Source organism: Bombina bombina, chromosome 4, assembly GCF_027579735.1.
Source record: "Bombina bombina isolate aBomBom1 chromosome 4, aBomBom1.pri, whole genome shotgun sequence".
Taxonomy (NCBI): Eukaryota; Metazoa; Chordata; class Amphibia; order Anura; family Bombinatoridae; genus Bombina; species Bombina bombina.
Window position 1 is genome coordinate 815,843,628 of NC_069502.1, and position 127,500 is coordinate 815,971,127.

Sequence of the window (127,500 nt, forward strand, 5' to 3'; positions counted from 1 at the left end):
TCATAGGTATACCTCAACTATGAGAGACAAAATGTGGAAACAAATCCAGACAATCACATTGTCTGATTTGGAAAGAATTTATTTGCAAATTATGGTGGAAAATAAGTATTTGGTCAATATCAAAAGTTAATCTCAATACTTTGTTATATATCCTTTGTTGGCAATGACAGAGGTCAAACGTTTTCTGTAAGTCTTCAAAAGGTTGTCGCACACTGTTGCTGGTATGTTGGCCCATTCCTGCATGCAGATCTCCTCTAGAGCAGTGATGTTTTGGGGCTGTCGCTGGGCAACACGGACTTTCAACTCCCTCCAAAGGTTTTCTATGAGGTTGAGATCTGGAGACTGGCTAGGCCACTCCAGAACTTTGAAATGCTTCTTACGAAGCCACTCCTTCATTGCCCGGGCAGTGTGTTTGGGATCATTGTCATGCTGAAAGATCCAGCCACGTTTCATCTTCAATGCCCTTGCTGATGGAAGGAGGTTTGCACTCAAAATCTCACGATACATGGCCCCATTCATTCTTTAATGTACACGGATCAGTCGTCCTGTTCCCTTTGCAGAGAAACAGCCCAAAAGCATGATGTTGCCACCCCCATGCTTCACAGTAGGTATGGTGTTCTTTGGTTGCAACTCAGCATTCTCTCTCCTCCAAACACGACGAGTTGTGTTTCTACCAAACAGTTCTACTTTGGTTTCATCTGACCATATGACATTCTCCCAATCCGCTTCTGGATCATCCAAATGCTCTCTAGCATACTTCAGACAGACATACTTAAGCAGGGGGACACGTCTGGCACTGCAGGATCTGAGTCCCTGGCGGCGTAGTGTGTTACTGATGGTAGCCTTTGTTACGTTGGTCCCAGCTCTCTGCAGGTCATTCACTAGGTCCCCCCGTGTGGTTCTAGGATGTTTGCTCACCGTTCTTGTGATTATTTTGACCCCACAGGGTGAGATCTTGCGTGGAGCCCCAGATCGAGGGAGATTATCAGTGGTCTTGTATGTCTTCCATTTTCTAATTATTGCTCCCACAGTTGATTTCTTCACACCAAGCTGCTTGCCTATTGCAGATTCAGTCTTCCCAGCCTGGTGCAGGTCTACAATTTTGTTTCTGATGTCCTTCAACAGCTCTTTGGTCTTCACCATAGTGGAGTTTGGAGTGTGACTGTTTGAGGTTGTGGACAGGTGTCTTTTATACTGATAACAAGTTCAAACAGGTGCCATTAATACAGGTAATGAGTGGAGGACAGAGGAGCCTCTTAAAGAAGAAGATACAGATCTGTGAGAGCCAGAAATCTTGCTTGTTTGTAGGTGACCAAATACTTATTTTCCACCATAATATGAAAATATATTCTTTCCAAATCAGACAATGTGATCGTCTGGATTTGTTTCCACATTATGTCTCTCATAGTTGAGGTATACCTATGATGAAAATTACAGGCCTCTCTCATTTTCTTAAGTGGGAGAACTTGCACAATTGGTGGCTGACTAAATACTTTTTTGCTCACTGTATATGATTATTTTATATACAGTATATATATATATATATATATATTTAACCATTATTCCCCATTATATTTTGTGTGTGCTGTGTTTTTTGGCGTGCAGGGTTTTAATGTAATTTTTCTACCACGTGTTGTGCTTTGGGTTTATGTTTTTGTTGGTGATGGTTATTTATTTTTGGGAACATCTTTATTCCCTGCTCCTATTTTTTTAGGTTATTATATCCTTTTTCTACCTGTTTTGCTTAGTTATACATCAGACTAGTTACTGGTAAGGTGGGAGAGGTTTTATAGAGCTCTTTGGGTTTTAGGAATCTTTGCCTTCCCTAATGGTCAGGAAATTCCCAGGAGTAATGGATCATGGACTCTTACCACCATGAAAGAAATTAAAATTATCCGGTTAGGATAAATCATGTTTTTCCATATTCTACATTGAAATTATCAGTACACAACGGCTACTTTAGGTCATGGAGGCTCTATATCACTGGGAAGCAGAGATTTTTCATCTCCTCCCCGAATATTTCCAGAGCCTTCAGAGGAAACTGAAATCTTTGAGACTAGTGCATCTAACTCTGTAACACATGATGGAAGCAACAATGCCAGAACAGAGAGCCCCCAAGCACCTTGGGCGACAGAGACCCCAATCAATGTTACATCAGAGCACCAGACTATAACTGTAGAGGAAATAGCAGATGTCAAGGATCAAGCACTAGAGAAAGTTCCAACTTTAGAACAGAGTCCACCGGCAGATGCTACAGATACAGTACGAGTCTCATGGAGATACATCCATAGCAGCAATATTATGGGACTTCTCTATGCTCCTACCGCTGTTCTCAAGGAGCACTTAATCCTACTACCTGAGCCATATACCCACCTGAAAATAAACCTACACTCCATAGGAGACTGGAAAAACCTTCTAACTAGCATGAAAAACATATACTGCTGGGACATGGAACCTAGAAGGTACGATCTGCAAGCCAGGAGAATAGGAGTGGGTTAGAGAGATACAGTACCCCCCCCTTTACCCAAGCTGTAGACATATGAATTTGGGACGATCTCACCCCTTTTGAGTATCATATTTACTTGTCTGAAAAACTGTCCTACATATGACAGTAGTACAAATAGGGATATCTCGTCAAACTTAATGTGACAGGTACCACGCCCCTTTATATGCAAACCACGCCCCTTTATAGGCAAATCCCCGCCCCTTTATAGGCAAATTCACGCCCCTTTATAGACAGATTCACGCCCCTTTATAGGCAGATCCCCGCCCCTTTATATGCAGATCCCCGCCCACTCTCCTCCCAATATTTCCACCCTACCCGCCCACTATTTTCCATATTTTACGCCCCTTTTATGGCTTCTTCTAAGAGCATTTTAACATTTATTTTAATGTTAAAATAATTCCCTTTAATGGCTTCTTTTAAGAGCATTTTAACATTTATTTTAATGTTAAAATAATAAACAATATAATTTTATTTTAAATAGTGTTGTGTTAATGTTTTATGTATCATTTAACTGATATTTTGTAACATTTCAATGCATTTAAATTTAAAACAAAACAAAAAACAAAACAGAACACATTTTAATTCAATGTATTCCTAATAAGGCTATTAAGAAAAAAAAGATACAAAATATCTTCTCTGCGTAATGTCCGAGGGCATTACGCAGAGAAGATATAAAAATAGATATCTTCTCTGCGTAATGGGACTCGGACATTAGACAGAGAAGATATTTTGTATCTTTCTTAATTAACCAAAAGTTGTTAAGCTATACAGTCTTTTTGAATCTAAAAAGTGTTCAACATGCAGTTTGTCTGATACATGCTGGAGAAAAACAGAATTTATGTTTACCTGATAAATTACTTTCTCCAACGGTGTGTCCGGTCCACGGCGTCATCCTTACTTGTGGGATATTCTCTTCCCCAACAGGAAATGGCAAAGAGCCCAGCAAAGCTGGTCACATGATCCCTCCTAGGCTCCGCCTACCCCAGTCATTCGACCGACGTTAAGGAGGAATATTTGCATAGGAGAAACCATATGGTACCGTGGTGACTGTAGTTAAAGAAAATAAATTATCAGACCTGATTAAAAAACCAGGGCGGGCCGTGGACCGGACACACCGTTGGAGAAAGTAATTTATCAGGTAAACATAAATTCTGTTTTCTCCAACATAGGTGTGTCCGGTCCACGGCGTCATCCTTACTTGTGGGAACCAATACCAAAGCTTTAGGACACGGATGAAGGGAGGGAGCAAATCAGGTCACCTAAATGGAAGGCACCACGGCTTGCAAAACCTTTCTCCCAAAAATAGCCTCAGAAGAAGCAAAAGTATCAAACTTGTAAAATTTGGTAAAAGTGTGCAGTGAAGACCAAGTCGCTGCCCTACATATCTGATCAACAGAAGCCTCGTTCTTGAAGGCCCATGTGGAAGCCACAGCCCTAGTGGAATGAGCTGTGATTCTTTCGGGAGGCTGCCGTCCGGCAGTCTCGTAAGCCAATCTGATGATGCTTTTAATCCAAAAAGAGAGAGAGGTAGAAGTTGCTTTTTGACCTCTCCTTTTACCGGAATAAACAACAAACAAGGAAGATGTTTGTCTAAAATCCTTTGTAGCATCTAAATAGAATTTTAGAGCGCGAACAACATCCAAATTGTGCAACAAACGTTCCTTCTTCGAAACTGGTTTCGGACACAGAGAAGGTACGATAATCTCCTGGTTAATGTTTTTGTTAGAAACAACTTTTGGAAGAAAACCAGGTTTAGTACGTAAAACCACCTTATCTGCATGGAACACCAGATAAGGAGGAGAACACTGCAGAGCAGATAATTCTGAAACTCTTCTAGCAGAAGAAATTGCAACTAAAAACAAAACTTTCCAAGATAATAACTTAATATCAACGGAATGCAAGGGTTCAAACGGAACCCCCTGAAGAACTGAAAGAACTAAATTGAGACTCCAAGGAGGAGTCAAAGGTTTGTAAACAGGCTTAATTCTAACCAGAGCCTGAACAAAAGCTTGAACATCTGGCACAGCGGCCAGCTTTTTGTGAAGTAACACAGACAAGGCAGAAATCTGTCCCTTCAGGGAACTTGCAGATAAACCTTTTTCCAATCCTTCTTGAAGGAAGGATAGAATCCTAGGAATCTTAACCTTGTCCCAAGGGAATCCTTTAGATTCACACCAACAGATATATTTTTTCCAAATTTTGTGGTAAATCTTTCTAGTTACAGGCTTTCTGGCCTGAACAAGAGTATCGATAACAGGATCTGAGAACCCTCGCTTCGATAAGATCAAGCGTTCAATCTCCAAGCAGTCAGCTGGAGTGAAACCAGATTCGGATGTTCGAATGGACCCTGAACAAGAAGGTCTCGTCTCAAAGGTAGCTTCCAAGGTGGAGCCGATGACATATTCACCAGATCTGCATACCAAGTCCTGCGTGGCCACGCAGGAGCTATCAAGATCACCGACGCCCACTCCTGATTGATCCTGGCTACCAGCCTGGGGATGAGAGGAAACGGCGGGAACACATAAGCTAGTTTGAAGGTCCAAGGTGCTACTAGTGCATCCACTAGAGCCGCCTTGGGATCCCTGGATCTGGACCCGTAGCAAGGAACTTTGAAGTTCTGACGAGAGGCCATCAGATCCATGTCTGGAATGCCCCACAGCTGAGTGACTTGGGCAAAGATTTCCGGATGGAGTTCCCACTCCCCCGGATGCAATGTCTGACGACTCAGAAAATCCGCTTCCCAATTTTCCACTCCTGGGATGTGGATAGCAGACAGGTGGCAGGAGTGAAACTCCGCCCATAGAATGATTTTGGTCACTTCTTCCATCGCCAGGGAACTCCTTGTTCCCCCCTGATGGTTGATGTACGCAACAGTTGTCATGTTGTCTGATTGAAACCGTATGAACTTGGCCCTCGCTAGCTGAGGCCAAGCCTTGAGAGCATTGAATATCGCTCTCAGTTCCAGAATATTTATCGGTAGAAGAGATTCTTCCCGAGACAAAAGACCCTGAGCTTTCAGGGATCCCCAGACCGCGCCCCAGCCCATCAGACTGGCGTCGGTCGTGACAATGACCCACTCTGGTCTGCGGAATGTCATCCCTCGTGACAGGTTGTCCAGGGACAGCCACCAACGGAGTGAGTCTCTGGTCCTCTGATTTACTTGTATCTTCGGAGACAAGTCTGTATAGTCCCCATTCCACTGACTGAGCATGCACAGTTGTAATGGTCTTAGATGAATGCGTGCAAAAGGAACTATGTCCATTGCCGCTACCATCAACCCGATCACTTCCATGCACTGAGCTATGGAAGGAAGAGGAACGGAATGAAGTATCCGACAAGAGTCTAGAAGTTTTGTTTTTCTGGCCTCTGTCAGAAAAATCCTCATTTCTAAGGAGTCTATTATGGTTCCCAAGAAGGGAACCCTTGTTGACGGAGATAGAGAACTCTTTTCCACGTTCACTTTCCATCCGTGAGATCTGAGAAAGGCCAGGACAATGTCCGTGTGAGCCTTTGCTTGAGGAAGGGACGACGCTTGAATCAGAATGTCGTCCAAGTAAGGTACTACAGCAATGCCCCTTGGTCTTAGCACAGCTAGAAGGGACCCTAGTACCTTTGTGAAAATCCTTGGAGCAGTGGCTAATCCGAAAGGAAGCGCCACGAACTGGTAATGTTTGTCCAGGAATGCGAACCTCAGGAACCGATGATGTTCCTTGTGGATAGGAATATGTAGATACGCATCCTTTAAATCCACCGTGGTCATGAATTGACCTTCCTGGATGGAAGGAAGAATTGTTCGAATGGTTTCCATCTTGAACGATGGAACCTTGAGAAACTTGTTTAAGATCTTGAGATCTAAGATTGGTCTGAACGTTCCCTCTTTCTTGGGAACTATAAACAGATTGGAGTAGAACCCCATCCCTTGTTCTCTTAATGGAACAGGATGAATCACTCCCATTTTTAACAGGTCTTCTACACAATGTAAGAATGCCTGTCTTTGTGGTCTGAAGACAACTGAGACCTGTGGAACCTCCCCCTTGGGGGAAGTCCCTTGAATTCCAGAAGATAACCTTGGGAGACTATTTCTAGCGCCCAAGGATCCAGAACATCTCTTGCCCAAGCCTGAGCGAAGAGAGAGAGTCTGCCCCCCACCAGATCCGGTCCCGGATCGGGGGCCAACATTTCATGCTGTCTTGGTAGCAGTGGCAGGTTTCTTGGCCTGCTTTCCCTTGTTCCAGCCTTGCATTGGTCTCCAAGCTGGCTTGGCTTGAGAAGAATTACCCTCTTGCTTAGAGGGCGTAGCACTTTGGGCTGGTCCGTTTCTACGAAAGGGACGAAAATTAGGTTTATTTTTTGCCTTGAAAGGCCGATCCTGAGGAAGGGCGTGGCCCTTACCCCCAGTGATATCAGAGATAATCTCTTTCAAGTCAGGGCCAAACAGCGTTTTCCCCTTGAAAGGAATGTTAAGTAGCTTGTTCTTGGAAGACGCATCAGCCGACCAAGATTTCAACCAAAGCGCTCTGCGCGCCACAATAGCAAACCCAGAATTCTTAGCCGCTAACCTAGCCAATTGCAAAGTGGCGTCTAGGGTGAAAGAATTAGCCAATTTGAGAGCATTGATTCTGTCCATAATCTCCTCAAAAGGAGGAGAATCACTATCGACCGCCTTTATCAGCTCATCGAACCAGAAACATGCGGCTGTAGCGACAGGGACAATGCATGAAATTGGTTGTAGAAGGTAACCCTGCTGAACAAACATCTTTTTAAGCAAACCTTCTAATTTTTTATCCATAGGATCTTTGAAAGCACAACTATCCTCTATGGGTATAGTGGTGCGTTTGTTTAAAGTGGAAACCGCTCCCTCGACCTTGGGGACTGTCTGCCATAAGTCCTTTCTGGGGTCGACCATAGGAAACAATTTTTTAAATATGGGGGGAGGGACGAAAGGAATACCGGGCCTTTCCCATTCTTTATTAACAATGTCCGCCACCCGCTTGGGTATAGGAAAAGCTTCTGGGAGCCCCGGCACCTCTAGGAACTTGTCCATTTTACATAGTTTCTCTGGGATGACCAACTTGTCACAATCATCCAGAGTGGATAATACCTCCTTAAGCAGAATGCGGAGATGTTCCAACTTAAATTTAAATGCAATCACATCAGGTTCAGCTTGTTGAGAAATGTTCCCTGAATCAGTAATTTCTCCCTCAGACAAAACCTCCCTGGCCCCATCAGACTGGGTTAGGGGCCCTTCAGAAATATTATTATCAGCGTCGTCATGCTCTTCAGTATCTAAAACAGAGCAGTCGCGCTTACGCTGATAAGTGTTCATTTTGGCTAAAATGTTTTTGACAGAATTATCCATTACAGCCGTTAATTGTTGCATAGTAAGGAGTATTGGCGCGCTAGATGTACTAGGGGCCTCCTGAGTGGGCAAGACTCGTGTAGACGAAGGAGGGAATGATGCAGTACCATGCTTACTCCCCTCACTTGAGGAATCATCTTGGGCATCATTGTCATTGTAACATAAATCACATTTATTTAAATGAATAGGAATTCTGGCTTCCCCACATTCAGAACACAGTCTATCTGGTAGTTCAGACATGTTAAACAGGCATAAACTTGATAACAAAGTACAAAAAACGTTTTAAAATAAAACCGTTACTGTCACTTTAAATTTTAAACTGAACACACTTTATTACTGCAATTGCGAAAAAACATGAAGGAATTGTTCACCAAATTTTCACCACAGTGTCTTAAAGCCTTAAAAGTATTGCACACCAAATTTGGAAGCTTTAACCCTTAAAATAACGGAACCGGAGCCGTTTAGAACTTTAACCCCTTTACAGTCCCTGGTATCTGCTTTGCTGAGACCCAACCAAGCCCCAAGGGGAATACGATACCAAATGACGCCTTCAGAAAGTCTTTTCTAAGTATCAGAGCTCCTCTCACATGCGACTGCATGCCATGCCTCTCAAAAACAAGTGCGCAACACCGGCGCGAAAATGAGGCTCTGCCTATGCTTTGGGAAAGCCCCTAAAGAATAAGGTGTCTAAAACAGTGCCTGCCGATATTATTATATCAAAATACCCAGATAAAATGATTCCTCAAGGCTAAATATGTGTTAATAATCAATCGATTTAGCCCAGAAAAAGTCTACAGTCTTAATAAGCCCTTTTTGAAGCCCTTATTTACGATCGTAATAAACATGGCTTACCGGATCCCATAGGGAAAATGACAGCTTCCAGCATTACATCGTCTTGTTAGAATGTGTCATACCTCAAGCAGCAAGAGACTGCTCACTGTTCCCCCAACTGAAGTTAATTGCTCTCAACAGTCCTGTGTGGAACAGCCATGGATTTTAGTGACGGTTGCTAAAATCATTTTCCTCATACAAACAGAAATCTTCATCTCTTTTCTGTTTCTGAGTAAATAGTACATACCAGCACTATTTCAAAATAACAAACTCTTGATTGAATAATAAAAACTACAGTTAAACACTAAAAAACTCTAAGCCATCTCCGTGGAGATGTTGCCTGTACAACGGCAAAGAGAATGACTGGGGTAGGCGGAGCCTAGGAGGGATCATGTGACCAGCTTTGCTGGGCTCTTTGCCATTTCCTGTTGGGGAAGAGAATATCCCACAAGTAAGGATGACGCCGTGGACCGGACACACCTATGTTGGAGAAATATGAGCTAATTCACATATCTCTTACACAGACAGAAGTATTCTCCCTGCAAAAACTGCTGTCTGTAGATAATGTGTGCTAATCACACAGCTCTTGCACAGAAGCATTCTCCCCCTGCACAACCCCTCCCAACTGAAAAAAAACCTCCCACATAGACACACCTCTTTTTAGTATAATTTCTTGTATCAAATTTATACTGATTCTACATGTACTTAATATTAAAAGCAAATAAATTTTATTTCTTCTTTTCACATTCTTTGTGAAATGCTATGATCAACACATGTCTAAAATTAGATAGGGTTGTTAAACACTGTCAAATGTTTATTTCAACATTCCTCCATGCTTTAAAATGACCACAGGTCACACAGGTCAGTGCAGGTGACAAAAAGATAATGTTTACATCTTTTTTTAAGACTAAATAGCCTCTGTTTCAGATTAGACATGCTTTCTTTCCTGGTGAATCGCTATTGATAACACATGTCTAAAATTAGATAGGGTTTGTTAAACACTGTCAAATGTTTATTTCAACATTCATCCTTGTGTCAAAATCATGCTTTCCTGGTGAATGGCTATTGATAACACATGTATAAAATTAGATAGGGTTTGTTAAACACTGTCAAATGTTTATTTCAACATTCATCCTTGTGTCAAAATGACCACAGGGCACAGTTCAGTGCAGATGACAAAAAGATAATGTTTACATCTTTTTTTTTAAAGACTAAATAGCCTCTGTTTCAGATTAGACATGCTTTCTTTCCTGGTGAATGGCTATTGATAACACATGTCAATATTTACAGCTTTAACAGTTTGCTAAACTATATGAAAAAAAAAAAATGTCTGATTTTGGGAGATCACCGGATAAAAACCATGAAGTTGTATTAAGAGATATATATTATAATCCATTAAAAACCGGGTCTTTTGGAGGGGTACATAATCTGTATCGTGTGGCTAATCAATATGATATTAGCAAAGCAACCACTCAAGCATTTTTAAATTCTCAAGATACTTATTCACTCCATAAGCCTGTTAGACGTGTTTTTGAAAGAAACAAAATATATACAGCGTCTATAGATATTCAATGGCAGGCTGACTTGGTATCAATGATTGAATTTGCTAAATATAATGATGGTATCAAGTATATTCTCACCGTTATAGACTGTTTTTCTAAATATACGTGGGTTGTCTGTTTGTCTAATAAAACAGGCTCATCCGTTGCAAAGGGATTTCAAGAAATTTTTCAAGGTCGTCGTATACCTTTAAAGATTCAAACTGATAAGGGTACGGAGTTCTTAAACGTGATTGTCCAAAAAGTATTTAAAAAATATAAAATTCAACATTTTGTAGCAAACAATGTTGTTAAAGCAGCCATTTGTGAACGCTTTAATCGTACATTAAAAACTAAAATGTGGCGGTATTTTACATACCACAATACCTACAGATATATAGATGTGTTAAATGCTCTTATATTTAGCTACAACAATACATATCACAGGACTATACGTTGTTCACCTGTAAACGTGACACAGGAAAATTCACTGCTCATTTGGAAAAATATTTATGGTGTTTCTTCAAAATCTAAGAACATTAAGCCTGCTTTAAAAGTTGGTGACCATGTCAGGATTTCAAAGTTTAAAAATTGTTTCGCCAAAGGTTACGAAGAAAATTTTACTGACGAGATATTTGTAATAGATGGTGTGAATACACGTGGTTCTAAACCTCTTTATAAACTGAAAGATTTAGCAGGTGAAATTATTGAAGGTAGTTTCTACACTGAAGAAATTCAAAAAATATCACATGATGACAATCGTGTGTACAGAATTGAAAAGGTTCTAAAACAGAAACATATTAGAAGAAAACTATACTGCTATGTGAAGTGGAGAGGTTACCCAAATAAATTCAACAGTTGGATACCCAAAAGTCAGTTAACTACATTATAGTATAATGGAGCAGTCCTCTTTTTATTTAACTCTACTAAGTAACGCCTCCTATCATATGTTCCCTAACAATGAAATTTCTAGTTTTACAACAAAGCTAGCTAAACCTGTTACATTAAAAGGCGAATGGGAGGTTGGCGTAAGAGAGGTTATGTACCCCCACACTTTTGATCTTCTTGAAGCGGCTGATTCCAAAATAACTATAACAACGCAGAACAAACCAATCACTTATGTGCATTTGAAGCCTGGTTATTATAAAGATATGAATGATATAGTTAGAGCTATTAATGATAAATTATCCACGCTTCAAAATTTAAGTATTGACGTGAAGCTAAAGTACGATGAATTATCACGGACAGTTCGAGTAGTAGGTAGTAGTGGCAGTATCATTACGGTTTCAGAAAAGTTAACTCATTTCTTAATCCGTAATTATTAAGTCCTAAGATATGAGTTAACTTTTCTGAAACCGTAATGATACTGCCACTACTACCTACTACTCGAACTGTCCGTGATAATTCATCGTACTTTAGCTTCACGTCAATACTTAAATTTTGAAGCGTGGATAATTTATCATTAATAGCTCTAACTATATCATTCATATCTTTATAATAACCAGGCTTCAAATGCACATAAGTGATTGGTTTGTTCTGCGTTGTTATAGTTATTTTGGAATCAGCCGCTTCAAGAAGATCAAAAGTGTGGGGGTACATAACCTCTCTTACGCCAACCTCCCATTCGCCTTTTAATGTAACAGGTTTAGCTAGCTTTGTTGTAAAACTAGAAATTTCATTGTTAGGGAACATATGATAGGAGGCGTTACTTAGTAGAGTTAAATAAAAAGAGGACTGCTCCATTATACTATAATGTAGTTAACTGACTTTTGGGTATCCAACTGTTGAATTTATTTGGGTAACCTCTCCACTTCACATAGCAGTATAGTTTTCTTCTAATATGTTTCTGTTTTAGAACCTTTTCAATTCTGTACACACGATTGTCATCATGTGATATTTTTTGAATTTCTTCAGTGTAGAAACTACCTTCAATAATTTCACCTGCTAAATCTTTCAGTTTATAAAGAGGTTTAGAACCACGTGTATTCACACCATCTATTACAAATATCTCGTCAGTAAAATTTTCTTCGTAACCTTTGGCGAAACAATTTTTAAACTTTGAAATCCTGACATGGTCACCAACTTTTAAAGCAGGCTTAATGTTCTTAGATTTTGAAGAAACACCATAAATATTTTTCCAAATGAGCAGTGAATTTTCCTGTGTCACGTTTACAGGTGAACAACGTATAGTCCTGTGATATGTATTGTTGTAGCTAAATATAAGAGCATTTAACACATCTATATATCTGTAGGTATTGTGGTATGTAAAATACCGCCACATTTTAGTTTTTAATGTACGATTAAAGCGTTCACAAATGGCTGCTTTAACAACATTGTTTGCTACAAAATGTTGAATTTTATATTTTTTAAATACTTTTTGGACAATCACGTTTAAGAACTCCGTACCCTTATCAGTTTGAATCTTTAAAGGTATACGACGACCTTGAAAAATTTCTTGAAATCCCTTTGCAACGGATGAGCCTGTTTTATTAGACAAACAGACAACCCACGTATATTTAGAAAAACAGTCTATAACGGTGAGAATATACTTGATACCATCATTATATTTAGCAAATTCAATCATTGATACCAAGTCAGCCTGCCATTGAATATCTATAGACGCTGTATATATTTTGTTTCTTTCAAAAACACGTCTAACAGGCTTATGGAGTGAATAAGTATCTTGAGAATTTAAAAATGCTTGAGTGGTTGCTTTGCTAATATCATATTGATTAGCCACACGATACAGATTATGTACCCCTCCAAAAGACCCGGTTTTTAATGGATTATAATATATATCTCTTAATACAACTTCATGGTTTTTATCCGGTGATCTCCCAAAATCAGACATTTTTTTTTTTTCATATAGTTTAGCAAACTGTTAAAGCTGTAAATATTGACATGTGTTATCAATAGCCATTCACCAGGAAAGAAAGCATGTCTAATCTGAAACAGAGGCTATTTAGTCTTTAAAAAAAAAGATGTAAACATTATCTTTTTGTCATCTGCACTGAACTGTGCCCTGTGGTCATTTTGACACAAGGATGAATGTTGAAATAAACATTTGACAGTGTTTAACAAACCCTATCTAATTTTATACATGTGTTATCAATAGCCATTCACCAGGAAAGCATGATTTTGACACAAGGATGAATGTTGAAATAAACATTTGACAGTGTTTAACAAACCCTATCTAATTTTAGACATGTGTTATCAATAGCGATTCACCAGGAAAGAAAGCATGTCTAATCTGAAACAGAGGCTATTTAGTCTTAAAAAAAGATGTAAACATTATCTTTTTGTCACCTGCACTGACCTGTGTGACCTGTGGTCATTTTAAAGCATGGAGGAATGTTGAAATAAACATTTGACAGTGTTTAACAACCCTATCTAATTTTAGACATGTGTTGATCATAGCATTTCACAAAGAATGTGAAAAGAAGAAATAAAATTTATTTGCTTTTAATATTAAGTACATGTAGAATCAGTATAAATTTGATACAAGAAATTATACTAAAAAGAGGTGTGTCTATGTGGGAGGTTTTTTTCAGTTGGGAGGGGTTGTGCAGGGGGAGAATGCTTCTGTGCAAGAGCTGTGTGATTAGCACACATTATCTACAGACAGCAGTTTTTGCAGGGAGAATACTTCTGTCTGTGTAAGAGATATGTGAATTAGCTCATATTTTCTCCAGCATGTATCAGACAAACTGCATGTTGAACACTTTTTAGATTCAAAAAGACTGTATAGCTTAACAACTTTTGGTTAATTAAGAAAGATACAAAATATTTTCTCTGTCTAATGTCCGAGTCCCATTACGCAGAGAAGATATCTATTTTTATATCTTCTCTGCGTAATGCCCTCGGACATTACGCAGAGAAGATATTTTGTATCTTTTTTTTCTTAATAGCCTTATTAGGAATACATTGAATTAAAATGTGTTCTGTTTTGTTTTTTGTTTTGTTTTAAATTTAAATGCATTGAAATGTTACAAAATATCAGTTAAATGATACATAAAACATTAACACAACACTATTTAAAATAAAATTATATTGTTTATTATTTTAACATTAAAATAAATGTTAAAATGCTCTTAAAAGAAGCCATTAAAGGGAATTATTTTAACATTAAAATAAATGTTAAAATGCTCTTAGAAGAAGCCATAAAAGGGGCGTAAAATATGGAAAATAGTGGGCGGGTAGGGTGGAAATATTGGGAGGAGAGTGGGCGGGGATCTGCATATAAAGGGGCGGGGATCTGCCTATAAAGGGGCGTGAATCTGTCTATAAAGGGGCGTGAATTTGCCTATAAAGGGGCGGGGATTTGCCTATAAAGGGGCGTGGTTTGCATATAAAGGGGCGTGGTACCTGTCACATTAAGTTTGACGAGATATCCCTATTTGTACTACTTATGACTTAACAGCTCCTCTGAATGTTTTGATTTTGAGCTCTATTCTGCATTTAATTTTCTATAGTTGTTCTGCACTTGTTTGTGTGTATATTTCTGTATTTGTAATAAGCAATAATATGAAGCATACTCAGTTATCTTCATGTTACCAACTAGCCTGAAGCATACTTTTATTGTGTACATCATAAGCATACTGTTGCTTTCTATTTACACATGCATATTCATGGACTGTCTGACTCGCTATATTCTACACTGATGTTGTTCAGTCTGCGGCCGAGGACATAATTTTCTGTTAGCCAGTCTAACACTATAAACGGAAAGCCTTGGATTTACTCTCTTTCAGTATTACAGTATAAGAATACTTTACGATATATTATCTCTGAGATTTTCCTATATTTAGCTTTATATACTCTGCTATAAATTACTTGGAATCTGGGTGGTTACTGGCCCTAAACCATTGCTATAATAGCACCATCTTATTTTACAGAGCCCCATATTGCTTAGTAGCTAATGAAACAGCTATCCTCTACAAAGGTCCTAGATTAATAAAGGAGTCAAGATGTCTACTTATCTAAGCTACCATACTCAGACCTTGGGGTTCCTATATCTACTTATTGGTGGGCCCAGGTCTTATCACAAATGGCTATTATACACACTTTACACCTGACTACTATTAATAATATCTGTTTATTTAGTTCAGTGGCCTATTTAACTTCACAATATCTCCCCCAAGAGTTACACCTATAATAGATGAGGTCAAAAAGTGACTTCAAATTGTTTTGGGAATTATTTTTCCTCTTCATATTGCTATTAGATTATTAGGTCCAAGAGTGACCTACTAAGCAGTGAGAGGAATTCATAATAATAAAATGAGGTTCCCTTTAAATCTGTCCACCTACATTGCTGTATTGTTTTAGTTATTACATGCATTTAATTGTGTATTATTATTATGTTAGCCCGAAATAACTTGTAAATCTGCTATTATTGTAGATGGACATGTATTCTATGTTGTATTCTCTACCAACCTCAATAAAAAAAAGGTTACATCTTTTGTGTATAATATGGACACATTTATGCCTTAATAAGTTAGCAACACTGGCAAAGCTGTCCTAAAACAAGTTTCTTTCTTTTTATTTTGTTAGCACTAATATACCAGATATATACAGATTTTTAGTAAAAAGTTAAAAAAAAACATTTAAAAGACATAAAACTTAAGGTTTTAAAAGAATTGTATAAATATAATAAAATAAACATATTTTAAAATAAACGCATTTTGATACTTAAATTTTTTAAAAAATGTTTTAAATACCAGTTTTTACTTAGATATTGTCATTATATTTTTTATTCTATGCTAATATTCTATCATATATTTTTTTAAAATACAAATTCACTTAAATATAATGATACTAACTTTGTTTTAAAATGTAACACTGGGTATTGCAATTCTTAAAAGATGTAAAGAATATTAAAAATAACACATTTTAAAGGACTAACCTGCATTTTAAATTTTAATGATATACAAAATAAATATTCTATTTCGTATTTTAGCTCCTTTCTTAAATAATTTCTTACATCTGTAAAACAGAACTATTGGGTCTAAAAATATGTTTCAGTTGAAATTGAAATAAAAAAGTTTCATTATGAAGAGTAGTGATTTAGAAAGACATAGGATATTATTTAATTTCTAGGCTTTACGTATGAGTAGCCCAAGAAATATTTAAATGCATTCCATTTAAATTCCATGAATTTGATAAGATTAAGTGGAAAAATAAAGAGACTTTTTTTTCTATTGAGTAAATTAAGAAAGGTTAGCATAGTGCAATCTTTGTATTTCTGCTTCTCAGTTTTAATGACAATAAATCTAAGGTTTTTATGAAGACTTTTACACTATGACTATATTAAAGGCATTTTTCTACTTTCAAAAGTCGGGAACTCAACCACACAACCTTTGAATGTCTACAAATAACTAGAAGTCCAATTCGCTATCCATTGAGCCACAGAGCCTGTTTTTTTAGTACAGATTAGAGATTGGAGTACAGATACATACTCCTTTAATGTTTTATTTATTAAATATAATTTAATAAAAAAAGTCCTTGTTATAGTAAATAGTGTTTTGAAAAAAAGAACAACTGTGGTTGAGTTAGCCTTTGTTGGAGCTCAAACATATATGTACAGTAGTAAAAATATATATATATGGTTGAATATATGTGAAACAAGGTCAATAATAACATTTTCCATATTCTACATTAAAATTACCTTTATTACAAGTTATACTTTTTGATTAAATAATGATGCATTTATGCCATAATCAGCAGGTAATAGAGTCCAACAGCAAATCTGTCTTTTACAACTTTTTTTTTACTTGAACTAATATAGCAGACATTTACAGACTTTTATTAAAAAGGTTAAAAAACATTTAAAAGACATACAAAGTAAAGGGACAATATACAGAAAAACAAGTATTAATGCTTTTAAGAATACTCCCATGATAACTTATAAACGTGCACCCTCATTAAGGGATAACTTATTAGAGCAATGTCCAATGTCTGGTAAAATAAACCCTATTAAGGGATACTTTACATGCAATACTGGTTTTGTGGTCTACCTTACTAAGTGTCCATGTGGAAAAATGTATATAGGAGAGAACAACCGTAGAGTGTGTGACTGTATTGTGGAACATAGAGCTTATATTCATACCAAATATGAGGAGGCTCCAGTGTCTCAACTGTGCTTCCAAATACTAGAACAGGTTAAATTACCCATATGGGGTGGAGATAGGAAATTATTATTGAAAAGTAGGGAACCATATTGGATTTTTCATCTTAATACCCTGGTACCCAAAGGTATTTTTTGTGTAAATGTTTTGGAGATGATCCATTAATATAGCCCATCTGGGAGTGTTTTTGTAACAATGTATAGTTTTGCTTATTTTTTTAATAACATTGTGATTTTCATACTCCTAACCAAGCCCCTAATTATCAGATGCACACGTGTAATTTACAGACTCCTGCTGGCTCCTGTTTGTGTAATCTTTCTGTTCATATACAGGGAAGGGGCGAGTGTCTGCTTTCTTAGCCCCTTTCACGGGGTGTACCAGCCTAACTTAATCAACATTGCTAAACTGGGAGCTTCTAAGTAAGTTTGTAAAAGGTTTATACTGGATTTTTAGATCAGTATATGTGCATATTCTTATTTATAGTACGGTCTATTATGTGCACTTTTATCAAATTGGTGTATACTGTCCCTTTAATTATAAATATTTTTTAAATTTAGAGTTTGCCTATAAATCTTATGAGCAGGGTTTGTTAAAATAGGTTATATATTTGTATTATTAAAATATAGGTAGAAATATTAAATATTTTAGGATCTTATTTATAGATGATGGTGAAAGGTTAATTGTGTTAGCCTTGTTTTGTATCCGTTGTGGATTTAAATTTGATATGGATGTAAAGCACTTTTATTCAACATGACTAAGGGGTAATTCACAAAATGTTGTTGTACAACTGCATTGCCATGGATTAAAGAATTGAAAGGATATACCTGGTGTTCCTGTATGCTTTTATTTATTATGGATAATTTTAAGCGTTAGCAGGCACTATCAGTGGGCATAGGATTGATATCAGGGAGTGAGCTAGACATTTTGCATTTGATGAATTTTCTGATGTGTAATAAGATTTGATTTCTCAGTAAAACATTTCCCACATTCAGAACACGAAAATGCTTTCTCTCCTGTATGAATTTTCTGATGAGTAATAAGATGTGATTTCTCAGTAAAACATTTCCCACATTCAGTACATGAAAATGCTTTCTCTCCTGTATGAATTTTCTGATGCTTAATAAGAGTTGATTTCTTAGTAAAACATTCAGAACATGAAAATGCTTTCCTATATGAATTTTCTGATGCTTAATAAGAGTTGATTTCTCAGTAAAACATTTCCAACATTCAGAACATGAAAATGCTTTCTCTCCTGTATGAATTTTCTGATGCTTAATAAGAGTTGATTTCTTAGTAAAACATTTCCCACATTCAGAACATTAAAATGCTTTCTCTCCTGTATGAATTTTCTGATGCTTAATAAGAGATACTTTCTGAGCAAAACATTTCCCACATTCAGAACATGAAAAGGCTTTCTCTCCTGTATGAATTTTCTGATGAGTAATAAGCTGTGATTTCTGAGTAAAACATTTTTCACATTCAGAACATGAAAATGCTTTCTCTCCTGTATGAATTTTCTGATGTTTAATAAGAGTTGAATTCTCAGTAAAACATTGCCGACATTCAGAACATGAAAATGCTTTCTCTCCTGTATGGATTTTTTGATGTCTAATAAGATTTGATTTATCAGTAAAACATTTCCGACATTCAGAACATGAAAATGCTTTCTCTCCTGTATGAATTTTCTGATGCTGAATAAGAGTTGATTTCTCAGTAAAACATTTCCGACATTCAGAACATGAAAATGCTTTCTCTCCTGTATGAATTTTCTGATGAGTAATAAGAGTTGATTTCTGAGTAAAACATTTTTCACATTCAGTACATGGAAATGCTTTCTCTCCTGTATGAATTTTCTGATGAGTAATAAGATGTGATTTCTGAGTAAAACATTTTTCACATTCAGAACATGAAAATGCTTTCTCTCCTGTATGAATTTTCTGATGCTTAATAAGATTTGATTTATCAGTAAAACATTTTCGACATTCAGAACATGAAAATGCTTTCTCTCCTGTATGAATTTTCTGATGCTTAATAAGAGATACTTTCTGAGCAAAACATTTCCCACATTCAGAACATGAAAAGGCTTTCTCTCCTGTATGAATTTTCTGATGAATAATAAGCTGTGATTTCTGAGTAAAACATTTTTCACATTCAGAACATGAAAATGCTTTCTCTCCTGTATGAATTTTCTGATGTTTAATAAGAGTTGATTTCTTACTAAAACATTTCCCACATTCAGAACATGAAAATGCTTTCTCTCCTGTATAAACTTTCTGATGCTTAATAAGAGTTGATTTCTGAGCAAAACATTTCCCACAATCAAAACATGAAAATGCTTTTGTATGAATTTTCTGATGCTTAAGAGTTGATTTCTCAGTAAAACATTTCCGACATTCAGAACATGAAAATGTTTTTTCTCCTGTATGAATTTTCTGATGCTTAATAAGAGTTGATTTCTTAGTAAAACATTTCCGACATTCAGAACATGAAAATGTTTTCTCTCCTGTATGAATTTTCTGATACTTAATAAGAGTTGATTTCTGAGTAAAACATTTCCCACATACAAAATATGAAAAATCTTTCTGTCCTGTACGAATTTTCTGATGTCTTAAAAGATTTGATTTCCTGGTAAAACATTTCTCATTTTCAGAGCATACATTTCCCATGTTGCTTCTTTGATTTTGAAGAAGATTAAAATAAGTATCTGTACTTTCAACATGACTAGGACTTGGATTAGTGAAGTTTGCAAATTCACCTGTTGATAATACAATGGGATTAATGTTAGTTAATAATGATATAATTATAATATTGGGGATATTTTAACTTTTCTGAACAAGTGTCTAGTACAAGACTAAGGAGCAGGCTTTGACCACTACACCTCTCCTTAGCTTCATGCAGTTTACTAGACATTAAGGAATATTTTATATTTATTTTATAGCAAACATTTTTAAAAAATCATGTAACAAATAAATTTTTTGGACAAATACAGTACAAATACTGTACAGATGTAGCAAAATACATAAGAATCACAAATACAAAATCTCTAACAAACCACTATCCTAATATTAGCAAAAAAAATCAACTAAAAACATAATTTATGCTTACCGTACAAATTAATTTCTTTCATGGCGGTGAGAGTCCACAATTCATTACTCTTGGGAATGACTCTTCTCTGCCACTAGGAGCTGCTTATCCCCTCCTTATGGAGGTCCAGCCGGAATCTCATGGAACTATTCGCCGGATGGACTCGATAGAGATCCCTGCTGAATTTAACCTAGGTTGCTCCAGTAGCCCTTTGCCAAAAACTCTTTTGGGGATTTGTCAGACAATGGATGGGCATGGGTTGGGATGATTGCTAAGAGGAAGAAAACTCAGGAACCTGGGGTTTTTGATACCTCTCCACCTCATGCTGGTCCGGAGTACCCTTTTTAAGGCTGCCGCTCTGGTCCCCAACGACAGATAATTACGCTTTTTGGAAAGGGACATCTAGGGGCCCGGAGATCTCCAATGGTACCCTGGAATAGCCGCCGCTCCCTCAGGATCACCCCAAAGCCGCCACCTGTAACATATCTCAGCCTAATGTCACTATCCCTTTAAGAAATCCTTCTCTGACTGCTGCATTTGGGCAGTATTCACATTCAGCTTGCTTGCCTGCCTGATTAATCATTCATGCACCTGATTACCTCAGCCTCTTTTTAAGCCTTCTCAGGTCTAATGTGCCTTGCATTAACATTGAAGTGTGATCCTGAACAACAAAGGTCTGTGACTGTTTCCTGTATGAATTTACCAACTATTTCAACCTACAGCATTTTCTATTCCAATGCCTAAAATCATCAAATCGCAAGTATCCAAATAATTCCATTTTCTGTTTCCTGGACACTGCTACTTAACAAACTCAGAACTTTATTATAAATCAAGCATACTTTTGGTTATCATCACTCTCAATTACAACAGCATCTTACTCAGAACTTTATAACTATTTCTCTGCTACAAGTTGTCATTGCTGAAATATCCTGCTGCAAATATGTTAACATATTCTGAACTCTGCATCTATGTGTTCAATTAAAAGCTTTCATGTGATTCTCCAATATATGTTCAAACAGTAATTGATGCCTTAAACTTAACTTTCACCTGTGCTGCTCTGCTAATTACTGACATACAGCTCTTTATAATATTATATACTGTGAACCTGCAACAAACCAAGTTTGCATCTAAATGCACAAACAGTAATTAATGCCTAAACTTGCAGCTTGTCTAAGTACCTGTGCAGCTGTGCTTAAACTCTGACATACAGCTTTATATAATATTATGTACTGTGAACCTGCAACAAACCTAGTTTGCATCTAAGTGTCAATCTTTTACTAGATTACTCTGAAGCCTGAACATTCCACATTGCTATATTTTTTCTCTCATGGAATCCTGCAGTTACTTCTATTAACTAACTATAAGTCACAGTGAAGTCAGAATATATTGTATACAAATGTTGCACTCTCCATTTATTCTACAATAACTTCTAGCAACTATGAATCACAGAATATCATCTATCCACGTCCAGGATACTCTTCCCCGGGTCAGGGGTCGGTGTCTTCAAATCCCTACCACTGCCCCGAGGGTCTGTGTCCTGAGCGCATGTACACCGGATCATGACACCACCTGGGATCTGTGTGGGACTATGGCTCCTATGGAGTCCCAAGCATGTCTGGAGGGGTGGGAATCTTTAGATCAGATAAGGCTCTTGTCAGGTGGCAAATGTGTATATAAGCTGTGTGTTTTTCCCAATAAAGCCTGTTCTTGTTTCACCTTAATACTGGTCTTGTATGGTTATTAGCGTGGGCTACTTGCTATAATCACTTTGCTCTGCTCTACAGCTACAGGTTCCAGGATAAAGAAGGATAATTTGGCGGAGATACCCAGTCGGGGTATCCGGAGTCCGTCACAGTAGAATCTTGTGATTTCTCACCACCATGAAAGAAATATATTTATCAGGTAAGCATAAATTATGTTTTCTCTTATGCACGTGGTGAGAGGCCATGATCCAGGTAGGAAAAAAGTAATAAAAACATAAATTATGCTTACCAGATAATTTCCTTTCCTTCTGTATGAGGAGAGTCCACAGCTTCATTCCTTACTTGTGGGAAATACTGAACCTGGCCACCAGGAGGAGGCAGACACCCCAGCCAAAGGCTTGAATAGCTCCACCACTTCCCTCATCCCCCAGTCATTCTGCAGAGGGAACAAGGAACAGTAGGTGAAATATCAGGGTATAAATGGTGCCAGAACAAAACAAAAATTTAGGTCCACCCAACGGACAATACGGACGGGGGCCATGGACTCTCCTCATACAGAAGGAAAGGAAATTATCTGATAAGCATAATTTATGTTTTCCTTCTTAATATGAGGAGAGTCCACGGCTTCATTCCTTACTTGTGGGAAACATATACCCAAGCTCTAGAGGTTTCTGAATGAAAAGGGAGGGTAAAAAGAGAGGCGGACCCTATTCTGAGGGCACCACAGCCTGCAAAACCTTTCTCCAAAAAGCTGCTTCAGCTGAAGCAAAAACGTCAAACTTGTAAAATTTTGAAAAGGTATGTAAAGAAGATCAGGTAGCCGCTCTACAAATTTGATCCATAGAGGCCTCATTCTTGAAGGCCCAAGATGAAGCCACAGCTCGAGTTGAATAAGTCTTAATCCTCTGAGAAAGCTTATGTCCCGCTGTCTCATAAGCTAAGTGAATAATGCTCCTCAACCAAAAAGATAAGTAAGTGGATGAGGCCTTCTGCCCCCTACGCTTTCCAGAATAGACAACAAACAAAGTCTGTCTAAACTGCTTCGAAGCCTGGAGATAGAACCACATCCAAATTATGAAGTAACCGCTCTTTTGAGGAAGAAGGATTAGGACACAAGGAAGGAACCACAATTTCCTGATTGATGTTTTAATCAGAAACAACCTTAGGAAGAAAACCTAACCCAGTACGAAGAACAGCCTTATCAGCATGGAATACTAGATAAGGTGGTCACATTGCAAGGCAGCCATCTCAGATACTCTGCGTGCCGAAGCAATAGCCAGTAGAAAAAGAACCTTCCAAGACAGTAGTTTAATGTCAACTACATGCATAGGCTCAAACAGAGCCTTCTGCAAAACTTTAAGGACAAGATTTAAACTCCAAGGAGGAGCGCTAGATCTAAACACAGGCCTGATTCTAGTCAGAGCCTGAACAAAAGACTGGACATCTGGAAGCTCATCGAGCCTCTTGAGCAATAAAACAGATAGGGCCAAAATCTGTCCCTTAAAAGAGCTAGCAGAAAGGCTTTTTTTCCAGACCATCCTGGAGAAAGGAAAAAATCCTGGAAACCCTGACCTTATGCCAGGGAAATCCACACTCTTCACACCAGAATAAGTAGGTCTTCCACACCTTATGATATATGCGACAAATGACCGGCTTACGCGGCTGAATGAGATTATCAATAACTCTCTCCGAAAAACCTCTCTTGGCTAGGACTAAGCGCTCAATCTCTACACTGTCAGCCTCAGTGAATCTAGATTTTGATGAACATAAGGGCCTTGCTCCAGCAGATCCCTGCGACAAGGTAACCTGCATGGAGGAGATAATGACATCCCCACCAGGTCCGCGAACCACATCCTCCGTGGCCATGATGGAGCAATTAGAATCACTGATGCTTGTTCCTGCTTGATGCAGGCCACTACACGAGGGAGAAGTGGTAACGGCGGAAAAATTTAGATCAGACTGAACCTCAAAGGCACTGCTAATGCATCTATTAGCTCCGCCTAAGGATCTCTGGACCGCGATCTATATCTGGGTAGCTTGGAATTGAGTTGGGAAGCCATGAAATCTATTTCTGGCATCCCCATCTGTTGCAAATCTCTGCAAACACCTCGGGATGGAGAGACCATTCCCCTGGTTAAAAAGATTGTCTGCTGAGGAAATCCTCTTCTCAGCTGTCCACACCCGGAATGTGGATTGCTGACAGCGAGCAGTTGTGGGCTTCTGCCCATTCCAGAATCTGAGATACTTCCCTCATTGCTAGAGAGCTCCTCGTTCCCCCCTGATGGAAGCCACCGAGGTAATGTCTGATTGGAATCTGATAAACTGGGCAAAACCCAGAAGAGGCCAAGACTTCAAAGCATTGAAGATCGCTCAAAGTTTCAAAATGTTGATCAGGAGAAGGGGTTCCTCTCGAGTCCAGAGTCCCTGTGCCTTCCTGGCACCCCAAACAGCTCCCCATCATGTGAGACTCGCGCCCATAGTCACAATCTCCCAGGATGGTCTCAAGAAGGATGTCCCTTGGGACAGGTGATCTGGACAGAGCCACCAGGAGAGCAATTCTCTTGACCGGTTGTCCAGAGAAATCTGTTGAGACAGATCTGAATGGCTGCCATTCCACTGTCTCAGCATGCACAGCTGAAGAAGTCTGAGATGGAATCTGGCAAAAGGAATGATGTCTATGCAGGACACCATGAGACCAATTACCTCCATATATCGAGCCACAGAGGGCCTTAAGGAGGTCTGGAGGGCAAGACAATTGGAAGTTAGCTTGTAATGTCTCTGGTCTGTAAGGAATATCCTCATGGATATGGGGTCTATTATCGTACCCAGGAACTCCACCCTGGTACTGGGAATAAGATAACTATTTTCTAAGTTTATCTTCCATCCATGAAATTGAAGAAGAGAAAGAAGGGCTTTCGAATGGTCTTCTGCCAGATGGTAGGATGGTGCCTGAACCAGAATATCGTCTAAGTAAGGCGTCACTGCTATACCTCTTGTTATGGCCACTGCAAGCAGAGCCCACAGAACCTTCATAAAGACTCTTGGGGCAGTAGCTAGACTAAACGGAAGTGCAATAAACTGGTGTTGGTCCAGGAGTGAAAATCTTAGGAAATTGACATGTTCCCTTTTAATAGGGACGTGAAGGTAGGCATCCTTCAGGTCTATCGTGGTCATGAACTGTTCTTCCTGAACTAAGGGAAGAATGGACCTTATTGTCTCAATCTTGAACGAGGGGACAGATAGGAATTTGTTCAAACACTTTAGGTTCAGAATCAGTTGAAAAATACCCTCCTTCTCTGGGACCACAAAGAGGTTTAAGTAGTAACACAGACCTCTCTCCGCTGGCGGTACCGGTACAATGACCCCCATGGAGTAGAGATTCCTCAAGCACCCTAGAAAAGCCTCCCTCTTTTCTGGTCTTGAAGACAGGTTTGATAAGAGGAATCTGCCTCTGGAAGGATGAGACTTGAAACCTATCCTTATCCCTGGTTGATGACTACCAGGACCCACGGGTCTTGCACGTTCCCCAAACCAAGCTTCTGAAAAGAGTGACAGTCTGCTCCCTACCAGATCCAGAGCCGGATCGGGGGCCGCCTCTTCATGCCGACTTTGACTCGGCGGGCTTGTATTTATTTTAGGACTGAGTCGGCTTCCAAGTTCCCTTGGACTGCTCAGGCTTTGCAGAGGGTTGCTGACGTTGGGATTTATCTGAACGAAAGGAACGAAAATTAGGACCTTGTCCCTTAGGATTATTCTTCTTATCCTGCAGTAAAAGGCACCTTTGCCTCCAGTAACCGTTGAGATGATTGAATCTTTCCCTTAAATGGGTGGGAAAGAAGTCTAAATTTTGAAGTGATAATGCCCGCAGACCAAGACTGCAGCCAAAGTGCCCTATGGGCTAGGACAGAAAAACCTGAAGCCTTGGCATTCAGGTGAATAATCTGCATATTTGCATCACAAATAAAAGAATTAGCTTCCCTTAAGGCCTTAATTCTTTCCTGGAACTCGTTGAGGGGACCCTCCACCTCGACCAACTCAGATAAGGAGTCGCACCAGTAGGTAGCCACTCCAGCAACAGCCGCTGCCGGTTGAAACAAATATCCCTGAAACATTTTTCTTAGAGTTTCCAACTTCTTATCCATGGGCTCCTTAAACAAACTATCCTCAAGTGGAATAGTAGTGCATTTAGCCAGAGTGGAGATAGCACCATAAATCTTAGGGACGGAACCGCACAACTCTAATTGAGAATCCAGAACTGGGAACAATTTCCGGAAGGGGAAAAAGAAGAGCCAAGTCTTTCCCATTCGTTCTTGATAATTTTCGCCATCTTAACGGGAACCGGGAAAGTCTGTGGTACAACCCTGTCCTCATAGACCTTATTTAATTTAGAAATACAAGGTTCTTCAGGTAATTTAGTTTCTGGAACCTCCAAAGTAGCCAAAACTTCCTTTAGCAGAAAGCATAATTGTTCAATCCTAAATCTAAAGTCTGGTTCCTGGCTTAGAGGCAGCAGATTCCAACCTAGAAAGAGTATCCTCTGAAGTATCAGAGGTGTCTTCATCAGCGGATAATCTAGTATCAGATCAATCCAATAAGCTAGTAGATGACACCTGAGAAGGATAGCAATATTGGACCTTTCGCTTGCGCTTAGCAGGGCGAGGTAAAGCACTGAAGGCCACAGACACTGACGTTTGTAACTTTTCAGTAAAGTCTGGCGGTAAAAGGGCTCCTCCAGATGGAGGATTAGGAGTGCTACGGGAAGCTGCATGTGTATTTGGAGATAACTGTAAGGTGCGCACCACATGGGACGGCTCAGTAGTACTAAACATATTAGCTTTCTTTGATATAATTACTTTATCAAGGCATGTGGAACATAATTGAGCAGGCGGGTATACCGTAGCCTCCTCACAATATAGACAGGCATTGGATTTTGGTAAAGAGGGAGTACCCTCTAACGTATAAGAGTCCTCCATAGCTTGCGCTTATAAAATGGACAATAGAAAAAGAAAAATGGCACCTTTATACCCCCAATGGCTGGGGCACTCACCACCTCCTACGACCCAGGCCCAACGGAGAATCTGATTCGTCTCTGGTAAACCGCACGGTCAGGAAGACGAGAAAATCAGTGTGACCACACCCGGTCACGTGTTGCGCCATGCAGGACCACCCCTGCTGCAGCTAAAAGCGCGCCAAGCCTACCAGGCTGCGCAGCTAATCAAAATGAAAGTAAAACCTGTACGTTACAACATCTGCCTGAGCCTCATCTCACACATGTGGCAGCATAAACACAATATTTACATTATGTGATTAATCCCCCGTTCAATAATCCCCTTCCGGAGATATTAACCCTTGATTCCATACAGAAAAAAAAACAAGAATTATGCTTACCTGATAAATTAATTTCTTTCCTTGGCATGGAAAGTCCACAAATCCATTCTAATTACTAGTGGGGATTCAACTCCTGGCCACCAGGAGGTGGTAAAGAATACCCCAGCAAATCTGTTAAATAACATTTCCACTTCCCATAAACCCCAGTCAATCAGACGAAGGAAGACACAATGGTGTAGAGGTGCTTGAGGTTTAGAAAAGACAAAAAGCTATCTTAAACTTAAAATAAAGGCGGGTCGTGGACTCTCCATGCCAAGGAAAGAAAATAATTTATCAGGTAAGCATAAATTTTGTTTTCTTTCCAATGGCATGGAGAGTCCACAAACCTATTCTAATTACTAGTGGGAACCAATACCCAAGCTAGAGGACACAGAATGGAAGGGAGGGAGAACAAGACAGGTGGACCTAAACAGAAGACACCACCGCTTGAAAAACTTTCCTCCCTAAGGATGCCTTTAGCTGAGGCAAAAACATCACATTTTTAAAATCTAGAAAAAAAATGCAACAAGGACCAATATCTCCTTGCAGATATGTCCCACAGCCTCATTTTTAAAGGCCCAGGAAAAAGAAACAACCCTAGTGGAATGAACCAATCAGGAGGCTGTTGTCCAGCTGACTCATAAGCCAACCGAAAAACACTTCCCAACCAAAAGGAAAGAGTAAAAGAATTTGTCTTCTGGCCCTTACGTCTACCTGAGAATACAACAAAAAGTCCAGAAAAATTTATAAAATCTCTAGATGCTTGCAGATAGAACTCCAATGACAAAAGGCATATATGTGCAGCCACCAAACATCAGCTAGCTGGTAGTGCAATTGCTGCCCCTTAGCCTACCTAGGTATACTTTTCAACAAAGGATACCAAGAGGAACACAGAAAATTAGATAATTGTTTAAAATGTTATCCTCTATCTGAAGCACCAAAGTTTAATTTTAACTTTAATGACCCATTGGGGCCTAGTTATCAACGCGTCTACTTACCTGCCTTCGCCAGCCCAATACGCCCGCCTAAGCTCGCCTACCATCGCCGTCGCGGATCTGAAAAATCTCGCCAAAGTTATCAATAAAGTTGTCAAAAAGCCGCGCACCAAGTACGGGCCGATGAGCAGCGGACTGTGATAGTTATCACTCATCCGATCTCGCTGCTCTTCGGCTTTTTTACAGCTTTATTGACAAGCTGTCACTAAGCACCCACACTAAACTACACTGTTCTACCCCCTATACCGGCGCCCCCGGAGCCCCCGCAACTAAATAAAGTTATTAACCCCTAAACTGCCACTCCTAGACCCTGCCGCAACTCTTATAAATGTATTAACCCCTAAACCACCGCTCCCGGACCCCGCCGCCACCTACATTATACCTAGTAACCCATATCCTGCCCCCCCTATACTCCTGCCATCTATAATAAATTTATTAACCCCTATCCTGCGGATCCCGGACCTCGCCGCAACTAAATAGTTTAACCCCTAAAACCGCCACTCCCGAACCACGCCGCAACCTATATTAAACTTATTAACCCCTAATCTGCCCCCCCCTACACCATCGCCACCTATACTAAATTTATCAAACCCTATCCTGCCCCCCCTACACCGTCGCCACCTATAATAAATGTATTAACCCCTATCCTGCCCCCCCCTACACCGCCGCAACTGTAATAAAATTATTAACCCCTAAACCTAAGTCTAACACTAACCCTAACACCCCCCTAACTTAAATATTAATAAGAGAAATATTATTTAGATTTATTTAATTAACTAAATTAATCCTATTTAAAACTAAATACCTTTAAAATAAACCCTAATATAGCTACAATATAAATAATAATTATATTGTAGCTATCTTAGGATTTATTTTTATTTTACAGGCAACTTTCAATTTATTTTAACTAGGTACAATAGCTATTAAATAGTTATTAACTATTTAATAGCTACCTAGTTAAAATAAAGAGAAATTTACCTGTAAAATAAAAAACTAACCTAAGTTACAATTACACGTAACACTACACTATCATTAAATAAATGATTCCTATTTAAAACTAAATACTTACCTGTAAAATAAACCCTTAGGCCTAGATTTGGAGTTCGGCGGTAGCCGTCAAAACCAGCGTTAGAGGCTCCTAACGCTGGTTTTGGCCGCCCGCTGGTATTTGGAGTCAGTGATTAAAGGGTCTAACGCTCACTTTTCAGCCGCGACTTTTCCATACCGCAGATCCCCCTACGCCATTTGCGTAGCCTATCTTTTCAATGGGATATTTCTAACTCTGGTATTTAGAGTCGTTTCTGCAGTGAGCGTTAGAGCTCTAACGACAAAACTCCAGCCGCCTGAAAATAGCAGGAGTTAAGAGCTTTCTGGCTAACGCCGGTTTATAAAGCTCTTAACTACTGTACCCTAAAGTACACTAACACCCATAAACTACCTATGTACCCCTAAACCGAGCTCCCCCCACATCGCCGACACTCGATTAAAATTTTTAACCCCTAATCTGCCGACCGCCACCTACGTTATACTTATGTACCCCTAATCTGCTGCCCCTAACCCCGCCGACCCCTGTATTATATTTATTAACCCCTAATCTGCCCCCCACAACATCGCCGCCAGCTACTTAAAATAATTAACCCCTAATCTTCCGACCGCAAAGCGCCGCCACCTACGTTATCCCTATGTACCCCTAATCTGCTGCCCCTAACACCGCCGACCCCTATATTACATTTATTAACCCCTAATCTGTCCCCCACAACGTCGCCGACACCTGCCTACACTTATTAACTCCTAATCTGCCGAGCGGACCTGAGCGCTACTATAATAAATTTATTAACCCCTAACCCGCCTCACTAACCCTATCATAAATAGTATTAACCCCTAATCTGCCCTCCCTAACATCGCCGACACCTACCTTCAATTATTAACCCCTAATCTTCCGATCGGAGCTCACCGCTATTCTAATAAATGGATTAACCCCTAAAGCTAAGTCTAACCCTAACACTAACACCCCCCTAAGTTAAATATAATTTTTATCTAACGAAATAAATTAACTCTTATTAAATAACTTATTCCTATTTAAAGCTAAATACTTACCTGTAAAATAAATCCTAATATAGCTACAATATAAATTATAATTATATTATAGCTATTTTAGGATTTATATTTATTTTACAGGTAACTTTGTATTTATTTTAACCAGGTACAATAGCTATTAAATAGTTAAGAACTATTTAATAGCTAAAATAGTTAAAATAATAACAAATTTACCTGTAAAATAAATCCTAACCTAAGTTACAAATAAACCTAACACTAGACTATCAATAAAATAATTAAATAAACTACCTACAATTACCTACAATTAACCTAACACTACACTATCAATAAATTAATTAAACACAATTGCTACAAATAAATACTATTAAATAAACTATCTAAAGTACAAAAAATAAAAAAGAACTAAGTTACAGAAAATAAAAAAATATTTACAAACATAAGAAAAATATTACAACAATTTTAAACTAATTACACCTACTCTAAGCCCCCTAATAAAATAACAAAGCCCCCCAAAATAAAAAATTCCCTACCCTATTCTAAATTAAAAAAGTTACAAGCTCTTTTACCTTACCAGCCCTGAACATGGCCCTTTGCGGGGCATGCCCCAAGAAGTTCAGCTCTTTTGCCTGAAAAAAAAAACATACAATACCCCCCCCCCAACATTACAACCCACCACCCACATACCCCTAATCTAACCCAAACCCCCCTTAAATAAACCTAACACTAAGCCCCTGAAGATCTTCCTACCTTGTCTTCACCTCACCGGGTATCACCGATCGGTCCTGGCTCCGATATCTTCATCCAACCCAAGCGGGGGCTAGACATCCACTGAAGAAGTCCAGAAGAGGGTCCAAAGTCTTCCTCCTATCCGGCAAGAAGAGGACATCCGGACCGGCAAACATCTTCTCCAAGCGGCATCTTCGATCTTCTTCCATCCGGAGCGAAGCGGCAGGATCCTGAAGACCTCCAGCGCGGAACATCCATCCGGCCCGACGACTGATCGACGAATGACTGTTCCTTTAAGGGACGTCATCCAAGATGGCGTCCCTCGAATTCCGATTGGCTGATAGGATTCTATCAGCCAATCGGAATTAAGGTATGAATTTTCTGATTGGCTGATGGAATCAGCCAATCAGAATCTAGTTCAATCCGATTGGCTGATCCAATCAGCCAATCAGATTGAGCTCGCATTCTATTGGCTGATCGGAACAGCCAATAGAATGCGAGCTCAATCTGATTGGCTGATTGGATCAGCCAATCGGATTGAACTTGATTCTGATTGGCTGATTCCATCAGCCAATCAGAAAATTCATACCTTAATTCCGATTGGCTGATAGAATCCTATCAGCCAATCGGAATTCGAGGGACGCCATCTTGGATGACGTCCCTTAAAGGAACCGTCATTAGTCGGGAGACATCGGAAGAAGAGGATGGATCCGCGTCGCCTGCTTCAAGATGGACCCGCTCCGCACCGGATGGAAGAAGATCGAAGATGCCGCTTGGAGAAGATGTTTGCCGGTCCGGATGTCCTCTTCTTGCCGGATAGGAGGAAGACTTTGGAGCCTCTTCTGGACCTCTTCAGCACCGGATTATGGATCGCCAACCCCCCCTTGGGTTGGATGAAGATCTTGGAGCCAGGACGGATCGGTGATACCTGGATGGTGAAGACAAGGTAGGAAGATCTTCAGGGGCTTAGTGTTAGGTTTATTTAAGGGGGGTTTGGGTTAGATTAGGGGTATGTGGGTGGTGGGTTGTAATGTTGGGGGGGGGGGGTATTGTATGTTTTTTTTTTCAGGCAAAAGAGCTGAACTTCTTGGGGCATGCCCCGCAAAGGGCCCTGTTCAGGGCTGGTAAGGTAAAAGAGCTTGTAACTTTTTTAATTTAGAATAGGGTAGGGAATTTTTTATTTTGGGGGGCTTTGTTATTTTATTAGGGGGCTTAGAGTAGGTGTAATTAGTTTAAAATTGTTGTAATATTTTTCTTATGTTTGTAAATATTTTTTTATTTTCTGTAACTTAGTTCTTTTTTATTTTTTGTACTTTAGATAGTTTATTTAATAGTATTTATTTGTAGCAATTGTGTTTAATTAATTTATTGATAGTGTAGTGTTAGGTTAATTGTAGGTAGTTTATTTAATTATTTTATTGATAGTCTAGTGTTAGGTTTAATTGTAACTTAGGTTAGGATTTATTTTACAGGTAAATTTGTTATTATTTTAACTAGGTAACTATTAAATAGTTCTTAACTATTTAATAGCTATTGTACCTGGTTAAAATAATTACAAAGTTGCCTGTAAAATAAATATTAATCCTAAAATAGCTATAATATAATTATAATTTATATTGTAGCTATATTAGGGTTTATTTTACATGTAAGTATTTAGCTTTAAATAGGAATAAGTTATTTAATAAGAGTTAATTTATTTCGTTAGATTTAAATTATATTTAACTTAGGGGGGTGTTAGTGTTAGGGTTAGACTTAGCTTTAGGGGTTAATACATTTATTAGAATAGCGGTGAGCTCCGGTCGTCAGATTAGGGGTTAATAATTGAAGGTAGGTGTCGGCGATGTTAGGGAGGGCAGATTAGGGGTTAATACTATTTATGATAGGGTTAGTGAGGCGGATTAGGGGTTAATAACTTTATTATAGTAGCGCTCAGGTCCGCTCGGCAGATTAGGGGTTAATAAGTGTAGGTAGGTGTCGGCGACGTTGTGGGGGGCAGATTAGGGGTTAATAAATATAACATAGGGGTCGGCGATGTTAGGGCAGCAGATTAGGGGTACATAGGGATAACGTAGGTTGCGGCGGTTTACGGAGCGGCAGATTAGGGGTTAAAAGTGTAATGCAGGGGTCAGCGATAGCGGGGGCGGCAGATTAGGGGTTAATAAGTGTAAGGTTAGGGGTGTTTAGACTCGGGGTACATGTTAGAGTGTTAGGTGCAGACTTAGGAAGTGTTTTCCCATAGGAAACAATGGGGCTGCGTTAGGAGCTGAACGCTGCTTTTTTGCAGGTGTTAGGTTTTTTTTCAGCTCAAACAGCCCCATTGTTTCCTATGGGAGAATCGTGCACGAGCACGTTTTTGATGCCGGCCGCGTCCGTAAGCAACTCTGGTATCGAGAGTTGCATTTGCGGTAAAAATGCTCTACGCTCCTTTTTTGGAGCCTAACGCAGCATTTGTTTGAACTCTCGATACCAGAGTTAAATTTATGGTGCGGCCAGAAAAAAGCCCGCGGAGCGTTAACAGCCCTTTTACCGCCGAACTCCAAATCTAGGCCTAAGATAGCTACAATGTAATTTTACAGGTAACTTTGTATTTATTTTAGCTAGTTAGAATAGTTATTAAATAGTTATTAACTATTTAATAACTACCTAGCTAAAAGAAATACAAAATTACCTGTAAAATAAATCCTAACCTAAGTTACAATTAAACCTAACACTACATTATCATTAAATTAATTAAATAAATTACCTACAAATAACTATAATTAAATACAATTAAATAAACTAACTAAAGGACAAAAAATAAAAAAAGCTAAATTACAAAAAATACAAAAAATAAGTTACAAACATTTCAAAAATATTACAACAATTTTAAGCTACTTACACCTAATCTAAGCCCCCTAATAAAATAACAAAGCCCCCCAAAATAAAAAAATGCCCTACCCTATTCTACATTAAAAAGTTACCAGCTCTATTACCTTACCAGCCCTTAAAAGGGCTTTTTGCGGGGCATGCCCCAAAGAAAACAGCTCTTTTGCCTGTAAAATAGAAATACAACCCCCCCCAACATTAAAACCCACCACCCCCATACCCCTACTCTAACCCAAACCCCCGTTAAATAAACCTAACACTACCCCCCTGAAGATCATCCTACCTTTAGCCGTCTTCAGCCGACCACCGATGGAACCGAAGAGGAGATCCGGAGCAGCAGAAGTCATCCAGGCGGCGCTGAAGAGGTCTTCCATCCAATTGAAGTCTTCATCCACGCGGCGTCTTCAATCTTCATCCATCCGAAGCGGAGCGGAGCCATCTTCAGACGAGCCGACGCGGAGCCATCCTCTTCTTCCCGACAACTAACGACGAATGACGGTACCTTTATGTGACATCATCCAAGATGGCGTCCCTTCAATTCCGATTGGCTGATAGGATTCTATCAGCCAATCGGAATTAAGGTAGGAAAAATCTGATTGGCTGATTTAATCAGCCAATCAGATTGAAGTTCAATCCGATTGGCTGATCCAATCAGCCAATCAGAATGAGCTTGCATTCTATTGGCTGATCGGAACAGCAAATAGAATGCGAGCTCAATCTGATTGGCTGATTGGATCAGTCAATCGGATTGAACTTCAATCTGATTGGCTGATTAAATCAGCCAATCAGATTTTTCCTACCTTAATTCCGATTGGCTGATAGAATCCTATCAGCCAATCAGAATTGAAGGGACGCCATCTTGGATGACGTCACTTAAAGGTACCGTCATTCGTCGTTAGTCGTCGGGAAGAAGAGGATGGCTCCGCGTCGGCTCGTCTGAAGATGGCTCCGCTCCGGATGGATGAAGATTGAAGACGCCGCTTGGATGAAGACTTCAATCGGATGGAAGACCTCTTCAGCGCTGCCTGGATGATGACTTCAATCGGATGGAAGACTTCTTCAGCGCCCCTTGGATGATGACTTCTGCCGCTCCAGATCTCCTCTTCAGTTCCATCGGTGGGCGGCTGGCTGAAGACGGCTAAAGGTAGGATGATCTTCAGGGGGGTAGTGTTAGGTTTATTTAAGGGGGGTTTGGGTTAGAGTAGGGGTATGTGGGTTTTAATGTTGGGGGGGTTGTATTTTTATTTTACAGGCAAAAGAGCCGTTTTCTTTGGGGCATGCCACGCAAAAGGCCCTTTTAAGGGCTGGTAAGGTAATAGAGCTGGTAACTTTTTCATGTAGAATAGGGTAGGGAATTTTTTTTTATTTTGGGGGGCTTTGTTATTTTATTAGGGGGCTTAGATAGATTAGGTGTAAGTAGCTTAAAATTGTTGTAATATTTTTTAAATGTTTGTAACTTATTTTTTTTATTTTTTGTAACTTAGCTTTTTTATTTTTTGTACTTTAGTTAGTTTATTTAATTGTAGTTATTTGTAGGTAATTTATTTAATTAATTTAATGATAGTGTAGTGTTAGGTTTAATTGTAACTTAGGTTAGGATTTATTTTACAGGTAATTTTGTATTTCTTTTAGCTAGGTAGTTATTAAATAGTTAATAACTATTTAATAACTATTCTAACTAGCTAAAATAAATACAAAGTTACCTGTAAAATAAATATAAATCCTAAAATAGCTACAATGTAATTATTAATTACATTGTAGCTATCTTAGGGTTTATTTTACAGGTAAGTATTTAGTTTTAAATAGGAATCATTTATTTAATGATAGTGTAGTGCTAGGTGTAATTGTAACTTAGGCTAGTTTTTATTTTACAGGTCAATTTCTCTTTATATAACTAGGTAGCTATTAAATAGTTAATAACTATTTAATAGCTATTGTACCTAGTTAAAATAAATTGAAAGTTGCCTGTAAAATAAAAATAAATCCTAAGATAACTACAATATAATTATTATTTATATTGTAGCTATATTAGGGTTTATTTTAAAGGTAAGTATTTAGTTTTAAATAGGATTAATTTAGTTAATAAGAGAAATATTATTTAGATTTATTTAATTAATATTTAAGTTAGGGGGGTGTTAGGGTTAGTGTTAGACTTAGGTTTAGGGGTTAATAATTTTATTACAGTTGCGGCGGTGTAGGGGGGCAGATTAATTTTATTATAGGTGGTGACGGTGTAGGGGGGCAGATTAGGGGTTAATAAGTTTAATATAGGTTGCGGCGGGGTCTGGGAGCAGCGGTTTAGGGGTTAAAATATTTATTTAGTTGCGGCGAGGTCCGGGATCCGCAGGATAGGGGTTAATAAATTTATTATAGGTGGCGGCGGTATAGGGGGGGCAGGATAGGGGTTACTAGGTATAATGTAGGTGGCGGCGGGGTCCAGGAGTGGCGGTTTAGGGGTTAATACATATATTATAGTTGCGTCGGGGACCCGGAAGAGGCGGTTTAGGGGTTAACATATTTATCATAGTGGCAGCGGGGTCCGGGAGCGGCGGTTTAGGGGGTAATACATTTATTTAGTTGCGGCGGTGTAGGGGGGGACAGATTAGGGGTGTTTAGACTCGGGGTACATGTTAGGGTGTTAGATGTAGACATCTCCCATAGGAATCAATGGGATATCTGGCAGCAGCAAACATGAACTTTTGCTATGGTCAGACTCCCATTGATTCCTATGGGATCCGCCGCCTCCAGGGCGGCGGTTTGAAAACCAGGTACGCTGGGCCAGAAAAGTGCCGAGCGTACCTGCTAGTTTTTTGATAACTAGCAAAAGTTGTCAGATTGTGCCGAACTTGTGTGCGGAACATCTGTAGTGACGTAAGAATCAATCTGTGTCGGACTGAGTCCGGCGGATCGAAGCTTACGTCACTATATTCTACTTTTGCCGGTGTCTAGGGCTTGATAACTAAGGCGAATAAGCCTGGCCACAAATACGCTGCGGAATTCCAGCGTATTTGAGATTGACGGCTTGATAACTAGGGGCCAGTATCTCTTGAATATATGCACAACAAAACACATAATACACATATAATATATTAAAATAAAGTATTTCACTCATAGTTATACATATTTAATACAAAAACAAGGTTTATTATTGAAATAAATGTTCTAACGATTTAAAGGGATATGGTCTATGATCAGGTGCTGGTCTGGAATGGACACAAAGGTGTATATCTATGTGTTTTTATTTATATAAATATACAGAAGTCTATGCGGAAATGGACTCAGCGAGGTCACTCTATCCGACCTCCAGATGTTACCGCTCCTGAGTCTTTGGCTCTTGCGAGAACATTTTACTTTCAACTTGTAATATGAGTACAAGAATAGAAGCCCTATATATTTAACTTGAGCTGAGTTAGTTATATATATACTGCAGGCATAACTAATCAAGGGGCAAAAAACAAGTTTTGGGACAAAGTTAAATTACCATAATGATCACAAGAGATAATGGAAATTATTAATGCCCCAATTTTGTTAAAAGAAATCGAACAGGGAATAAAAAACCTTAAAGTTAAAAAGGCCCTAGGGCCAGATAGACTACCTGCAGAATTCTATCAAATATTAATAGAAGAAATTTCTCCAGTGCTATATAGCTTATATAACAGTTACTTTTTACAATATAATCAATGCTCGACTGGTTTTGCCACTTCCAACATTTCACTTATTCTTAAAAAAGATAAAAATCCAGAAAATCCTGCATCATATCGTCCAATATCTCTACTTAATATAGATTATAAGTTACTGACTTCTATAATAGCTAATCGACTCAAACCGTATATATCTGGAATTATTCATGAAAACCAAACTGGCTTTATGCCAGGGAGGAACCCTGTCAAAAATATTCAGAAAACAATGTTGATAATGAAATATATTCAAGATAAAATTAAGAATGGGAGGGGGGGGTGAGATGATGGATGTGGCAATTCTATCAGTCGAAACTGAAAAAGCTTTTGACTATATCAGCTGGGATCATCTATTTACAACACTAGATAAATTTGGATTTAAAGATAACATCATAAATTTAATAAGAGTTCTGTATAATAACCCAGTGTCAGCTGTTGTAGTTAACAGGATCACATCAGAGAACTTTATGTTACAAAGAGGGACCCGTCAGGGTTGCCCCTTATCGCCATTATTATTTAATGTATCAATAGAGCCTTTTGCAATTCTTTTAAGAGAATGTTTGCCTGGTATCCATATTGGAGATCAAAAAATGGTCCTTTCATTATATGCAGATGATTTGTTGATATACTTAAGTGACACAGAAAAAACGTTACCATTATTGTTAAAAGAAATTCAGCTATTTGGTGAGATATCAGGTTATACGATCAACTATGGAAAGTTGGAACTGTTATGGTTAAATAAGTCACCTGATTTTAAAAGGCCATTACCCTTTCAGGAAACACTACAAATTAAATATTTAGGTATTATATTGTCTAAAAATATGAAGGATTGCTATGAATTAAACTATACTAAAGTATTTGAAGATTGCAAAAGGAAACTCTTATGGCTAGATTTAGAGTTTTGTCGGTAACGACCCGCGTAGCTAACGCTGGCTTTTTTCCCCCCGCACCTTTTAAATACTGCTGGTATTGAGAGTTCACAGAAGGGCTGCGTTAGGCTCCAAAAATGGAGCGTATAGCATAATTTACCGCCACTGCAACTCTCAATACCAGCGGTGCTTACGGACACGGCCAGCTTCAATAACGTGCTCGTGCACGATTCCCCCATAGGAAACAATGGGGCCGTTTGAGCTGAAAAAAAACTAACACCTGCAAAAAAGTAGCGTTCAGCTCCTAACGCAGCCCCATTGTTTCCTATGGGGAAACACTTCCTATGTCTGCACCTAACACCCTAACATGTACCCCGAGTCTAAACACCCCTAACCTTACACTTATTAACCCCTAATCTGCAGCCCCCGCTATCGCTGACCCCTGCATATTTTTTTTAACCCCTAATCTGCCGCTCCGTACACCGCCGCCACCTACGTTATCCCTATGTACCCCTAATCTGCTGCCCCTAACACCGCCGACCCCTATATAATATTTATTGACCCCTAATCTGCCGCCCCCAACGTCGCCTCCACCTACCTACAATTATTAACCCCTAATCTGCCGACCGGACCTCACCGCTACTATAATAAAGTTATTAACCCCTAATCCGCCTCACTAACCTCACCGACACCTAACTTCAAGTATTAACCCCTAATCTGCCGACCGGACCTCACCGCTACTCTATTAAATTTATTAACCCCTAAAGCTAAGTCTAACCCTAACACCCCCCTAAATTAAATATAATTTTTATCTAACGAAATAAATTAACTCTTATTAAATAAATGAATCCTAATTAAAGCTAAATACTTACCTGTAAAATAAACCCTAATATAGCTACAATATAAATTATAATTATATTATAGCTATTTTAGGATTTATATTTATTTTACAGGTAATTTTGTATTTATTTTAACCAGGTACAATAGCTATTAAATAGTTAATAACTATTTAATAGCTACCTAGTTAAAATAATTACAAAATTACCTGTAAAATAAATCCTAACCTAAGTTACAATTAAACCTAACACTACACTATCATTAAATTAATTAAATAAATTAACTACAAATAACTTCAATTAAATACAATTACATAAACTAACTAAAGTACAATAATTAGAAAAGCTAAGTTACAAAAAATAAAAAAAATAAGTTACAAACATTTAAAAAATATTACAACAATTTTAAGCTACTTACACCTAATCGAAGCCCCCTAATAAAATAACAAAGCCCCCCAAAATAAAAAAATGCCCTACCTTATTCTAAAATAAACGATCGGTCCAGAAGAGCCTCCAAAGTCTTCATCCAAGCCCAAGCGGGGGCTGAAGAAGTCCATCATCGAGCTGAAGTCTTGATCCAAGCGGGCGCTAAAGAAGTCCATCATCGGGCTGAAGTCTTCTGTCAATCGGCATCTTCAATCTTCTTTCTTCCGGAGCCATCTTCTTCCAGCCGACGCAGATCCATCCTTTTCTACGACGCCTACTCCCCGAATGATGGTTCCTTTAAATGACGTCATCCAAGATGGCGTCCCTCGAATTCCGATTGGCTGATAGGATTCTATCAGCCAATCGGAATTAAGGTAGGAAAATTCTGATTGGCTGATGGAATCAGCCAATCAGATTCAAGTTCAATCCGAATGGCTGATCCAATCAGATTGAGCTCGCATTCTATTGGCTGTTCCGATCAGCCAATAGAATGCGAGCTCCATCTGATTGGCTGATTGGATCAGCCAATCGGATTGAACTTGAATCTGATTGGCTGATTCCATCAGCCAATCAGAATTTTCCTACCTTAATTCCAATTGGCTGATAGAATCCTATCAGCCAATCGGAATTCAAGGGACGCCATCTTGGATGACATCATTTAAAGGAACCGTCATTTGGCGAGTAGGCGTCGGTAGAAGAGGATGGATCCGCGTCGGCTGGAAGAAGATGGCTCTGGAAGAAAGAAGATTGAAGATGCCGATTGATAGAAGACTTCAGCCCGATGATGGACCTCTTCAGCGCCCGCTTGGATCAAGACTTCAGCTCGATGATGGACTTCTTCAGCCCCCGCTTGGGCTTGGATGAAGACTTCGGAGGCTCTTCTGGACCGATCGGTGATACCCGGCGTGGTGAAGATAAGGTAGGAAGATATTCAGGGGCTTAGTGTTAGGTATATTTAAGGGAGGTTTGGGTTAGATTAGGGGTATGTGGGTGGTGGGTTGTAATGTTGGGGGGGTATTGTATGTTTTTTTTTCAGGCAAAAGAGCAGAATTCTTTGGGGCATGCCCCGCAAAAGGCCCTTTTAAGGGCTGGTAAGGTAAAAGAGCTTTTCTATTTTTATTTTAGAATAGGGTAGGGAATTTTTTTATTTTGGGGGGCTTTGTTATTTTATTAGGGGGCTTAGAGTAGGTGTAATTAGCTTAAAATTGTTGTAATCTTTTTCTAATGTTTGTAAATTATTTTTTTATTTTTGTAACAGTTCTTTTTTATTTTTTGTACTTTAGTTAGTTTATTTAATTGTATTTATTTGAAGGTATTTTATGTAATTAATTTATTGATAGTGTAGTGTTAGGTTTAATTGTAGATAATTGTAGGTATTTTATTTAATTAATTTATTGATAGTGTAGTGTTAGGTTTAATTGTAACTTAGGTTAGGATTTATTTTACAGGTAATTTTGTAATTATTTTAACTAGGTAGCTATTAAATAGTAAATAACTATTTAATAGCTATTGTACCTGGTTAAAATAAATACAACGTTGCCTGTAAAATAAATATAAATACTAAAATAGCTACAATATAATTATAATTTATATTGTAGCTATATTAGGGTTTATTTTACAGGTAAGTATTTAGCTTTAAATAGGAATAATTTATGTAATAAGATTTAATTTATTTCGTTAGATAAAAATTATATTTAACTTAGGGGGGTGTTAGTGTTAGGGTTAGACTTAGCTTTAGGGGTTAATACATTTATTAGAGTAGCGGTGGGGTCCGGTCGGAAGATTAGGGGTTAATACTTGAAGTTAGGTGTCGGCGATGTTAGGGAGGGCAGATTAGGGGTTAATAATATTTATTATAGGGTTATTGAGGCGGGAGTGAGGCGGATTAGGGGTTAATAACTTTATTATAGTAGCGGTGAGGCCCGGTCAGCAGATTAGGGGTAAATAAGTGTAGGTAGGTGGCGGCGATGTTGGGGGCAGCAGATTAGGGGTTAATAAATATAATATAGGGGTCGGCGGTGTTAGGGGCAGCAGATTAGGGGTACATAGGGATAATGTAGGTTGCGGCGGTGTGCGGTCGGCAGATTAGGGGTTAAAAAACTTTAATAGAGTGGCGGCAATGTGGGGGGCCTCGGTTTAGGGGTGCATAGGTAGTTTATGGGTGTTAGTGTACTTTAGAGCACAGTAGTTAAGAGCTTTATGAACCGGCGTTAGCCCAGAAAGCTCTTAACTCCTGGCTTTTCTCTGCGGCAGGAGTTTTGTCGTTAGATTTCTAACGCTCACTTCAGCCAAGACTCTAAATACCGGCGTTAGAAAGATCCCATTGAAAAGATAGGATACGCAAATGGCGTAGGGGGATCTGCGGTATGGAAAAGTCGCGGCTGCAAAGTGAGCGTTAGACCCTTTCCTGACTGACTCTAAATACCAGCGGTAGTCCAAAACCAGCGTTAGGAGCCCCTAACGCTGGTTTTGACGGCTAACGCCAAACTCTAAATCTAGGCGTTAGTTTGGTCTAATTTACCTACAGTATATCTTTAACGGCTCGAGTAATGTTACTTAAGTCTATTCTTTTTCCTAAAATTATATATTTACTTCAAAATATACCTTTATTACTGTATAAAAAAAGATATTAGATGTTTCAAAAAACAATGTTCCAAATTTATATGGGCGGGGAAAAGGCCACGGATTTCTTTAGATAAATTACAACATAATAAAATAGCTGCAGGTCTGGATTTTCCAGACATAGAAGCCTATAACCTAGCAACCACAGTTAAATATGCAATGGATTGGATAACAGCCCAAGAATATTTAACATTTGACCACATAGAAAATAATCTGACTGCACCATTTAATCTAGGAACACTGTCCTATAAATAATATTTCCAAGAGGATCTCGAGTATGTTAATATTTAACAATACAATAAAGGCATGGCAACAGGTCTGTTCCCGAGTGAAGGTTAAATCCTTTTTGTACGGATTTACTTAGAATTAGCAGTAATCCAGAATTTTACCCTGGTTTTACGCAAGCGGTATTTCACCGCTGGAAAATTAAAGGCTTAATATACGTCAGACAATTGCTGACTGAAGATTTGACAGTTAAAGGATTCCAAAACTTTGTATTTTTTACTCCACTTAACACCCTAAAATCTATTGCCAACAACTTATCTAGTAAAAATTACCTGATTGCAATATCAAACAAGTATTTCTTGCCTTAGAAAATGAGATATAAAATTCTTGTAATCGCGTCACCGCAGCCAAACCCCCTTTTTCAGTGCTGAAATTAGAATAGACTTTGTCCAATCGCTGTGCTCTAGCGTGCATATAATTATCCAAATCATTCGTCATCGCGCGCATGCGCAAATCATTCAGCCGCTTATCGCATGCGCATATTGAACATCTGATTACAAACGCCATTACGTGCATCTACTGGCATAACGCATGCACATTCTAAAAACTATATCCATGACATCTGTATTCGATTCAATTGCGGCTAAGTCTGTTTTACGAACAAAGATCGTTAAATGACTTCTAAATTCTTATCTCTGTCCCTAATTTATGGGTGTTTTTTGCATGTCTCTTCTCAACCCACGAACTTGATAAGCAAGCTATTGTTTGTAATTTTAGTATTCATTCCATTCCAAGCTTGCTGCATTGAGTTCGTGTGTTGCAGGAGACATCATTTTAAAGGTAAAATCTGTATTGATTTGCTTTTACATTGAACGGTATTTAATAATATATCTTGTTAATTTAAAATTAATAATTAAAGAATGAATATCGTTAAATAGATCTATGTTTTAATTCAAACATCTCAATGTGACAACTACGTATATGAATAGACAAAGTAAAAAATAATTATATGCGAATAGATTCTACTAAAAAAATCGATACCATTGCTATTACACCTGTGCATTTATGAATTATATTCTAAAGATTATACATGCACTTTTTTTTGCTAACATTCTCCATCAATCATCACTTATCAATGGGGTTTTGTAAGCGCAAACGTGTATTCAACGGTATTCACTATTATGTGCTCATAATACCACAAATTTACTATTTATGAAATATAATTGCACACATTTTCTGATACATTCATAGGAGTCCACATACGCAACGATAAAGATATAATAATTCGTCACTAAATAATCAACGATTCAGAATACATGCATACATACACACATTTTAGAAAATCAAAACGGAATTACTCCACATTCATACCTAATAAACATCAAATCAAACATATTTACAGTTCAAAAAAATTTACAGATAATAAATTAGTGCATACTTCGGTTTCATATATACCAAATGTACATACATGCACACATAAATATCATCTATACATACATAACTATTATACATACATATTTTAAAAATGTACATTCATGACAACATGCATACCTTTTTTACAGTAATACTGATTAGAATTACATATCTACTTTACATACATATTTAATGTTAATCTATAAATAAAAACGTTATCAAATTATATACACATTCTACATCAATATCTACTCATTTTATATATTTAAATACATATCTAAAGTATAGACATACATACAATCACACAGAACATAAATACATACATATTGTACCAAAATGGATTTATAAATACACATCTATTTTATATATATACATAATATAGACACACATTATCCATATAAATACGTATGACACATACATTCATGCATACCAACTCTACATACATAGTTACAGGTGTGAACGTACATTCATAAATACATTACATATTTAGATATGCAATTGACATACATTAACAATTAATTAATTTACATGCATATTTTTCTATTGTACACACATGCATACATACTTACAGAATGGACATACATACATACCTACTGTACATACATGCATACATACAGACCAACTTAACATACATAAATAATTTTTAGAACTATATACTCATGTATTTTCATGATATACATATATACCTACTGTACATGCATAAATTGTAATTTACTTTGCATACATATATCTATATATAAAGTACATACATAAATTTTGAATGTACACCAATTATTATCTAATGTACATAAATACATTATGTAATTACATACCTATTAAACATAAAAAAAATCATTATAAAACAGACATGCAAACCTACAAACATATAACATTTAAATAGATATTTTAAACATCAACACCTTGTTCACATATGTCTATAAATACTTTACATCACAATATATATATTGTATATAGTTTATCAAATTTTTTTTAAAACATAAAAAAAATTACATACAGAAAAATCTATTTGATATATTTATATCATACATACCAACATAAATTTAAAAATTAAATATCAATATAATTAATTTACATACATGTAAACTATAATTATCAAAATAACTATTGTACATACACGCATACATAAAGACATATCCACAATATATATATATACATAATAAATAGATATATTATTTTGATACATACATATCAAAGTAAATTGTTTAAATACATTAATAATCTAATTGACATGGATACATATCGACTGAAATTAGATATCTACATTTAAAAATATTGTTCCTATTTGCATACATACATATATACTTTTCAAAATTACACATATAATAAAGACCATATATAGAATATATAATATTTAAAAATATATATTTTTTTACTAACATATACATATATATAAACTGTACATACATACCGAAATAGCTATTTTTCATAAAGCTCTAAATAAATACATACTGTAAAGACAAAAATAGATACTGAACTAACATATATTTTTATTTAATATAGATTCATAAATACATAAGAAATGAACTTACATAAATATGTATGGTACATATATATAAATACATAAATAGAGTTAGTATAAGCCAAAATACATATATACTGTATATACTAACATATCAATTGTACATATACACATGCTATCATACCCAAAAGTATATAGATTCATAAATATATACATACTATACATACTTACATATATACACAAATCAGATATATACATACATACCGATTTAATTTAAATAATAAATTCAATAATTAACATATAAACCTAACTAAGGAAAGTATTGTAAATACATACATACATACATAAATAAGTTACTTACATATATTGTAAATAGAAAATGTATATACATAACGAATGTAAATAAATAGAAACAAACGAAATATAGGTCTATCCATATAAAAAGATTGTAACAACTTAAATATTTAGTGTACATACATAGATCCATACTGTACGTACAAACCAAATTATTGTACGTATATACAAACACAATATATTTACATTGATACCAAATTAAATTACACACATTGCCTATATATAGAAATCAGCTAGCATAACATATATCAACAATTTAAATAATAATTAAATTATTAATTTTATGATAATTACAGGTGTTGTGTTTTTCATACACATTGTAATTGTTGTTATTTTTATCTCTCATTTAAAAAATTATCTATCTGTCACTTCAATAGACAGATATTGTTTACATCAGTGATTGCAAACCTTTATTTATTCACGTGAGAGAAATTTCATTAAAAAAATATGCGTAACAACACCATCCATAAATGTTACATAATCTCAAAATCGTATTTTTTTTTATATATATAAATATATATATATTTTTAATAATACTCACTGTACTGTGCTGTCGTGCCATGCTTCCAAAAAATTATACATGTCATATTGACATTCATTCTCAAATAATCATAATGATTGTCTGTGAATTAATGTCAAATGCATGGTTGTAAAAGATGCCTGCTTATTCTGTCAGCTACCTTCAAATATTAATATATTTTAAATATGGAGACCCCATCACAGTAGTCAGTCTGACGTGGCACAACTGATGATCTATAAATGCACACTATTGGTCCACGGCACAGAGATTGTCAAACATTGGTTTAGAGTATATATATTATAATTATTTAATATTTAATATATGTCATATAATCCATTTACATTTTCAAAAATATATAAATGAAATATTTAATCTATTTATCTAACAACGTTTATTTATAATAAAATTGTACAGAATAAAAAGAAAAGCGATGGCCAGTGGATCAGATGATAGCAATAATTCTCAAAATATAGCGATATTGGAGAGAAGAAAAAGAATGGTAATATATATATATATATATATATTTTAATTTAACTGATTTTCAGTTTAGTATTTTCCCTTTAAAATATATAACTTTGTACTTTAAAATAAATTTTATTTAATTTTTTTTTATATAGAGAGAAGAATATGATAATGAAAGGAATAATAGAGCACTTCCAATGGATCCCAATCTTTTACATCTATGGGATCCAATAGTGGTTCCAGCACAATTTTCACCATCACCATCAACTTCAGATAGCAGTTCATCAGATACATCGGATAGAATTGGAAACACTAATTGGTGTCAATGTGGAAAATGTAACATTATGCCCACTGCTTTAGACTCAAGATGTTGTAAGGAAATAGAGAACATTGCAACTCGGATTTCAGAGGATTTAAATTGCATTTGCGAAGACGAATATTTTAACAGACTTAAAGATCGTCAATTCTTGATCGATCTTCACCGTTACCGGGCTGCTGATCGCAGGACACGTCAGAGACGCGTCCAAGATCTGCAAGAGAGGTTAGTTATGTTTCTTTTTTTAATTTTTTTTTTGTTTTGAATTCTTAAAATTATTTTTTTTTGCTTTTGATTATTATTGATATATATTTAAATTTTGTTTGTATAATTATATTAAAATAAATTTATTTACAATATTTAGTTATTTGAATTAAATACATTTTAATTCTTTAATTTTGTTAAAATAATTTTGGATTCTTTGTAATAAATATAATAATAATTTCAAATTTTTAAATTATAAATCTAAAATTATTTATATAATTTAAATAAGTATAATCACAATCTTTATAAACATATCCGTCTGTAAAAATAACATATAATTTTTTTACATTTCATTATTTTTTTAACTTTTAATACAATAATTGATCATTTTAATTTTTTTTTAAATATATTATAATGTCCATGATTACTAAATGATTTTCTAATTTCGATGATGTTCAATTCATCAAAAAATATACATTATTATCCAAAAATATATAACTTTGAAAATATTTTATTTTTTATTAATATTTTTATTTATATTTTAAAAATATAAGAAATCTAAATGTAATATTATTTTTTAGATAAAATAATGTTAATTAATATATTTATTTTTATTTTCAAAATTAATTTACACAATTAATTTAAACATTTAGTTCATATTAAGATTTAAATGTAATATTAAACAATTTTATGTAATTTATTGAATTATATTTAATAAATATTTTTTTGAATGTTAATTAGTTTAATTTTAAAATTATATTTATTTCAAATTTACAAAAAAAGATTTTTTTAAAAATTGAGTTGATATATTATTTATTTTAATTAAAAAAAATTTATTTTATTTTTTTAAAGGGACTACAGGAAAATTGCATACCGGCAATTTACATTATGGGTTCATGGATATCTTGGTCCTTTCAATCGCAGACCCATACCTTCCTGTGTAGTAAATACCATACGTCAACAATTTCCAGCACCAGATAGAATCTACATGGGATTTTATAGAGTTGAATTTGATGGTCCTGCTGAAGAAATGTTTTTGACTGATTTTATTTTATTTTTTTTATTTAATTTTTTAGTTATTTTTATTTATTTATATTATATAATATTTTGTTTGTTAAAATAATTAAACATTTTTCAAATTTTTAGAATATTTTAATAACAGAATTTATGCTTACCTGATAAATTACTTTCTCCAACGGTGTGTCCGGTCCACGGCGTCATCCTTACTTGTGGGATATTCTCTTCCCCAACAGGAAATGGCAAAGAGCCCAGCAAAGCTGGTCACATGATCCCCCCTAGGCTCCGCCTTCCCCAGTCATTCGACCGACGTAAAGGAGGAATATGCATAGGAGAAATCATATGATACCGTGGTGACTGTAGTTAGAAAAAATAATTCAACAGACCTGATCAAAAACCAGGGCGGGCCATGGACCGGACACACCGTTGGAGAAAGTAATTTATCAGGTAAGCATAAATTCTGTTTTCTCCAACATAGGTGTGTCCGGTCCACGGCGTCATCCTTACTTGTGGGAACCAATACCAAAGCTTTAGGACACGGATGATGGGAGGGAACAAATCAGGTCGCCTAGATGGAAGGCACCACGGTTTGCAAAACCTTTCTCCCAAAAATAGCCTCAGAAGAAGCAAAAGTATCAAATTTGTAGAATTTAGCAAAAGTGTGCAGTGAAGACCAAGTCGCTGCCTTACATATCTGATCAACAGAAGCCTCGTTCTTGAAGGCCCAAGTGGAAGCCACAGCCCTAGTGGAGTGAGCTGTGATTCTTTCAGGAGGCTGCCGTCCGGCAGTCTCATAAGCCAATCGGATAATGCTTTTAAGCCAGAAAGAGAGAGAGGTAGAAGTTGCTTTTTGACCTCTCCTTTTACCAGAATAAACAACAAACAAAGAAGATGTTTGTCTGAAATCCTTAGTAGCTGCTAAGTAAAATTTGAGAGCACGAACTACGTCTAAGTTGTGCAACAAACGTTCCTTCTTCGAAACTGGATTAGGACACAAAGAAGGCACGACTATCTCCTGGTTAATATTTTTATTAGAAACAACTTTCGGAAGAAAACCAGGTTTAGTACGCAAAACCACCTTATCTGCATGGAACACCAGATATGGAGGAGAACACTGCAGAGCAGATAACTCTGAAACTCTTCTAGCAGAAGAGATTGCAACCAAAAACAAAACTTTCCAAGATAATAACTTTATATCAACGGAATGTAGGGGTTCAAACGGAATCCCCTGAAGAACTGAAAGAACTAGATTGAGACTCCAGGGAGGAGTCAAATTTTTGTAAACAGGCTTGATTCTAACCAGAGCCTGAACAAAAGCTTGAACGTCTGGCACAGCCGCCAGCTTTTTGTGAAGTAAAACAGATAAAGCAGAAATCTGTCCCTTCAAAGAACTCGCAGATAATCCTTTCTCCAAACCCTCTTGAAGAAAGGATAGAATCCTAGGAATTTTTATCTTGTTCCATGGGAATCCTTTAGATTCGCACCAACAGATATATTTTTTCCATATTTTATGGTAGATTTTTCTAGTTACAGGCTTTCTAGCCTGAACAAGAGTATCAATGACAGAATCTGAGAACCCTCGCTTTGATAAAAACAAGCGTTCAATCTCCAAGCAGTCAGTTGGAGTGAGGCCAGATTCGGATGTTCGAACGGACCTTGAACAAGAAGGTCCTGTCTCAGAGGTAGCTTCCATGGTGGAGCTGATGACATATTCACCAGGTCTGCATACCAAGTCCTGCGTGGCCACGCAGGAGCTATCAAGATCACCGATACCCTCTCCTGTTTGATCCTGGCTACCAGCCTGGGAATGAGAGGAAACGGTGGGAACACATAAGCTAGGTTGAAGGTCCAAGGTGCTACTAGTGCATCCACTAGAGCCGCCTTGGGATCCCTGGATCTGGACCCGTAGCAAGGAACCTTGAAGTTCTGACGAGACGCCATCAGATCCATGTCTGGAATGCCCCACAATTGAATTATTTGGGCAAAAATTTCCGGATGGAGTTCCCACTCCCCCGGATGAAATGTCTGACGACTCAGAAAATCCGCTTCCCAATTTTCCACTCCTGGGATGTGGATTGCAGACAAGTGGCAGGAGTGATTCTCCGCCCATTGAATTATTTTGGTCACTTCTTCCATCGCCAGGGAACTCCTTGTTCCCCCCTGATGGTTGATATACGCAACAGTCGTCATGTTGTCTGATTGAAACCTTATGAATTTGGCTTTTGCAAGCTGAGGCCAAGCTCTGAGAGCATTGAATATCGCTCTCAGTTCCAGAATGTTTATCGGTAGAAGAGATTCTTCCCGAGACCAAAGCCCCTGAGCTTTCAGGGGTTCCCAGACCGCGCCCCAGCCCACCAGACTGGCGTCGGTCGTGACAATGACCCACTCCGGTCTGCGGAAGCTCATCCCTTGTGACAGGTTGTCCAGGGTCAGCCACCAACGGAGTGAGTCTCTGGTCCTCTGATCTACTTGTATCGTTGGAGACAAGTCTGTATAATCCCCATTCCACTGTCTGAGCATGCACAGTTGCAATGGTCTTAGATGAATTCGCGCAAAAGGAACTATGTCCGTTGCCGCCACCATCAAACCTATTACTTCCATGCACTGCGCTATGGAAGGAAGAAGAACAGAATGAAGTACTTGACAAGAGTTTAGAAGTTTTGATTTTCTGGCTTCTGTCAGAAAAATCTTCATTTCTAAAGAGTCTATTATTGTTCCCAAGAAGGGGACTCTTGTTGACGGAGATAGAGAACTTTTCTCTACGTTCACTTTCCACCCGTGACATCTGAGAAAGGCTAGGACAATGTCCGTATGAGCCTTTGCTTGTGGCAGGGACGACGCTTGAATTAGAATGTCGTCCAAGTAAGGTACTACTGCAATGCCCCTCGGTCTTAACACCGCTAGAAGGGACCCTAGTACCTTTGTGAAAATTCTTGGGGCAGTGGCTAATCCGAATGGAAGTGCCACGAACTGGTAATGTTTGTCCAGAAACGCGAACCTTAGGAACTGATGATGTTCCTTGTGGATAGGAATATGTAGATACGCATCCTTTAAATCCACCGTGGTCATGAATTGACCTTCCTGGATGGAAGGAAGAATTGTTCGAATGGTTTCCATCTTGAACGATGGAACCCTGAGAAATTTGTTTAAGATCTTGAGATCCAAGATTGGTCTGAACGTTCCCTCTTTTTTGGGAACTATGAACAGATTTGAGTAGAATCCCATCCCTCGTTCCTTCAATGGAACACGATGAATCACTCCCATTTTTAACAGGTCTTCTACACAATGTAAGAATGCCTGTCTTTTTATGTGGTCTGAAGACAATTGAGACCTGTGGAATCTTCCCCTTGGGGGTAGTTCCTTGAAATCCAGAAGATAACCTTGGGAGACTATTTCTAGAGCCCAAGGATCCAGAACATCCCTTGCCCATGCCTGAGCGAAGAGAGAAAGTCTGCCCCCCACCAGATCCGGTCCCGGATCGGGGGCCAACATCTCATGCTGTCTTGGTAGCAGTGGCAGGTTTCTTGGCCTGCTTACCTTTGTTCCAACCTTGCATGGGCCTCCAGGCTGGCTTGGCTTGAGACGTATTACCCTCTTGCTTAGAGGGTGTAGAGCTTGAGGCTGGTCCGTTTCTACGAAAGGGACGAAAATTAGGCTTATTTTTAGCCTTGAAAGACCTATCCTGAGGAAGGGCATGGCCCTTTCCCCCAGTGATATCAGAAATAATCTCTTTCAAGTCAGGGCCAAACAGCGTTTTCCCTTTGAAAGGAATATTAAGCAATTTGTTCTTGGATGACGCATCCGCTGACCAAGATTTTAGCCATAGCGCTCTGCGCGCCACAATAGCAAACCCTGAATTTTTCGCCGCTAATCTAGCTAATTGCAGGGTAGCGTCTAGAGTAAAAGAATTAGCCAATTTAAGAGCACGAATTCTGTCCATAATCTCCTCCAAAGGGGTAGCTTTATCTAGCAACTTTTCTAGTTCATCAAACCAAAAAGACGCTGCTGTAGTAACAGGAACAATGCATGAAATTGGCTGTAGAAGGTAACCTTGCTGAACAAACATCTTTTTAAGCAAACCTTCTAACTTTTTATCCATAGGATCTTTGAAAGCACAACTATCTTCTATAGGGATAGTGGTGCGTTTGTTTAAGGTAGAGACCGCCCCCTCGACCTTAGGGACTGTCTGCCATAAGTCCTTTCTAGGGTCGACTATAGGAAACAATTTCTTAAATATAGGGGGAGGGACAAAAGGTATGCCGGGCCTTTCCCATTCTTTGTTTACAATATCCACCACCCGCTTGGGTATAGGAAAAGCTTCGGGGGGCACCGGGACCTCTAGAAACTTGTCCATCTTACATAATTTCTCTGGAACGACCAAATTGTCACAATCATCCAGAGTAGAAAGCACCTCCTTAAGCAGAGCGCGGAGATGTTCCAATTTAAATTTGAATGTAATAACATCAGGTTCAGCTTGTTGAGAAATTTTTCCTGAATCTGAAATTTCTCCCTCAGACAAAACCTCCCTAGCCCCTTCAGACTGGTGTAAGGGCATGTCAGAACCATTATCATCTGCGCCCTCATGCTCTACAGTATCTAAAACAGAGCAGTCGCGCTTTCGCTGATAAGTTGGCATTTTGGCTAAAATGTTTTTAATAGAATTATCCATTACAGCCGTTAATTGTTGCATAGTAAGAATAATAGGCGTACTAGATGTACTAGGGGCCTCTTGTGTGGGCAAGACTGGTGTAGACACATAAGGGGATGATGCAGTACCATGCTTACTCCCCTCACTAGAGAAATCATCTTGGGCATCATTTTCACTATCACATGCATCACATATATTTAAATGAGAAGGAACTTTGGCTTCCTGACATACAGAACATAGTCTATCTGAAGGTACAGACATGTTAAACAGGCATAAACTTGATAACAAAGTACAAAAAACGTTTTAAAATAAAACCGTTACTGTCACTTTAAATTTTAAACTGAACACACTTTATTACTGAATATGCGAAAAAGTATGAAGGAATTGTCCAAACTTCACCAAAATTTCACCACAGTGTCATAAAGCCTTGAAAGTATTGCACACCAAATTTGAAAGATTTAACTCTAAAAATAACGGAACCGGAGCCGTTTTTACATTTAACCCCTATACAGTCCCTGGTATCTGCTTTGCTGAGACCCAACCAAGCCCAGAGGGGAATACGATACCAAATGACGCCTTCAGCACGCTTTTTCAGTGTATCAGAGCTCCTCACACATGCATCTGCATGCTCTGACTCCCAAAAACAACTGCGCATTAGTGGCGCGAAACTGAGGCTCTGCCTAAGACTAGAGAAGGCCCCCAGTGAAAAAGGTGTCCAATACAGTGCCTGCCGTTTTTATTATCAAAATTCCCAGATAAAAACAACTCCTCAGAGTAACAAACCACTAAACAAGCTAATAAAACAAACGTTTTAGCCCAGAAAAATGTCTACCAGTCTTTAAAGCCCTTGTGAAGCCCTTTATAAATTGTTATTAAAATGGCTTACCGGATCCCATAGGGAAAATGACAGCTTCCAGCATTACCAAGTCTTGTTAGAAATGTGTCATACTTCAAGCAGTGAAAGTCTGCACACTGTTCCCCCCAACTGAAGTTACTTCATCTCAACAGTCCTGTGTGGAAACAGCCATCGATTTTAGTAACGGTTGCTAAAATCATCTTCCTCTTACAAACAGAAATCTTCATCTCTTTTCTGTTTCAGAGTAAATAGTACATACCAGCACTATTTTAAAATAACAAACTCTTGATTGAAGCAATAAAACTACATTTAAACACCAAAAAACTCTAAGCCATCTCCGTGGAGATGTTGCCTGTACAACGGCAAAGAGAATGACTGGGGAAGGCGGAGCCTAGGGGGGATCATGTGACCAGCTTTGCTGGGCTCTTTGCCATTTCCTGTTGGGGAAGAGAATATCCCACAAGTAAGGATGACGCCGTGGACCGGACACACCTATGTTGGAGAAATTGATGTTTATTTAGTTTCAGTGTAAATAGTTTTATATTTATGTTTATTTTATCTAATTATACTATTTAAGTTGTGGGTACATTTTCATATTTAATAATATTTTTAAAAATTTACAGTTGTTATATTCTCAATAAAGAATTCCATTATTTAAATAATATTTAGTTTTTGAATTATTACTGATCGTACTACTTACAATTTTTTTATTTTTTATTTAATTTTTAAGAATAAATTTACTAATTTTATTTATAAAGGCACATTGAAATTAAATATTTATTAACATGATTATAAAAAAAAATATTAATCAACTGAATAATTTATAAATATTATAAAATGTATTTATCTTATATAAAGTTCAATTTTTTTTTTAAATTATATTTTATGCTTAGTAGCAGTGACATTTTTTTTTATAATCTAGATGATGCTAGATTTTTTTTTTTCAATTGAATAAATTGACCGACAATTTTGATGAACATAAAATGTGCTGGATGATGAGATTTACATTCATGCTTTTAAAATTAAGATCATAAATATATCGCCATAAAAAGAATAATTGAAATAATTTCTAAAAATTTAAAAAATTTATTTTTATATTGTATTATGTGTACATGTTTTGAGTACTGATTTGTGCAAATATTTTGGGTACATTTCATATTATATCTACACGCTACAAAATTTACTACATCCCTGACAAACATAATATACGTGTAATGCGCACCGTAAATAGGATGATTTTTAATTAACACAAAGCGAAGCAAAAGCCATATAACTCTGATATTTATTCACAAATGTTAACCCAGATAAGCATTTGAAAAAAAAAATCCATAATTTCTCCTAACTTTGTAAATTATTCTAGTGATAAACCGAAATTTTTAAAATTTAATTTTTTTATTTGATCTCATGAAAAAAAAATGACAGTTAAAAGCTCCATAACTAACGCCGTCATCGCTGGGCTTAATATAAATGTTTATTGCGATTTATCATTTATCAGTATGTAAGTAATGTATATTCAGGGATTGCTGAAATATATTATTCTTCTGATATAACTATGTATAATTTTTTATAAACAAATAATTGATTAGAAAATGCTAATTGATAATTTTATGTATGTCATAAAAATGTTCAAATGATCATACAAATAACATGTAAACTTTTGTGTATTTATAAATTAGGAACTAAATTGATAAACTATTTGTCACGTGTGTTTTTTGGTGCTTCTCGATGTTTAAACGATTTTTGCCTTGAAAAATAAAAAAACAAATTAGTTTAATTAAAAATTTAGATTACACAAACTTCCAATAAAAAGACTAATTGGTTATAAATTTTTGTTTATTCACATTCCACAAAAAAAATATAGTTTTTTAATAATACAGTAAATATACACAACAAAATAGAAATTAAAATGTTGAAATTTTTTTTTGGTGATAAAATATACAAAAAAATAATATTTTTGAAAACATCAAACATATAAAGGTATATAGTATGTTATCATTTATTAAACCCCAAAGAAAAAAAAATGGATATATGAACTAGAACATTAATTATCATTTCCTCTAAAAAGCCTTTTTCTTGAGAGTCGAGAATGATGTGAATCAATTAATTGCGATGTTGTTGGTCTTTGCACATGTGCTATATTTGGTGGTAAACGTGCAACTTGTGAATGAAAGTCATATTTCAATTCGCCATTGACTATCTGTAAAATGTCAAACATGATTGGCTGAATGAAATCATTATTTGTATTTTCATACACCGCTTTAACGTGCCACTGCTTACTCATTTTTGAGTAAAAGGGTTTGAATCTTTCTTCTCCTTTTTGACGACTTGCTCTTGGTCTTTTAACAACAGCTTGAGGACGATCCACATTTGCGTTATGTGACATGACTGCCAACTGTGTTCTAGCATTCATCCCATCCATCGAAAAATGCACCCTCTTGGGACGATATTTCAGGACCATACTGTGAAATACTTCTATCTCTCCAGTATGACAGTAGTCCTTCAGGTAAACAAGATCTTTTTCAATGAGTGGGTCCTCAATGAATTTACACAGTTCAGCATATGCCATAGATTTTTTGTCAAGCCATGGACGCTCTGCAATTTCTTCTGGTGTAAGTTCCTTGTGAAGACATTGCTTAACAACGGTTTCATTGTCCCAAGAGTGAACATTCAGAACATGATGTAATACAGACCGCCAAAGTTCACTTAATATTATTTTGTCCCCTTTGCAGTATGCAGCACTATACCAGAGATGGTTGGAAATTAGAGGAACCCAATGTTGTAGTGATTTGTTTTCACTTGTTTTTGCTAAAGAAAACAATTTTTTTTTCAGACTTTTGTTATAATGCCACAAATCAAATTGGTGACAGAGTTCTTTGTAGTCTTCTCTCATGATTTTTCGAATTGAGACGTGACGGTCAGTGGCAATTGTCATTATATCTAGACCTTGTGCGATAACATTGGTTACACTTCTTCGGAATGCTTTTGCTTCCATTGCAACCGATGACGTTGTTTCGGACACCTGTATGATGTTGAAATCTATTATTTTTTTGGTAGTATCCTCCATTAAAGTATACGTACAGTACTTGGCTGAAAAACCCGGACTGTCGCATTGGCCGTCACCCATCACTGTAACATATTTTCCTTTAAAGCTGTTTATTATATCTTGTCTCTGCAGTATCCACGCTCTTTCTATAGCTGGAAAGAAGTAACAATTTTGAAATTTTTAGTAACTTGTTTCGGATAGGAATGGAATGTTCATTATGTTGAAAAATTCAGCAATTTTACTGTAATGGTTGCCAGACAGTAGTATTGTTGCACAAGTCATAATATTCCCAATGGCTTTTTTTCCAAAATGTGGCTGGCTGTCCCAAAATTTGAATTTATGTCCAGCAGTGCATTCTGTGTATAAAGTAATGTTTGCTCCAGTCACTGTTTTTAGAATTTGTTCTAAAGGCGAATTGCAATTCCCACTATAGGAACACTTTATCAACTTTAAAAGTTCGTCAAGACATGATTCAAACACAATAAATTTGTGTTCTGTTTGTGCTTTTTTAGATATTTCAGAATTGAGATTTTTTTTCTTCTTCTGAAGACGGTGATGAATCTGATTTAGGAACATAGGAAGTGTCTTTATCGTCAACATGTTCAGAAGTTGCAGATTCTTCCAATGGATTTATACTTTCACCTAATGCACTGGTATCTAGTAATTGAAATTCTTCTTCCATGCTGTGGCTTACAATAGGTGATGGTTGTTCAGGTATGATTATTCTGGGTATTCTAGATTCCACTACATTGATCGGTGTGAGAGTTGAACTCAAGTACTGTTTTGTAATTTGCCTTGTTGTGGACATAATTGGTAATGTAAAAATTGATTCCTCTTCCTCAAAATTTTTTTGATATGAGGCAATTTCAGACATAAAAAAGTCATAAGTACCGGTCCATGTACCGATCGACCGAGTTTGTATTAAATTTTTTGTTGTAGTTCCGACATTATGTTTAATTCCTTTGTCTTTCTTCTTTATCATTCTAGGCGAACGTCTTAACATCTGCTGATCCATTACATGACTTCCTTTTCCTACAATAATTTTTGAGGGTGTTTTGGGAAGAATTTTGGCAAACATAGTACGTGACTTTGGTAACAAATGAGGATTTTCATCTTGAATTTGAAGTGCAGTAGATGGACGTTCTACGGAAATATCATGTCTCTGAATATGTGACATTACAGATAAATCAGTTTCAAAGCTATCCATACTAGACAGTGTGCTACTGTAATGGTGATCAACTTGCCAAGATGGAAGCGATGGTTCAGGAGTTGTTTCCATTATTTCTTCACTGTCGCTTTGGATTACATCGACACGTGAAGATGAGACATTTACTGTTTCTCTACTAAAAATTGAAGTTGACGGTTGATCGTTATCGACAATTACATTGGATGTTGGTACCTCATGTACTTGCAAACTTGGAACAGCGTCCTTTTTGAGTGTTTTTCGTGAACCGATCATCATATAACTGTCATTTGTAAAATGTTTTGAACATATACAATAATTAACAGTACTTTTTGGCATCATAATCTTTTGTACTATTGTTTCTGGATTTGGCAATGCTTGTCCTGAAATTTCTAGCCATTTTCTTATCCTATTGGGTGATCTAGGAAAACAATGTAGACTGACGTCTGGTGTTTTCGATCTATTGTCATGTTTTGATGAACATCCCTTTACAAAACATTTAGGCATCTATAAATAAATAAAAAAAAGGAATATTATAATTGTTGTTCTTAAACTTTGAATATATTTCAAAATTTAAATTATATTTTTTGATAACGAAAATATTTTTATAAAAATTATTTATTCTTCATATATCTATAAATAAATAATTTTAAAAATTAAAATAAAAAAATTTATTTTGACAATGAGAAATAAACATTAATATACATTGTGTATTTGAAAATAATCATTTTCTATGTAAAACAATATTGATAATCATTGTTACATATTTTTATTTTATTCTAAACAATAAAATATAATGTTCTTTTAAAAAAAAAAATTTTTTTTTGCATATAACAAACTACTTATATAAATATGTAATGTGATAATTTGGTTATAAACTTTATTTAACATGTAAAAAAAAAATTAAATAATAATTTTTACAATAATTACCTTGTAAATTCAGACGAGATCAGGATTTTCACTCAAAAAGACAATGAAATTTCGAAAAAATTTCTATTTAATCTGAATAAAAAAATGAAATAAAATTTAGATATATTGTAGAAACAATTTAATCATAATTTTAATAGTCTGATTTTGAAATTAAATAATCAATATTATTTTATTAAATTTTTTTAAAAAGATTTTTAATGCATGTGTGTGTGACGGTCTATGTTTGTTATTTAAAGAAAAAAAAATTCTAGTCTATATGCGAGGCACTATCTTTCATTGTATATTGCTTTATTATTTATGTATATGGGAATGATGGTGTGTCTAATTTATTTCTCTATTTTTTGTGAATTATGTACGTTTTGGATTATTTATGTGAATTTTTTGTATTTTTATCATTTTTAATGCTATCTATGAAATCTGATATTTTTTTATTTTTTTAATAATTTTTAATTTTTAAAGGATAAGGATTTTTTTTTAAATGAAATAATTTTTAAATGTAATAAGAGTATCAATTATATATTAATGCTCAAAATTAATTATTTTAATATATATAATTTTTTTAATATTTAAATTTATTTATAATTTGTTATATATGTGGGTGTGTTGTATAATGTGTCATTACTTATTAAAATATGTATGTCAGTATTTGATTCAAAATATATTATATGTATGTCTATATTTTTTTTAGTTGTAATATTTTTAGACAGTGTATAGCTGTTTATTTTTTTGAATTTAATTTGGTGTGTGTATCGAAATATGTTTACCAGAATTTTTTATTAATGAACTACATATATTTTTTAAAAAAAATTTATGTCAATATGTTTATTTTTTTTTTAAATTTTTATAAATTTTATTTTTTATATACTTTCTTAAAGTTTTAAAATAATGGCTTTTGTTGTGGATCAATTATATTAATTAAACTGATGTTTTTTTATTTTTTTTGTTAGTCTTTTAATGTTAATTATTTTTCAAATCGTTTTAATCATGTTTGAGGATAACTTTATATTTTATCAAATCTAAATCTATGTATGTATGTGTCTTGATCGAAATTTCTGTTATTATATGTACACTAAAATATCAAAAATGTATATCAAGATTTGATTATGTGATGTCACAGTGAAAAATAGTATAATTAAAATTTAAGATCTATTGCTCTTTCATATCTTGTTATTCTAAGTTTTAATTTAAAATTTGGATGTATAAATTTGAATGTCTTAGAACTTTGAACATCGAAATATATTACAGCAATACTACAGAAATACATTTTTTTTATTTTATGTTAATCAGGGTACAGTTCACCACAAAAATGTATCCACTTTAAATTATTAGAAATGATACTTTTAACCGGTGATAGTGTATTAAATTGGTTAAAAGAAGCTCGTTTACTCCAATTGCAGCATTTGAAATAGATGATTTAGCCTGTGTTTTATCGCCACCTACACTGCACCAATTAATACTGATGTATAGGCTATTGAATACATTTTAAGTTTATTTCATTTTTAAGATTATACTCTTCAGAAATAAAAATTTTTGTCTAAAATTATTCAAAAAAAATACTAATTGAAGTGAAGTTAAAAATTAAGGGAAAATAAAAAATAACCAATAAAAATCCTTACTTTATTTTAATATCTAATTAGTATAAATTATTAAAATTAATGACATTTAAATTAATGTCAAATTTGGAAAATATTTAAATTTTTTGATTCAACTTATACTAATGAGCATGTGCAATAATAATTGTGTATGCATTTGTGAATCTATGATTTTTGTAACATGATAATTTTATGATTTTGAGATTGGCTGATGGCTATCACATGGTACAAAGGCAGTGTATAAAGACATAACTTCAAATTATAAAAAATAAATTGTATTAATAAATAATTGGTATAGCATTTTCTTGTTTTATTTTAATCGGTTATTCTTTATTAATACTGTATTGAAATTTCATTCAAACAATAATTGTCATTTGATTTATGTAATTGAAAACGATGTTTATATAAACGAAATTTTTTAGTTTGAAAATTAAAGCTTTGAAACATGGTTGAATGACTCTTTAATTCTATGTAAAGTGAGAGCGAAAACATGAATTGTATGTATTTAAAAAGAATAAAAATAACTTTATTTAACCATTTATATGTTTTAAAAAAGCAACAGTTATAATGTTAGACATTTTATATTTGTAATTAGATAGTTTCAAAAATTGTGCTGACTGACCCTTAAACTCATATTATAGACTAATTTTTCAATTAGCATCAGTGTTTGTTTAATTAGATCTTTATATAGCCCATGTTTTTTAGAAACTAGAAAAAATAAAAGTTTATTGAAATTTAAAAATAACAATTTTCTAATTATTGGAATACTAAAAAATAAAAAAGTTTTATGTGAATACAGTTATCTACATTTTAAAGCATGATCCTGTATTTTTAGAATGTATTTGCAATATCAACATAAGGTCAAGGGTGGAGTGTCTTATTTGACACTTGCATTGTACTTTCAAACTACCTTTTCAACAAATCTGAACTAAAACCTTCTAATTTATTTTGTAATTATCTTTATAAGGTAATTTTATATCAGTATTTTTGCATTTTATTATTTATTGTAGTGTCTATTACATGCAGATATATGTAAATGAGTGTATAATGTGAGTTAAATTCATTGAATTGGACAAACATTAATTCTAAGAAATCATTCCTCAATACTGGTTGAGTTTAACTGCATGAGCTCAATGCTATCTATATGAAACATGAGAACTAATAGCCTATAGTGTTCAAAATTTATTGAGTTGATAGTCATTCTTCAAGTTATATAAAATTAGCATATGAACATCTTAGTTTTCTATTTCAAATAAGAATAACAAGATAACAAACATAAATAGTTTAAAAATTCTATTGTTAAATTTATTTTAATTGCATGCCCTTTTTAAATCTTGAAAAGAAGATTTGTACTCGACTCTCCCTTTAAAATAACAAAGCTCTATTTCAAACTAATCTACTCTTGTAATTCATTAAAAAGATTGTCTACTCAGGTTTTACTTTTGACCTTTTCAAAGAATATAATCAAGATTTAAACTAAGGAGCCTACATTTACAACAGTGTTACCATGACTACTATTTGCAAAAGACAGATGTTGGGAGGCCACTAGAGAGAATGAAAAGCTAATCACTAGATTGTGTGATAAGATGTTTTAGAAATGAAAGAAATGTAACAAACAAAATAACCATTTAAAGCTGAAACAGACAAAGGAGACAAAGTGAAAGAGAAATAGAACTATAGAAACATACGGCTAGATTTAGAGTTTTGTCGGTAACGACCTGAAAAGCTAACGCCGGCTTTTTTCTGGCCGCACCATAAAAATAACTCTGGTATTGAGAGTCCACATAAAGGCTGCGTTAGGCTCCAAAAAAGGAGCGTAGAGCATATTTAACGCAGCTTCAACTCTCGATACCAGAGTTGCTTACGCAAGCGGCCAGCCTCAAAAACGTGCTCGTGCACGATTCCCCCATAGAAAACAATGGGGCTGTTTGAGCTGAAAAAAACCTAACACCTGCAAAAAAGCCGCGTTCAGCTCCTAACGCAGCCCCATTGTTTGCTATGGGGAAACACTTCCTACGTCTGCACCTAACACTCTAACATGTACCCCGAGTCTAAACACCCCTAACCTTACACTTATTAACCTCTAATCTGCCGCCCCCGCTATCGCTGACCCCTGCATATTATTATTAACCCCTAATCTGCTGCTCCGTAAACCGACGCTACTTACATTATCCCTATGTACCCCTAATCTGCTGCCCTAACATCGCCGACCCCTATATTATATTTATTAACCCCTAATCTGCCCCCCACAACGTCGCCTCCACCTGCCTACACTTATTAACCCCTAATCTGCCGACCGGACCGCACCGCTATTATTATAAAGTTATTAACCCCTAATCCGCCTCACTAACCCTATAATAAATAGTATTAACCCCTAATCTGCCCTCCCTAACATCGCCGACACCTAACTTCAATTATTAACCCCTAATCTGACGACTGGAGCTCACCGCTATTCTAATAAATGTATTAACCCCTAAAGCTAAGTCTAACCCTAACACTAACACCCCCCTAAATTAAATATAATTTTAATCTAACGAAATTAATTCACTCTTATTAAATAAATTATTCCTATTTAAAGCTAAATACTTACCTGTAAAATAAATCCTAATATAGCTACAATATAAATTATAATTATATTATAGCTATTTTAGGATTAATATTTATTTTACAGGCAACTTTGTATTTATTTTAACCAGGTACAATAGCTATTAAATAGTTAAGAACTATTTAATAGCTAAAATAGTTAAAATAATTACAAAATTACCTGTAAAATAAATCCTAACCTAAGTTACAATTAAACCTAACACTACACTATCAATAAATTAATTAAATAAAATACCTACAATTACCTACAATTAAACCTAACACTACACTATCAATAAATTAATTAAATACAATACCTACAAATAACTACAATGAAATAAACTAACTAAAGTACAAAAAATAAAAAAGAACTAAGTTACAAAAAATAAAAAAATATTTACAAACATAAGAAAAATATTACAACAATTTTAAACTAATTACACCTACTCTAAGCCCCCTAATAAAATAACAAAGCCCCCCAAAATAAAAAAATGCCCTACCCTATTCTAGATTACTAAAGTTCAAAGCTCTTTTACCTTACCAGCCCTGAACAGGGCCCTTTGCGGGGCATGCCCCAAGAAGTTCAGCTCTTTTGCCTGTAAAAAAAAACATACAATACCCCCCCCAACATTACAACCCACCACCCACATACCCCTAATCTAACCCAAACCCCCCTTAAATAAACCTAACACTAAGCCCCTGAAGATCTCCCTACCTTGTCTTCACCTCACCGGGTTCAGCGATCGGTCCAGAAGAGGGTCCGAAGTCTTGATCCAAGCGGAGCAAGAAGAGGTCCTCCATCCGGTAGAAGTCTTCATCCAAGCAGGGCAGAAGAGGTCTTCCATCCGATTGAAGTCTTCATCCAAGCGGGATCTTCTATAGTCATCCATCCGGAGCGGAGCGGCAGCATCCTGAAGACCTCCGACACGGAACATCCATCCTGGCCGACGACTGAACGATGAATGACGGTTCCTTTAAATGACGTCATCCAAGATGGCGTCCCTCGAATTCCGATTGGCTTATAGGATTCTATCAGTCAATCGGAATTAAGGTAGGAATATTCCGATTGGCTGATGGAATCAGCCAATCAGAATCAAGTTCAATCCGATTGGCTGATCCAATCATCCAATCGATCGCTGAACCCGGTGAGGTGAAGACAAGGTAGGGAGATCTTCAGGGGCTTAGTGTTAGGTTTATTTAAGGGGGGTTTGGGTTAGATTAGGGGTATGTGGGTGGTGGGTTGTAATGTTGGGGGGGTATTGCATGTTTTTTTTTACAGGCAAAAGAGCTGAACTTCTTGGGGCATGCCCCGCAAAGGGCACTGTTCAGGGCTGGTAAGGTAAAAGAGCTTTGAACTTTAGTAATCTAGAATAGGGTAGGGCATTTTTTTATTTTGGGGGGCTTTGTTATTTTATTAGGGGGCTTAGAGTAGGTGTAATTAGTTTAAAATTGTTGTAATATTTTTCTTATGTTTGTAAATATTTTTTTATTTTTTGTAACTTAGTTCTTTTTTATTTTTTGTACTTTAGTTAGTTTATTTCATTGTAGTTATTTGTAGGTATTGTATTTATTTAATTTATTGATAGTGTAGTGTTAGGTTTAATTGTAGGTAATTGTAGGTATTTTATTTAATTAATTTAATGATAGTATAGTGTTAGGTTTAATTGTAACTTAGGTTAGGATTTATTTTACAGGTAAATTTGTAATTATTTTAACTATTTTAGCTATTAAATATTTCTTAACTATTTAATAGCTATTGTACCTGGTTAAAATAAATACAAAGTTACCTGTAAAATAAATATTAATCCTAAAATAGCTATAATATAATTATAATTTATATTGTAGCTATATTAGGATTTATTTTAAAGGGAAATATTTAGCTTTAAATAGGAATAATTTATTTAATAAGAGTTAATTAATTTCGTTAGATTAAAATTATATTTAATTTAGGGGGTGTTAGGGTTAGACTTAGGGTTAATACATTTATTAGAATAGCGGGGAGCTCCAGTCGGCAGATTAGGGGTTAATAATTGAAGTTAGGTGTCGGCGATGTTAGGGAGGGCAGATTAGGGGTTAATACTATTTATTATAGGGTTAGTGAGGCGGATTAGGGGTTAATAACTTTATAATAATAGCGGTGCGGTCCGCTCGGCAGATTAGGGGTTAATAAGTGTAGGCAGGTGGAGGCGACGTTGAGGGGGGCAGATTAGGGGTTAATAAATATAATATAGGGGTCGGCGGTGTTAGGGGCAGCAGATTAGGGGTACATAGCTATAATGTAGGTGGCGGCGCTTTGCGGTCAGCAGATTAGGGGTTAATTATTGTAGGTAGCTGGCTGCGACGTTGTGGGGGGCAGGTTAGGGGGTAATAAATATAATATAGGGGTCGGCGGTGTTAGGGGCAGCAGATTAGGGGTACATAAGTATAACGTAGGTGGCGGTCGGCAGATTAGGGGTTAAAAAAATTAAATCGAGTTGCGGCGATGTGGGGGGACCTCGGTTTAGGGGTACATAGGTAGTTTATGGGTGTTAGTGTACTTTAGAGTACAGTAGTTAAGAGTGTGTAATTGGGAGTGATAGGTGCGCTACTTATAGCTAAAGGTGTACTTAAAGTATAATCGATATATATCGAAGAAGGATAAGTGAGCAATATAAAAATGTGAATACTAAATAAAACTAAGAAGTGTTCATAATTAAATAGTGTTCAATACTGAATTGCTATTTTATAGCACTTGGTGAGATGATAAAGACAATATGAGTCACTGTGAGTGGAAATTATATTTTATAGAATATTTAAAAAAAAGCATATAAACAATATAATAGTTATACTAAAAACATCAATTTAAAGGGACGTCTCCCTTGTTATATAAAATTCTCAGATATAAAAACATGCATAGAATATTTAACACTTTGACACTTTAGTAGTGTTTACATATGCTGCCCCATACATAAATTTATGCAGGTGTCCGTCTCTATTGAACGTATAGGTAAATAGTTGGTGTTTGTATATCCTGCTATATTCAGGTAGATAATAACAGCAGTGTAGTTCAGATTTGTATAACACTTAAGTCGATGTTACAAAAGTTACTTAATGACAGCGGTGCAGTTCAGATTTGCATAACTCTTTAGCCGATGTTACAAAAGTTACTTAATGACAGCGGTGCAGTTCAAATTTGCATAACACTTTAGTTGATGATACAAAAGTTACTTCTAGACAAGTATTTTCTCCGGGTGAGACAGGTTACTATACAGTATTTTCTTAGTACCTGTTATTCTCCAAACCCGTCTGCAGCGTCCGAATCCCCTTCTCACCTGGTAACTGATCAGCGCCGCATGTGTCCTGGCGTCTGACGTCACCGCTTGGTATCTCGGGTGGGATTGGCTGGGATTTGACAAATTCTTTTGAATGATAAGAGGAAAACTTTTATAAAGTAACGATATTTGTAAATGGATCCTGCACTTAGTGCTAGATGCACGCAGGATATTAAAAGTTCCAATAGGAGTGTAATAGGCAACCCGGGTTGTTACAGCTTATAAACTTAAATCATAAGGTATCCAGAAAAAGATAGTCTCTTTGTGTATTTATTTCACACAATAGCAGGGTCAGCAGTCACAAGGTCGACGCGTTTCGCTCAACAGAGCTTTATCAAGATCCTGGTGACTGTTGTATGATTATATTTAAAGGCATCAGTTCTTTATGATTGGTCTTCCAATAATTGGGCTCATTTAAGGTGGAATATTTTGTTATCCATCTGGTTTGTATGTGTCAGTAAGGATTTAAGGTGGAAACTTTTTATGAGGCAGCATTCTACATGTTAAAAAGTTATAAACTATACCATACAGAACATAAACACAGAGTTTTTCTTATTGCATAATACTATTACAGATCAAAGTATTTTGGATATTAACTACATGGCTTCATTCAAAAAGAAAAGGTGATAGGTCCATTTCAGAGTTAAGGCCATTTGGATATAATGTTTTGTATTTGTAAATTAATTCAGCTTCTTTAATTAATAATTTCTTCTCTATATCTCCTCCCCTCCAGTTATTTTTTACTTTTTGTATTCCCCAATAGGAGAGATCTTTAGTGTTCCCTTTGTGGACAGTTTTGAAGTGTTTATATAGATGTGTATCTTCAGAGCCTCGTTCTATCTGGCAAAGATGTTCTCTTATTCTGTCTCTTACCATTCTTTTGGTTTCACCAAAATAAAAGAGGTCACAAGAGCATTTGAGAATATAGATTATGTTCTTGTTGGTGCATCTTATTATCTCCTTAATATTAATTAATTTGTCAGAATTATTTATTTGTAAATTTTTTAACTTTTTACTGTGTGTGCAGGCTTTGCAGGTGTAGCAAGGAAAAAAGCCACTAATGTTTTTTCCTGTCAGATCTTTCTGTCTCTTTATGTTTTGTTTTGATTTTTTTAGTTCACTGGGAGCTAGTATTGTTTTTAGGTTTGTTTCTTTTTTAAAAACAAATTTTGGTTGTTCCACAATAGTTTTTCCCAGAATAGTATCCTCCTTTATGAGGTGCCAATGTTTTCTTATGATGCTTTTAATTATATTATAATCAGCATGATAATTAGTAATGAACGGAATATCAATAACATTTTCATTATCGTTTTCTTTTCTTTTCTCCTTATAAGTTAAGAGGGACTCTCTATCAGTGTTTTTAGCTCTATCAGTTGCCCTGTCTGTGATTAATTTATTGTATCCTCTCGCTTGAAATCTCTCTGCTAGAACTTCTGATTGTTCTTCGAAATCTATGATTCTTGAACAGTTTTTTCTAATTCGAAGGTACTGACCTGTGGGAATATTAAGTTTCCAGGTGTTTAAATGGCAACTTTTTGAGTGTATATAACTACTACTATCAACCTTTTTGAAGTGGGTTTTTGTTTCAAGTTCTTTATTCATAATCATTATCTCTAGGTCTAGAAAGATAATTTTGTCTTTACTATAATTAGAAGTGAAGAAAAACTCTGTGTTTATGTTCTGTATGGTATAGTTTATAACTTTTTAACATGTAGAATGCTGCCTCATAAAAAGTTTCCACCTTAAATCCTTACTGACACATACAAACCAGATGGATAACAAAATATTCCACCTTAAATGAGCCCAATTATTGGAAGACCAATCAGAAAGAACTGATGCCTTTAAATATAATCATACAACAGTCACCAGGATCTTGATAAAGCTCTGTTGAGCGAAACGCGTCGACCTTGTGACTGCTGACCCTGCTATTGTGTGAAATAAATACACAAAGAGACTATCTTTTTCTGGATACCTTATGATTTAAGTTTATAAGCTGTAACAACCCGGGTTGCCTATTACACTCCTATTAGAACTTTTAATATCCTGCGTGCATCTAGCACTAAGTGCAGGATCCATTTACAAATATCGTTACTTTATAAAAGTTTTCCTCTTATCATTCAAAAGAATTTGTCAAATCCCAGCCAATCCCACCCGAGATACCAAGCGGTGACGTCAGACGCCAGGACACATGCGGCGCTGATCAGTTACCAGGTGAGAAGGGGATTCGGACGCTGCAGACGGGTTTGGAGAATAACAGGTACTAAGAAAATACTGTATAGTAACCTGTCTCACCCGGAGAAAATACTTGTCTAGAAGTAACTTTTGTATCATCAACTAAAGTGTTATGCAAATTTGAACTGCACCGCTGTCATTAAGTAACTTTTGTAACATCGGCTAAAGAGTTATGCAAATCTGAACTGCACCACTGTCATTAAGTAACTTTTGTAACATCGGCTTAAGTGTTATACAAATCTGAACTACACTGCTGTTATTATCTACCTGAATATAGCAGGATATACAAACACCAACTATTTACCTATACGTTCAATAGAGACGGACACCTGCATAAATTTATGTATGGGGCAGCATATGTAAACACTACTAAAGTGTCAAAGTGTTAAATATTCTATGCATGTTTTTATATCTGAGAATTTTATATAACAAGGGAGACGTCCCTTTAAATTGATGTTTTTAGTATAACTATTATATTGTTTATATGCTTTTTTTAAATATTCTATAAAATATAATTTCCACTCACAGTGACTCATATTGTCTTTATCATCTCACCAAGTGCTATAAAATAGCAATTCAGTATTGAACACTATTTAATTATGAACACTTCTTAGTTTTATTTAGTATTCACATTTTTATATTGCTCACTTATCCTTCTTCGATATATATCGATTATACTTTAAGTACACCTTTAGCTATAAGTAGCGCACCTATCACTCCCAATTACACACTCTATCGTTTTTTGAAAGACGGAAGGATCTTTCGACCCTTTTAGGTGTTTGGTTACTATCTTTTTTACCAGCGCACTACTAAACCCTCCACATCTACAGTAGTTAAGAGCTTTATGAACCGGCGTTAGCCCAGAAAGCTCTTAACTACTGACTTTTTTCTGCGGCTGGAGTTTTGTCGTTAGAATTCTAACGCTCACTTCAGCCACGACTCTAAATACCGGAGTTAGAAAAATCCCATTGAAAAGATAGGATACGCAATTTACGTAAGGGGATCTGCGGTATGGAAAAGTTGCGGCTGAAAAGTGAGCGTTAGACCCTTTTTTTAATGACTCCAAATACCGGAGGTAGCCTAAAACCAGCGTTAGGAGCCTCTAACGCTGGTTTTCACGGCTAACGCCAAACTCCAAATCTAGGCCATAGACTTTGAAAAAATAAATAGAAACATTTTTACTTTTAGAATCAGATATATAATATATAATCCATTGATACTTATTTACAATGTTTTTTTAAAAATTTTAGATACAAATATTAAAATTTATTTATTATTACTTATAAATAAGCTATTAATATGACATTTAATAATGGTTTTATTAAACGTGCTTTAAATAAAAAGTATCATTTCAAATTGTAGGACAATTATATTTTTTGAATGGAGACAAGCATTAAATTAAAATTTGATTGGTTTCTTTGATTATTTCGAATTGAAAATATTATTTTCTATTTCTATTTGACTGGGTAACTCATTTTGATAACCGTCAACATACAATAGTCGCCATTGCATTGCATAGTTTACTTGCAAATCAAAAATACTGTAATAATATAAATGTAATAATTTAACTGTTTTCGATACCCCAAACAATCACATTATACGTGATCTCAAAACTTTATTTTAAAATCATAATAACCATACTTATTTTAATTCAAAGTAGATCTCTTTCATTCATAATATAGACAATAAAGACTTTGACAAATATATACTCAATTTTTGACAAAGGAATCGCATTTTGTTAACCGTGACTATCTGTCATTCTTTTTAACATTTCTATCCGATATTGCATGAAATTTAAACCTACACTGTATAATATATTTAATTTGAATATGAGTTTCTTTCATCAAATGTTTTAAACATGTAAAAATATTAATTCAAAATGCTCGTTACTTCAAGGGGAATTATTTGCTAGTAGCCTCGGTATCTATTAGTTATTTCAAGTTCAAGATAGATGCTTTTAAGATATTTAGATGCGTGATAAATTCTATATATGCTCGTTATTACTAGGGGTATTATCGCTGCTAAGCACTCACATCTGACCTGCTAGAAAACGCTTGCACTTCTGTCACAATACAACTCTGTATGATACCCGCAACTTTCCAATTATACGTGATCTCCATAATTTGTTTTAAAATAACAATAAGCATACTTATTTTAATTAAAAGTAGATCTCTTTCATATATAATATAGTGAATAAAGTGTTTGCCAAATATATACTCTTTTATTTACAGGGAACCGCATTGTGAGAACCGTGACTATCTGTCATTCTTTTTAACATTTCTATCCGATATTGAATGAAATTTAAACCTACATTGTATAATATATTAAATTTGAATATGAGTTTCTTTCATCAAATGTTTTAAACATGTAAAAATATTAATTCAGAATGCTCATTACTTCAAGGGGGATTATTTGCTAGTAGCCTCGCTATCTATTAGTTATTTCAAGTTCAAGATAGATGTTTTTAAGATATTTCGATGCGTGAGTTATTCAATATATGCTCGTTATTACTAGGGGTATTATCGCTGCTAAGCGCTCACATCTTACCTGCTCGAGAACGCTGAAACATCTGTTGAGAATGCTCGATTACGGCGGTCTGCAGATGAAAAGGATGGTGACGTTTTGGATGACGCGCAAAAATAAAGCGCATGCGCAGTACGGCGGATTACGGCCATATGGATAACGCAGGTTATCAGGCACTATTGGTAACGGCGATCGAAAAAAGTAAGTGTGGGTTTGGAAATATATTAATTTTAGATAATGAATATATAGTAAACCGTGAATAATGTTTAATTAAAGCATATTAACAATATGATTTATTAATATGTTATTTTAGTTTTATATAAAGTTTTTTCAAAGGTTTAGTGTCCCTTTAATTCATTTGCAAATATAGCCAGAACTTATGATCTCACAAAAAATGATTTTTTTGCTTTCCTACAGATACACCACTTTATTAATAATTTACAAACTAAATATAATCCTAATTGGTCTTTGTGGATCTTAGATAGTGCCATTAAATTATATAAAAGTGGCAAGACATTAATCTCCATAGTTTATAATATGATTAATTCCTTCAAAAATGAAGAGTATTTGACGGGGATAAAAGACAAGTGGCAAAAAGAGTTTCCTAGTTTAACGATAGAGGAAATAAAACAATCTTTTAAAATAAGCAACAAATTTTGGGTGCCCACTAATTGGAGAGAATCACACCTGAAATTGACTAGGAAAGTCTATATAACCAATGCCTGCTTAACCAGATGGTACGGATCCAATCTAGCAAGTCCCAAGTGCAGTGCATAGAAGGCAGATATTGCTCATTATTTCTGGCTGTGTCCAAAGATCTGTCAGTTATGGAGGCAAATTAATTATTTAAGAGGAAGCTCCTTATAGAGTTTGATATTCAAATTTTTCATGTCTTTTTTCTAGTAAAATATTCAGAAAAGCATAAAGAAAACGATTTAATCAATACAATAATTTTTTTGACTAGGAATCTAATTCTTAAGGATTGGAAAGTAGCGAAAGCACCCAAATTGGTGGCCTGCAAAAATAGATTAATCAAACAGTGTATGTCACAACAGTATTCCTTACGAGATCTATCTAATTTTCAACTAGCAAAATTTTTTAATAAATTGAAAAACTTAATTTTTTCATTACCTGTGAATGTGCAAATACAACTGATAGCCCCTCTTAGGAATACAGAATATGTTATGATTAATATTATGGCTGGCTTATTTCCTCAAAGCTGGGGCAGAACTTAATACACTGGGAGTGTACCTAGTTGATGAATTTCTGTTATATTGTTTGATTAGATAATGTGTATATAGAGCATTGGGTGTCGTTAATGTATTATTGTGTTATGAGGTTGCCTAGAATTCCCTTGTAGGTCTCTAACTACTTATTGATGATTAGAATGTTCTAAAATGTCAAGCTTTAGAAAGAAAGATACGATTATGGAAAACCAAAGATATTATAATTTACTTGACTTGGAAAATTGAGCATCTCATCCCACGTTATAATGGTTAGATTTATGTTCTAATTATGATATAATTATGCGTATAACATTGTAATGTAAGGAGCGTCACTTTCAAAATATGAGTATTGAAAAATGTATTGTAATTCTGTATATTTGAAAGATATGAACAATAAAGCTTGTTTGGAAAAAAAAAAAGAACAAATGGGTGAGCCAATCACAATCGGTATATATATGCAACCACCAATCAACAGCTAGAACATAGGTTCTCTGCTGCTCCTGAACTTGCCTAAATAAACCTTTCAGCAAAGGATAACAAGAGAAGGAAGCAAATTAAATTATAGAAGTAAATTGGAAAGTTGTTTGAAGTAGTATTCTCTATCTAAACCATGAAAGAAAAAAACAGAATTTATGCTTACCTGATAAATTACTTTCTCCAACGGTGTGTCCGGTCCACGGCGTCATCCATTACTTGTGGGAATATTCTCTTCCCCAACAGGAAATGGCAAAGAGCACAGCAAAAGCTGTCCATATAGTCCCTCCCAGGCTCCGCCCCCCCAGTCATTCGACCGACGGTTAGGAGAAAAAAAGGAGAAACTATAGGGTGCCGTGGTGACTGTAGTGTATAGAGAAAGAACATTTTTCAAACCTGATTAAAAAACCAGGGCGGGCCGTGGACCGGACACACCGTTGGAGAAAGTAATTTATCAGGTAAGCATAAATTCTGTTTTCTCCAACATTGGTGTGTCCGGTCCACGGCGTCATCCATTACTTGTGGGAACCAATACCAAAGCTTTAGGACACGGATGAAGGGAGGGAGCAAATCAGGTTACCTTAACAGAAGGCACCACGGCTTGCAAAACCTTTCTCCCAAAAATAGCCTCCGAAGAAGCAAAAGTATCAAATTTGTAGAATTTGGCAAAAGTGTGCAGAGAAGACCAGGTCGCTGCCTTACATATCTGATCAACAGAAGCCTCGTTCTTAAAGGCCCATGTGGAAGCCACAGCCCTCGTAGAGTGAGCTGTGATTCGTTCAGGAGGCTGCCGTCCAGCAGTCTCATAAGCCAATCGGATGATGCTTTTCAGCCAAAAGGAAAGAGAGGTAGCAGTAGCTTTTTGTCCTCTCCTCTTTCCAGAATAAACGACAAACAAAGAAGAAGTTTGTCTGAAATCCTTTGTTGCTTCTAAATAGAACTTTAAAGCACGGACTACATCTAAATTGTGTAACAAACGTTCCTTCTTTGAAACTGGATTCGGACACAAAGAAGGAACAACTATTTCCTGGTTAATGTTCTTGTTGGAAACAACTTTTGGAAGAAAACCAGGCTTGGTACGTAAAACAACCTTATCTGAATGGAACACCAGATAGGGTGGATCACACTGCAAAGCAGATAATTCTGAAACTCTTCTAGCAGAAGAAATAGCAACCAAAAACAGAACTTTCCAAGATAGTAACTTGATATCTATGGAATGTAAGGGTTCAAACGGAACCCCTTGAAGAACTGAAATAACTAAATTTAGACTCCAGGGAGGAGTCAAAGGTCTGTAAACAGGCTTAATCCTGACCAAAGCCTGTACAAAAGCTTGTACATCTGGCACAGCTGCCAGTCGTTTGTGTAACAAGACAGATAAAGCAGAAATCTGTCCCTTTAGAGAACTCGCTGACAATCCCTTATCCAAACCTTCTTGGAGAAAGGAGAGGATCCTAGGAATTTTAATCTTACTCCATGAGAATCCCTTGGATTCACACCAACAGATATATCTTTTCCATATTTTATGGTAAATCTTTCTAGTCACAGGTTTCCTGGCTTGGACCAGAGTATCTATCACTGAATCTGAAAACCCACGCTTGGATAAAATCAAGCGTTCAATTTCCAAGCAGTCAGCTGCAGAGAAACTGCTCGAATGTTCGAATGGACCTTGTACTAGAAGATCCTGTCTCAAAGGTAGCTTCCATGGTGGAGCCGATGACATATTCACCAGGTCTGCATACCAAGTCCTGCGTGGCCACGCAGGAGCTAACAGAATCACTGAGGCCTTCTCCTGTTTGATCCTGGCTACAAGCCTGGGAAGGAGAGGGAACGGTGGAAACGCATAAGCTAGGTTGAACGACCAAGGCGCCACTAATGCATCCACTAGAGTCGCCTTGGGATCCCTGGATCTGGACCCGTAGCAAGGAACCTTGAAGTTCTGACGAGACGCCATCAGATCCATGTCTGGAATGCCCCATAATTGAGTCAACTGGGCAAACACCTCCGGGTGAAGTTCCCACTCCCCCGGATGGAAAGTCTGACGACTCAGATAATCCGCCTCCCAGTTGTCTACTCCTGGGATGTGGATTGCAGATAGGTGGCAGGAGTGATCCTCCGCCCATTTTATGATCTTGGACACCTCTCTCATCGCCAAGGAACTCCTTGTTCCCCCCTGATGGTTGATGTAAGCTACAGTCGTCATGTTGTCTGACTGGAATCTTATGAATCCGGCCTTCGCTAGTTGAGGCCAAGCCCGGAGAGCATTGAATATCGCTCTCAGTTCCAGAATGTTTATCGGAAGAAGAGACTCTTCCCGAGACCATAGACCTTGAGCTTTCAGAGAATTCCAGACCGCTCCCCAGCCTAATAGACTGGCGTCGGTCGTGACAATGACCCACTCTGGCCTGCGGAAACTCATTCCCTGGGACAGGTGGTCCTAGTTCAACCACCAACGGAGTGAGTCTCTGGTCATATGGTCTACTTGAATCTTTGGAGACAAGTCTGTATAGTCCCCATTCCACTGCTTGAGCATGCACAGTTGTAATGGTCTTAGATGAATTCGAGCAAAAGGAACTATGTCCATTGCTGCAACCATCAACCCTACTACTTCCATGCACTGAGCTATGGAAGGCTGCAGAATAGAGTGAAGCACTTGACAAGCGTTTAGAAGCTTTGACTTTCTGACCTCTGTCAGGAAAATCTTAATTTCTAAGGAATCTATTATTGTTCCCAAGAAGGGAACTCTTGTCGACGGAGACAGGGAACTCTTTTCTACGTTCACCTTCCACCCGTGAGATCTGAGAAAGGCTAGAGCAATGTCTGTATGAGCCTTTGCTTTGGAAAGAGACGACGCTTGGATTAGAATGTCGTCCAGATAAGGTGCCACTGCAATACCCCTTGGTCTTAGGACCGCTAGAAGGGAACCTAGCACCTTTGTGAAAATCCTTGGAGCAGTGGCTAGCCCGAATGGGAGCGCCACAAACTGGTAATGCTTGTCCAGAAAGGCGAACCTTAGGAACTTATAATGATCTTTGTGGATAGGAATGTGTAGATACACATCCTTTAAATCCACGGTAGTCATAAATTGACCCTCCTGGATTGTGGGTAAAATAGTTCGAATGGTTTCCATCTTGAACGATGGAACTCTGAGAAATTTGTTTAGAATTTTTAAATCCAGAATTGGTCTGAACGTTCCCTCTTTTTTGGGAACTACGAACAGATTTGAGTAAAACCCCTGACCCTGTTCCACAGTTGGGACTGGGTGTATCACTCCCATCTTTAACAGATCTTCTACACAATGTAAGAATGCCTGTCTCTTTATCTGGTTTGAAGATAAGTGAGAAATGTGGAACCTTCCCCTTGGGGGTAGTTCCTTGAATTCCAGAAGATAACCCTGAGAGACTATTTCTAGTGCCCAGGGATTCTGAACATCTCTTGCCCAAGCCTGAGCAAAGAGAGAAAGTCTGCCCCCTACTAGATCCGGTCCCGGATCGGGGGCTACTCCTTCATGCTGTTTTAGTAGCAGCTGCAGGCTTCATGGCCTGTTTACCTTTGTTCCAGCCTTGCATTGGTTTCCAGGCCGGTTTTAGTCTGGGAACCCTCTTGTCTAGAGGCTGCAGAGTTGGAAGCCGGTCCGTTCCTGAAATTGCGAAAGGAACGAAAATTAGACTTATTCTTAGCCCTGAAAGGTTTATCTTGTGGGAGGGCATGGCCCTTTCCCCCAGTGATGTCTGAAATGATTTCCATCAATTCAGGCCCAAAAAGGGTCTTACCTTTGAAAGGAATATTTAGCAATTTTGTCTTGGAAGATACATCCGCCGACCAAGACTTTAGCCAGAGCGCTCTGCGCGCCACAATAGCAAAACCTGAATTTTTCGCCGCTAACCTCGCTAACTGCAAAGCGGCGTCTAAAATAAAGGAATTAGCTAACTTCAGTGCGTGAATTCTGTCCATGACTTCCTCATACGGAGTCTCCCTACAGAGCGACTTTTCCAGTTCCTCGAACCAGAACCACGCCGCTGTAGTGACAGGAATAATGCACGAAATAGGTTGAAGGAGGTAGCCTTGCTGTACAAAAATCTTTTTAAGCAAACCCTCCAATTTTTTATCCATAGGATCTTTGAAAGCACAATTGTCCTCAATAGGAATGGTCGTGCGTTTGGCTAGTGTAGAAACCGCCCCCTCGACCTTAGGGACTGTCTGCCATAAGTCCTTTCTGGGGTCGACCATAGGAAATAATTTTTTAAACATAGGAGGAGGGACAAAAGGTATGCCTGGCTTTTCCCACTCCTTATTCACTATGTCCGCCACCCGTTTGGGTATCGGAAAGGCATCAGGGTGCACCGGGACCTCAAGGAACTTGTCCATTTTGCACAATTTTTCTGGGATGACCAGATTGTCACAATCATCCAGAGTAGATAGCACCTCCTTAAGTAGTTGTTGCATAGTAACAAGCATTTTTCGCGCCAGAAGTACTAGGGGTCGCCTGCGCGGACGTAACTGGTATAGACACAGAAGCAGATGATGTAGAACTATGTCTACTTCCTTCATCTGAGGAATCATCTTGGGAAATTTTACTATCTGTGACCGTACTGTCCTTACTTTGTTTGGACGCTATGGCACAATTATCACACATGTTTGAAGGGGGAACCACATTGGCTTTCATACATAAACTGGTTAATAAAGCACAAAAACCGTTTTAACACAAAACCGTTACTGTAACCGTAAATGTTAAACAGGGCACACTTTATTACTGAATATGTGAAAAACTATGAAGGAATTATCCAAACTTTACCAAATTTTCACCACAGTGTCTTAATGCATTTAAAGTATTGCACCCCAAGTTTCAAGCCATTAACCCTTAAAATGTGGAAACCGGAGCCGTTTACACTTTAAACCCCTTTACAGTCCCAGCTACAGCCTTTGCTGCGACTTTACCAATCCCAGGGGGGTATACGATACCAAATGAAGCCTTCTAGGAACTTTTCCAGAGAATTCCAGACCCTCACACATGCAGCTGCATGTACTGTTCTCAAAAGTAACTGCGCAGTAATGGCGCGAAAATGAGGCTCTGCCTACTACAGAGGAAGGCCCTTCCTAACTGGGAAGGTGTCTAAACCAGTGCCTGACGTTAAAAACGTTCCCCAAAGTTAAAATGTGTGAAATTCAATTTCAAAATGCAAATAATATCTAAATAAAGCAATCGATTTAGCCCATAAAAGTGTCTACCAGTCTATAGTCCATAATAAGCCCTTTATTCTGTTTGAGACTAAGAAAATGGCTTACCGGTCCCCATGAGGGGAAAATGACAGCCTTCCAGCATTACACAGTCTTGTTAGAAAAATGTCTAGTCATACCTTGAGCAGAAAAGTCTGCTAACTGTTCCCCCCAACTGAAGTTCTCTCAGCTCGACAGTCATGTGTGGGAACAGCAATCGATTTTAGTTACTGCTGCTAAAATCATAATCCTCTTACAAACAGAACTCTTCATCTCTTTCTGTTTCAGAGTAAATAGTACATACCAGCACTATTTTAAAATAACAAACTCTTGATAGAAGAATAAAAACTACAACTAAACACCACATACTCTTCACCATCTCCGTGGAGATGCTACTTGTTCAGAGCGGCAAAGAGAATGACTGGGGGGGCGGAGCCTGGGAGGGACTATATGGACAGCTTTTGCTGTGCTCTTTGCCATTTCCTGTTGGGGAAGAGAATATTCCCACAAGTAATGGATGACGCCGTGGACCGGACACACCAATGTTGGAGAAATGTGGTTTTCATGTCCCTTTAAGCAAATGTTATCTTTTGTTGAAGAAGCAGTAATGCACTACTGGGAGCTAGCTGTGCACACCTGTGGAGCCAAAGACAAAAGGCATATATGTGCAGCCACCAAACATCAGCTAGCTAGTAGTACATTGCTGCCCCTTAGCCTACCTAGGTATACTTTTCAACAAAGGATACCAAGAGGAACACAGAAAATTAGATAATTGTTTAAAATGTTATCCTCTATCTGAAGCACCAAAGTTTAATTTTGACTTTAATGTCCCATTAGCTCTTGAATATATGCACAACAAAACACATGTATAATATATTAAAATCAAGTATTTCACTCATAGTTATACATATTTAATACAAAAACAAGGTTTATTATTGAAATAAATGTTCTAACAATTTAAAGGGATATGGTCTATGATCAGGAGCTGGTCTGGAATGGACACAAAGGTGTATATCTATGTGTTTTTTTTATATAAATATACAGAAGTCTATGCGGAAATGGACTCAGCAAGGTAATTCTAGCCGACATCCAGATGTTACCGCTCCCGAGTCTTTGGCTCTTGCGGGAACATTTTACTTTCAACTTGTAATATGAGTACAAGAATAGGAGCCCTATAGAGTTAACTTGAGCAGAGTTAGCACTAAATACTGATTATTGTTTTGTGCTTAATTTGTAATCTAGTCCTTAGTTATTCATACAAAAGCTGCTCACTAACACATGTCAACCACCACTGATGCACAGGGTACATTGGCGGTTAAGGTATTAATTAGTGCTTATCACCTGTAGCCGTATTTATAGGAACTTCATCCTCCTCAGTCTTCACGTGATCAGACACATATGGTTCTCCTCTGTGCTCAACCTCTGAGCTATCTGAAGGCGTCACATCCTTATGGCCTGTACAGTAAGAATACATGCATATGTGTAAGTTGTTTGTAGTACTCATGGGATGTATTAATGTATCTCTCATTCAGTGGCGTCACTACAGGGGGGCATCCCCCCCCCCGAATTAAGCCTTGCCCCCCCCTGCTGCCCCCCCTGTGCAAGCCAAGGCCTAGATTTGGAGTTTGGCGGTAGCCGTGAAAACCAGTGTTAGAGGCTCCTAACACTGGTTTTAGGCTACCGCCGGTATTTGGAGTCTGTCAAAAAAGGGTCTAACGCTCACTTTTCAGCCGCGACTTTTCCATACCGCAGATCCCCTTACGTAAATTGCGTATCCTATCTTTTCAATGGGATCTTTCTACCTCCGGTATTTAGAGTCGTGGCTGGAGTGAGCGTTAGAAATCTAACAAAAAAACTCCAGCCGCAGAAAAAAGTCAGTAGTTAAGAGCTTTCTGGGCTAACGCCGGTTTATAAAGCTCTTAACTACTGTGCCCTAAAGTACACTAACACCCATAAACTACCTATGTACCCCTAAACCGAGGTCCCCCCACATCGCTGCCACTCGATTAAATTTTTTTAACCCCTAATCTGCCGACCGCCACCTACGTTATACTTATGTACCCCTAATCTGCTGCACCTAACACTGCCGACCCCTATATTATATTTATTAACCCCTAATCTGCCCCCCACAACGTCGCCGCCAGCTACCTACACTTATTAACCCCTAATCTGCCGTCTGCACGCCGCCGCCAGCTACATTATAGCTATGTACCCCTAATCTGCTGCCCTAACATCGCCGACCCCTATATTATATTTATTAACCCCTAACCTGCCCCCCACAACGTCCCCTCCACCTGCCTACACTTATTAACCCCTAATCTGCCGAGCGGACCGCACCGCTATTATAATAAAGTTATTAACCCCTAATCCGCCTCACTAACCCTATAATTAATATTATTAACCCCTAATCTGCCCTCCCTAACATCGCCGACACCTAACTTCAAACATTAACCCCTAATCTGCCGACTGGAGCTCACCGCTATTCTAATAAATGTATTAACCCCTAAAGCTAAGTCTAACCCTAACACTAACACCCCCCTAAGTTAAATATAATTTAAATCTAACGAAATTAATTAACTCTTATTAAATAAATTATTCCTATTTAAAGCTAAATACTTACCTGTAAAATAAATCCTAATATAGCTACAACATAAATTATAATTATATTATAGCTATTTTAGGATTTATATTTATTTTACAGGTAACTTTGTATTTATTTTAACCAGGTACAATAGCTATTAAATAGTTAAGAACTATTTAATAGCTAAAATAGTTAAAATAATTACAAAATTACCTATAAAATAAATCCTAACCTAAGTTACAATTAAACCTAACACTACATTATCAATAAATTAATTAAATACAATATCTACAAATAAATACAATGAAATAAACTAACTAAAGTACAAAAAATAAAAAAGAACTAAGTTACAAAAAAAAAAAAATATTTACAAACATCAGAAAAATATTACAACAATTTTAAACTAATTACACCTACTCTAAGCCCCCTAATAAAATAACAAAGACCCCCAAAATAAAAAAATGCCCTACCCTATTCTAAATTACTAAAGTTCAAAGCTCTTTTACCTTACCAGCCCTGAACAGGGCCCTTTGCGGGGCATGCCCCAAAGAATTCAGCTCTTTTGCCTGTAAAAAAAAACATACAATACCCCCCCCCAACATTACAACCCACCACCCACATACCCCTAATCTAACCCAAACCCCCCTTAAATAAACCTAACACTAAGCCCCTGAAGATCTTCCTACCTTATCTTCACCATACCAGGTTCACCGATCGATCCAGAAGAGCTCCTCCGATGTCCTGATCCAAGCCCAAGCAGGGGGCTGAAGATGTCCATGATCCGGCTGAAGTCTTCATCCAAGCGGAAGCTGAAGAGGTCCATGATCCGGCTGAAGTCTTCATCCAAGCGGGAGCTGAAGAGGTCCATGATCCGGCTGAAGTCTTCTATCAACGGCATCTTCAATCTTCTTTCTTCCGGATCCATCTTGTAGACCTCCGACGCGGAACATCCTGCTGGCCCGACAGACTACCGACGAATGAAGGCTCCTTTAAGGGACGTCATCCAAGATGGCGTCCCTCGAATTCCAATTGGCTGATAGGATTCTATCAGCCAATCGGAATTAAGGTAGGAAAATTCTGATTGGCTGATGGAATCAGCCAATCAGAATCAAGTTCAATCCGAATGGCTGATCCGATCAGCCAATCAGATTGAGCTCGCATTCTATTGGCTGATCGGAACAGCCAATAGAATGCAAGCTCAATCTGATTGGCTGATCGGATCGGCCATTCGGATTGAACTTGTATTTCTTTGTAGATATTGTATTTAATTAATTTATTGATAGTGTAGTGTTAGGTTTAATTGTAACTTAGGTTAGGATTTATTTTACAGGTAATTTTGTAATTATTTTAACTATTTTAGCTATTAAATAGTTCTTAACTATTTAATAGCTATTGTACCTGGTTAAAATAAATACAAAGTTACCTGTAAAATAAATATAAATCCTAAAATAGCTATAATATAATTATAATTTATGTTGTAGCTATATTAGGATTTATTTTACAGGTAAGTATTTAGCTTTAAATCGGAATAATTTATTTAAGAAGAGTTAATTAATTTCATTAGATTTAAATTATATTTAACTTAGGGGGGTGTTAGTGTTAGGGTTAGACTTAGCTTTAGGGGTTAATACATTTATTAGAATAGCAGTGAGCTCCAGTCGGCAGATTAGGGGTTAATGTTTGAAGTTAGGTGTTGACGATGTTTGGGAGGGCAGATTAGGGGTTAATACTATTTATTATAGGGTTAGTGAGGCGGATTAGGGGTTAATAACTTTATTATAATAGCGGTGCGGTCCGCTCGGCAGATTAGGGGTTAATAAGTGTAGGCAGGTGGAGGCGACGTTGTGGGGGGCAGATTAGGGGTTAATAAATATAATATAGGGGTCGGCGGTGTTAGGGCAGCAGATTAGGGGTACATAGGGATAATGTAAGTAGCGGCGGTTTACGGAGCGGCAGATTAGGGGTTAATAATAATATGCAGGGGTCAGCGATAGCGGGGGCGGCAGATTAGGGGTTAATAAGTGTAAGGTTAGGGGTTTTTAGACTCGGGGTACATGTTAGGGTGTTAGGTGCAGACGTAGGAAGTGTTTCCCCATAGCAAACAATGGGGCTGCGTTAGGAGCTGAACGGGGCTTTTTTGCAGGTGTTAGGTTTTTTTTCAGCTCAAACAGCCCCATTGTTTTCTATGGGGGAATCGTGCACGGGCACGTTTTTGAAGCTGGCCGCTTCCGTAAGCAACTCTGGTATCGAGAGTTGAAGTTGCGTTAAATATGCTCTACGCTCCTTTTTTGGAGCCTAACGCAGCCATTCTGTGGACTCTCAATACCAGAGTTATTTTAAAGGTGCGGCCAGAAAAAAGCCAGCGTTAGCTACGCGGGTCGTTACCGACAAAACTCTAAATCTAGCCGATAATGAGTAATAATGTAGTGTGAAGTGAATCTGATAGATAGATTTTTTTAAAAATTTTTTATTGTTTGTAAAGAGTCTCTGGGCCGGTGTTTTTTGAGTCCTGCCTCTGAAAACGAGCAATAAATTATGTGCAGCGCGGCAGCAGCACATGCCTCCACGTGTTCAGTTGGATAATGGTTTTGAACCCCCAGGCTGCACCCACCACACGTGCCTTGTGCTGGATCTACACACAGCACCACGGCACTCCAATACCCCATGCTTAATGCTGGGGCTATTTGCTCCTCCTCCTCCAGTTCTAGCCAACCCACTCCCAGGTCACGTTCCTACAGGCTGAAGCACACTGAGCACAAGGATCATGACCGGAGCCTGGGAGAGGAAGAGGGAGGATCCAGCCAGCAGGTGCTGTGTAAGTGACAGTGTGCAGGACAGGGAGCATGGGAAGTAGCAGCACCTACAGGCACTGGTGGCCTGGCACTCAGTGGCAGCAAAAGTAAAGAGGAAGGAGATCATCTGATTCTGGGGTAAGTCACTGTCACAAAAGGGTACTTTAATTACTAATACGTGATGATTAATACACACATGGCTCACTGTCAGACTGGGAGACTGGAGAGAATTTGTCTCACAGTGTCTGCCAGAGAGACTGGTCTGGAAGAGAATTTGGCTCACTTTCTGTCAGAGAGACAGACTGGGAGAAAATTTGCTGACACAGTGAGCCAATTTCTCTCCCAGTCTCTCTGACAGACAGTGAGTCAATTTATCTCCCAGAGAGACTGGGAGGGAATTTGGCTCACTGTCTATCAGAGAGACTTGGAGGGAATTTGGCTCACTATCTGTCAGAGATACTGGGAGATAATTTGGCTCACTGTCTGTCAGAGAGACTGGGAGAGAATTTGGTTCACTGTCTGTCAGAGAGACTGGGAGAGAATTTGACTCACTGTCTGTCGGAGAGACTGGGAGAGAATATGGCTCACTGTCTGTCAGAGAGACTGTTAGAGAATTTGGCTCACTGTCTGTCAGATTGAGACAAATTCCCTCCCAGTCTCTCTGACAGACAGTGAGCCAAACTCTCTCCCAGTCTTTCTGACAGACAGTAAGCCAAATTCTCTCCCAGTCTCTCTAACAGAAAGTGAGCCAAATTCTCTGCCAGTCTCTCTGACAGACAGTGAGCCAAATTCCCTCCCAGTCCCTCGGACAGACAGTGAGCCACATTCTCTCCCAGTCTCTCTGACAGTCAGTGAGCCAAATTCCCTTCCAGTTTCTCTGGGAGAGAATTTGGCTCACTGTCTGCCGGAGAGACTGGGAGGGAATTTGGCTAACTGTCTGTCAGAAAGACTGGGAGGGAATTTGGCTCACTGTCTGTCAGAGAGATAGGGAGAGAAGTTGGCTCACTGTCAGAGAGACTGTGAGAGAATTTGGCTCACAGTGTCTGTCAGAGAGAGTGGTCTGGGAAAGAATTTTGCCCACTGTCAGAGAGACTTGGAGGGAACTTGGCTCACTGTCTGTCAGAGAGACTGGGAGAGAATATGGCTCACTGTCTATCAGAGAGACTGTCAGATTGAGCCAAATTCTCTCCCAGTCTCTCTGACAGACAGTGAGCCACATTCTCTCCCAGTCTCTCTGACAGTCAGTGAGCCAAATTCCCTCCCAGTCTCTCTGGGAGGGAATTTGTCTCACTGTCTGCCGGAGAGACTGGGAGGGAATTTGGCTCACTGTCTGAGCCAAATTCTCTCCCAGTCTCTCTGACAGTCAGTGAGCCAAATTCCCTCCCAGTCTCTCTGGGAGGGAATTTGTCTCACTGTCTGCCGGAGAGACTGGGAGGGAATTTGGCTCACTGTCTGTCAGAGAGACTGGGAGAGAATTTGGCTCACAGTGTCTGTCAGAGAGAGTGGTCTGGGAAAGAATTTTGCCCACTGTCAGAGAGACTTGGAGGGAACTTGGCTCACTGTCTGTCAGAGAGACTGGGAGAGAATATGGCTCACTGTCTGTCAGAGAGACTGTTAGAGAATTTGGCTCACTGTCTGTCAGATTGAGCCAAATTCCCTCCCAGTCTCTCTGACAGACAGTGAGACAAATTCTCTCCCAGTCTCTTTGACAGACAGTGAGCCAAATTCTCTCCCAGTCTTTCTGACAGACAGTGAGCCAAATTCTCTCCCAGTCTCTCTGACAGACAGTGAGCCAAATTCTCTCCCAATCTCTCTGACAGGCAGTGAGCCACATTCTCTCCCAGTCTCTCTGACAGTCAGTGAGCCAAATTCCCTCCCAGTCTCTCTGGGAGAGAATTTGGCTCACTGTCTGCCGGAGAGACTGGGAGGGAATTTGGCTCACTGTCTGCCGGAGAGACTGGGAGGGAATTTGGCTCACTGTCTGTCAGAGAGACTGGGAGAGAAGTTGGCTCACTGTCAGAGAGACTGGGACTGAATTTGGCTCACAATGACTGTCAGAGAGAGTGGTCTGGGAAAGAATTTTGCCCACTGTCAGAGAGACTTGGAGGGAACTTGGCTCACTGTCTGTCAGAGAGACTAGGAGAGAATATGGCTCACTGCCTGTCAGAGAGACTGTTAGAGAATTTGGCTCACTGTCTGTCAGAGAGACTGGGAGAAAATTTGGCTCACTCAGGCCTAGATTTGGAGTTTGGCGGTAGCCGTGAAAACCAGCGTTAGAGGCTCCTAACGCTGGTTTTAGGCTACCGCCGGTATTTGGAGTCATTCAAAAAAGGGTCTAACGCTCACTTTTCAGCCGCGACTTTTCCATACCGCAGATCCCCTTACGTCATTTGCGTATCCTATCTTTTCAATGGGATCTTTCTAACTCCGGTATTTAGAGTCGTGTCTGAAGTGAGCGTTAGAAATCTAACGACAAAACTCCAGCCGCAGAAAAAAGTCAGTAGTTAAGAGCTTTCTGGGCTAACGCCGGTTCATAAAGCTCTTAACTACTGTGCTCTAAAGTACACTAACACCCATAAACTACCTATGTACCCCTAAACCGAGGTCCCCCCACATCGCCGACACTCGATTACATTTTTTTAACCCCTAATCTGCCGACCGCCACCTACGTTATACTTATGTACCCCTAATCTGCTGCCCCTAACACCGCCGACCCCTATATTATATTTATTAACCCCTAATCTGCCCCCCTCAACGTCGCCTCCACCTCCCTACACTTATTAACCCCTAATCTGCCGAGCGGACCGCACCGCTACTATAATAAAATTATTAACCCCTAATCCGCCTCACTCCCGCCTCAATAACCCTATAATAAATAGTATTAACCCCTAATCTGCCCTCCCTAACATCGCCGACACCTAACTTCAATTATTAACCCCTAATCTGCCGACTGGAGCTCACCGCTATTCTAATAAATGTATTAACCCCTAAAGCTAAGTCTAACCCTAACACCCCCCTAAATTAAATATAATTTTAATCTAACAAAATTAATTAACTCTTATTAAATAAATTATTCCTATTTAAAGCTAAATACTTACCTGTAAAATAAATCCTAATATAGCTACAATATAAATTATATTTATATTATAGCTATTTTAGGATTAATATTTATTTTACAGGTAACTTTGTATTTATTTTAACCAGGTACAATAGCTATTAAATAGTTAAGAACTATTTAATAGCTAAAATAATTACAAATTTACCTGTAAAATAAATCCTAACCTAAGTTACAATTAAACCTAACACTACACTATCAATAAATTAATTAAATAAAATACCTATAATTATCTACAATTAAACCTAACACTACACTATCAATAAATAAATTAAATACAATTCCTACAAATAAATACAATGAAATAAAATAACTAAAGTACAAAAAATAAAAAAGAACTAAGTTACAAAAAATAAAAAAATATTTACAAACATTAGAAATATATTACAACAATTTTAAACTAATTACACCTACTCTAAGCCCCCTAATAAAATAACAAAGCCCCCCAAAATAAAAAAAATGCCCTACCCTATTCTAAATTACTAAAGTTCAAAGCTCTTTTACCTTACCAGCCCTGAACAGGGCCCTTTGCGGGGCATGCCCCAAGAAGTTCAGCTCTTTTGCCTGTAAAAAAAAAACATACAATACCCCCCCCCCCCCAACATTACAACCCACCACCCACATACCCCTAATCTAACCCAAACCCCCCTTAAATAAACCTAACACTAAGCCCCTGAAGATCTCCCTACCTTGAGTCGTCTTCACCCAGCCGAGCCAAATTCTTCATCCAAGCGGAGCAAGAAGAGGTCCTCCATCCGGTAGAAGTCTTCATCCAAGTGGGGCAGAAGAGGTCTTCCATCCGATTGAAGTCTTCATCCAAGAGGCATCTTCTATCGTCATCCATCCGGAGCGGAGCGGCAGCATCCTGAAGACCTCCGACGCGGAACATCCATCCTGGCCGACGACTGAACGACCAATGACGGTTCCTTTAAATGACGTCATCCAAGATGGCGTCCCTCGAATTCCGATTGGCTGATAGGATTCTATCAGCCAATCAGAATTAAGGTAGGAATATTCTGATTGGCTGATGGAATCAGCCAATCAGAATCAAGTTCAATCCGATTGGCTGATCCAATCAGCCAATCAGATTGAGCTCGCATTCTATTGGCTGTTCCGATCAGCCAATAGAATGCGAGCTCAATCTGATTGGCTGATGTGCCCCCCTCTATATTGTTCCTAGAGTCTCCACTGCTCTCATTATATATAAATAAAAATCATTTAAAGAGTTTCACTGCTGTAGTTGGCTCTTATGAAGCGATCTGTAAACAGCTGGGCCCATAGGCTTACAATCTAAGGGGTTCAAGGGGAAAGCAATGGCGTTAGGAAAGGTTAGTGTTGGTTGTATGCATCCCTGAATAGTAGAGTTTTTAGGGAGTGCTTGAAGGTGTTAAAACTAGGGGAGAGTCTTATGGAGCGAGGCAGGGAATTCCACAAGATGGGGGCCAGTCTGGAGAAGTCCTGTAAACGTGAATGTGAGGAAGTAACAAGAGAGGAGGAGAGGAGGAGATCCTGAGCTGATCGAATTGGACGGGAGTGAGTGTATCTAGAGACAAGTTCTGAGATGTAGGGGGGAGCAGTGCAGTTCAGAGCTTTATATGTCAGGGTGAGGATTTTATGTTTAATCCTAGAGGCAAGAGGAAGCCAGTGAAGGGATTGGCAGAGAGGTGCAGCAGATGAAGAGCGACAAGTAAGGAAGATGAGCCTGGCATAGGCATTCATAATGGATTGTAAAGGAGCTATGCGGCAGCTAGGTAGACCAGAGAGGACGGAATTGCAGTAGCGAGGCAGGAAAGGATGAGAGAGTGGATTAAAATCTTGGTTGTATCTTGTGTAAGGAAATGTCTAATTTTAGCAATGTTTTTAAGGTGGAAGCGGCAGGCTTTAGCCAAGGACTGGATGTGAGGAGTGAAGGAAAGACCTGAGTCAAGTGTGACCCCAAGACATCGGGCGAGCGCGGTAGGGGTAATGATGGAATTATCAACAGTTATAGAAATTTTGGGGGTGGAGACATTGGAAGAAGGGGGAAAAATAAGGAGTTCAGTTTTGGAGAGATTTAGCTTAAGGTAGTGAGAGGACATCCAAGATGAGATGTGAGAAAGACAGTTAGTGACACGGGTTAGTAAGGAAGGAGGTAGGTCTGGTGCAGAGAGGCAGATTTGGGTGTCATTGGCATACAAATGGTATTGAAACCCATGGGACTTTATTAAGGAACCTAGTGACGACGTGTAGATTCAGAAGAGAAGGGGACCAAGGACAGAGCCTTGAGGTACCCCAACAGAAAGTGGTAACGGGGCAGAGGATGCTCCGGAGAAGGCTACACTAAATGTATGGTTAGTCAGATAGGAAGAGAACCACGAGATTGCTGTGTCACAGATGCCGAAGGATTGGAGGGTTTGGAGCAGAAGAGGGTGGTCGACAGTGTCAAAGGCTGCAGACAGGTCAAGGAGGATAAGCAGAGAGAAGTGGCCTTTGGATTTTGCTGTAAGTAGATCATTGGTAACCTTGACAATTGCTGTCTCTGTAGAGTGATGGGAACGAAATCCAGATTGCAGTGGGTCAAGAAGAGGGTTTAGTGTAAGAAAATGGGATAGACGTGCGTAAACTAGCTTTTCGAGGAGCTTTGAGGCAAGAGGGAGTAGGGAAATAGGGCGGTAATTTGAAGGGGAGGTTGGATCAAGGGAAGGTTTTTTGAGGATAGGTGTGACCAGTGCATGTTTTAGAGATGAGGGAAATATACCAGTGCTGAGGGAGAGGTTAAAAATGTGTGTGAGTATGGGGGTGTGGGTAGAAGAGAGGGTGGGGAGTAGCTGTGAGGGGATGGGGTCGAGGAAACAGGTAGTGAGGTGGGAGGACAGTATAAGGGCAGAAACTTCATCCTCATTAACAGGGGCAAAAGAGCTGCATTTTTGGATATTTGGGTTTTGGGTGATCGTGAGCTTTTGAGGGGGTGGGAGATTATATGTATATAAATATACAGAAGTCTATGCAGAAAGTGAATCAGCAATGTCACGCTATCCGACCTCCAGATGTTACCGCTCCTGAGTCTTTGGCTCTTGCGAGAACATTTTACTTTCAACATGTAATATGAGTACAAGAATAGGAGCTCTATAGATTTAACTTGAGCTGAGTTAGCACTAAATACTGATTATAGTTTTGTGCTTCATTTGTAATCTAGTCCTTAGTTATTCATACAAAAGCTGCTCACTAACACGTGTCTGCTGTGTAACCATCTGAGAAAATATAATGGTTATTAACATGAGACAAAATGACACCATCACAGAATATTCCCTTTACTTAAAGGGCCATAATACCCAAATGTTTAAACACTTGAAAGTGATGCAGCATAGCTGACTAGAAAATATCACCTGAACATCTCTATGTAAAAAAGAAAGATATTTTACCTCAAAAGTTCCTCAGTAGCCACATCCCATTGTAAAGGACTTCTAAGCAGCATATTAGTGTGACTGTCCTGGGACAGCTTAGGGGATGAGCCTCGTGAACTCTCATATTATTTCCCTATTCAGCTTACTATGAAATCTCATGAGAGTTAAATCAAATCTCATGAGATCACAGTAAAAGAGTTCATGACCTAAGCACTGCTGATGCTGATTGGCTGCTGTTCATTTCTTCATTTTTTTTACCTGCAGCTAGGAGCAGCTGAGTATAACTTTTTACACAGAACTTACTCTGCTGAGCTTCCTTTTTTACATAGAGATGCTCAGGTGACATTTTCCTGTCAGCTTTTTACAGTTATACTGCATCAGTTTCAAGTGATTTAGCATATGAGTATTATGTCCCTTTAACGGCAGACTACCCTGTACGTCCGTGGTCATTAAGGGTTTAACTAGCGCAGCTTCGCCGGCAGTGGTAAAGCTGTGCTAGGACTGCAGACCTATATTTTGTTTGGGGGTATGTCAACCACCGCTGATGCACAGGGTACATTGGCGGTTAAGGTATTAATTAGTGCTTATCACCTGTAGCCGTATTTATAGGAGCTTCATCTTCCTCAGTCTTCACGTGATCAGACACATATGGTTCTCCTCTGTGCTCAACCTCTGAGCTATCTGAAGGCGTCACATCCTTATGGCCTGTACAGTAAGAATACACGTGCATATGTGTAAGTTGTTTGTAGTACTCATGGGATGTATTAATGTATCTCTCATTATATATAAATAAAAATCATGTGATGACCCAAAAATTGCTATGTGCACACAAGAGAATTGTTTAGTCTTTCACACTTACTATGCACACTCACCTGTATCCAACATACCTCACACACAAAATAAGTGCACACTCAGCTGTAACAACATATCTCACACACAATATATGTACACACTCAGCTGTAACCAACATATCTCACACACAATATATGTGCACACTTACCTGTAACCCACAATATATATGCAGACTCAGCTGTAACCCACTTACCTGACACAATATATGTGCACACTCACCTGTAACCCATGTACCCGACACACAATATATGAGCACGCTCACCAGTGACCTACATACCTCACACACAATATACGTGCCCACTCATCTGTAACCTATGTACCTCACAAACAATATGTGTGCCCACTCACATACCTCACACACAATATACATGCACATTCAACTGTAACCCACGTAGCACACACACAATAAATGTGCACACTCATCTGTAACCTACGTACCTCACACAAAATATGTGTGCCCACTCACATGTAACCCACATACCTCACACACAATATACATGCACACTCAACTGTAACCCACGCACCTCACACACAATAAATGTGCACACTCATCTGTAACCTACGTACCTCACACAAAATATGTGTGCCCACTCACATGTAACCCACATACCTCACACACAATATACATGCACACTCAACTGTAACCCACGCACCTCACACACAATAAATGTGCACACTCACCTGTAACCCATGTACCTCACACAGACTATATGTGCACACTCAGCTTTAACCCACATACCTCACACACAATATATGTGCACACTCACCTGTAACCTACGTACCTCACACCCAATATATGGGAACACTCAGCTGTAACCCAAATACCTCACACAATATATGTGCACAATCACCTGTAACCCACGTACCTCACACACAATATACAGTATGTGCACCACCCACGTACATCCCACATATGTGCATAATCACCTGTAACCCATGTACCTCACATACAACATATGAGCACATCCACATGTAACCCATGTACCTCCTACACAATATATGTGCACACTCACCAGTAACCCACATACCTTATACATAATACAAGTGCACACTCACCAGTAACCCACATACCTTATACACAATATATGTGCACACTCACCTGTAACCTACGTACCTCACACACAATATATGTGCACACTCACCAGTAACCCACATACCTTATACACAATATAGGTGCACTCACCTGTAACCCACATACCTCACACACAACATAAATACACACTCATCTGTAACCCTACCTCATACACAATATATGGGCACTCACCTGTAACCCACGTACCTCATACACAATATAGGTGCACTCACCTGTAACCCACATACCTCACACACAACATAAATACACACTCACTTGTATCTTGTGTATCTCACACACAACCTACGTGCATACTAACCTGTAACCCACATACCTCACACACAACACTCATGCTACCTTCATCCCTCAGACACAACATACACACACACTCACCTGAAAACCTGGATCCATGTGACACAACACACATGCACACTCACATGTAAACCATATCCGTCAGACACAACATACATGCACACTTACCTGTCCTACTTCCCTCCGCCACAACATATGTGCACACTCACCTGTCTCCTGTGTCCCTCAGACACAACACACGTGCACACTCACTTGGGCTGATACTGGCACTGGTTTCCACATCTGATGCTTCTAGCTGACGTGTCACACACAGATCTTCTGTTATCTCAACTTTCATTATATCAGCGTTATCTTCATCTGTACAAATAAAGCAGATTCAGTTTTTATATCACATGATCTAGTTTTATAAATTTACCATAAAACTGTTTGTGTATTTCCCAGATAGATGATAGCACCAAATTAAGACATTCTCCTCCTTTTTCCTCTCATCCTTTTGTGACCATGATACATTCTATTCTAGTGTAAAACTACAGCATGAACTAAACAACGGTTAAACTCATTGTGTTATCTGCGCTTATAAACCAGACAGTAAACTACAAGGGAGAGCAGTAAGTAACTGTGTGCACTGTTACTACTCACCGGCAGAGAGGGAGAGCAGTAAGTAACTGTGTGCACAGCCCCGGCAGACTCTCACGTATTACTACTCACCGGCAGGGAGGGAAGAGCAGTAAGTAACTGTGTGCAAAGCCCCAGCAGACTCTCACGTATTACTACTCACCAGCAGGGAGGGAGAGCAGTAAGTAACTGTGTGCACAGCCCCGGCACTCTCACGTATTACTACTCACCGGCAGGGAGGGAGAGCAGTAAGTAACTGTGTGCACAGCCCCGGCAGACTCTCACGTATTACTACTTACCGGCAGGGAGGGAGAGCAGTAAGTAACTATGTGCACAGCCCCGGCAGACTCTCACGTATTACTACTCACCGGCAGGGAGGGAGAGCAGTAAGTAACTGTGTGCACAGCCCCAGCAGACTCTCACGTATTACTACTCACCGGCAAGGAGGGAGAGCAGTAAGTAACTGTGTGCACAGCCCCGGCAGACTCTCACGTATTACTACTCACCAGCAGGGAGGGAGAGCAGTAAGTAACTGTGTGCACAGCCCCGGAAGACACTCACGTATTACTACTCACCAGCAGGGAGGGAGAGCAGTAAGTAACTGTGTGCACAGCCCCGGCAGACTCTCACATATTACTATTCACCGGCAGGGAGGGAAAGCAGTAAGTAACAGTGTGCACAGCCCCGCAGACTCTCACGTATTACTACTCACCGGCAGGGAGGGAGAGCAGTAAGTAACTGTGTGCACAGCCCCGGCAGACTCTCACTTATTACTATTCACCGGCAGGGAGGGAGAGCAGTAAGTAACTGTGTGCACAGCCCCGGCAGACTCTCACGTATTACTACTCACCGGCAGGGAGGGAGAGCAGTAAGTAACTGTGTGCACAGCCCCGGCAGACTCTCACGTATTACTACTCACCGGCAGGGAGGGAGAGCAGTAAGTAACTGTGTGCACAGCCCCGGCAGACTCTCACATATTACTACTCACCGGCAGGGAGGGAGAGCAGTAACTGTGTGCACAGCCCTGGCAGACTATCACGTATTACTACTCACCGCAGGGAGGGAGAGCAGTAAGTAACTGTGTGCACAGCCCCGGCAGACTCTCACATATTACTACTCACCGGCAGGGAGGGAGAGCAGTAAGTAACTGTGTGCACAGCCCCGGCAGACTCTCACGTATTACTACTCACCGGCAGGGAGGGAGAGCAGTAAGTAACTGTGTGCACAGCCCCAGCAGACTCTCACGTATTACTACTCACTGGCAGGGAGGGAGAGCAGTAAGTAACTGTGTGCACAGCCCCGGCAGACTCTCACGTATTACTACTCACCGGCAGGGAGGGAGAGCAGTAAGTAACTGTGTGCACAGCCCCGGCAGACTCTCACGTATTACTACTCACCGGCAGGGAGGGAGAGCAGTAAGTAACTGTGTGCACAGCCCCGGCAGACTCTCACTTATTACTACTCACCGGCAGGGAGGGAGAGCAGTAAGTAACTGTGTGCACAGCCCCGGCAGACTCTCACGTATTACTACTCACCGGCAGGGAGGGAGAGCAGTAAGTAACTGTGTGCACAGCCCCGGCAGACTCTCACGTATTACTACTCACCGGCAGGGAGGGAGAGCAGTAAGTAACTGTGTGCACAGCCCCGGCAGACTCTCACGTATTACTACTCACCGGCAGGGAGGGAGAGCAGTAAGTAACTGTGTGCACAGCCCCGGCAGACTCTCACGTATTACTACTCACCGGCAGGGAGAGAGAGCAGTAACTGTGTGCACAGCCCTGGCAGACTATCACGTATTACTACTCACCGCAGGGAGGGAGAGCAGTAAGTAACTGTGTGCACAGCCCCGGCAGACTCTCACATATTACTACTCACCGGCAGGGAGGGAGAGCAGTAAGTAACTGTGTGCACAGCCCCGGCAGACTCTCACGTATTACTACTCACCGGCAGGGAGGGAGAGCAGTAAGTAACTGTGTGCACAGCCCCAGCAGACTCTCACGTATTACTACTCACTGGCAGGGAGGGAGAGCAGTAAGTAACTGTGTGCACAGCCCCGGCAGACTCTCACGTATTACTACTCACCGGCAGGGAGGGAGAGCAGTAAGTAACTGTGTGCACAGCCCCGGCAGACTCTCACGTATTACTACTCACCGGCAGGGAGGGAGAGCAGTAAGTAACTGTGTGCACAGCCCCAGCAGACTCTCACGTATTACTACTCACCGGCAGGGAGGGAGAGCAGTAAGTAACTGTGTGCACAGCCCCGGCAGACTATCACGTATTACTACTCACCGGCAGGGAGGGAGAGCAGTAAGTAACTGTGTGCACAGCCCCGGCAGACTCTCACGTATTACTACTCACCGGCAGGGAGGGAGAGCAGTAAGTGTGTGCACAGCCCCGGCAGACTCTCACGTATTACTACTCACCGGCAGGGAGGGAGAGCAGTAAGTAACTGTGTGCACAGCCCCGGCAGACTCTCACGTATTACTACTCAACGGCAGGAAGGGAGCAATGTATTTCAGTCTGATGACTATTCATGTCATCTGTCTCATCCTCTTCCTTCACATTTAATAGCCCAGTGCCCGAGTTTTCCTCTAGACGCCCTGTAATTACAGCAGGAAGTTACCCGATAGAGCACAGTACAGGGTGTAACATAAACTTATATAACAGCAGTTTGTACTTTATGATTTAGTTTATTACTCAATTAGTGAAAACCTAATCATTTAGCTAAAAGTATCACAAAAATAAACAAATCAGGCGTGCGTTTGTGTCTGGAGCACTATATGGCAGCAGTTTTCAAGAATGTAATCCATTTACAAGAGCACTAGATGGCAGCACTATTTCCTGCCATATAGTGCTCCAGACACCTACCTAAGTATCTCTTAAAGAATATCATGAGAACAAAACAAATTTGATAAGAGAAATAAAATGGAAACCTTTATAAAATGGTATTATCTGAATTAGAAAAGAAACATTTTGGATTTCGTATCTCTTTATAGGTTAATAAGAACCAGCTATGGGTACAAATAACAAGATAGTAGGTAAAGTAGTACTAATGGTAAGTACCTATAGGGGCCAAATATTTTTGTAATAAACAAGCACCTGCTAGGGGAGCAATATAGCACTAAAGAGACTCATAGATAAATGAGTTACAAACTCTGTAACAAAAAAAAAATAATTTATGCTTACCTGATAAATTCCTTTCTCCTGTAGTGTAGTCAGTCCACGGGTCATCCATTACTTATAGGATTATATCTCCTCCCTAACAGGAAGTGCAAGAGGATCACCCAAGCAGAGCTGCTATATAGCTCCTCCCCTCTACGTCATACCCAGTCATTCGACCGAAACCAAACGAGAAAGGAGAAACTATAGGGTGCAGTGGTGACTGGAGTTTAATTTAAAATTTAGACCTGCCGTAAAAAACAGGGCGGGCCGTGGACTGACTACACTACAGGAGAAAGGAATTTATCAGGTAAGCATAAATTATATTTTCTCCTGTTAAGTGTAGTCAGTCCACGGGTCATCCATTACTTATGGGATACCAATACCAAAGCTAAAGGTACACGGATGACGGGAGGGACAGGCAGGATCTTTACACGGAAGGAACCACTGCCTGTAGAACCTTTCTCCCAAAAACAGCCTCCGAAGAAGCAAAAGTGTCAAATTTGTAAAATTTTGAAAAAGTGTGAAGTGAAGACCAAGTTGCAGCCTTGCAAATCTGTTCAACAGAGGCCTCATTCTTAAAGGCCCAAGTGGAAGCCACAGCTCTAGTAGAATGAGCTGTAATTCTTTCAGGAGGCTGCTGTCCAGCAGTCTCATAGGCTAAACGTATTATGCTAGGAAGCCAAAAAGAGAGAGAGGTAGCCGAAGCTTTTTGACCTCTCCTCTGTCCAGAATAAACGACAAACAGAGAAGAAGTTTGACGAAAATCCTTAGTTGCCTGCAAATAAAATTTCAGGGCACGGACGACGTCCAGATTGTGCAGAAGTCGTTCCTTCTTTGAAGAAGGGTTAGGGCACAATGATGGAACAACAATCTCTTGATTGATATTCTTGTTAGTGACTACCTTAGGTAAGAACCCAGGTTTAGTACGCAGAACTACCTTGTCTGAATGAAAAATCAGATAAGGAGAATCACAATGTAAGGCCGATAACTCAGAGACTCTTCGAGCCGAGGAAATAGCCATTAAAAACAGAACTTTCCAAGATAACAGCTTGATATCAATGGAATGAAGGGGTTCAAACGGAACACCTTGCAGAACGTTAAGAACTAAGTTTAAGCTCCACGGCGGAGCAACAGTCTTAAACACAGGCTTAATCCTAGCCAAAGCCTGACAAAAAGCCTGAACGTCTGGAACTTCTGACAGACGTTTGTGTAAAAGGATAGACAGAGCTGAGATCTGTCCCTTTAACGAACTAGCAGATAAACCCTTTTCTAAACCTTCTTGTAGAAAAGACAATATCCTAGGAATCCTAACCTTACTCCATGAGTAACTCTTGGATTCGCACCAATATAAGTATTTACGCCATATTTTATGGTAAATTTTCCTGGTAACAGGTTTCCTAGCCTGTATTAAGGTATCAATCACTGACTCCGAAAATCCCCGCTTTGATAGAATCAAGTGTTCAATCTCCATGCAGTCAGCCTCAGAGAAATTAGATTTGGATGTTTGAAAGGACCCTGACCCAGGCGCTATTAGAATCATCGATGCTCTCTCCTGTTTGATCCTGGCAATCAATCGAGGAAGCATCGGGAAGGGTGGAAACACATAAGCCATGTTGAAGACCCAAGGTGCTGTCAGAGCATCTATCAGTACCGCTCCCGGGTCCCTGGACCTGGATCCGTAACAAGGAAGCTTGGCGTTCTGGCGAGAAGCCATGAGATCCAGATCTGGTTTGCCCCAATGATGAAGCAGTTGGGCAAACACCTCCGGATGAAGTTCCCACTCCCCCGGATGAAAAGTCTGGTGACTTAGGAAATCCGTCTCCCAGTTCTCCACGCCTGGGATGTGGATCGCTGACAGGTGGCAAGAGTGAGACTCTGCCCAGCGAATTATCTTTGAGACTTCCATCATCGCTAGGGAACTCCTTGTCCCTCCCTGATGGTTGATGTAAGCCACAGTCGTGATGTTGTCCGACTGAAACCTGATGAACCTCAGAGTTGCTAACTGAGGCCAAGCCAGAAGAGCATTGAAAACTGCTCTTAATTCCAGAATGTTTATTGGAAGGAGTCTCTCCTCCTGAGTCCATGATCCCTGAGCCTTCAGGGAATTCCAGACTGCGCCCCAACCTAGAAGGCTGGCGTCTGTTGTTACAATCGTCCAATCTGGCCTGCGGAAGGGCATCCCCCTGGACAGATGTGGCCGAGAAAGCCACCATAGAAGAGAATCTCTGGTCTCTTGATCCAGATTTAGCATAGGGGACAAATCTGAGTAATCCCCATTCCACTGACTTAGCATGCACAATTGCAGCGGTCTGAGATGCAGGCGTGCAAAAGGTACTATGTCCATTGCCGCTACCATTAAGCCGATTACCTCCATGCATTGAGCCACTGACGGGTGTTGAATGGAATGAAGGACACGGCAAGCATTTAGAAGTTTTGATAACCTGTCCTCTGTCAGGTAAATTTTCATTTCTACAGAATCTATAAGAGTCCCTAAGAAGGGAACTCTTGTGAGTGGCGATAGAGAACTCTTTTCTACGTTCACCTTCCACCCGTGCGACCTTAGAAATGCCAGAACTAACTCTGTATGAGACTTGGCAGTTTGGAAACTTGACGCTTGTATCAGAATGTCGTATAGGTACGGAGCTACCGCTATTCCTCGCGGTCTTAGTACCGCCAGAAGAGAGCCCAGAACCTTTGTAAAGATTCTTGGAGCTGTAGCTAACCCGAAGGGAAGAGCTACAAACTGGTAATGCCTGTTTAGGAAGGCAAACCTTAGATACCGGTAATGATCCTTGTGAATCGGTATGTGAAGGTAGGCATCCTTTAAATCCACTGTGGTCATGTACTGACCCTCTTGGATCATAGGTAAGATGGTCCGAATAGTTTCCATTTTGAACGATGGAACTCTTAGGAATTTGTTTAGGATCTTTAAGTCCAAGATTGGTCTGAAGGTTCCCTCTTTTTTGGGAACCACAAACAGATTTGAATAAAACCCTTGTCCATGTTCCGACCGCGGAACTGGGTGGATTACTCCCATTAGTAAGAGGTCTTGTACACAGCGTAGAAACGCCTCTTTCTTTATCTGGTTTGCTGATAACATTGAAAGATGAAATCTCCCTTGTGGAGGAGAAGCTTTGAAGTCCAGAAGATATCCCTGAGATATGATCTCTAACGCCCAGGGATCCTGGACATCTCTTGCCCAAGCCTGGGCGAAGAGAGAAAGTCTGCCCCCCACTAGATCCGTTTCCGGATCGGGGGCCCTCACTTCATGCTGTCTTAGGGGCAGCAGCAGGTTTTCTGGCCTGCTTGCCCTTGTTCCAGGACTGGTTAGGTTTCCAGCCCTGTCTGTAGCGAGCAACAGTTCCTTCCTGTCTTGGAGCGGAGGAAGTTGATGCTGCTCCTGCCTTGAAGTTACGAAAGGCATGAAAATTAGACTGTTTAGCCCTTGGTTTGGCCCTGTCTTGAGGCAGGGCATGGCCCTTACCTCCAGTAATGTCAGCGATAATTTCTTTCAAACCGGGCCCGAATAATGTCTGCCCTTTGAAAGGAATGTTAAGCAATTTAGATTTAGAAGTCACATCAGCTGACCAGGATTTAAGCCACAGCGCTCTACGCGCTTGAATGGCGAATCCGGAGTTCTTAGCCGTAAGTTTAGTTAAGTGTACTACGGCATCAGAAATAAATGAATTAGCTAGCTTAAGGACTTTAAGCTTGTCTATAATCTCATCCAATGGAGCTGTGCTAAGGGTCTCTTCCAGAGACTCAAACCAGAATGCCGCCGCAGCCGTGACAGCCGCAATGCATGCAAGGGGTTGTAATATAAAACCTTGTTGAACAAACATTTTCTTAAGGTAACCCTCTAACTTTTTATCCATTGGATCTGAAAAAGCACAGCTATCCTCCACCGGGATAGTGGTGCGCTTAGCCAGAGTAGAAACTGCTCCCTCCACCTTAGGGACCGTCTGCCATAAGTCCCGTGTGGTGGCGTCTATTGGAAACATTTTTCTAAATATAGGAGGGGGTGAAAAAGGCACACCGGGTCTATCCCACTCCTTGTTAACAATTTCTGTAAGCCTTTTAGGTATAGGAAAAACGTCAGTACACGCCGGTACCGCAAAATATTTATCCAGCCTACATACTTTCTCTGGAATTGCAACCGTGTTACAATCATTCAGAGCCGCTAATACCTCCCCTAGTAATACACGGAGGTTCTCAAGCTTAAATTTAAAATTTGAAATGTCTGAGTCCAGTTTACTTGGATCAGATCCGTCACCCACAGAATGAAGCTCTCCGTCCTCATGTTCTGCAAATTGTGACGCAGTATCAGACATGGCTCTATTATTATCAGCGCACTCTGTTCTTACCCCAGAGTGATCGCGTTTACCCCTAAATTCTGGCAATTTAGATAGTACTTCAGTCATAACATTAGCCATGTCTTGCAAAGTGATTTGTATGGGCCGCCCTGATGTACTTGGCGCCACAATATCACGCACCTCCTGAGCGGGAGGCGAAGGTACTGACATGTGAGGAGAGTTAGTCGGCATAACTTCCCCCTCGTTGTCTGGTGATAATTTTTTTACATGTACAGATTGGCTTTTATTTAAAGTAGCATCAATGCAATTAGTACACAAATTTCTATTGGGCTCCACATTGGCCTTTAAACATAGTGAACAAAGAGATTCATCTGTGTCAGACATGTTTAAACAAACTAGCAATGAGACTAGCAAGCTTGGAAATACTTTTCTAAATAAATTTGCAAGCAATATAAAAAACGCTACTGTGCCTTTAAGAAGCACAAAAAACTGTCACAGTTGAAATAACAATGAACCAAAATAGTTATAGCAACCAATTTTTCACAGTAAATGTATTAAGTTAGCAAAGGATTGCACCCACCAGCAAATGGATGATTAACTCCTTAATACCCAAAAAACGGATAACAATTTAATATTAACGTTTTTATCACAGTCAAAACACACTATCACAGGTCTGCTGTGAGTGATTACCTCCCTCAAAACTAGTTTTGGAGACCCCTGAGCTCTGTAGAGACGTCCTGGATCATGGAGGAAGAAATAGGAAGACTGTGACTAAATTTTTACTGCGCAATAAAGCGCTAAAATAGGCCCCTCCCACTCATATTACAACAGTGGGGAAGCTCAGTAAACTGTTTTTATTCAGAAACAAACGACAGCCATGTGGTAAAAATCATGCCCATAAAGTTTTATCACCAAGTACCTCAGAAAAAACGATTAACATGCCAGTAAACGTTTTAAAAATGAAAATTATGAAATGTTATTAATAAGCCTGCTGCTAGTCGCTTTCACTGCAGTGCAGGCTCAAATATTACTTAAATATAGACAGTATTTTCTTAGTGAAATTCCATTCCCCAGAAATACCTCAGAGTATACATACATACATATCAGCCTGATACCAGTCGCTACTACTGCATTTAAGGCTGCACTTACATTACATCGGTATTAGCAGTATTTTCTCAGTCAATTCCATTCCTTAGAAAATAATATACTGCAACATACCTCCTTGCAGGTGAGCCCTGCCTGCTATCCCCTGTTCTGAAGTTACCTCACTCCTCAGAATGGCCGAGAACAGCAAGTGGATCTTAGTTACGACCGCTAAGATCATAGACAAACTCAGGTAGATTCTTCTTCTAATGCTGCCTGAGAAGAAACAACACACTCCGGTGCCGTTTAAAATAACAAACTTTTGATTGAAGAAATAAAACTAAGTTTAACACACCACAGTCCTCTCACACGTCCTATCTATTAGTTAGGTGCAAGAGAATGACTGGGTATGACGTAGAGGGGAGGAGCTATATAGCAGCTCTGTTTGGGGGATCCTCTTGCACTTCCTGTTAGGGAGGGGATATAATCCCATAAGTAATGGATAACCCGTGGACTGACTACACTTAACAGGAGAAAGAGTGCTTTACCCCTGCAATTATTTAGGAAAAATTATCCCTGAATAATACAGGAACGATTTTTAACCATTTATACTTTATCTTTATTGGTTTAACTATTCAATAATAAACGTTTAAAAACACTTAAACTCTCTAGATATCAATATATAGCATAGATGTGTGAATAATACCTCTGAGAATCATGTATCTAGAGGTGAAACATTATACTTGGTTTGTATAATATCAAGCAGTCAGCTATAAACATTATCTTTTGTAGCCGGCTATTAATAAATTCAGAAATAATGTTGTAACAAGAGGACCTGTTAATATGTGGGATGTCAGATTATGAGATTAAAGCTATCTAGCTAAGACTCTATCTGTAATTATAAAGTCCTTCCTTGCACAGTCAACTTTAGCACAGCTGTTCAGTGTAATAGATTCTGTCTGCTTAAAATCTCTAGATATTAATATTTAGTATAGGTGTGTGAATAACACCTGCGAATCATGTATCTAGATATGAAAAATTGTACTTGGTTTGTATAATATCAAGCAGTCAGATACAAACAAACTGCTAGATTACGAGTTTTGTCGGTAATGGTGTGCGGTGCTAACGAGCAGTTTCTGCTCACTGCTCACCTACAGACAACGCTGGTATTACGGGTCTTTACAAACCCGGCGTTAGCCGCAAAAAAAGTGAGCGTAGAGCAAAATTTAGCTCCACATCTCACTGTAATACCAGCGCTGCTTACGTTAGTGTAACGTGCTCGTGCACGATTTCCCCATAGGAATCAATGGGGAGAGCCGGCTGAAAAAAAAACCTAACACCTGCAAAAAAGCAGCGTAAAGCTCCTAAAGCAGCCCCATTGATTCCTATGGGAAAATAAAAGTTATGTCTATACCTAACACCCTAACATGAACCCTGAGTCTAAACACCCTTAATCTTACACTTATTAACCCCTAATCTGCCGCCCCGACACCTACATTATATTATTAACCCCTAATCTGCCGCTCCGGACACCGCCGACACCTACATTATACTTATGAACCCTTAATCTGCTGCCCCCAACATCGCCGACACCTACATTATATTTATTAACCCCTACTATGCCGCCCCCAACGTCGCCACCACTATAATAAAGTTATTAACCCCTAAACCTAAGTCTAACCCTAACCTTAACCCCCCTAACAAATATAATTTAAATAAATCTAAATAAAATAACTAGCATTAACTACATTATTCCTATTTAAAACTAAATACTTACCTGTAAAATAAACCCTAAGCTAGCTACAATATAACTAATAGTTAAATTGTTTCTAGCTTAGGGTTTATTTTTATTTTACAGGCAACTTTGTATTTATTTTAACTAGGTACAATAGTTATTAAATAGTTATTAACTATTTAATAGCTACCTAGTTAAAATAAAGACAAAAGTACCTATAAAATAAAACCTAACCTAAAGTACAATTACACCTAACACTACACTATAATTAAATTAATTCCCTAAATTAACTACAATTAAATACAATTATCTAAAGTACGGAAAATAAAAACACTAAATTAAAGAAAATAATAAAATAATTACAAGATTTTTAAACTAATTACACCTAATCTAATCCCCCTAATAACCCCCCCCCCCAAAAAAAAGTGAGCGGTAAACCCTCTCCTGCAAGACTCGTAATACCAGCGGGCGATAAAAAGCAGCGTTGGGACCTCTCAACGCTGCTTTTTAACCCTAACGCAAGACTCTAGCCGAAAATCTTTTGTAGCCGGCTTTTAATAAATTCAAAAATAATGTTGTAACAAGAGGACCTGTTAATATGTGGAATGTCAGGTTGAGAGATTAAAGCTATCTAGCTAATACTCAATCTGTAATTATAAAGTCCTTGCTTGTACAGTTAACTTTAGCATAGCTGCTCAATGTAATAGATTCTGTCTGCTTGAACTCTCTCGATATCAATATATATTTATTTTATGTAAGAACTTACCTGATAAATTCATTTCTTTCATATTAGCAAGAGTCCATGAGCTAGTGACGTATGGGATATACATTCCTACCAGGAGGGGCAAAGTTTCCCAAACCTCAAAATGCCTACAAATACACCCCTCATTTTCTTGGAATCCTTTGTTGAAAGAGAGCAATACTCTACTGGGGCGTATCTGAATACATTGGCTGAGACAGTGACAAGCAGCTAGCTCACAGTAGTGCACTGCATCTGAGTGAGCCTACATATGCAGGCTTTTCATCAATGGATACTTAAAGAACAAAGCAAATTAGATAAAAATGGAAAAACATAAATTATGTAAGAACTTACCTGATAAATTCATTTCTTTCATATTAGCAAGAGTCCATGAGCTAGTTACGTATGGGATATACATTCCTACCAGGAGGGGCAAAGTTTCCCAAACCTCAAAATGCCTATAAATACACCCCTCACCACACCCACAATTCAGTTTAACGAATAGCCAAGAAGTGGGGTGATAAGAAAGGAGCGAAAGCATCAAAAATAAGGAATTGGAATAATTGTGCTTTATACAAAAAAATCATAACCACCACAAAAAGGGTGGGCCTCATGGACTCTTGCTAATATGAAAGAAATGAATTTATCAGGTAAGTTCTTACATAAATTATGTTTTCTTTCATGTAATTAGCAAGAGTCCATGAGTTAGTGACGTATGGGATAGCAGATACCCAAGATGTGGAACTTCCACGCAAGAGTCACTAGAGAGGGAGGGATAAAATAAAGACAGCCAATTCCGCTGAGAAAATAATCCACAACCCAAATCAAAAAGTTTTAATCTTTATAATGAAAAAAACTGAAATTATAAGCAGACGAATCAAACAGAAACAGCTGCCTGAAGTACTTTTCTACCAAAAACTGCTTCAGAAGAAGAAAACACATCAAAATGGTAGAATTTAGTAAAAGTATGCAAAGAAGACCAAGTTGCTGCTTTGCAGATCTGATCAACAGAAGCTTCATTCCTAAAAGCCCAGGAAGTAGAAACTGACCTAGTAGAATGAGCCGTAATCCTTTGAGGCGGGGACTTACCCGACTCCACATAAGCATGATGAATCAAAGACTTTAACCAAGACGCCAGAGAAATGACGGAAGCCTTCTGACCTTTCATGGAACCAGAAAAGATAACAAATAGACTGGAAGTCTTCCTAAAATCTTTAGTAGCTTCAACAAAGTATTTCAAAGCTCTAACTACATCCAAAGAATGTAACGATCTTTCCTTAGAATTCTTAGGATTAGGACACAATGAAGGAACAACAATCTCTCTACTAATGTTGTTAGAATTCACAACCTTAGGTAAAAATTGAAAAGAAGTCCGCAACACTGCCTTATCCTGATGTAAAATCAGAAAAGGAGATTCACAATAAAGAGCAGATAACTCAGAAACTCTTCTAGCAGAAAAGATAGCCAAAAGGAACAATACTTTCCAGGAAAGTAATTTAATGTCCAGAGAATACATAGGTTCAAACGGAGGAGCCTGCAAAGCTTTCAAAACCAAATTAAGACTCCAAGGAGGAGAGATCGACTTAATGACAGGTTGATACGAGACAAAGCCTGTACAAAACAATGAATATCAGGAAGATTAGCAATCTTTCTGTGAAAAAGAACAGAAAGAGCAGAGATTTGTCCCTTCAAAGAACTTGCAGACAAACCTTTATCCAAACCATCCTGAAGAAATTGTAAAATTCTAGGAATTCTGAAAGAATACCAGGAAAATTTATGAGAAGAACACCAAGAGATGTAAGTCTTCCAAACTCGATAATAAATCTTTCTAGAGACGGATTTACGAGCCTCTAACATAGTGTTAATCACTGAGTCAGAGAAACCTCTATGACTGAGGATCAAGCGTTCAATCTCCATACCTTCAAATTTAATGATTTGAGATCCTGATGGAAAAATGGGCCTTGAGATAGAAGGTCTGGTCTTAATGGAAGTGTCCAAGGTTGGCAACTGGCCATCCGAACGAGATCTGCAAACCAGAACCTGTGTGGCCATGCTGGAGCCACCAGCAGTACAAATGAACGCTCCAATAGAATTTTGGAGATCACTTTTGGAAGAACTAGAGGCGGAAAGATATAAGCAGGATGATAATTCCAAGGAAGTGACAACGCATCCACTGCTTCCGCCTGAGGATCCCGGGATCTGGACAGATAACTGGGAAGTTTCTTGTTCAGATGAGAGGCCATCAGATCTATTTCTGGAAGACCCCAGATTCGAACAATCTGAAGAAAAACCTCTGGATGAAGAGACCATTCGCCCGGATGTAACGTCTGGCGACTGAGGTAATCCGCTTCCCAATTGTCTACACCTGGGATATGAACCGCAGAAATTAGACAGGATCTGGATTCCGCCCATACAAGTATCCGAGATACTTCTTTCATTGCTTGAGGACTGTGAGTCCCCCCTTGATGATTGACATATGCCACGGTCGTGACATTGTCTGTTTGAAAACAAATAAACGATTCTCTCTTTAGAAGAGGCCAAAACTGAAGAGCTCTGAAAATCGCACGGAGTTCCAAAATGTTGATTGTTAATCTCGCTCCTGAGATTCCCAAACCCCATGCGCTGTCAGAGATCACCATACAGCTCCCCAACCTGATAGACTCGCATCTGTTGAGATCACAGTCCAGGTTGGACGAACGAAAGAGGCCCCTTGAATAAAACGATGGTGATCCATCCACCAAGTTAGAGATGATCGAACATTGGGATTTAAGGATATTATTTGTGATATCCTTGTATAATCCCTGCACTACTGGTTCAGCATACAAAGCTGGAGTGATCTCGTGTGAAAACGAGCAAAAGGGATCGCGTCCGATGCAGCAGTCATGAGACCTAAAATCTCCATGCATAATGCTACCGAAGGGAACAATTGAGACTGAAGATTTCGACAGGCTGAAATCAATTTCAGACGTCTCTTTTCTGTCAGAGACAAAGTCATGGACACTGAATCTATTTGGAAACCTAAAAAGGTTACTCTTGTCTGAGGAATCAAGGAACTTTTTGGTAAATTGATCCTCCAACCATGTCTTTGAAGAAACAACACAAGTTGATTCGTATGAGATTCTGCAGAATGTGAAGACTGAGCAAGTACCAAGATATCGTCCAAATAAGGAAATACCGCAATACCCTGTTCTCTGATTACAGAGAGAAGAGCACCGAGAACCTTTGAAAAGATCCTTGGCGCTGTTGCTAGACCAAATGGAAGAGCAATAAACTGGTAATGCTTGTCTAGAAAAGAGAATCTCAGAAACTGATAGTGATCTGAATGAATTGGAATATGCAGGTATGCATCCTGTAAGTCTATTGTAGACATATAATGCCCTTGCTGAACAAAAGGCAGAATAGTTCTTATAGTCACCATTTTGAATGTTGGTATCCTTACATAACGATTCAATATTTTTAGATCCAGAACCGGTCTGAAAGAATTCTCTTTCTTTGGTACGATGAATAGATTTGAATAAAACCCCAGACCCTATTCCAGAACTGGAACTGGTATAATTACCCCAGCTAACTCTAGGTCTGAAACACATTTCAGAAACGCCTGAGCCTTCACTGGATTGACTGGAATGCGTGAAAGAATCTTCTCACAGGCGGTCTTACTTTGAAACCTATTCTGTACCCTTGTGAAACCATGTTCTGAATCCAAAGATTGTGAACTGAATTGATCCAAACATCTTTGAAAAGTCGTAACCTGCCCCCTACCAGCTGCGCTGGAATGTGGGCCGCACCTTCATGCGGATTTAGGGGCTGGTTTTGACTTTCTGGAAGGCTTGGATTTATTCCAGACTGGATTAGGTTTCCAACCGGAAACTGTTCCTTTAGGGGAAGGATCGGGCTTCTGCTCCTTATTCTGACGAAAGGAACGAAAACGATTAGCAGCCCTGTAATTACCTTTAGATTTTTTGCCCTGAGGCAAAAAGGCACCCTTCCCTCCAGTAACAGTTGAAATTATAGAATCCAACTGAGAACCAAACAACTTATTACCTTGGAAAGAGAGAGAAAGCAAAGTTGACTTAGAAGTCATATCTACATTTCAGGATTTAAGCCATAAAGCTCGTCTAGCTAAAATAGCTAAAGACATATACCGGACATCAACTCTAATGAAAAAATGGCATCACAGACAAAGTTATTAGCGTGTTGAAGAAGTTTAACAATGCTATATGTATTATGATTTGTCACTTGTTGCGCTAAAGCCTCCAACCAGAAAGTTGAAGCTGCAGCAACATCAGCCAAAGAGATAGCAGGTCTAAGTAGATTACCTGAACATAAATAAGCTTTTCTCAAAAAAGATTAAAATTTCCTATCTAAAGGATCTTTAAACGAAGTGCTATCTGCCGTAGGAATAGCAGTACATTTGGCTAGAGTAGAGATAGCCCTATCAGATGGCACAGGGTACAATTTCTTAAACCTTGGAGAATGAGTAAATGAAGTGCCCAGACTATCCCATTCCCTAGCAATCACATCTGAGATAGCATCAGGAACTGGAAAAACTTCCGGAATTAATACATGAGGTTTATAAACCGAATTTAAAAATTTAGCAGTTTTAGTATCAAGAGGACTGGACTCCTCCATATCTAAAGCAATCAAAACTTCTTTAAGTAATGAATGAATAAACTCCATCTTAAATAAATATGAAGATTTATCATTATCAATATCTGTGGTAGAATCTTCTGAACCGGAAAAAACCTCATCAGAAACAGATAAGTCAGAATGATGACGGTCACCTAAAAATTCATCTGAAATGTGAGAAGTTTTGAAAGACCTTTTACGTTTACTGGAAGGAGGAATAACAGACAGAGCCTTCCTAATAGAATTAGAAACAAATTCTTTTACATTAACAGGAACATCCAGAACAGTAGATGTTGATGGAACAACAACAGGTAAAGGATTATTACTAATGGAAACACAATCTGCATTGGAAAGTTTATCATGACAGCTTTCATAAACTACGGCTGGAGGAACAGTTACCACAAGTTTACAACATATGCACTTAACTTTGGTAGAACCAGCATCAGGCAGCGTCTGTCCATTAGTGGATTTTGATCCAGGGTCAGGATGAGACATCTTGCAATATGTAATAGAAAAAACAACATATAAAGCAAAATTATCAAATTCCTTAATTGACAGTTTCAGGAATGGGAAAGAATGCAAAATAATAAGCTTGTAGAAACCAGAAGCAATGAAAAGAAAAAGTTTAAATAATGTGAGTAAAAAAGACGCCCACATTTTTTTGGCGCAAAAAAATGTCTGAATACGCATGCGTAACAGAATACAACTTCCGGCGTAAATTACGTCGCCGGAAATGACAAAATTTTTAGCGCCAAAAAAAGTTCGCGCCAAAAATGACGTAATAAAAAGAAACATTTTCTGCCCCCGCGAGCCTAACAGCATGCAGGAAAAAATGGCCAAATGAAATTTTTCAAGGTAAGAAAAAATAATTAAATGCATTATCCCAATAATGAAACTGACAGTCTGTATAGAAAAGGAATAGTGATTATCCAGAATCAAGGCAAATATAAGTTTATAGACATATATTTAGAACTTTACATATAAAGTGCCCAACCATAGCGCAGAGTGTCACAAAAAATAAGACTTACTTACCCCAGGACACTCCTCTACATGTAGTAGATAGCCAAACCAGTACTGAAATGAGAATCAGTAGAGGTAATGGTATATAAGAGTATATTGTCGATCTGAAAAGGGAGGTAGGAGAAGAAATCTCTACGACCGATAACAGAGAACCTATGAAATAGATCCCCTAGAGGTAGACCATTGTATTCAAATAGGCAATACTCTCTTCACATCCGTCTGACATTCACTGCACTCTGAGAGGAAAACCGGGCTTCAACCGGTAGCGAAGCGCATATCAACGAAGAATCTTAAGCACAAACTTACTTCACCACCTCCACGGGAGGCAAAGTTTGTAAAACTGAATTGTGGGTGTGGTGAGGGGTGTATTTATAGGCATTTTAAGGTTTGGGAAACTTTGCCCCTCCTGGTAGGAATGTATATCCCATACGTCACTAGCTCATGGACTCTTGCTAATTACATGAAAGAAAATACTCTATCTGTAATTATAAAGTCCTTGCTTGCACAGTTAACTTTTGCACATCAGTATAATAGATTCTGTCTGTTTAAGCCCCTTCTATAGCGGGGCTAGATTAACGTTTAACTGACTTGTTTCACTAACATAGCACAGCGTCTGATCTCAGAATATAACACACATTTACAAGCTATCGGCAATCAACAGTTATCATAAGAGTAAGCGGTTAAAAAATGAGAGTATGAACTCTCTGAAGCCCGACCAGGCTTTATAATTACAGATAGAGTCTTAGCTAGATAGCTTTAATCTCATAATCTGATATCCCACATATTAACAGGTCCTCTTGTTACGGAATTATTTCTGAATTTATTAATAGCCGACTTCAAAAGATAATGTTTATATCTGACTGCTTGATATTATACAAACCAAGTATAATGTTTCACATAAAGATACATGATTCAGAGAGGTATTATTCACACATCTATGCTATATATTGATATCTAGAGAGTTTAACGGCTAGATTTAGAGTTTGGCGGCCAAAGGGGTGCGTTAGCTACGCGTGCTTTTTTCTCACGCACCTTTTAAATACCGCTGGTATTTAGAGTTCACAGAATGGCTGCAACTCTAAATACCAGCGTTGCTTACAGACGCGGCCAGCTTCAAAAACGTGCTCGTGCACAATTCCCCCATAGAAAACAATGGGGCCGTTTGAGCTGAAAAAAAACCTAACACCTGCAAAAAAAGCAGCGTTCAGCTCCTAACGCAGCCCCATTGTTTTCTATGGGGAAACACTTCCTATGTCTGCACCTAACACCCTAACATGAACCCCGAGTCTAAACACCCCTAACCTTACACTTATTAACCCCTAATCTGCCGCCCCCACTATCGCTGACCCCTGCATATTATTATTAACCCCTAATCTGCCGCTCCGTACACCGCAGCAACCTACGTTATCCCTATGTACCCCTAATCTGCTGCCCCTAACACCGCCGACCCCTATATTATATTTATTAACCCCTAATCTGCCCCCCACAACGTCGCCTCCACCTACCTACAATAATTAACCCCTAATCTGCCGACCGGATCTCACCGCTACTATAATAAATGTATTAACCCTTAAAGCTAAGTCTAACTCTAACCCTAACACCCCCCTAACTTAAATATAATTTAAATCTAACGAAATAAATTAACTATTATTAAATAAATTATTCCTATTTAAAGCTAAATACTTACCTGTAAAATAAACCCTAATATAGCTACAATATAAATTATAATTATATTGTAGCTATTTTAGGATTAGTATTTATTTTACAGGCAACTTTGTATTTATTTTAACCAGGTACAATAGCTATTAAATAGTTATTAACTATTTAATAGTTACCTAGTTAAAATAATTACAAAATTACCCGTAAAATAAATCCTAACCTAAGTTACAATTAAACCTAACACTACACTATCAATAAATTAATTAAATAAAATACCTACAATTATCTACAATTAAACCTAACACTACACTATCAATAAATTAATTAAATACAATACCTACAAATAAATACAATGAAATAAACTAACTAAAGTACAAAAAATAAAAAAGAACTAAGTTACAAAAAATAAAAAAATATTTACAAACATTAGAAAAATATTACAACATTTTTAAACTAATTACACCTACTCTAAGCCCCCTAATAAAATAACAAAGACCCCCTGTTACGGTACCAACAGTGTACCAAGGGTTAATACCAGGGAACAACGCCCTGCATAGGGAATCAGCAATTCACAAACCAGCCAGTTTTCAGGTTTAAACAGAATGACATTTATTAAAGGCTAGATGCCTAGTATTTATACAGGTTTGACACCCCCCCCCCCCAGATGGGGGTTGAAAGACTGTTGTACATTACATGGAGGGAACAAGCCCTTTGACATGATACAATAGAATTATATTACTTAAACACTTCAACCACAAGACACTCTTGGCCCTTCTTATCACTTAGGCGTTTTCTCTCTGAGGTGATCAAACAATAGAATGCTTAGCACTAATTAGATTATAGCTGGAGCCAGCAACTCTGTCTTTAGAAATTAGTTTCTTAGCTAAACACAATTAACTCCTTCAGTCCTGACAGAAGGGTCTGTCACACCCCCAAAATAAAAAAATGCCCTACCCTATTCTAAATTTAAAAAGTTCAAAGCTCTTTTACCTTACCAGCCCTGAAAAGGGCCCTTTGCGGGGCATGCCCCAAAGAATTCAGCTCTTTTGCCTGTAAAAACAAACCATACAATACCCCCCCAACATTACAACCCACCACCCACATACCCCTAATCTAACCCAAACCCCCCTTAAATAAACCTAACACTAAGCCCCTGAAGATCTCCCTACCTTGTCTTCACCTCACCGGGTTCAGCGATCGGTCCAGAAGAGGGTCCGAAGTCTTGATCCAAGCGGCGGCTGAAGAACTCCATCATCGGGCTGAAGTCGGAAGTCCATCATCGGGATGAAGTCTTCTATCAAGCCGCATCTTCAATCTTCTTTCTTCCGGAGCGGAGCCATCTTCTTCCCAGCCGACGCGGATCCAACCTCTTCAACCGACGCCTACTCGCCGAATGACGGTTCCTTTAAATGACGTCATCAAAGATGGCGTCCCTCGAATTCCGATTGGCTGATAGGATGACGTCATTGATCTTGGATGACGTCATTTAAAGGAACCGTCATTCGGCGAGTAGGCGTCGGTTGAAGAGGTTGGATCCGCGTCGGCTGGGAAGAAGATGGCTCCGCTCCGCTCCGGAAGAAAGAAGATTGAAGATGCGGCTTGATAGAAGACTTCATCCCGATGATGGACTTCCGACTTCAGCCCGATGATGGAGTTCTTCAGCCGCCGCTTGGATCAAGACTTCGGACCCTCTTCTGGACCGATCGCTGAACCCGGTGAGGTGAAGACAAGGTAGGGAGATCTTCAGGGGCTTAGTGTTAGGTTTATTTAAGGGGGGTTTGGGTTAGATTAGGGGTATGTGGGTGGTGGGTTGTAATGTTGGGGGGGGGTATTGTATGTTTTTTTTTACAGGCAAAAGAGCTGAATTCTTTGGGGCATGCCCCGCAAAGGGCCCTTTTCAGGGCTGGTAAGGTAAAAGAGCTTTGAACTTTTTTAATTTAGAATAGAGTAGGGCATTTTTTTATTTTGGGGGGCTTTGTTATTTTATTAGGGGGCTTAGAGTAGGTGTAATTAGTTTAAAATTGTAATATTTTTCTAACGTTTGTAAATATTTTTTTATTTTTTGTAACTTAGTTCTTTTTTATTTTTTGTACTTTAGTTAGTTTATTTCATTGTATTTATTTGTAGGTATTGTATTTAATTAATTTATTGATAGTGTAGTGTTAGGTTTAATTGTAGATAATTGTAGGTATTTTATTTAATTAATTTATTGATAGTGTAGTGTTAGGTTTAATTGTAGATAATTGTAGGTATTTTATTTAATTTATTTATTGCTAGTGTAGTGTTAGGTTTAATTGTAACTTAGGTTAGGATTTATTTTACAGGTAATTTTGTAATTATTTTAACTAGGTAACTATTAAATAGTTATTAACTATTTAATAGCTATTGTACCTGGTTAAAATAATTACAAAGTTGCCTGTAAAATAAATATTAATCCTAAAATAGCTACAATATAATTATAATTTATATTGTAGCTATATTAGGGTTTATTTTACAGGTAAGTATTTAGCTTTAAATAGGAATAATTTATTTAAAAAGAGTTAATTTATTTCGTTAGATTTAAATTATATTTAAGTTAGGGGGGTGTTAGGGTTAGAGTTAGACTTAGCTTTAAGGGTTAATACATTTATTATAGTAGCGGTGAGATCCGGTCGGCAGATTAGGGGTTAATTATTGTAGGTAGGTGGAGGCGACGTTGTGGGGGGCAGATTAGGGGTTAATAAATATAATATAGGGGTCGGCGGTGTTAGGGGCAGCAGATTAGGGGTACATAGGGATAACGTAGGTTGCTGCGGTGTACGGAGCGGCAGATTAGGGGTTAATAATAATATGCAGGGGTCAGCGATAGTGGGGGCGGCAGATTAGGGGTTAATAAGTGTAAGGTTAGGGGTGTTTAGACTCGGGGTTCATGTTAGGGTGTTAGGTGCAGACATAGGAAGTGTTTCCCCATAGAAAACAATGGGGCTGCGTTAGGAGCTGAACGCTGCTTTTTTTGCAGGTGTTAGGTTTTTTTCCAGCTCAAACGGCCCCATTGTTTTCTATGGGGGAATCGTGCACGAGCACGTTTTTTAAGCTGGCCGCGTCCGTAAGCAACGCTGGTATTTAGAGTTGCAGCCATTCTGTGAACTCTAAATACCAGCGGTATTTAAAAGGTGCGTGAGAAAAAAGCACGCGTAGCTAACGCACCCCTTTGGCCGCCAAACTCTAAATCTAGCCGTTAAACTCTCTAGATATCAATATATAGCATAGATGTGTGAATAATACCTCTCTGAATCATGTATCTTTATGTGAAACATTATACTTGGTTTGTATAATATCAAGCAGTCAGATATAAACATTATCTTTTGAAGTCGGCTATTAATAAATTCAGAAATAATTCCGTAACAAGAGGACCTGTTAATATGTGGGATATCAGATTATGAGATTAAAGCTATCTAGCTAAGACTCTATCTGTAATTATAAAGCCTGGTCGGGCTTCAGAGAGTTCATACTCTCATTTTTTAACCGCTTACTCTTATGATAACTGTTGATTGCCAATAGCTTGTAAATGTGTGTTATATTCTGAGATAATAATAATAATTACAAAGTTGCCTGTAAAATAAATATTAATCCTAAAATAGGTACAATATAATTATAATTTATATTGTAGCTATATTAGGGTTTATTTTACAGGTTAGTATTTAGCTTTAAATAGGAATAATTTATTTAAAAAGAGTTAATTTATTTTGTTAGATTTAAATTATATTTAATTTAGGGGGGTGTTAGGGTTAGACTTAGCTTTAGGGGTTAAATATTTTATTATAGTAGCGGTGAGCTCCGGTCAGCAGATTAGGGGTTAATGCTTGAAGTTAGGTGTCGGCGATGTTAGGGAGGGCAGATTAGGGGTTAATACTATTTATTATAGGGTTATTGAGGCGGGAGTGAGGCGGATTAGGGGTTAATAACTTTATTATAATAGCGGCGCGGTCCGGTCGGCAGATTAGGGGTTAATAAGTGTAGGCAGGTGGAGACGACGTTGAGGGAGGCAGATTAGGGGTTAATAAATATAATATAGGGGTCGGCGGTGTTAGGGGCAGCAGATTAGGGGTACATAAGTATAACGTAGCTTGCGGCGGCGTGCGGACGGCAGATTAGGGGTTAAAAAATGTAATTAGAGTGGCGGCGATGTGGGGGGACCTCGGTTTAGGGGTACATAGGTAGTTTATGGGTGTTAGTGTACTTTAGAGCACAGTAGTTAAGAGCTTTATAAACCGGCGTTAGCCCAGAAAGCTCTTAACTACTGACTTTTTTCTGCGGCTGGAGTTTTGTTGTTAGATTTCTAACGTTCACTTCAGCCAAGACTCTAAATACCGGCGTTAGAAAGATCCCATTGAAAAGATAGGATACGCAAATGGCATAGGGGGATCTGCGGTATGGAAAAGTCACGGCTGCAAAGTGAGCGTTAGACCCTTTCCAGACTGACTCCAAATACCAGAGGGCGGTAAAAACCAGCGTTAGGAGCCTCTAACGCTGGTTTTGACGGCTACCGCCCAACTCTAAATCTAGCCGTAAGTGTTTTTAAAACGTGAAGGATTGAATAGTTAAACCAATAAAGATAAAGTATGAATGGTTAAAAATCGTTCCTGTATTATTCAGGGAGAATTTTTCCTAAATAATGTTTAAAAATAAACCAGCATCTTGGAAAAGTGTAATTATTTTGTTTGTAACTCCTTGATCTCACACTCTCTGGTAAATGACCTTACATGAGAGAGTCTATACCAGCGTACTGTGAGGTTTTACATGACTGTTATAATAAAGGCTACACAAATAAAGGAAGAGTTTGCTGCCTGATTTACTTTTGTATCTGTACACACGTAACAGTTGTGGTTTGTGATATACACAATACAGGGCTAAGCAGGTGACCCTAATAGAGGTGTCAGCATGCAGTAAACCCGGGAAGCTGAATAGCTAATAACACTGTATGAGAATTAGTCTAAATTAGTGCGATTTAAAAAGGAGTAAAGGCCGGTTCAGAACTACATAAAACTGGCAAAAAAGGAAGCAGCGTGTTGTGCGCAGCAGAAAGATCAGACAGACAAGCAGGATACTAGTGACAGGAAGTACCGGCTAGACACCATCACAATATTAGCAGCACCTCCAGCGCCGCACATACTTCTGCCTCCGGCTAAACACTGAAGCGCTGCACCATATTGTATATAATAAGTTTATGTAACCAGCGGTAACAGAATATTAGATGCCTCAGTGCTGCACATACTTCTGCCCCCAGCTACGCACTGAAGAGCTGCACCATATTGTATATAATACGTTTATGTAACCAGCGGTAACAGAATATTAGCTGCCTCAGTGCTGCACATACTTCTGCCCCCAGCTACGCACTGAAGAGCTGCACCATATTGTATATAATACGTTTATGTAACCAGCGGTAACAGAATATTAGCTGCCTCAGTGCCGCACATACTTCTGCCCCCAGCTACGCACTGAAGAGCTGCACCATATTGTATATAATAAGTTTACGTAACCAACGGTAACAGAATATTAGCTGCCTCAGTGCCGCACATACTTCTGCCCCCAGCTACACACTGAAGAGCTGCACCATATTGTAAATAATAAGTTTATGTAACCCGCGGTAACAGAATATTAGCTGCCTCAGTGCTGCACATACTTCTGCCCCCAGCTACACACTGAAGAGCTGCACCATATTGTATATAATACGTTTATGTAACCAGCGGTAACAGAATATTAGATGCCTCAGTGCCGCACATACTTCTGCCCCCAGCTACGCACTGAAGAGCTGCACCATATTGTATATAATACGTTTATGTAACCAGCGGTAACAGAATATTAGCTGCCTCAGTGCCGCACATACTTCTGCCCCCAGCTACGCACTGAAGAGCTGCACCATATTGTATATAATACGTTTATGTAATCAGCGGTAACAGAATATTAGCTGCCTCAGTGCTGCACATACTTCTGCTCCCAGCTGCACACTGAAGAGCTGCACCATATTGTATATAATACGTTTATGTAACCAGCGGTAATAGAATATTAGCTGCCTCAGTGCCGCACATACTTCTGCCCCCAGCTACGCACTGAAGAGCTGCACCATATTGTATATAATAAGTTTACGTAACCAACGGTAACAGAATATTAGCTGCCTCAGTGCCGCACATACTTCTGCCCCCAGCTACACACTGAAGAGCTGCACCATATTGTATATAATACGTTTACGTAACCAGCGGTAACAGAATATTAGCTGCCTCAGCGCCGCACATACTTCTGCCCCCAGCTACACACTGAAGAGCTGCACCATATTGTATATAATACGTTTACGTAACCAGCGGTAACAGAATATTAGCTGCCTCAGCGCCGCACATACTTCTGCCCCCAGCTAAAGCACTGAAGAGCTGCACCATATTGTATATAATACGTTTACGTAACCAGCGGTAACAGAATATTAGCTGCCTCAGTGCCGCACATACTTCTGCCCCCAGCTACACACTGAAGAGCTGCACCATATTGTATATAATAAGTTTACGTAACCAGCGGTAACAGAATATTAGCTGCCTCAGTGCTGCACATACTTCTGCTCCCAGCTGCACACTGAAGAGCTGCACCATATTGTATATAATACGTTTACGTAACCAGCGGTAACAGAATATTAGCTGCCTCAGTGCTGCACATACTTCTGCCCCCAGCTACACACTGAAGAGCTGCACCATATTGTATATAATACGTTTATGTAACCAGCGGTAACAGAATATTAGCTGCCTCAGTGCTGCACATAGTTCTGCCCCCAGCTACGCACTGAAGAGCTGCACCATATTGTATATAATACGTTTATGTAACCAGCGGTAACAGAATATTAGCTGCCTCAGTGCCGCACATACTTCTGCCCTCAGCTACGCACTGAAGAGCTGCACCATATTGTATATAATACGTTTATGTAACCAGCGGTAACAGAATATTAGCTGCCTCAGCGCCGCACATACTTCTGCCCCCAGCTACGCACTGAAGAGCTGCACCATATTGTATATAATACGTTTATGTAACCAGCGGTAACAGAATATTAGCTGCCTCAGTGCCGCACATACTTCTGCCCCCAGCTACGCACTGAAGAGCTGCACCATATTGTATATAATAAGTTTATGTAACCAGCGGTAACAGAATATTAGCTGCCTCAGTGCTGCACATACTTCTGCCCCCAGCTACGCACTGAAGAGCTGCACCATATTGTATATATATATAAGTTTATGTAACCAGCAGTAACAGAATATTAGCTGCCTCAGTGCCGCACACAGTGACGTTGTCTGTAGTCGCACACAGCTAGGGTAGAAACAAACAATGCTTCTTCTGTTTAATTTATTACATTTACTTTTTTCTCTTAGTATCCTTTGTTCAAATTTAGCTCCTTCCCATGACAAAATACCTAAGTATGCTCAGAAGAGTGCACATGCCTGGAGCACTGTATTTACTGAACACTCCTCAACTTACTTCAGTATACTCTATTAATAAACAATGCTGTCAGCTATAACACTGTGCCTATCTCAGTATGCTCTCATGACAAGCACTGCTGCCATATATAAAGCTTGCTCCTCAACCTACCTCAGTATGCTCTTGTGACAAGCACTGCTACCATATATACAGCACACTCCTGAGTCTACCACAGTATGCTCTTGTGACAAGCAATGCTGCCATATATACAGCACGCTCCTGTGCCTACCTCAGTATGCTCTCATGACAATCACTGCTGCAACATATACAGCAAAACCAGGGGACATGCACGTGACATCCTGCTTACCTCTGTGTGCATCAAGAAGGTCTGAGGTTTGTATCTCGGTCTTGTCAGACATTCTCTTGTTCAGCAACTGAATTTGTCAGATATTCTTATAATGTTTTTTCTTTACTGGCAAACACAGTGATGTGTATTGTACCTGATCTTCATAGTAACAGGAGGCCTAAACACACACAGAGAGAGAGGTCTTTTGCACTGATCATTATCATAGGGGGAGATGCTGTGCATTATGGGTGACAAATACCTGTATCTGAGCGTCATACACAAACTAACATATATCACTCACTCAACTTAGTCATAAAGAGATTAAATTGAATACAACTGATTAATACAACATGGGACAGTGATTGTCCAAAGAAAAAAAAAGAAAAAGAGTAAATAATTTATATATATATATATATATATATATATATATATATATATATACACACACACACAAAGTGTCATAACAATTAAATAGTTTTTATTTATGTCACTAAATGCAGATCTTAATTCCTTTCTTTTCTGAGCCATTTGACACCCCTGAGTTGAAGCTTTTTCTAACCATTTGTACATTTTTATATTTAAATATCAATTCCAGTGCCTTTCTTTTCTGTGAATTACCCACACAAATTATAAGCAGTTTTATTTTTATTTTTTCATAGACAGAGCATTTATAGAAACAAGTTTGCATTAATAACCAAATATGGTAAAATAAAACATATATAATGCAAAAAAGTTAGGTTTTTGAGTAATTTTAATATAACATACATGATATACAATAGCACAGGAGTTATTTCCTCAAGGGCAGTGAATCTTTATTGAAAGCAAGTTTCCAAATTGGTGATAGTACTCCAAAAAAGTATATTTTGTGCTCATACAGCTGTATACTACACTGCAGTGGGTAACACTGTATGAATTAAATAACTACATATTTATTATTTCCCATCATCCTCTGCAGCACATCAGTCTTTATAGTTAGTTTTGCAGCACATTGTCTAATTAGTAATCCCTACACTGTAGAACTAAAACTAAAGGCTGATGTACTGCAGGAGACATTGATGATGTATGTAGAAAACATTTAAGATTTATTTAAGTAATTGTGTATTTATCTATAACCATTATCACTAATGTCCTCTACATCCCCTTTATTTGCCTCTCCCACACGCATCCTCCCCAGCACCTTATATACAGACACTTAACTTTATAGAGATTCTCTCTGCCTCACATACACCACCTTTCCTATAGCACATTATGTAGAGATATACAGTACTATAGAGAGGTGCCTTATGTCTTAATAGCACATAACCAGCACATTATATGCACACATTTAAAGCCATACAGCGGTTTCCTCTGGCTCACACACAGCACCCTGCCTAGCACCTTATATACAGGAATATAATATTATAGTGAGGTTCCCTCTGACTCACACATAAAGTACCCTCCCCAGTACCTTATAAAAAGATATAAAATATAGAGATGTTTCTCCTGCTTCACACACATACCCCCTCCACAGTACCTTCTACATGAGCATATTAGAGAGGTTTCCTCTGACTCACATACACATAGCTACCTCCCAGTACCTTACAGATGTAAAATATTATAAAGAGGTTCCCTCTGACTCACATAAATGCAGCTACCTCCCAGTACCTTACAGATTTATAATATTATAAAGAGATTCCCTCTGACACACACACATATAGCCCCTCTCTAGTACCTTATATAAAGATATATAATATTATTGAGAGGCTTCTCCTGCCTCAAACATATAATCCCCTCCCAGTACCTTATATGTGGGCATATTAGAGAGGTTCCCTCTGCCTCAAATATACACAGCTACCTCCCAGTACCTTACAATTGTATACTATTATAAAGAGGTTCCCTCTGCCTCACATACATGCAGTTACCTCCCAGTACCTTACAATTGTATAATATTATAAAGAGATTCCCTCTGCCTCACATACATGCAGCTACCTCCCAGTACCTTACAGTTGTATAATATTATAAAGAGGTTCCCTCTGCCTCACATACATGCAGCTACCTCCCAGTACCTAACAGATTTATAATATTATAAAGAGGTTCCCTCTGGCACACACACATATACCCCCTCCCAAGTATCTTATATAAAGATATATATATATATATATATATATATATATATATATATATATATATATATATACATATACATATATATATATATATATATATATATATATAAAACATAATTTATGTAAGAACTTACCTGATAAATTCATTTCTTTCATATTAGCAAGAGTCCATGAGCTAGTGACGTATGGGATATACATTCCTACCAGGAGGGGCAAAGTTTCCCAAACCTCAAAATGCCTATAAATACACCCCTCACCACACCCACAAATCAGTTTAACGCATAGCCAAGAAGTGGGGTGATAAGACAAAAGTGCGAAAGCATAAAAAATAAGGAATTGGAAAAATTGTGCTTTATACAAAAAAATCATAACCACCACAAAAAGGGTGGGCCTCATGGACTCTTGCTAATATGAAAGAAATGAATTTATCAGGTAAGTTCTTACATAAATTATGTTTTCTTTCATGTAATTAGCAAGAGTCCATGAGCTAGTGACGTATGGGATAATGAATACCCAAGATGTGGATCTTCCACGCAAGAGTCACTAGAGAGGGAGGGATAAAATAAAGACAGCCAATTCCGCTGAAAATAATCCACACCCAAAATAAAGTTTAAATCTTATAATGAAAAAAAATGAAATTATAAGCAGAAGAATCAAACTGAAACAGCTGCTTCAGAAGAAGAAAACACATCAAAATGGTAGAATTTAGTAAAAGTATGCAAAGAAGACCAAGTTGCTGCTTTGCAAATCTGATCAACCGAAGCTTCATTCCTAAACGCCCAGGAAGTAGAAACTGACCTAGTAGAATGAGCTGTAATCCTTTGAGGCGGAGTGTTACCCGACTCGACATAAGCATGATGAATTAAAGATTTCAACCAAGACGCCAAAGAAATGGCAGAGGCCTTCTGACCTTTCCTAGAACCGGAAAAGATAACAAATAGACTAGAAGTCTTTCGGAAATTCTTAGTAGCTTCAACATAATATTTCAAAGCTCTAACTACATCCAAAGAATGCAATGATCTCTCCTTAGAATTCTTAGGATTAGGACACAATGAAGGAACCACAATTTCTCTACTAATGTTGTTAGAATTCACAACCTTAGGTAAAAATTTAAAAGAAGTTCGCAACACCGCCTTATCCTGATGAAAAATCAGAAAAGGAGACTCACAAGAAAGAGCAGATAATTCAGAAACTCTTCTAGCCGAAGAGATGGCCAAAAGAAACAAAACTTTCCAAGAAAGTAATTTAATGTCCAGTGAATGCATAGGTTCAAACGGAGGAGAGCTTGAAGAGCCCCCAGAACCAAATTCAAACTCCAAGGAGGAGAAATTGACTTAATAACAGGTTTTATACGAGCCAAAGCTTGTACAAAACAATGAATATCAGGAAGATTAGCAATCTTTCTGTGAAAAAGAACAGAAAGAGCAGAGATTTGTCCTTTCAAGGAACTTGCAGACAAACCTTTATCCAAACCATCCTGAAGAAACTGTAAAATTCTCGGAATTCTAAAAGAATGCCAGGAAAAATGATGAGAAAGACACCAAGAAATGTAAATCTTCCAGACTCGATAATATATCTTCCTAGATACAGATTTACGAGCCTGTAACATAGTATTAATCACAGAGTCAGAGAAACCTCTTTGACTGAGAATCAAGCGTTCAATCTCCATACCTTTAAATTTAAGGATTTGAGATCCTGATGGAAAAAAGGACCTTGCGACAGAAGGTCTGGTCTTAACGGAAGAGTCCACGGTTGGCAAGTGGCCATCCGGACAAGATCTGCATACCAAAACCTGTGAGGCCATGCTGGAGCCACCAGCAGAACAAACGAGCATTCCTTCAGAATCTTGGACATTACTCTTGGAAGAAGAACTAGAGGCGGAAATATATAGGCAGGATGATACTTCCAAGGAAGCGACAATGCATCCACTGCTTCCGCCTGAGGATTCCTGGATCTGGACAGATACCTGGGAAGCTTCTTGTTTAGATGAGAAGCCATCAGATCTATTTCTGGAAGACCCCACATTTGAACAATCTGAAGAAATACCTCTGGGTGAAGAGACCATTCTCCCGGATGTAACGTTTGGCGACTGAGATAATGCGCTTCCCAATTGTCTATACCTGGGATATGAACCGCAGAAATTAGACAGGAGCTGGATTCCGCCCATACCAGTATTCGAGATACTTCTTTCATAGCCAGAGGGCTGTGAGTCCCTCCTTGATGATTGATATATGCCACAGTTGTGACATTGTCCGTCTGAAAACAAATGAACGACTCTCTCTTTAGAAGAGGCCACGACTGAAGAGCTCTGAAAATTGCACGGAGTTCCAAAATATTGATTGGTAATCTCACCTCCGGAGATTCCCAAACCCCTTGTGCTGTCAGAGACCCCCAAACAGCTCCCCAACCTGTCAGACTTGCATCTGTTGAAATCACAGTCCAGATTGGAAGAACAAAAGAAGCCCCCTGAACTAAACGATGGTGATCTGTCCACCACGTCAGAGAGTGTCGTACAATCGGTTTTAAAGATATCAATTGCGATATCTTTGTATAATCCCTGCACCACTGGTTCAGCATACAAAGCTGAAGAGGTCGCATGTGAAAACGAGCAAAGGGGATCGCGTCCGATGCAGCAGTCATAGGACCTAGAATTTCCATGCATAAGGCTACCGAAGGGAATGATTGAGACTGAAGGTTTCGACAAGCTGAAACCAATTTTAGACGTCTCTTGTCTGTCAGAGACAGAGTCATGGACACTGAATCTATCTGGAAACCTAAAAAGGTTACCCTTGTCTGAGGAATCAATGAACTTTTCGGTAAATTGATCCTCCAACCATGATCTTGAAGAAACAATACAAGTCGATTCGTATGAGATTCTGCTAAATGTGAAGACTGAGCAAGTACCAAGATATCGTCCAAATAAGGAAATACCACAATACCCTGTTCTCTGATTACAGACAGAAGGGCACCGAGAACCTTTGTAAAAATCCTTGGAGCTGTTGCTAGGCCAAACGGCAGAGCCACAAACTGGTAATGCTTGTCTAGGAAAGAGAATCTCAGAAACTGATAGTGATCTGGATGAATCGGAATATGCAGATATGCATCCTGTAAATCTATTGTGGACATATAATGCCCTTGCTGAACAAAAGGCAGAATAGTCCTTATAGTTACCATTTTGAATGTTGGTATCCTTACATACTAATTCAATATTTTTAAATCCAGAACTAGTCTGAAGGAATTCTCCTTCTTTGGTACAATGAAGAGATTTGAGTAAAACACCAGCCCTGTTCCAGAACTGGAACTGGCATAATTACTCCAGCCAACTCTAGATCTGAAACACATTTCAGAAATGCTTGAGCCTTCACTGAATTTACTGGGACACGGGAAAGAAAAACTCTTCTTGCAGGAGGCCTTATCTTGAAGCCTATTCTGTACCCTTCTGAAACAATGTTCTGAATCCAAAGATTGTGACTTGAATTGATCCAAATTTCTTTGAAAAAACGTAATCTGCCCCCTACCAGCTGAGCTGGAATGAGGGCCGCACCTTCATGTGGACTTGGGAGCTGGCTTTGGCTTTCTAAAAGGCTTGGATTTATTCCAGACTGGAGATGGTTTCCAAACTGATACCGCTCCTGAAGGGGAAGGATCAGGCTTTTGTTCCTTATTGTGACGAAAGGAACGAAAACGATTATTAGACCTAAATTTACCTTTAGATTTTTTATCCTGTGGTAAAAAAGTTCCTTTCCCTCCAATAACAGTTGAAATAATAGAATCCAACTGTGAACCAAATAATTTATTACCCTGGAAAGAAAGGGAAAGCAAAGTTGACTTAGAAGACATATCAGCATTCCAAGTTTTAAGCCATAAAGCTCTTCTAGCTAAAATAGCTAGAGACATATACCTGACATCAACCCTAATGATATCAAAGATGGCATCACAAATAAAATTAATAGTATGTTGAAGAAGATTAACAATACTATGAGAATTATGATCTGTTACTTGTTGCGCTAAAGCTTCTAACCAAAAAGTTGAAGCTGCAGCAACATCCGCTAAAGATATAGCAGGTCTAAGAAGATTACCTGAACATAAGTAAGCTTTTCTCAGAAAGGATTCAATTTTCCTATCTAAAGGATCCTTAAAGGAAGTACTATCTGCCGTAGGAATAGTAGTACGTTTAGCAAGAGTAGAGATAGCCCCATCAACCTTAGGGAGTTTGTCCCAAAACTCTAATCTGTCAGATGGCACAGGATATAATTGCTTAAAACGTTTAGAAGGAGTAAATTAATTACCCAAATTATTCCATTCCCTGGAGATTACTTCAGAAATAGCATCAGGGACAGGAAAAACTTCTGGAATAACTACAGGAGATTTAAAAACCTTATTTAAACGTTTAGATTTAGTATCAAGAGGACCAGAATCCTCTATTTCTAATGCAATTAAGAATTCTTTAAGTAAAGAACGAATAAATTCCATTTTGAACAAATATGAAGATTTATCAGCATCAACCTCTGAAACAGAAACCTCTGAACCAGAGGAATCATTATCAGAATCAGAATGATGATGTTCATTTAAAAATTCATCTGAAAAATGAGAAGTTTTAAAAGACCTTTTACGTTTACTAGAAGGAGGAATAACAGACAAAGCCTTCTTAATGGATTTAGAAACAAAATCTCTTATGTTAACAGGAACACTCTGAGTATTAGATGTTGATGGAACAACAACAGGTAATGTAACATTACTAAAGGAAATATTATCTGCATTAACAAGTTTGTCATGGCATTCATTACAAACAACAGCTGGAGGAACAGATACCATAAGTTTACAGCAAATACACTTAACTTTGGTAGATCCAGCATTAGGCAGCGATTTTCCAGAAGTATCTTCTGATTCAGGGTCAATCTGGGACATCTTGCAATATGTAATAGAAAAAACAACATATAAAGCAAAATTGATCAAATTCCTTAAATGACAGTTTCAGGAATGGGAAAAAATGCCAGTGAACAAGCTTCTAGCAACCAGAAACAATAAACAATGAGACTTAAATAATGTGGAGACAATAATGACGCCCATATTTTTTAGCGCCAAAAAAAGACGCCCACATTATTTGGCGCCTAAATGCTTTTGGCGCCAAAAATGACGCCACATCCGGTAACGCTGACACTTTTGGCGCAAAAAAACGTAAAAAATGACGCAACTTCCGGTGACAAGTATGACGCCGGAAATAACAAAGAAATTTTTTTGCGCCAAAAAAGTCCGCGCCAAGAATGACGCAATAAAATGAAGCATTTTCAGCCCCCGCGAGCCTAACAGCCCACAGGGAAAAAAAGTCAAATTTTAAGGTAAGAAAAAAATTGATTATTCAAATGCATTATCCCAAATAATGAAACTGATTGTCTGAAATAAGGAATATTGAACATCCTGAATCAAGGCAAATAAATGTTTAAACACAAATATTTAGAACTTTATATAAAAGTGCCCAACCATAGCTTAGAGTGTCACAAAAATAAGATTTACTTACCCCAGGACACTCATCTACATGTAGTAGAAAGCCAAACCAGTACTGAAATGAGAATCAGTAGAGGTAATGGTATATAGAGTATATCGTCGATATGAAAAGGGAGGTAAGAGATGAATCTCTACGACCGATAACAGAGAACCTATGAAATAGACCCCGTAGAAGGAGATCATTGAATTCAAATAGGCAATACTCTCTTCACATCCCTCTGACATTCACTGCACGCTGAGAGGAAAACCGGGCTCCAACCTGCTGCGGAGCGCATATCAACGTAGAATCTAGCACAAACTTCCTTCACCACCTCCACAGGAGGCAAAGTTTGTAAAACTGATTTGTGGGTGTGGTGAGGGGTGTATTTATAGGCATTTTGAGGTTTGGGAAACTTTGCCCCTCCTGGTAGGAATGTATATCCCATACGTCACTAGCTCATGGACTCTTGCTAATTACATGAAAGAAATATATATATATATATATATATATATATATTTATAGAGAGGCTTCTACTGCCTCACACATACAATCCCCTCCCCAGTACCTTCTACATGGGCATATTAGAGAGGCTCTCTCTGACTCACATACACACAGCTATCTCCCAGTACCTTATAGATTAATAATATTATAAATAGGTTCCCTTTGAATCACACACATTTAGTTAACTCATCAGCCCAGTACCTTT

The 127,500-nt window shown here is 38.4% G+C and overlaps 1 pseudogene; it reads right to left on the reverse strand.

The window, feature by feature from the left end:
- Positions 1–18,398: 18,398 nt before the first annotated feature.
- Positions 18,399–92,825, reverse strand: LOC128657093 (oocyte zinc finger protein XlCOF6-like; annotated as a pseudogene).
- Between the last annotated feature and the right edge of the window lie 34,675 nt (positions 92,826–127,500).